Source organism: Pelophylax lessonae (assembly GCF_965119305.1).
Source record: "Pelophylax lessonae genome assembly, chromosome: 3".
Lineage (NCBI taxonomy): Eukaryota > Metazoa > Chordata > Amphibia > Anura > Ranidae > Pelophylax > Pelophylax lessonae.
In genome coordinates, this window is record NC_138770.1 from 67,326,135 (window position 1) to 67,448,412 (window position 122,278).

Here is a 122,278-nt window from a genome sequence, read left to right on the forward strand (position 1 = left end):
CAAACCAATCAAAATACGCTTATTGCGTTTTTTTTTTACCAAAAATATGTAGCAGAAAACAAATTGGCCTAAAATGTTAAAAAATTTTGATTTTTACATTTTTTTGGGGGAATTTCATATAAAAAAATGTGAAAAATATTGTTATTTTTTCAAAATTGTCGCTCTTTTTTTGTTTATAGCACAAAAAGTAAAAACCGCACAGGTGATCAAATACCACCAAAAGAAAGCTCTATTTGTGGGGGGAAAAGGGACATCAATTTAATTTCGGTACAGCATCGCACGACTGCGCAATTGTCCGTTAAACTAACGCAGTGCCGAATCGCAAAATATGGCCTGGTCAGGAATAGGGGTAAAATCTTCCGGTCTTAAAGCGGTTAAAAATACGCTGATTGAGAATTTTTTTGTCAAAGACATGTAGCTAAATACATTTTGGCCTAAATATATGACAAAAATTAAATATATTGGATATTTTTCAACTGTCAAAGTAGAAAAATATTGTTATTTTTTCAAAATTGTCACTTTTTTTTATTAATATCGCAAAAAATGAAAAGCGCAGAGGTGATCAAATACCACCAAAAGAAAGCTCTGTTTGTTGGAAAAAAAGGACGTAAATTTTGTTTGGGTATGGCGTGGCATGACCGCGCAATTGTCAGTTAAAGTCGCACAGTGCCGAATCGCAAAAAGTGGCTGGGACGTAAAGCAGGAAAATCCTCCGGTGGTAAAGTGGTTAAAGCTGAAAGTCTGCAGTTAAAGCACATCTTGTTTGTTTCATTTCAAATCCATTGTGGTGGTGTATAGAGCCAAAAAGATTTGAATTGTGTCGATGTCCCAATGTTTATGGACCTGACTGTATGTCACCTCTCTTTTGTCAATGGACTTTCTTGGCACCTCTACTCATCCATGGACAACTTCAGCACTACTCGCTTGTCTGTGGTAATCCACGATACCATTCACTTGTCGATATCCATACTTGGCAACACTTGCTTGTTAATACACAGACGTGGCACCATTAACTTGTTTGGGGACAATTTCAGCAATGCTTACTTGTCTATGGACATACTTGGTGCCATTTATTTGGGCCAAACGTGTGATTTATTTGCATCACTCCTTTTTTTCCCAGGACATTTGGATTATTTTCTATTATCTCATTAATTTTACAACTTGCAGCTCAGAAATTCATTTTGATCAGTAGGACAAAAAAAGAAATGAGAGAGAAGTCCCTGATTGGAAGAAAGGCCGGTCACATGGCTCTGGTCATACTATTAGGCCCATCTCCGGCCTTTCTTTTCTAGTTCTCTGCTTGATATATATATATATATATATATACATACACACACATATATACATATACATACATATATATATATACACATATATATATATATACATACATATATACATATATATATACACATACATATATATATATATATATATATATATATATATACATACATACATACATATATATATATACATATATATATATATATATATATACATATATATATATATATATATATATATACTTTTTTTTTTGCTTCCTAGAGGTAACCTGTGTTTTCTATTCTCCTTTGAAGACTGCCTCTGTCCCTCCTACAACAGACCTCAATGAATACACCATGTGACCACAGAGTCATCAGGCGAGCTCACGCAAGCGCAGTAGAGCCAGCTAGCCGTACCCTCCCGCGCAGGCGCAGTTCACGGTGTGAGGGCTCTTAGCGCATGAGCAGTACGTCACCTTCTCGCAGTCTGTTCCTGCGCGGTGGGCGGTGGCTAGAGACCGGAAGCGGAGATTGGGCAGAGGAGCGGACAGTAGACCGGGGAAGAACATGGAGGAAATCCGGGACCCGGTAAATGCAGCAACCTAGTCTCCTCTCCTGCAACCAATGAGAGCACGGGAGTTCCGGTCCTCCTTAGTTGTGGCACCACAAAGCTCAGCTAGGCACCGTGGCGACCAATGGGCTCGCCTTTTCTCTTCTCTACCCTGGAGGGGTTCTATAGGACCGTGCATGGGGGTTTCCTGACATCTGCAGGGGTGCAAAGGCAGGGTGGGAGGGGCCAGGGAGGTCACATAGGCCAACCTTGGAGGACAACAAGTCCCAGCATGTCAGAGGTCTCGTGAAGTCTCAGCTTGGGGGGGGTCGGAGGTCTCGTGAAGTCTCAGCTTGGGGGGTCAGAGGTCTCGTGAAGTCTCAGCTTGGGGGGTCGGAGGTCTCGTGAAGTCTCAGCTTGGGGGGTCAGGGGTCTCGTGAAGTCTTAGCTTGGGGGGGGTCGGAGGTCTCGTGAAGTCTCAGCTTGGGGGGGTCAGGGGTCTCGTGAAGTCTCAGCTTGGGGGGTCAGAGGTCTCGTGAAGTCTCAGCTTGGGGGGTCAGAGGTCTCGTGAAGTCTCAGCTTGGGGGGTCAGGGGTCTCGTGAAGTCTTAGCTTGGGGGGGGTCGGAGGTCTCGTGAAGTCTCAGCTTGGGGGGGTCAGAGGTCTCGTGAAGTCTCAGCTTGGGGGGTCAGAGGTCTCGTGAAGTCTCAGCTTGTGGGTCGGAGGTCTCGTGAAGTCTCAGCTTGTGGGTCGGAGGTCTCGTAAAGTCTCAGCTTGGGGGTCGGAGGTCTTGTGAAGTCTCAGCTTCTGGGTCGGAGGTCTCGTGAAGTCTCAGCTTGGGTGGTCAGAGGTCTCGTGAAGTCTCAGCTTGGGTGGTCAGAGGTCTCGTGAAGTCTCAGCTTGGGGGGTCAGAGGTCTCGTGAAGTCTCAGCTTGGGGGTTGGAGGTCTCGTGAAGTCTCAGCTTGGGGGGTCAGAGGTCTCATGAAGTCTCAGCTTGGGGGTTGGAGGTCTCGTGAAGTCTCAGCTTGGGGGTTGGAGGTCTCGTGAAGTCTCAGCTTGGGGGGTCAGAGGTCTTGTGAAGTCTCAGCTTGGGGGTTGGAGGTCTCGTGAAGTCTCAGCTTGGGGGTTGGAGGTCTCGTGAAGTCTCAGCTTGGGGGTTGGAGGTCTCGTAAAGTCTCAGCTTGGGGGTTGGAGGTCTTGTGAAGTCTCAGCTTCTGGGTCGGAGGTCTCGTGAAGTCTCAGCTTGGGTGGTCAGAGGTCTCGTGAAGTCTCAGCTTGGGTGGTCAGAGGTCTCGTGAAGTCTCAGCTTGGGGGGTCAGAGGTCTCGTGAAGTCTCAGCTTGGGGGTTGGAGGTCTCGTGAAGTCTCAGCTTGGGGGGTCAGAGGTCTCATGAAGTCTCAGCTTGGGGGTTGGAGGTCTCGTGAAGTCTCAGCTTGGGGGTTGGAGGTCTCGTGAAGTCTCAGCTTGGGGGGTCAGAGGTCTTGTGAAGTCTCAGCTTGGGGGTTGGAGGTCTCGTGAAGTCTCAGCTTGGGGGTTGGAGGTCTTGTGAAGTCTCAGCTTGGGGGGGTCGGAGGTCTCGTGAAGTCTCAGCTTGGGGGTCGGAGGTCTTTTCATTTGGTTCTAAATCCTTTAGTGTGAGAGCTCATAAGGTCCCTAAAGTCTTAGCTTGAACATAAGGGATCAGAGGTCTACCAAAGTGTCAGCTTGAGGGTCAGAGGTCCATCCCCTTAAAGATTCAGGGGTTAAAGGTATAGTCTTAGTTTTAGGGTCAGAGATTCTCGAAAGTATCTGATAACGTTTCAAGGGTCAGAGGTCCCCTTAAATTCATCAGCCTAAATGTCAGAGGAATCCTACAGTGTCAGATTGAGCATCAAGTCTCAAAGGTTCCCTACAGTCCTAGCTTAAGGGTCAAAGGTCATCCAAAGCCTCAGCATAAAGGTCAGAAGTCCCCATAAAGTTTCAGCCTTGGTGTCATGGATCAGAGCCTTCCTAAAGTCCCACCTTGAGTGTCAGAGGTGCCCTAACATCTCAGCCTGAATGTTGGGAGGAAGAAAACTGCTAAAGTTTCAGTTTTAGGGTCAGAGGTCCCATAAAGTCTGCTTGAGCATCAGGGGTTAAGGGTCTCCTAAAGTCTTCGCTTATGGGTCAGATTTTCTAAAGTTTCAGCTTGTTGAAGGTCAGAGGTCTTCTAAGGTCTTCACCTGAAAATCAGGGCTTAAAGGCCTTCTAAAATTCCAGCTTGAGTGTCCGGGGTCAGAGGCTCCCTAAAGTCTCAGCTTGAAGCTCAGTCTCAGGATGAATGCCAAGGGTCAAAAGTAATCTAAAGTCTCTGGATGAGGGTCAGAGGCCCTATTCATGTTTACCCTTAATGTCAGAGACCCCCCAAAGTCTCCGCTTGAGGGTCAGAGGTCCCCTAAAATCTCAGCCTAAATGGCAGGTGCCACCGGACTCCTAAAGTCTCAGCTTCAGGGTTGGAGGTCACCTAAAATCTCAGATTGAGATCTAAACTACCAAAATATTCAAGCATAATCTCGGATCAACCGCTAGTATAAGGAACGACCGCTTGTGCATTAAAAGCTGTTGCAGCTGTATCAACCACTCAACCAGTGAACTGATAATTCACTCAATTAGGTGCTGCAGTCCACGTGACCAAAGACAAGCAAAACTTAAAGCGGAGTTCCACCCAAAAGTGGAACTTCCGCTTTAAATAGTCCTAACCCCCTGACATGCCACATTTGGCATGTCATTTTTGGGGGGGGGGGGGGGGAGCGGGTACCTAGTTTTGACATGTACCTGCTCCCACTTCCGCTCGGAGCGCCGCAGCGCCCTGAACGGAAGTTCTCCTCTCCCTCTCTGCAATCTTCTGGGACATGTCAGAGGTCCCAGAAGATTGCCGGCCAATCACGACGCATAGCACAACTCGCGCATGCGCAGTGCGTACCCGGCTGTGAAGCCGCAAACTGTCACAGCCAGGTGCCTACATCAGTGATGCCGACGCCGCAGAGCAGAGAGGGAGAAGACGGCGCATCACTGGACCGTGGGACAGGTGAGTGTGCGGTTAGGCTGGAACTCCGCTTTAAGGAAGACCGCTGTCTACCAAGGGAGTCGCATAGATGGGACACTACGGTTGAAATGGGAAAACAGCTTTATTAAAAAAAAAATAAAAATAAAATATATATATATATATATATATATACAGTGCCTTGCGAAAGTATTCGGCCCCCCTGAACTTTGCGACCTTTTGCCACATTTCAGGCTTTAAACATAAAGATATAAAACTGTAATTTTTTGTGAAGAATCAACAAGTGGGACACAATCATGAAGTGGAACGAAATTTATTGGATATTTCAAACTTTTTTAACAAATAAAGAATTGGAAAATTGGGCGTGCAAAATTATTCAGCCCCCTTAAGTTAATACTTTGTGGCGCCACCTTTTGCTGCGATTACAGCTGTAAGTCGCTTGGGGTATGTCTCTATCAGTTTTTCGAGAGACTGACGTTTTTTCCCATTCCTCCTTGCAAAACAGCTCGAGCTCAGTGAGGTTGTATGGAGAGCATTTGTGAACAGCAGTTTTCAGTTCTTACCACAGATTCTCAATTGGATTCAGGTTTGGACTTTGATTTGGCCATTCTAACACCTGGATATGTTTATTTGTGAACCATTCCATTGTAGATTTTGCTTTATGTTTTGGATCATTGTCTTGTTGGAAGACAAATCTCCGTCCCAGTCTCAGGTCTTTTGCAGACTCCATCAGGTTTTCTTCCAGAATGGTCCTGTATTTGGCTCCATCCATCTTCCCATCAATTTTAACCATCTACCCTGTCCCTGCTGAAGAAAAGCAGGCCCAAACCATGATGCTGCCACCACCATGTTTGACAGTGGGGATGGTGTGTTCAGGGTGATGAGCTGTGTTGCTATTACACCAAACATAACGTTTTGCATTGTTGCTAAAAAGTTTGATTTTGGTTTCATCTGACCAGAGCACCTTCTTCCACATGTTTGGTGTGTCTCCCAGGTGGCTTGTGGCAAACTTTAAACAACACTTTTTATGGATATCTTTAAGAAATGGCTTTCTTCTTGCCACTCTTCCATAAAGGGCAGATTTGTGCAGTATACGACTGATTGTTCTCCTATGGACAGAGTCTCCCACCTCGTATCAGTAGATGCCTCCTTTTCTGGACGTAGCCTCTTCGCTCACTGTTTCACTCAGCACCGGCATCCGATCATCTGTTTAGACATACTCCATTTGGCATCCACCACACCTCCTGTGCATGCCTGCAGCTGCTATCATCAAGTGGACGTCGCGTGCGTTTCGTTAACCAATCAACGCTTACTTCGTCGGAGATCTAAAGTCTTAGTTAAAGGGTCACAGGTCCTGTAAAATCTCAGATTAAGGGTCAGACGACCTCTCAAGTGTTTTTACCTGAGTGCCAGGGGTCAGAGGCCTCCTAAGGTCTCAGCTTAAACATCAAAGGTCTATTTTCTCAATGTGAGGGTTGTAGGTCTCCTAGAATCCCATATTGAGCATCCAGGATCAGATGTCCTCTAAAGTCTTGGCCTATTTGTCAAAGGTCCTCTAAAATCTCAGCTTGAGGGTCCGAAGTCTTCTAAAGTCTCACCCTGAGTGTCAGGGATCAGAGGTCCCCTAAAGACTCATTTTTAGGGGGGTTTAGCGCTTATGTAGACACCCCTATAGCTGTAATCATTGCTGTATAGCATGGGTGTCCAACCTTTTGGCTTCTCTGTGCCACATTGAGTGTAGAGAAATTTTCTCAGGCCGCATATAAAATATATACTACAGTTATGGTATATAAGTAATAAAACGCCGCCGCGCCCTTCCCGCATGCCCATCCAATGCAGCTTCACCAGTGCATGCCCAGCCAATGCAGCCTGATCAGTGCCCATCCAATGCAGCCTCACAAGTGCATGCCCATCCAATGCAGCCTGATCAGTGCCCATCCAATGCAGCCTCACAAGTGCATGCCCATCCAATGCAGCCTCACCAGTGCGTGCCCATCCAATGCAGTCTGCAATGAAGAGAGGAGAGCCGCTGGATCTCCCGCTTACCCGGTGACCGCTGTCATACGAAGTCCTGCCTCCTGGACCGGCTCCTATGATAGACGTCACCAATGTGCTGTCTACCTTTGACAGAGGCTCCGAGGCAGCCTCTGCCTACAGTTAGTTGGAAGCCACTGTGGCCGTGCCCCCGACTCGACTTCCTTCCTGCCCAGCAAAAAAAAATAGTCAGGGGGCAGTGGGCCGCATTGCCTGTGGTTCTGGGCCGCATGCGGCCCTCGGGTCGCAGGTTGGACATGCCTGCTGTATAGCCTAGTCTGCTTAGTTTATGAAAAGCAAATAACAAAAAAAGACGCCTATGAAAAACTAAATACCCAAAGTTGTATTCTCTATATCAGGGGTGTCAAACTCCATTTCATCACGGGCCGCATCAGCATTTTGGTTGCCCTCAAATGTCCGGTTGTATCCAGAGCACAGTACCCCCCCCCCCCCCCCTTTACATCAGATGTCAAGAGTCCCCCACCCTCCCTTACATCACAGTGCACCATCAGTCTGCAGGAGGACCTGAGGAGGGCTGGAGTCAGCTGAATACTGGGACCAGTGGAGACAAATGAGGGGGTGATGCAACGGCACAGAGAGCCTCAGGATCTGTAAGAGGAGTTCTATCCTCTCTGCTGCTGAAACAAGGTTGAGGCGGAAAACAGGGGGGCGCTGCAGGAAAGGTGCAAGGGCCACATGAAATGGCCTGGAGGGCCGGATTCGGCCCACGGGCCTTGTGTTTGACCAATGTGATCAATATTGTATCATTATTGTTGCCCTCAATAGACACATTGTGGGCCCTGGAAGATTAGTTCCACTCCATTCAGCTCACTGCTTTATTTGTAGGGATGTAAGTATATCGGCTACCGAGAATTATCGTCCGAAAATAGGGTTATCTGCGTTTTGCAGATAACGCAGAAAAAAGGTGCCAATAATGGCTGAAAATAAATTCCTATTAATTTAAATTCATAATATTAATGAAAAAGTCAAATAGAATACAATTCTATATAAAAAATGTTTTTTAAAAACTGTCCGTTTCGGTGCAGCACTAGGAGTCTTGGCAAACCAGGGTAAAGTGTTTCTTTGCCCGGTCTGTCCAGCACATTGGCCTTACTCTGAAGGTAGAATTTCTGAATCCAATGGGTCCATATTGCTACATCTATTGACTACTCTAGGGGCCCAAAGAACACCTTTCTGGGGGGGGGGGGGGGCATGATTAATAAGTCACATAGTTTAGTAATCTGGATAACGATTTTTTTGGAAAGAAAACATGAAGCTCCCTGTGATGAAATCCTTGCCCCTTCCACCAAGACACACATGGCTGTTGGTGTCTGGCTGCTCCTTCTCTATTAAAACGGTGTTCTAGCCTCCCCCTCCAAAAATTAAATCAGCAGCTACACATACTGTACCTGCTGACTTTTTTAAAATTTGGGCACTTACCTGTCCTGGAGTCCAGCGATGTCGGCACCGCAGCCGATGTTTCCAGTAAGGGAACCCAGCAGCGAAGCCTGGCGGCTTCATGAGCGGGTCCTTACTGCGCTTGCGCGAAGCGTGCTGCGCATTTGGATTGGCTCGGCGGCGGGGGAAGCAGGAGGGGGCAGAACTTCCGAGGAACAGCACCGCGGCACCATCTCCCGGAAGTGGGGAGGGGTACCTGTCAAACAGGTACCCGTTCTCCCCCCCCTGAAAGGTGCCAAATGTGGCACCGGAGGGGGGGGGGGGAGGAAATGAGCGGAAGTTGCACTTTTGGATGGAACTCTGCTTTAACTGGATAGGCCAAAACAAGACCTGTGTAGGCAAGGGGTTGTGTCAAAACCTGTACTGGTACAGTGCCTCCTGCTGCCAGCATTGTGTATAACACCCACGCAATGGAGGTAGCATGGCACCTCATATGGCACTTTTCCACTGCATGGAACCGAACGGTTCGGCTCGCTTTTGTGCTTTTCCACTGCTGGTACCGCATGGTATGGTGTAGGAACGGTTCGGTACGGTAAGGCGGCGCTTTTCCACTGCATGGAATCTCCACGGTATGGCTCTCAAAAACAGTACTACCTCGATTGTGGTTCCAAGAGGTACTATACCCGGTACCATATCCCACAATCCTTTGCATGCAGTCACTACTAGCCACTGATTGGTCAGAGAATCGTTGTTATCCCACCCACTTAACTTTAGTACTACTTTAGTGGAAAAGCAAACCATACCGTACCGTACCGAACCGTTCCAACACCGTACCATGCGGTACCAGCAGTGGAAAAGCAAACCGGGCCAAGCGGGGCCGAGTAGAGCCGAGCCGGTACTTACAGAGGAACCCTTGAAATTGGTCTCGGGGAACCCCTGTTTAGAATGAAAAATCTACAACTCATGACACATTAGTGTGACAGTCAGTGGGAAGAACGCTCCTCACTCTTGTCGTCATTGGGAAGAATTACCCCCTTTACAGATAGCTAAAAGGAACAATGGTGTCATTGGAAACTTATCTGAGAGGCAGAAATTGCCCATTGCTCAAGGAACCTCTAGCAACCTCCAGGAGGAACCCTGGTTAAGGAACCCTGTTAGACTATTGGTGCTCCCAAGGCCGGTTGTCCAGAGAAACTCTTGGGATTAAAGTTCTCCCTACTTTTTTTTTGTTTTCCGTGTTTTTGAAAACACTGTGTATGAAAGTAAACCTGTTCAGAATATAGTTGGGAAGTACTTTAAGGGTTTAACAAGCCGTCAGTAGTTCTGACCCGATTGTGTCTTCCTGATTACACCACAAGCCCCCCCCCCTAACACCTTCCAATCCAGTTAAAGCTCATGTGAATAATAGGTCCATGTACTTTATTCAGCATCACCTCTGTTCTCCTTCCTTCGTTTTTTCTTTGTATTTAAAAAAAATAATTTACTTTGAGCATATTTACAAAGTGCAGTTACACCACAGACCTGGTTTTACTCCCTCAGCATGCTTCACTCCAAAAGAAGCTTTGCTTTGCTTTGAAGTTCCTGATTAAACCTCACTGGGGTGAAATGTGTTCAGGCAGTAGGGATGGGGTCTGGCGGAGAGTGATGTGCTCTAACTGGGCTTTGTTAACCACTTGCCGACCGCCTAATGTAGATGTGCCGCAGCAACGCAGCCTCCCTGTGCTGGATCATGTACCTCCTATGTGATCCGCGAGCCTGCACTCTATTCGGCTAAGTGATTTACGCAACAGAGCTCTGCGACGGGATCTTGCTGGATTATGAGTTCTTTTTATTCCCTGCTAAGCAGGGGGGGGAAAAAACAGGATCCTCAGTAAAATCAGCACACATAACACACACGCTACACGTTTTTAGGCACACATTTAACCCTTTGATCGCTCTAGATGTTAACCCCTTCCCAGCCAGTGTCGTTACTATAGTGACAGTTTATAGTATTACCACTGATCACTGTATTAGTGTCACTGGTGATGTCAGTTCCCCTCAGTATCAGTTAGTGTCAGATTGCTCGCTGCACCATCGCAGTCCCTTTTTATAAGTCGCTGATCACCACCATTAGTAATATTAATTAAAAAAAATTCCAGTATATATACCATAGTTTGTAGTAGGGGTCGGCCGATACTGATTTTTCGGCCGCCTTTCAGGCCTAGCGGCGGTATCAGGTGCCATTGTTCTGTACATTTAAAGTTGTCTGGCACCCTGCTGTGTGTGTGTGTGTGGCTGTCTGGCACCCTGCTATGTGTGTGTGTGTGTGGGTGGCTGGCTGGGACCCTGCTGTGTGTGTGTGGGTGGCTGGCTGGGACCCTGCTGTGTGTGTGTGGGTGGCTGGCTGGGACCCTGCTGTGTGTGTGTGTGGGTGGCTGGCTGGGACCCTGCTGTGTGTGTGTGTGGGTGGCTGGCTGGGACCCTGCTGTGTGTGTGTGTGGGTGGCTGGCTGGGACCCTGCTGTGTGTGTGTGTGTGTGGGTGGCTGGCTGGGACCCTGCTGTGTGTGTGTGTGGGTGGCTGGCTGGCACCCTGCTGTGTGTGTGTGTGTGTGTGTGTGTGGCTGGCACCTTGCTGTGTGTGTGGGTGGCTGGCTGGCATCTTGCTGTGTGGCTGGCTGCCACCCTGCTGTGTGTGTGTGTGTGTGTGTGGCTGGCTGGCACCCTGCTGTGTGTGTGGGTGGCTGGCTGGCACCCTGCTGTGTGTGGGTGGCTGGCTGGCACCCTGCTGTGTGTGTGGCTGGCTGGCACCCTGCTGTGTGTGTGGCTGGCTGGCACCCTGCTGTGTGTGTGGCTGGCTGGCACCCTGCTGTGTGTGGCTGGCTGGCACCCTGCTGTGTGTGGCTGGCTGGCACCCTGCTGTGTGTGTGGCTGGCTGGCTGGCACCCTGCTGTGTGTGTGGCTGGCTGGCTGGCACCCTGCTGTGTGTGTGTGGCTGGCTGGCACCCTGCTGTGGGTGGCTGCTGGCTGGCTAGCATGTCCTCTCTTGTTCAGTTCTGTGGCATGCACTGTCCGAGGCGAGGGAGGCGGCGGCCTTTGGCCTATCCGGATAGAAGAAGCCAGGACTCAATCTGTTTGCAGGCCCAGTGCGCCTCCACGCACAGGGCCTGCAATGCACTGCAAACCTTCTGAGTCCTGGCTTCTTCTATCCAGGCCTATGACATAGTGGGCCTCAAAAAAAAAAGGTCGCTGCGGCAGGGGGAGGCCAATATCAGTACGTTTGTGACCGATACAGATTATTTTAAAAATGTGAATATCGGACCCCAATAATCAGCTGCACCGATAATCGGTCGATTCCCCCCATAGTTTGTAGATGCTATAACTGTCACATAAACCAATCAATATACACTTATTGGAATTTTTTTTTTTTTTTAACCAGACATGTAACTGAATACATTTTGGCCTAAATTTATGAAGAAATGTTTTTTTATTGGATATGTTTTATAGCAGAAAGTAAAAGATATTATTCTTTTTTTTTTTTTTTTTTTTTTTTTTTGTTTTCAAAATTGTTGGTCTTTTTTTTTCGTTTATTTAGCAAAAATTAAAATAAAAAAAACGCACAGGTGATCAAATACTACCAAATGAAAGCTCTATTTGTGTGAAAAAAAACAACAAATTTTATTTGGGTACAGGGTTGCATGACTGCGTAATTGTCAGTTAAAGTAGCGCAGTGCAGCATACCAAAACATGGCCTGGTCATGAAGAGGGTGAAATCTTCTGGAGCTCAAGTGATTAGTATGCTCAAGGAGCAGTCTTATACCATTTTAGCCATTGACTAAAGTAATAGTTTGAATTTAGGGTGATACCATTTATTGGCTAACGTAAAGCCCAACTCTGGGCATTTAAAAAAAAAAAAAAAACAGGCTGCACAGATTAACCACTTAAGCCCCAGGAAGATTTTATCCCCTTCCTGACCAGGGGGTATTTTGCGATTCGGCACTGCGTGATTTTAACGGACAATTGCGCGGCCGTGCGACGCTGTACCTAAACGAATTTGGCGTCCTTTTTTTCCCACAAACAGAGCTTTCTTTTGGTGGTATTTGATCACCTGTGCGATATTTTTTTTTTTTTTTTTTGATCATGCGCTATAATCAAAAATAGAACAACAATTTTGCAAAAATAACAATATTTTTCACATTTTTTTTTTTTTTATATGAAATTCCCCCCCAAAAAAAAAAAATGTAAAGATCAAATTTTTTTTTTAAATTTTTGGCCAATTTGTTTTCTGCTACCTATGTTTGGTAAAAAAAAAATCACTGTAAGCGTACTTTGATTGGTTTGCGCAAAAGCTATTGCGTTTACTAACTAAGGGAAAGATTTTTGTCATTTTTGTTGTTTTTTTGTTTTTTTTTTAATGAGTAATGGCGATCTGCGTTTTTTTTTTTTTTTTGCGGCGGACATATCGGACCCCTGACTGACATTTTTGACACTTTTGGGGGTACCAGTGACATTACTACAGTAATCAGTGCTATACATATGCACTGTTACTGTAAAAATGACACTGGCAGGGAAGGGGTTAACTTTATTAGAGATGCAGTGACTATATGTGTCCCTAGGGGCGTGCTTCTTACTGTGCAGGGATGTGGCTGTGTGTGTAACAGCACATATCAACGGTCCTACATAGCAGGACCGTTAGATCAGTGCTTTTACACAGGGGAGAATGACAGGTGGCTTTGTTTACATTAGCCGCCTGCCTTTCTCCCTTCGCAGCGGACGATCGCGAGTGACCGGCGGACATCGGGTCCGCCGGTGACACGCACAGAGGTGTCCGTGAACGAGCCGAGGCGGGAGCCCCTGGCACGCTATTGGCTCCCAGGCTAGTGATGTGTATATATACGTCACTTTGCCTGGCCGGGGCTGACCGCCGCAGTAAATAGTCGTGCGGTCGGCAACCGGTTAACTGCTTGTTTTTGTCTAGGGGATTGGAGAACCGAGATATACTTGCCTAATCCATTGATCCTCCCCACACAAGACCGGTCCCTGTGGTTCCATCTCCCCTGCAGTCTGGTGGTCAACTGTTCCTGATGTCATCACGCCCATAAACCTGCTCTGGACATGAGGACGTCAGGAACACTCCACCACTGGATAGTGAGGGAGTGTTGTTTGCCGGTGGAGCAGAGGATTGGGCAAATTTACAACCTTTCACCCCCTTCCTGCCCAGGTCAATTTTCAGCTTTCAGCGCTGTCACGCTTTTAATGACAATTGCATGGTCATGCAACACTGTACCCATATGAAATTTTTATCACTTTTTTAGGACCAATAGGGCTTTGTTTTGGTGGTATTTAATCGCCACTGGGTTTATATTTTTTGCTAAACAAACGGCAAACAACCAAGAATTTTGAAAAAAGAAAACGTTTCTCTGTTTATAACATTTTATAAATAAGTAATTTTTCTCCTTCACTGATGTGAGAGCTGATGAGGCTGTGCAGATAGGTGGCATGGACTGGGGAGAACTGACAGTAGGCACTGTTGGGGCTGCACTGATGATCGGTGCCCTGATTGTCAGTGCAGATGTCCCCTGTGTGAATTTGCCGGTTATCAGCTCTTCTCTATTCACACGCTGTCAGTGTGAGGAGAGGATTGCTGATAACGGCAAGTCCGGTTTACATTGTGATCAGCTGTGTTTGGACGATTGGCTCTTTACCTCCGAAGGATGCAGCGATCGCAGATCATTGCTGATGCGCATCGCAGGGGGGGATGCAGGCAGCATGTGCAAGGTGTGGCTGCGCTATACTTGTCATTCGGCTATTGTGTGGTGGCGAAGGTGTTAATAAGGTATTATGAGGTCTAAAGTTCCAGCTTATGATGTCTCTAGTTCCACCAAAAAATAACAGGGCTTTTCAGGACCGGTAGATTTTGGTGTTTGTGGTGAGCCTGGTTGTCTACCCCCTGATCTTCCCATGTCCCAAGTGTTCTCCTGTAGTGTTGGTGTGACACTCATCGGGGTCCCCCCCATCCTTTTCTATCTCAGGGCACCGTGACATTTAATGATGTGGCCATCTACTTCTCTCAACGGGACTGGCAGCTGCTGGCAGACTGGCAGAAGAAGTTGTACCGAAATATCATGAAGGAGATCCATGGTGCTCTTAACGCACTTGGTAAGCTGTCTGTTTGTACTGTAAATGTCACAGAATTTGTGGGGAACAGGATTCATAGAGGGGAGACACAGGCTGAGATGGGTTAAAATATCTGTAGGAGGCCTCCATGATGGTATCCGTATTGGTGCATTCTGCCCCTCACTGGAATGGTAGCCTGTCTCCTACCCAAACCCATCAACCACCCCCTCTTCCCATTGTGGTACCAGTATTGATTAGGGATCGACCGATTATCGGCAAAGCTGATATATAGTGGGACCGATATGTACTTTCCTGGATATATCGGAATCGGCCCCTGAGGTTACCGATATTTCGGGAAAGTGCTTGTACTGGAGTGATGCCTGCAGCTAGAGGCATCACCCCGGTACCGGCGTCCATAGCAAACGATCGGCTTTCTTGTAATGACCACCGATGTGGCTGAGAAGCCGCTCGGCTGTCATTACAACGTTCCCCCCCCCCCCCCTCCCTACGGGGAGACCCTGGCAACCACGGCCGCCAAAGAGACGACCCGATCAAAGCTGCATTCGGCTCTGATCGGGTCTCAATGTAAAAACCCAGAATTGATGTCATGACATCACTTCCGGGTACTCTGCGCCAAATTCAAACAAATTACAGCATTTAAAACAGCCAAACTTGGCGTTTTGAATGCTTTTAAGTGCAGAGAAGGGGACCCCCAGATCCCTCCACAAGAGTACCTGCCAAAAAAAAATAAGCATTTTTAATGTACGAAAATATCGGTCGATACCGATATGCGATGACCAAATCGGTATCGGCAATAAAAAAAAAAAAAAAAAAAAAAGATATCGGTTGATCACTAGTATTGATGCATTCTGCCCCCACTGATATATTGGCCTGTCTCCTACCCATACCCATCAACCACCCCTCCTCCCATTGCTGTACCAGTATTGATGCATTCTGTCCCCACTAGTATATTACCCTGTCACCTACCCAAACCCATCAACCACCCCCTCCTCCCATTGCTGTACCAGTATAGATGCATTCTGTCCCCACGGGTATATTACCCTGTCTCCTACCCAAACCCATCAACCACCCTCTCCTCCCATTGTTGTACCAGTATTGATGCATTCTGTCCCCACTGGTATATTACCCTGTCACCTACCCAAACCCATCAACCACCCCCTCCTCCCATTGCTGTACCAGTATTGATGCATTCTGTCCCCACTGGTATATTGGCCTGTCTCCTACCCAAACCCATCAACCACCCCTCCTCCCATTGCTGTACCAGTATTGATGCATTCTGTCCCCACTAGTATATTACCATGTCACCTACCCAAACCCATCAACCACCCCCTCCTCCCATTGCTGTACCAGTATTGATGCATTCTGTCCCCACTGGTATATTGGCCTGTCTCCTACCCAAACCCATCAACCACCCCCTCCTCCCATTGCTGTACCAGTATTGATGCATTCTGTCCCCACTAGTATATTACCCTGTCACCTACCCAAACCCATCAACCACCCCCTCCTCCCATTGCTGTACCAGTATTGATGCATTCTGTCCCCACTGGTATATTGACCTGTCTCCTACCCAAACCCATCAACCACCCCCTCCTCCCATTGTTGTACCAGTATTGATGCATTCTGTCCCCACTGGTATATTGGCCTGTCTCCTACCCAAACCCATCAACCACCCCCTCCTCCCATTGCTGTACCAGTATTGATGCATTCTGTCCCCACTAGTATATTACCCTGTCACCTACCCAAACCCATCAACCACCCCCTCCTCCCATTGCTGTACCAGTATAGATGCATTCTGTCCCCACGGGTATATTGACCTGTCTCCTACCCAAACCCATCAACCACCCCTTCCTCCCATTGCTGTACCAGTATAGATGCATTCTGTCCCCACTGGTATATTGGCCTGTCTCCTACCCAAACCCAACAACCACCCCCTCCTCCCATTGCTGTACCAGTATTGATGCATTCTGTCCCCACTGGTATATTGGCCTGTCTCCTACCCAAACCCATCAACCACCCTCTCCTCCCATTGCTGTACCAGTATTGATGCATTCTGTCCCCACTGGTATATTGGCCTGTCTCCTACCCAAACCCATCAACCACCCCTCCTCCCATTGCTGTACCAGTATTGATGCATTCTGTCCCCACTAGTATATTACCCTGTCACCTACCCAAACCCATCAACCACCCCCTCCTCCCATTGCTGTACCAGTATAGATGCATTCTGTCCCCACTAGTATATTACCCTGTCACCTACCCAAACCCATCAACCACCCCCTCCTCCCATTGCTGTACCAGTATAGATGCATTCTGTCCCCACTGGTATATTGGCCTGTCTCCTACCCAAACCCATCAACCACCCCCTCCTCCCATTGCTGTACCAGTATTGATGCATTCTGTCCCCACTGGTATATTACCCTGTCACCTACCCAAACCCATCAACCACCCCCTCCTCCCATTGTTGTACCAGTATTGATGCATTCTGTCCCCACTGGTATATTGGCCTGTCTCCTACCCAAACCCATCAACCACCCCCTCCTCCCATTGTTGTCCCAGACGTTTGCCACCTGCATTGATCTTGCTCCACCATTCCAGATAGGTTTTTTTGGATACGTGCTTCCTGAGAGTATTGGAGTTTGAAGTCTCCCTACATTTTATACACAACAAAGGAGAAATCCTCTCTCTGACATTTCATGCTCTCAGTGCCGCCAAGGTCATGTGACACTTTTAAGAGACCCTGTTGCCAGACCAAAATCTTCCTTTAATATTTATATGTGCAAATAACCTATTTTATTCATGTTCTATCCCTATTTTAAAAGCTACTCTTGTGTAGACATCCAAAAACCCTGAGAGTTCTTCTGGGTGCCACTATCTTGTAGGTGACGTCAGCTGCCTCAAGTGACTTAGTATTCCCCTTTACTCCTTCCTGAAGTGCTACATAAAAGGTTATGCAAAGAGGGAAGGGATGGAGGAGCTAGGCCAGCACAGACAGTAATTAGACACTCCCAGTTTGCCATTTTCAGTTTGAAAAAGTACTGTCTATAAGTTGGTGACTTGAAGTGTCTGTTACCTTTTTATTAGTTCAGGTTCTAGCGACTTGATATCCCTACCCTCTGGGATAAGCACCGCCTACTCGCCTTCAGCTTGTCCAATAAGAATGCCCTAATGGCCACTAAAAGGCTTTCTTTGGTTGGCATTTCTCTTTGCTCCTGTTGGCCGAAGGGAACAAAGGAAATGTGACTGAGGGAGTGAGCATTAAAGAGGACCTGTTGCATTGCCCAAAGCATCCTACTGAATTTAGTTGTATATTTGAAAATGGTACACACACTGACATCAACCTTCACCAAACTTTATTGTTCTAAGACAAGATCACAGGAAGTCTCCTCTCAACGATGCATGGTGGGTGAGGACTTTCTGTGATCTCATCTGGTACAATAAAGTTTGGTGAAGGCTGGTGTTGATTTGTTACACATGGGTTGTGTTGACAAGCGTCATCAGCCACCACCTATAGTGGCAGAGGTGGGTGGATTGCAGGTTCATGGGTGACGGCTTCCTTTGATATTTTTGGACGGGGGATCCTCAAACTACGGCCCTCCAGCTGTTGCGGAACTACACATCTCATGAGGCATTGAAAAACTCTGACATTCACAGACCTGACTAGGCCATGATGGGAATTGTAGTTCCTGAACAGCTGGAGGACCATAGTTTGAAGACACTTGTTTTAGGATAACAGCTATGGGGGTTCTTCTCCCCTTTTTCAGAGAAAACCACACAGATCTTTAACACCAGCAATTCCTCTAACTAAACTGGTAAGTGTGTCTGTTTTACGATAACCCCAGGCTGTCTTCATTCCCCTCCTCAGGGTATGAGATCGCCAACCCAGGGACCCTGGTGAGGATTCAACAGCATGATGAGCCGTATTTCAGGGATGAACTCAGTAAGGAAGAAATGGCAGCGAATGGTGAGGATTGATAGCACTGTACATATATTAAACCAGGCAACCCAATGCTACCCTAACCTCATCCCCCAAATCCTTACAGGCTGTGTCCACTTTTTTGCCAAAAAATAAACCAATGCACCCACATTTGCCAAAAGAAAGCCTTTTTTTTTTTTTTTCTTTTTTTTCCAAATGGGCCTGCATTGCAACTCTGATCAGTGGATGGCGGGTGCAATGCACAGGCTCCTGAAGACTCTCCCTCCAGCTCTTTCTTCATACCAAGGTATGGACTTTCAGAGACGGAGCCTGAGGGATGTCACTGGACTACGATTGCGATAATGAGTCCCGCAGTGCTGTCAGGACTTGTAGTTTACTCATTCACAGATCTTTGTGGCTGAACGGCACAGCTGTGGTGGTCCACAGAGCCGTGGAAAATTCAAAGGTGACCGCTGCCATTAGGGATAAGAATCCAGCTCACTGCTGGGGGGGCCTCTTGGCACCTAAGTCTGGCCATACCATGCATCCAGATTTTTTTGATCAGCCATCGGCTATTTAAAAATAACTGCGTGTATCCACCCATCCATACAAGCAAGATGGATGGGTAAGTGCTCCCCGCTGTGTTGTATTCTGACTGTGGGGACTCCTCCCCTTCTCCACTGTGAGAATACATTGATCGGCGTTAATCCTCCTCTGTCGGAATACATTGATCGGCGTTAATCCTCCTCTGTCGGAATACATTGATCTGCGCCGATCCTCCTCTGTTGGAATACACTGAACGGCGCTGCTCCTCCACTGTGGGAATACACTGAACGGCGCTGCTCCTCCACTGTGGGAATACACTGAATGGCGCTGCTCCTCCACTGTGGGAATACACTGAACGGCGCTGCTCCTCCACTGTGGGAATACACTGAACGGCGCTGCTCCTCCACTGTGGGAATACACTGAATGGCGCTGCTCCTCCACTGTGGGAATACACTGAATGGCGCTGCTCCTCCACTGTGGGAATACACTGAACGGCGCTGCTCCTCCACTGTGGGAATACACTGAATGGCGCTGAACAAAAGGATAATTTTCATCAAGTTGGTTTGCCAGAAGTCGATCATTATATTGACTTCACGGGAACGGCCATAGATGGATCTAAGTTCAGTGGGTCCCGGGTAGAGCTGTATTATTCTGGATATAATTAAAATCCCGAATATGTTTGTTTTTTTTTTTTTTTTTTTTTTTTTTTTGGCTTAGACTAAAGATCACAATTCTTGGTGTAACATCATCTTTTACATTATACAAAAAAATTGGCTGACTTGGTTTTTTTAAAATTCATTAAAGTGTATTTTTTCCCAAAAAACTGCGTTTGAAAGACTTTGGCGCAAATACATGTGACCTAAAAGATTGCAACGATCCCCATTTTATTCTCTATGGTCTCTGCTAAAAAAAAAAAAAAAAATATATATCTATCTCAAAAGTATGGTGAGTAACACAACAGCAATGGTTCGTTGAAGTCGTGTGCAAAGCAATCAAGCCATCCCACAGGCTGTATGTATAAGAGAACAAGTCCACAGGGATTGCTGCACAAATATTCTTTCTTTATTAGAAAAACATCCAAAAGTACATACCAGTACAATATCAGAGTATTTCGATAGTAACGTTTCGAAATACGTATTCCTCATACAGAAATAAATCTAGTACTTTTGGATGTTTTTCTAATAAAAGAATATTTGTGCAGCAATCCCTGTGGACTTCTCTTATATATGTGTGTGTGTGTGTGTGTGTGATTTTCTAGCAAAAAAATGCAGATTTTAACTTGTAAGCAATAAATGTCAGAAAAAGACCTAGGCTTTAAAGTGGTTATAAACCCACATTAAAGACTTTTACCTATAGGTTCTATACAAATCTCCTAAACAAGCACTGTTTAGGAGATATTTACAGTGCATGCAGCCGATGACGGCCACCTGGTGCCGTTCCTTCAGAATCCTGTGCCGTGTTATCGCCAATCAGATGGCCGGAGGATGCGAACCAGGAAGCAGGATGGCCGGACATGTCGGCCGTCCTGTAGCTGAGTGGGTGGCACTGCGGGGGCTTCGTTTTAAGGTAAGTATTTCATAATGAGCTAGTATGCAATGCATACTAGCTCATTATGCCTTTTTTCTTTTTCTTTTTTTCTTTTTTTTTTTTTGGAGAAGTTTACTTGAGGTTAAACTGCCATCACTTAGTCCCCGTTCACACTAAGGCGACCTGTGAGGCGACCTGGTCTCCTCACAGGTCGCCTTCCATAGGGAAGCTGCGGACCCGTTCTAATAGGAGCGACACAAGTCGCTCCGACTCAGAAAAAGGGTCCGGAGCTTCTTTGGGGTGACCCGGAGGCGACCGCCATAGACTTCAATGTTATGAAGTCCGTGGCGGCCGCTCCGAGGTCGCGGCGCGCTGCTAGCACCGCAACCTTGGAGGTCGCCCCCCCAAGTCGGATCGCGGCAATGTGAACGGAGCCTTACAGACGGAAGTTCATTCCCTTGATCTAAAAGAAGGAAATTCTACATTGTAAAGCATTATGTTTTATAGTTATCTAGCAGCCTTCACAATGTTGATAGACATTTGCCAGAGACTCTCTTTTTTTTTTTTTTTTTGACAGCTGTGGATGAGCAGAGAACGGCTTTGTAAGAATCAAGGAAATGCAGTTTTAAGATAGTGGGGGAGGGTGAATCGAGATCGCAATTTTGTAACGATTAATCATGCAGCTCTAGTCTCGGGTAACGGTTTTGCCTGAATCGGTGAAGTTGAAATTCCAGGTGAAATAAGAAGTCTGAATTTTCCTGATGCTCCTCTGTTGTTCCCTCCAGCCTGGGTTTCACACGGCGACAAGCTGGAAGAACGCATGGCTAACGTCTCGAACAGCGTGCTGCAGCTGCCGTCCATCAAACCCGACATCTTACTGCGGGTGAAAATGGAGGGCGTGACCAGCGAACAAAGCAGCCAGACCCCCACGCCAAAAATGGAGGAGAGCAAAGACTCCGGTATGTATGCAGCTGTCGGGTCACGTAAAGTGCGGTGAGCCTTAATAACCAATCAGGTTTCAGATTACTGTAATCAGGGGCCACCCGAATAGAAACTTTTTATGATATTAAGAATTTTCTATTCCTATTTGAATGTGGTCAGATTGGTTTGATTAAAGTAAAAGGCAAGCTCCAAACAGATGTTAGAGCTTGACTTATACAGTCAGGTCCATAAATATTTGGGACATCTACGCAATTCTAATCTTTTTGGCTCTATACACCACCACAATGGATTTGAAATGAAACAAACAAGATGTGCTTTAACTGCAGACTTTCAGCTTTAATTTGAGGGTATTTACATCCCAATCAGGTGAACGGTGTAGGAATTACAACAGTTTGTATATGTTCCTCCCACTTTTTAAGGGACCAAAAGTAACGGGACAGATTAACAATCATAAATCAAGCTTTCACTTTTTAATGCTTGGTTGCAAATCCTTTGCAGTCAATTACAGCCTTAAGTCTGGAACGCATAGACATCACCAGACGCTGGGTTTCATCCCTGGTGATGCTCTGCCAGGCCTCTACTGCAACTGTCTTCAGTTCCTGCTTGTTCTTGGGGCATTTTCCCTTCAGTTTTGTCTTCAGCAAGTGAAATGCATGCTCAATCGGATTCAGGTCAGGTGATTGACTTGGCCATTGCATAACATTGCACTTCTTTCCCTTAAAAAACTCTTTGGTTGCTTTCGCAGTATGCTTCGGGTCATTGTCCATCTGCACTTTTAGCTATAATTTGAGGGTATTTACACTCAAATCAGGTGAAAGGTGTAGGAATTACAACAGTTTGTATATGTGCCTCCCACTTTTTAAGGGACCAAAAGTAATGGGACAATTGGCTGCTCAGCTGTTCCATGGCCAGGCCAAGTCTTCTCTTGATTGTTGACTTTGACACACATACACCTACCTCCTGGAGAGTGTTCTTGATCTGGCCAACTGTTGTGAAGGGTTTTCTTCACCAGGGAAAGAATTCTTCGGTCATCCACCACAGTTGTTTTCCATGGTCTTCCGGGTCTTTTGGTGTTGCTGAGCTCACCGGTGCGTTCTTTCTTTTTAAGGATGTTCCAAACAGTTGATTTGACCACACCTAATGTTTTTGCTATCTCTCTGATGGGTTTGTTTTGTTTTTTTCAGCCTAATGATGGCTTGCTTCACTGATAATGACAGCTCTTTGGATCTCATATTGAGAGTTGACAGCAACAGATTCCAAATGCAAATAGCAGACTTGAAATTAACTCTGGACCTTTTATCTGCTCCTTGTAAATGGGATAATGAGGGAATAACACACACCTGGCCATGGAACAGCTGAGCAGCCATTTGTCCCATTACTTTTGGTCCCTTTAAAAAGTGGGAGGCACATATACAAACTGTTGTATTTCCTACACCTTTCACCTGATTTTGGTGTAAATACCCTCAAATTAAAGCTGAAACTCTGCATTTAAAGCCCATCTTATTTGTTTCATTTCAAATCCATTGTGGTGGTGTATAGAGCCAAAAAGATTAGATTTGTGTCTATGTCAGAATATTTATGGACCGGACTGTATTTGCCTTCCCTGGCTGGAGATCGTCCAGCATCATCTAGCCTTCCCCAGCCCAACTATCCCTAGCCTGTCCTTCCCAGTGATTGGATTTCAGTTCTTTGGATCAGAGGCTCAGCTTCACTTGTGAGTTTTTACCTAGGGTGGTCTTCATGCAAATACAGTTCACTTAGGATCACCCCATACACCCATCCATCAAGGCATCTTGATATTTGCATAACTCCTCCCACTGCTTGCACCAGGGCTGAGGGCTCTTCAGAGCAGCACTGAGGAAGGGTGCTGTGATGTTTTCAGGAAGCTAGGTACATTGCCCTACCGGCCCCTCCCACCAGCAGTAATCTGCCTGCATTGCATAATAGAAGAACAGAGACCCAGTGATGACTTCACAGGGTCTAAAATAAGGTATGTAATGCTAACGGAAAGGTTTTATTCACAAAATTACATTAGCACAGTTTACTATACTTCAGTTGTTGATGAACACAGTGAGTGATGGGAACCAGAGGAGCACAGGAAGGCCTAGGCAGCAGAAGGAGAAGGAACCTGGGCAGGAGGGGCAGCATTTACTGGAACCGATAGTTTTTTTTTTTTTTAAAGTATTTATTTAGCAAAAACAAAATAAAAAAAACCCAGCTGTGATTAAATACCACCAAAAGAAAGATCTATTTGTGTGAATTTTTTTTAATAAAAATGTAATTTAAGTACAGTGTTGCATGCCCGAGTAATTGTCATTCAAACTCTGACAGCACTGCAAGTTGGCCTGGGCGGGGGGGGGGGGGGGGGGGGGGGGGAAATGAAAGTACCCAGTACTTAAGTGGTTACATAAGCTATTTTATTCAGTTGTTTCATGATTTATGGTGTAACACATTGAGGCCTTGGATTGAAAAAAAAAAAAAAAAAAAAAATGCATAGAAACCAATCCGCTTCCAGTGTTTTTTTTTTTTTGTCAACGCTTAATTGGACAAGCTGAAGTTAGAAGCTGATTGGCTACCATGCACAGCTGCACCAGATTGAGTACTCCAGTTTTAGTAAATCTACCCCCTTGTTTGTTTCCATGATGCTTTTTCACTCCTGGTTCTCCCCCAATGCAGACAATGCGGTGTTTAATCCAGAGCTGGCGCTGTGGATCAAGCAGGAGGAAGCGCATTCCTTCCCGGAGAAGGCGGACAGGACACTACCTGCTGTGGAAGGTGAGCGGAGAGAACATAGTACAGGAATTACACCTGCCTTGACCCAAGCTGCCCAAGGCTGGCACCCAGAGTGTCCAGTGAGCCCACGAACATAGGAGCTCCTCCTGCAAAGGTCAGCCTCCACCTCTAAATGAGGAGCTTAGTTATGCCCCCTGCAGTACCAGTTTGTAGCTGCAGCATTTCATTGGGGTATGTAAGTTGGAGGGACGGTATGGGTATTGCACAGCTTGGACATTGGAGATATAGGCCCAGACAGGGCAGACACCATATGGGCCGGTTTTGGGCAGCAGGTTTTAGGTGAAGACTGGTAAATGGCAGGCAAGTGTTGTGTGTGTCGTTTTTTTCTTAGATCATTTACCTGAGAATTTAGCTTAAGGCTCCTTTCACACAGGCTTTCCGCCTGGCGGACACGGTTTTGCTCAGCGGGGATCAATCCGCCGATCCCTGCTGAGATGGCGGATGACGGGTCCGTCTTGGCTTACTTTGCAGAGACGGAGCTGTCAGATCTCCGCTCTCCTCTATGGGAGATCGGATGATAACGAACCGCCTGTCAGTTTCCATCCGATCCTCCAGATGCATGGAGAATGGGGCTTCCATCCATCTGGATTTCATGGATCGGATCGGATAGCAGCGGGTGTCAGCGGAGATGTCATCGCAGACATCCGCCACTCCATAGGGCTGCATGAAGCATCTGATCGGGTCCGCCTGAAAAAAACGACAGGCGGACCTGATCGGAAAGCCCGTGTGAAAGGGGCCTTCCTCTAATTTATATCTCTTTGCTGTCCATCATATTTTCATTACTGCATTTTGCATATGGATCTGTAGATTGTCCTGCTATACAGGACATATAAGCAGAAGATATTAAAAGCCTCACATTCTTGATTTGCGGTCCCATTATTTGTAGAATCTCTTGACCTGACCATGCATACAGTGCATATTTCAAGTCAGCAGAAAAACAAATCTGTTTAACTACTCAGGTTTTAGTTGCATACATTTGCAAATATTTATGGAAGCCACACTGCTATGCCAAAACACCTCTGATAAGTGTGGCCCCAACTCTAAACTCTCTGAGTTTCTAACTATAGGTCACATACAGCGATCAGCCATAACAGTATAACCATCCTCCATAACTTGTCCAGGCATGGATTCCACTTGACCTCTGAAGCCAGGGCTGCTGATAGTGGGGACTACCAGTCCTTTTGTAGGGGGCTCGATCGCACAGAGGGGGCCTACACGGGGAGGGGGGGATTAGTGATGAACGACATTTACAGAAATCTTACTCCCAACAGCTGAAAGCTGATCGTTCCCCCTTTCCCTGCTGCCAGCTTATATCTGCTTAGAAAGAGACGGTTGTCCCTCACTAATCCACCCTCCCAGTGTGGGCCCCCTCCTCCCAGCCTGGCTCTAATGCTAGCTCTGCTCCTGAGTTTATCTCTGTAACTTTGTTTCTCTCCCTGCAGTTCTTCCTATACTCCTTTTCCCAGCCTGTATATTTTTTTTCATCTCTCTTCCCCTTTGCTCTGTCTTCCTGACAGTCACAGCTGATCAGCTGCATTCCCATGGGGTGAAGAATTTACTGTTACACCGGTTCCATAGCTGCCTGTTATCTTGTTCCAGTGCAGTTTAGTGTGCTTTATGTAGCTGGGCTTCCCACTCCTCTCCCCCAGACTGCTTCCTGATCTATGCAACTTTGCTTCTTCTCCTCTACACTGTCTGTTCCCTCTGCAAATCCATGTATCAACTCCTTCTATTTACTACTGCCAGATCAGTTTGTAAACTCCATTTTCTCTTACGTCCTCCGACAGTCGCCGCCTCTTCATATTCGTCACTAATGGGGTTATTGACCTTTGCTCCGTAGGAGTAGCTAGGCAACAGAATATATTATCAAAGCTTTTAGCATATCCCACCCCCAGGGGGTGGTCCCCTCAGTCAATACCTCCCTGATTCCTGCATTTCCAACTCAGTTTCTAATGCCTAGCTCAGGAGTAGGTTGGGCTGTTCCTGTGCTGGGGCTCTTAGTCTCAGCTTCTTTTCTCTTTTTGATTTTATTTGAAGTTTTTTCTCTTTCTTTTACTTAGCTGTTTATTTTCAGCGTTAGTTAGTTTCTTCTGATGAAGATGATCATGCGGAGCTGGGTCTCAGTCTGGCCACCCTGGTTCCCAGGGCTCAGGGCCAGGGGCTTCCCAGCCTGCCATCGAGCGTTCAGCTTAGGTTTTGCCCTGGCACATTGAACGACCCATCCCTGTTCGCTGCAGGGATGCTATCGGTGAGGTGGCTACCTCCCTGGACGCCATTGCGGTTTCGCACCGCAGTTCAGCTGCCTCATGCTTGCGACACTCCCTGTCCTCAGTGCAGCAGTTTGGTCGCTGGAGCAGGCTCCCCACGCCATCCGGACTGGTAAGTGTAACTCTATGTGGGGACCTGTCTATTTGGGTGTCAGTCTGGGACTGTGTGAACCTGCATGTCTGTGTGGCTGCTGTGCTCCCTGTCAGTTCCTGTGTGGACTTGCTGCCTGTGTGTGGGCTGTGAGGGGGGGGCTCTGCTGGGTGTCATAGTGAAGCAGTCAGATTTTGGGCATGCTGTGCGGCGATCCGCCATTTTTTTGAGGCAAAATCATGGTGGCAGGTCCTGTGAGGTACTGCACAGCGTTTTTGGCGCCAAACGCCGCCATCTTGAGCGGCGATCGATCAGGCCACATGTCGGCGCCATGTTCTATTTGCCCAAGGATTCCTCAGCCGAGCGGCCATGTTTGTGTAGCCTTGCATAGGCTTCATAGGGGCGGTCAGTCTTGCATTACTTCCTTTTGCTCTGGGACAGCGATCGGTGCAGCAGCCTGTGTGCTTTCTCCAGGTTTTATATTTCCTTTTTTCCTGTATTCCTTGCCCAGTTTCTTGTCCCTGTGGGGGTCAATGTATTCAGTGGGTGCGGTGGGCTGCGCTCGCCGCGATCGCCGCGATCTTAAAGGGGCAGTACCCTTTATTACTTATTTTGCTGGGGCATGGATTCTCAGGATTGCAAGTTTCCTCCCACCTTGGTGGGGGGCCAAGGGGCTGCTGCTTCCCCCGAGGGGGCTGATCTGGCCACTATTGTGGCAAACTTAGCTGCTCAAGTGCAGATTCTGGTGGCTGATCGATCCACAAAACGGCCCAGGGTGTCTATTTCCTCTGATTCAGAGGGCGATGGGGCTGCTATGGCTGGAGTGCCCTTCTCAGGGTCTCACTCATCCCTAGACCTTGTGGGGTCTGACGGGGAGGCTGAGGTGGAAGGGGTTGATAATTCTCCCCCTGGCTCGTCTGAAGAGCTTGCACTCATGGATGAGTTGGTTGCTTCTATCAAACAAACGCTGCATTTGCAGGATGAACCATGTCCTCCTGCTTTGATGTCCTCTTATGGGACCAAAGGAAACGCAGAACATCGCAGGTTTTTCCTTGCTCTACGGAATTTCAGCGTGCGGTGGATGAGCAATGGCGCAATTTAAAGAAGCCTTTTGCTGTGCCGAGTAGGTTCAAGCTGCGTTATCCCTTTACACCAGCTACTGATGAGAGTTGGTGTGTACCACCTCAGGTGGATCATGCGGTGGCGATTTTGAATAAATCAACTGCGATCCCTGCTGAGGATACCCCGGTGTTCCGGGACCCGACGGACAGGAGGTTGGAATCTCTGGCCCGTCATGCTTATACGGTTGCTGGCTCTATGCTGAAGCCTATTTTTGCTTCCATTATGGCAGCCCAGGCTATTGCGGATTGGACGCAGGTGCTCCGGCGCACTCTGGTGGCTGACTCTGCCCCGCCGACAACTTTGGCTATGGTGGATCAGATTCATCAGGGTGTCATGTATTTGTGTGATGCGGACTTGGATTTAGTCCCTTTGGCTGCGCGTCTTTCTAGTGTGGCGGTCTTGAACCGTCGCCTGATATGGCTGACATGTTGGTCTGTTGACCAGTCTTCCCGCAAGACTTTGGCTAATTTACCCTACGCGGGATCTCGCCTTTTTGGCGAATCTTTGGATACTCTGATAAAGGGTATTTCTGGGGGTAAGAGCACTCTCTTGCCCCAATCTCACAAGAATAAGTTTGTTTGTGGTAAGAATGCCTCGTTTAGGCCCTCAGGGGTCCTTTCGTGCCTTTCGGTCGCACTATAAGGGCAAGCCCTTCAAATGCCAAGGCTCCCAGAAGAAGCCGTGGACGGGTAAACAGAAGTCCGGCCAGTCCGCATCCGCTGCCCATAACAATGCAGCCTGAAGGGGCGCCCTCACCCGTTTCTGGGGTGGGGGGACGTTTGCTCTGTTTTCTTCAACCCTGGCTGGACCGCGTTCGGGACAGGTGGGTTCAGGAAATCGTTCGATCTGGATACAAGATGGAGTTTCTCTCTCGGCCGGCGAGCAGATTTTTCCCCTCAAATCTTCAGCTGACTCCGGAGCGCTTGCGGGATCTGCACCTGGTGGTGCGGGACCTGCGGGCCCAGGGAGTGGTGGTTCCGGTGCCTCATCAGGACAGATTTCGGGGGTTCTATTCCAATCTGTTCACTGTGCCCAGAAAGGAGGGCAAGGTACGTCCGATTCTGGACTTGAAAGCTCTGAACCGCTTTGTGCGGGTTCGCAAGTTCCGCATGGAATCCCTGCGATCGGTGGTGGCTGCCCTGGTTCCGGGGGAATTCATGGCCTCCATCGACTTGAAGGATGCGTACCTTCACATCCCCATTTTCGAGGGTCACCAGAGGTACCTTCGTTTTGCCATTGCGGAGGATCACTATCAATTCGTGGCGTTGCCCTTTGGTCTCGCCTCGGCTCCGCGGGTTTTCACCAAGGTGCTTGCGCCGGTTCTGGCCTTATTGAGGGCCCAGGGCATTTTTGTCCTGGGGTATCTGGACGATATCCTGATTCGGTCCGCGACCAGTCAGGGCCTGGTGAACGACCTGTCCATCACGATGCAGACTCTGCAGGAATTCGGCTGGACGATCAATTTTCCAAAGTCAACGTTGTGTCCGTCGGTTCGTCTTCCCTACCTGGGGATGATTCTGGACTCTGTTCAAGCGAAGGTCTTCCTGCCGGAAGACAAGCTTCGGACACTTCAGTGTGAAGTCAGGTCCCTCAGAGTCAATCAGTGCTCGTCCCTCCGGACGTGTATGAGGTGTCTGGGATTGATGGTTTCGGCCTTCGAGGCGATTCCCTTCGCCCAGTTTCACACACGGGAGCTTCAGGCGGAGGTCCTGGCCAAGTGGGACGGGCGTCCGCAATCTCTGGATCTGCGACTGTCGTTGAGCCATCTCACCCGAAGGGGTCTTTTGTGGTGGCTCCAGTCCCCGGCGGTGTCGGGGGGCAAGTCCTTTCGTCCTTTGTCGTGGACGGTGGTCACCACGGATGCCAGCCTGTCTGGCTGGGGTGGTGTTCTGGGCGTTCTGTCCGCCCAAGGAACTTGGTCGGAGGAGGAATCCTCCCTTCCGATCAATATTCTGGAATTGCGAGCGATAAATCTCTGTCTTCTGCGTTGGACGGACAGGCTTCAGGGCCGTCCAGTTCAGGTTCAGACGGACAATGCCACAGCGGTGGCCTACATCAACCACCAAGGGGGCACCAGGAGTGCCCGGGCGGCTCGGGAAGTAGCCGACATTCTGTCTTGGGCCGAGACGCACGTCCCGGCGATATCGGCAGTTCACATTCCGGGGGTGGAGAACTGGCAGGCGGATTATTTGAGCCGCCAGACCCTGGACCAGGGAGAATGGTCCCTTCACCCGGATGTCTTCCAGATGTTGTGCGCGAAGTGGGGGTCCCCAGATGTGGACCTGTTCGCGTCTCGTCTGAACAACAAGGTGGAAAGGTTCGTGGCAAGGACGCGCGATCCTCGGGCAGACGCCTCAGACGCGTTAGTGGCGCCCTGGCATCAGTATCGTCTGATGTATGCCTTTCCACCGATTCAGCTGCTGTCCAGGCTCCTTCGCAGGTTGGCCTCGGAACCGCGCACGGTGATTCTGGTGGCACCGGACTGGCCTCGCCGGTCTTGGTACGCAGATCTCGTGAATACGCAGATCTCGTGAATCTGGCGGTCGACGCTCCGTGGCGTCTGCCACTTCGAGAAGATCTCCTGTCTCAAGGACCGATATTCCATCCTGCTTTACAGTCGCTGGCTTTAACGGCCTGGCTGTTGAAAGCCAGGTCCTGAAGGATAGGGGTCTTTCCCCTGAGGTCATTCCCACCTTGATCAAGGCTAGGAAGGCTTCTTCGGGGAAGATTTACTACCGTACTTGGAAGTCTTACTTTGCCTGGTGTGAGTCCAGGGGGTATTCCCCTCGCTCGTACTCGGTTTCGAGAGTGTTGGCTTTCCTTCAAACGGGCGTGGACCAGCGTTTGGCGTTGGCCACGATTAAGGGTCAGATTTCTGCGCTGGCCATTCTCTTTCAACGCCCTGTGGCGTCTAACTCTTTGGTTAGCACCTTTTGTTCAAGGGGTGCGACATTTGGTCCCTCCTAGGAGGGGAGCCTTTGCCTCCATGGGATTTGAACCTTGTTCTGTCCGTGTTGCAACATGCTCCTTTTGAAAATATCAGGGAGATCTCGTTGTCTCTGTTGTCCAAGAAGGTTGCCTTTTTGGTGGCGATCACTTCGGCTCGCAGGGTGTCAGAGCTGGCAGCCTTGTCCTGCAAATCTCCGTATTTGGTGATTCACTTGGATAAGGTGGTCTTGCGACCTAACCCGTCTTTTCTTCCGAAGAGGATCTCGGAATTTCACCTCAATGAGGACATTGTCTTGCCTTCGCTTTGCGCGAAGCCTAAGCATCCGAAGGAGGTGGCTTTGCATTCCTTGGATGTTGTTAGGGCAATCAGGGTTTACCTGTCATCGACTAAATCCTTTCGCAAGTCGGATTCTCTTTGTCCTTCCTGAGGGACCTCGGAAAGGGCATGGCGGCGTCGGCTGCGACCATCGCCAAATGGATCAGACAGACCATTGTGCAAGCCTATGCTTTGAAAGGGAAGGTTCCTCCTTTCCCTGTGAAGGCGCACTCTACCAGGTCTCTGAGTACGTCTTGGGCCTATCGTCATCAGGCTTCTGTGGCCCAGGTGTGCAAGGCGGCGACTTGGTCGTCCGTTCACACCTTCTCGAAATTTTACAAAGTGGATGTTCAGGCATCGACAGATGCTTCCTTTGGCCGTAAAGTTCTTAGTGCGGCGGTGCCTTAGGGTCCCTTGTTTGGGCCCTTGGCTGTTGGGGTGTTTTTTACCCCTAGGTTACTTGTTCTTTCCTGGGTTGTTGCTCCTGTTGAGCACGTTTTCTTGTTGCCCGGTTGGTTCTCTTACTTTGGTAAGGTTCCTTTCTCTGATGTGGGTACTGCGTTGCTTTAGGCGCGGCTGCTTTTTTCCCACCCCTCATGTCTACACTGCTATGGGACGTCCCCATTAGTGACGAATATGAAGAGGCGGCGACTGTCGGAGGACGTAAGAGAAAACGGAATTTTTGTAAAATCTTACCTGTAAAATTCCTTTCTCGGAGTCCTCCAACAGTCGCCGCCCCCGCCCCTCTTTTGGGGTTTGTTTATGTACTCTACTGCTATGCTACTGAAACTAAGTTGGAAATGCAGGAAGCAGGGAGGTATTGACTGAGGGGACCACCCCCTGGGGGTGGGATCTGCTAAAAGCTTTGATATTAATATATTCTGTTGCCTAGCTACTCCTACGGAGCAAAGGTCAATAACCCCATTAGTGACGAATATGAAGAGGCGGCGACTGTCGGAGGACTCAGAGAAAGGAATTTTACAGGTAAGATTTTACAAAAATTCAGTTTTTTTATCTTGTATCTACAGGTAAGCCTATAATGGGGCTTACCTGTACGTACAGTGAATATCTCCTAAACGTAGCACCCGGTGATGGCACCAGCGCATGTGCACTGCGCTTTCAATGGATGACATGCCATCCATTGAGAGAGCTGTGCTGTGACCATGACAACCGCACGCATGTGAGATCATCGCAGTTTGGCTAAACGACTGGCGCCCAAGAAACCAGAAAGAAGATGGAATCCCTCTTAGTAGTGACAGCACACCACTGGAGAGATCTGTTTTTTTAGGTTAGAAAAATCTAATTGGGGGCTCATTCCCACAGGTACTCTGGCTGTGTGAAGGAGGGGTTTGGACTGGAGCCACCTGTCATACTTTGGGGATGCAGCGCCTATATGAACACAGCCGCAGGCCCTAATTTGACAGGTGTGCAGACGAGCGCACTGCCTGTGTGTGGGCCATACACCTGCAATTCCACACCTGTCAAATTAGGACCTGTAGCTGTGTTCATACAGAGCCAGGTGGCTCAAGCCACATAAATAAACCACTGATTCCCACTGTACAGACCACAATTTCTATCAGCAGCCCTGTCTGAAGGTATGCTGTGGTATCTGGCACCAAGCCCTCAGTAGCACATCCTGTAAGTTTTTTTTTTTTTTTTTTTTTTTTTTTTTTTTTTTTTTTTTTTTTTTTTTTTTGAGGTGGATTCAGCTTATTTTTCCAGCACATCCCACAGATGCACAATTGAATTGAGATCTGGATAATTTGGAGGACAAGTCAACAACTCAAACTGGTTGCTGTGTTCCTCAGACCATTCTTGAATTCATCAGACCAGGCCAGCTTCTTCCATTGCTTTGTGGTCCAGTTCTGATGCCCACGTTCCCATTGTAGGCACTTTTGCCTGTGGACATGGGTCAGCATGGGCACCCTGACCAGTCTTCGGCTACACAGCCCCATACACAACAAACTATGATGTACTATGTGTTCTCACATCTTCTATCAGAGCTAACATTAACTTTTTCTGCAATTTGAGCTACAATAGCTCTTCTATTGGATTGGATTACATGGGCTAGCCTGTGCAGAAATGAGTCTTGGCCACCCACGATCCTGTCACTGGTTTTCCTTCCTGGCACCATTTTTTGTTGGTCCTGACCACTGCAGATTGGGAACATCCCACAAGAGCTGCAGTTTTGCAGTTGCACTAACTCAGTCATCTACCCATGATAATTTTGCCCTTGTCAAAGTTATTCAAATCCTTATGCTTGCCCAACAAATCAACTTCAGGGACAACATGTTCATTGCAAACAAAAAACACAAAAAGGGCGCACCGACCTAGCGCATTATCCTCAATAATGGTTTTATTGTTGTAACATAAAAATGGCTACTCGCAAACGCAGATGAAATCAATCATATCGGACTCAGAAACTTGAGTGTCAGAAGTAGTCCATACGAAAGTCTATTGTCCGATTAGGATGACGGCTGACGCGTTTCGAGGCGTAGCCATTTTTATGTTCCAACAATAAAACCATTATTGAGGATGATGTGCTAGGTCGGTGCGCCCTTTTTGTGTTATTTTTTGTTTGCAGTACTGTTGAACTGCCCCAGTCCTTTAGGGCAGCAAGACCTTCCATCTGAGACGCCTTTTGCAAAGTCTTGTAGGAAGAGCAGTTGGGGAGCCTCGTTTTCTGAGCGCAGGAGAAAGGTGTGTCTTTCACCTTATTTTGTTTGGAGCAACAACATGTTCACTTGCTGCCTAATGTATCCCACCCACTTTCAGATGTCATTGTAACGAGATAATTAATGTTATTCACTTTACCGGTCAGTGGTCATAATGCTATGGACGATTGGTGTATATGGCTATGCACAAAGAGCAGGAGCAGTGTTGTAGATCCTACCACTTATCTTGTTTGTATGTTCGTTCTTCTTTTAATGCCATGGCTTCTTTCAATTCCTCCCTCTCTGGTTCCTGTCTTTGGGTGACTCTGTCCTCATGTTTGAACGTGCAATCCTATCTGGCTACGAAGGCAAGTCTCCTTGAAGCTGATGGCGCCAATGGCAAGCTACTCTCCTGCTGATTGGTTGAGGCTGGGGCCTGCCTGTGCTGTCTCTAATGTACTGTGCACGTGAAGGGCACAGGGAGTGCATTGCAGCACCTGAAATTTCAGGGTAAGCTTTGCTGAACACCTGGATCTTGATGACTGTGAGCAGCGAGGTCCAGGAATACATTGCTAAAAATGTTCCATTTAACCCTATACTGAACCCCCATGCTGCTAAGCCTAAGCCATCATCCTCTGGATACACAACAGATGTAATGGCAGCACTCATGAAAACCTCTCCAAATGTCACTTTATTTCAAATGCAAAGTCCATAGGACCGCAACCGCTGACGTGTTTCTGACGTACAGCATTAGGTATAGCATCTTATGACTGCATAGTGCTAACTGAATTCTAGTATATATTCTGATAATATTAAGTCGTAACCAGTTCCAGCCCACGTTATAGCCAAAAGATGGCTACAGCACGAGTCTCCAGTTCTGGGAGGATGGCTATGGATGTCCTCCCACATGCACACATTGGGCGCGCTCTGTGACCGCTGTGTGATTTGGACACACCTGATCACAGATCAGGATAAAAGACCAGTCACAGCAGCCCTTTACCATGTGATCAGCTGTGTACAATCACAGCTGGTCACATGTAAACAGACTTGCTAGTTATTGGCTCTCCTTTCCTCACACAGAGACAGCATGTGAGGAAAGAAGAGATAATCTGACAGGGCACAGTAAGTACATTTGTTTATATTGATAATCAGGGCAGCCTCATCACTACAACACCATCAGCGCCCCATCAGCTCACATCAGTACCCATCAGCTCACATCAATGCAGCCTCATCAGTGAAGAAGAAAAATGTACTTATTTGCAACATTTTATAACTGAAACTAAAAATATATATTTTTTTTTTCAAACTTTTCAGGCTTTTATTTATTTGGCAAAAGATAAAAAAGCCAAGTGGTGATTAAATACCACTCAGCGTAAGCTCCAGTTTCTTTGAATGACATTTGCGCAGTCATGCAACACTGTGCCCATAAAAAAAAATTTCAAAGTGTGACTATGCTGAAAGCTGAAATCTAGCTTGGGCAGGAAAGTGGGGAAAGTGCCCGGTATTGAAGTGGTTAAGCATTGAACCAGCAGCATGTGTTCTGCTGTTGGAATACAACATCTGCATGGCACAGCAAGTGTCCAGGGACATTTTGGCCAGGGGATTGACTGACACTTTAGTGGCACAGTTCCTCCTGTACTGGCTCCCCCAAGGTTCAGATTCGCTCTGAACCTGCCCTTATCGTGAATTTCCACTGTCTCGGACATAGACCTCGATTACTTTGTGTCAAGGGAGGAATTTTTTGCAGCCTATCCTCTTCCTGTTGTAGTAGGATAAGGGGTCAGAGGAACATTCTCAAGGTGAGAAAGATAAGGAAGCTTTTGAGGATTGGGGGATACTCTGTAGATGAGTCCTCACAGGACAGATCTCAGGGTTTGGGGCTTTACACTGATGGGCACTGGTGAGGCAGCACTGATGGTCAGCAGACCACAGTCTGTTTCCTAGCGAATGTTTTGCGTACTAACTCGAAAGTACCACAGGAAAGGAATCCTGTTCTTCAAAGGTTTTAGGTCCTAGTGCCTGTCAAAAAATTTCAAATCTTTTCTGGTTCTCCCTCACTTGCAGGAAGAGGTGTATGCAGATTGAGTTCACCCAGGGAGGGAGAGTGCCCTGTAGAGGAGTTCTACAAGAAATGGGCTCCCTTGGCTTTTTACCTTCCTACTAACAGACGCCCTAACAGACGTTTCGGTTGAGATCCTGGTCTTTAAAGCAAAACTTTACCCCGGATGACTTGGAAAAAAAAATAACGTTCTTTAACAAGGAACATACGTTAATTATGCTACCAAAACTTGTGTTTGCTGTAAATTGCCTCCAGCATTGCTCCGGTTTCGTCTTCCTGGAGGCTGCACTTTTGTGAATCCAGAGCCCCTGAGCTGTAGTAAATCTTTAGACTGTCAGCAGATCGGCCTCTAGATTGCCCAGTGCCAACAACTAGAAAGCAACTGTGCAGAGCAGGGTGAGATGCTGTATTACTGAATTTTAAACAGTATAGGCACTTATTTTTATAGTTTTACATAGCTATATCTACAAAAAGGGCACGATTTCTCAACATTTTTGAGTTTCCTCCTCCAAAGGAAGGGACAGATCTGCCAATGCATCTGACCCCTAAGACCAGGTTAGCTCTGGAATGGTGGATATCCATGCAGCTGCTGGATGCTGGGAAATTCTTCTTCTGAAGAACAGGAAGGTCTTGATGACTGTTGAAAGCCTACTTGGCAAAGAAGTAGAATCTTGTTGTTTGTAGACATTGATAATCTCTAGGCGGGCGAACCTTGGGCTCCTCACAATCAGACAGATTTGCGGTCTCGTGATCTGATCTCCAACCTGCTTTGTGGTTGCATGACTATTGAAGCCCAAGTCCTGAGGAATAGGGGTGTTTTTGACTCTGTAATCCCTGCCCTCCTCAAGGCTTGAAAGTTGGCCTCCAAGAAGGTGTACAACTGTACATGCAAAGCCTTTTTTGCTTGGTGTGAGGTTCATAGGTTTTATCTCTAACAGTATGTCATTAGGGGTCATTTTGGCTTTTCTTTAGTTGGTGGGGAGAGCTGGGTTTTCTGCTTTGAGTACTATCAAGGGATCTTGGCCTTGGCAGTTCCTTTTTTAGAGACCTGTTGTGTCATTCATGCCTTAGTAAAAGTCTTTGTGCAGGGTGCCACACGGATTGTTCCTCTTGTGTGGCCCTCCTTGTCTCTGTGGGACCTTAACTTGGTCTTGTCTGTTTTCGTGGCTTTCCCCTTTTGAATCTCTCCTGAGAGATTCTCTTGTCCCTCCTCTAGAGCAAGGTTGCCATTACATTGGCTCACAGGGCCTAAAGAGTTGGCTGCGTTTTCCTGCAAGGAACCTTTCCTGGTTCCTTACCAGGATAAGATTGTGTTGAGGCCTTAGTCATTTTTCTTACCGCAGGTGGTTTCTTTGTTCCACCTGAATCAGGACATTGTGTTGTCATCTTTTTGTGCTAATCCTAAGTAGAAGGTGATTCAATCTTTGGATGGTTTTCGAGCTGTTCAAATTTATTTAAGTTGTACAGCTTGGTAATTTGACAGTCTGATTCCCTATTCTTCCTGGGGGTTCTCCCAAGGGACGGGGTGTTTCTCGATACATTATTTCTAGGTGGATTTGTCAGCTCATTTCTCAGGTCTGTGGTTTCAAGGGCAAAGTTCCTCCATTTTCTGATCCAGGGCTATTTCACCAGAAGTGTCAGCACATCCCGGGCAATTCAGTATCAAGCTTTTGTTTGTGTTTAAGGCTGCTGCCTATTCTTTTTCTCATAACACATTTCTTAAATTCTACCAGGTAGATATTCACGTTTCTGTTGATGCCAGTCTTGGGCAAAAAATCTTGCAGACATTGTGTAGTGGGCTCCCCTCCATTCTGTTTTTAGGCTTGGGGCATGCTTGGCCTCTTTGCTGTGTTTCCCACCCCTTCATGTTCAGTGCTTTAGAAAATCCCAAGCAGTCATGAATATGAAGTCCTGTCTCAAACAATTAGGAAAAGATTTTTGGCTAACTTGTAAAATTCTTTCCGCGGCGTACATCGCTGCACACCCAAGATTTCCCCCCCCCCCCCCCCTGTCTGTTCTCCATTGCTTGATACAAAACTGAGGCTTGGCTTAGCAAAAAGGGGTTGTTCTGCAAAGGTTTCTTCCCTTGTTTGGCCAGTGTCCATTCACATGAAGGTGGCAGCATAACCTAAGTAGTGATAAATGTGAAGTGCTCGGTGTCCTACTGTTTTGTCCTTTAGATGGGGTTGTAGTTTTTCTAATATCTTTTCTAGTGTTTTGATATGTTGACATTTCTAGATATATAGGGCAGTCGTTTGCTTTCAGCCCTTGGTAATTGGCTACTTTTCAATGATGGAACTCTAAATAAGCCATAACTGGTAGTAGGTAATCACATTCAACTTGACTTGTTTTGTAATGGTGAAGATGTTTTGTGGATTATCCAAGCCACTTTTTCAGTTCTAATCCGTGCCTGGAAGATTACTCTACAATCCTCCTATCCACACAGGTGGCACAGACAACTCCATGGAAAGGCAGATGTTATTGTCCACAAACAGAATGGAAGGTGTAAAGTTTCTGAACTCCCTGTTTACATCCTTGGTGTCAGTCTATATATGTTAATCCTCCAGTTCGTATGGTTTGTTGTCAAATTTCCAGGGTAAAAATGTTAAAATCGGCATTATTATTGGAAGACAGATGGTGACAAGGTCCCTAACCCATCTTTAGTGATGATTGATCCTTTTTGATGTTGATTGACTTTCATGTCTCTTAAGAACCAGTTGTCCTCTCTGTCCAAAATGTGCACTTTACCATGCTCCAAAGAATGTCCCTTTTCCATTAGGTGAATGAAGACTGCTGGGTCTTGACCTTTAGAATTTGCCCATCTGTTAAGCAACTTCCCAAGAAATGGATGGCCTAATTTCCCCAATGCACAGGTCTTTTTTATTTCTCATCTCACTGCATATACCAACCTATTGCACTTGTGTATGGGTGTTGAGTCTTTTGGATGTACAGGTTTCTGTTTTGGTGTAAAAGAAAGAATTTGCTCCTGCGCTTGAGGGGTTGTCATGTGACTTCGTTTCCTGGAAATACGACTCAACTGTCATGGTCGTCGTCCCAGCTGTGCTGCCACTGTCCACAGGTTGGGGAAACCCAAATGAGACTCTAAAAAGAAAATGTACAGAGAGGGCCCACCAGCCCAGTGCATTACCTTTTTTAAAACAATTTATTTCAATAAAACTGTATATACACACACACACACTCACAAAGTGGATGTAAATCACAACAAGGTATACAATAGTGGGTCCACCGGAAATGTCCACTGAGCCTCGTCCACAGGTGGGGTCCATGGTGAGGTGCAAACCTCCAAACAATAGCTTACTCGTTTCGGGGTTGTCCCCCCTTCCTCAGAGCTTGTTTGAGGTATAGGTGGCTAGACTTTTTATATTGAAAGAGTCGCATGGTTTCGGGCGTGTTCTCCACCCCTTTTCATCACATGCTTTCAGTAAACAATGACCTTAGTAAACCGTGATCCCGTAAATCAAAACGTCCGCCCTAATGTTTTGTCACCAATTTTGGAACCGTGTATATAACCTAAAATCCTAGATATCATCTACGTGCGATCTGTATATTATTTGAAAACCAGATTGCCCCAGAGTTTTTAATCCTATGTCCTGAACAATAGGGTACAGTGAAATAGAATAGAACATAATATTCTCTGCAGCTAAATGTCATTATAATATTATATGGTACCTACAAAATAAAAGTTATACGTGTTTGACAGACATTACTGGTCAAAAGGCATTACCGGGGAATGGCTTCATGTAATAGGGTCTTTACTTCTTCATTCTTTGGGACGCACGCCGGCTCCGCCATCCTGGTCGCTTTCTGCATTTCAGCGGCCGGCTCAGTGTAATCACTTCCGGTGATTTTAAAATTCTCCTTAACTGGGCCTGGGATAATGGAGTATTAAAGATGAATATTTATTTTCTATACAAAAAACAACCTGCTACTCCATATTTCTGTCATATTCCGAAAATCCATAAGGATGAAAAAGACCCCCCGAGGAAGACCGATTTATAGCAGGCAATCTCGGCTGCTACATGACGTGATGTCACATGCTACATGATGCCACGTGCTACGTGATGCCTTTTTTGTGACCTGCCCAAAAGGGGTGGAGAACACGCCTGAAACCATGTGACTCTTTCAATATAAAAAGTCTAGCCCCCTATACTTCAAACTAGCTCTGAGGAAGAGGGGACACCCCTGAAACGCGTAAGCAATTGTTTGGAGGTTTGCATCTCACCACGGTCCACACCTGTGGACGAGGCTCAGTGGACATTACCGGTGGACCCACTATTGTATACCTTGCTGTTCTGTTTTGGTGTATTGCTGGGCTTGAAAGACCCAGGGATGGAATTTTCTTTCTTTATCTAACACTCCAGCTATATATGAGATGATTATATAATACCATGAGGTTGATTTTAATAAAACTGGAGCATGCAAAATATGGTGCAGTTGTGCATGGTAGCAAACAATCTTCTAACTTTTAGCTTGTTCAATTAAAAAAAATCAGGAAAATGATTGGTTTCTATGCAGAGCAGCACCAGATTTTGCACTCTCCAGTTTTAGTAAATCAATTCCTATGTGTTCGGCTTCTTCCCTCTGTTCATTGCCCTTTCATTAAGCCTAGTACACACGCAACGATTATCGACCGACCGATCGTCCGTCTTTTGTCCAGAGCGGTGTTTTGTTGGTTGGAATGTGCCTAGACTGCACATGAATTTTCCCGCACGACAGAATTCTACTTCAGAAGTGATGTCATGTGTTGGATTGCTTTCTTTGTGTTCTTTCTTCTCTGAGCATGCCCAGACTTGCTCATTAGATTTTTCCCTGTCGAAATCTGTACTGACTGCACGAAAATCGGACGTGTTTTGACAGCAGACAAAAATTTTATAGCCTGCACACCAGAATTTTTTCGGCCGAAAAGTCTGAGTCGGTTGTCGGAAGCATCATACTAACAAGCCGAAAATCGGCAGATCGGTCGTCGGACTTAAAAATTCCCTGCCGATTTTCGACGCGTGTACGAGGCTTTAGACGTGGCATTAGACAAGCTACAAAACATTTTTGTTACAGAACAAGTCCAGTTGAAAGTGGCTACTGCTAACTATACCATGCCCTGGCCTGGATAAAAGAGGACCTTCACAGACTTTTGAATAATTTTGGACACTCTGTGATTAGGAATTCGCTTTGGATGGGAAGTCTTCCCTTGTTCTTATAGTATAATTGCAGTTTAGAGTATGTCATGCTGACGGTGTCCTCTTCATGCTAGCTTGTTCTATTGATGCTGCTGTCCTTTGATGTATTCTGTTGTAAAGGTATACAGAAACCTGTTATATTTTGTCCAGTGTATGTTTGTATGTTATTCTTGTTGCAAGCATACCAAGCCATAATGAAGGGGACCCCTTGAAACCCCTGAATCTGTTGGCTTTTTATTTAAAGGATTATTTCACCTTTACCTTGTGCAAGAAAGGGCTGCCTGTAGATAACCAACTGTGCAGAGAATAATACCATATGTGGTAGACCATTTAGAAACCTCTGAAGCCTTGCTGAAAATCTGCCAGAGATGGTGTCTCACCCCCATCCTACCTTGTTACCAGGATCCTGCTCGGACACTCCCAGTTGTTGCTGCTTGCAACCACCATCACATGAGCAAGTTGTCTTTCCAATTCAATCCTGCAAATGCACATTTTCTTATCTGTTCTGTCACAGCAGCTCTGAGCTCCGAGCTACTGCGAAGGCAAAGAGAGAGCATGCATGTTCTGGGGTTTGAATTGTACCCTAACTTTACGTACACTCGTGAGTACGGATGCATTGGTGTCTATGAGAAATTTTGGTCAGCTTGACATGGCACTGACAGGGACACCAAACCTGGGGAGCACCGAGAGGGGATCCAGGACTACAACATATATTTGGGGTCAGCCAGCTTGCCTAGGTAATGTACCATTGTCGTAGTCCTGGGTCCCCTTAACGTGCTCACCGAGCAATTTTCTCTTATTGTCAATTTGTTTTTTTAACAATAGACACTTTACCTGCATAGGCAATTTTTTGGTAAAGGTGAACTAACCATTCAATAAAAATATCTTCTGCACAATAACACAACTGGTCTAGTGTTTTATCCATATTGAGATAAGAGCGGAGTTATGGCCTCTTTTCTCCAGAGAGCTGCTTAAGGAATACTTCACACTCCAAGTGAGACACTCAATTGGAAAATCAATAATCACATTCAAGGTACATTATTCTTAGAATTAGAATTAGAATTGTCAGTTCTGAGGTTTTTGAGTGTGAGTAGAATGCTACCAGACAAATTAAAAAACAAAAACCTCTCTAACTCCTGTTGACATAGAAGAAAGGATGAGTTCTGTGACAGGAATTGATGGGCCTCGGTCATGGTGACATTTGCTGGTGATGTTTTGTTGATGTAGAGTTGTTAGTTTCTAGCTGGTCTCCAAATTTGCAATGGATACAGCTTTGGCTCCCCTTCGGCACGCAGACCTGTAACCTGGTTCCTTCCTGTCCCTTTCAGCACTGAGCCAGCACGCCCGAACTGAAGGGACGCATTGGACCCAGGCTGGAAGCCTACCCAAGCCTTCCAGCGACAAGCCGGCAGTGCACAAGCGCAATGGGTTAAAGCTGAGGGACAAGATCCTGGTGCTATGTGCCTATGAAAACAAGGAGTCTGTGGGATCCCTGGCCACCCAGTTCGGAGTCAGCCGTTCTCAGATAGTTCAGATCATAAGGCGTCGGGAGGAACTTCTAGACGCTCTGCAGAACAATGTGAGCGGGGACCGCATCAGAAGGCAGAGGAGGACTGCTAATGATCGGGTTAATTCAGCGGTGTGGGACTGGTTTCTTTCCATCCGTGGCACCGACATCACGTTGTCCGGCCGGATCATCCGGGAGAAAGCACTGCAGATCGCTCGTGACATGGGCATCCTGGACTTCAAAGCTTCTAATGGCTGGTTGGAGAGCTTCAAGAAAACACACAACCTCCATCGGAACTACTCTCTGTCGTCCTCCATGGATGATCGGATGGATGAATGGCTGGCCAGCTTCACCACGACAGACAGATGGCAACAAGGCCCCGTTCTGGAGACCTCAGTGCTTCGATAAGAAGAGCTTGGAAACTGAGGACTCGTATTTATATTTGGATTTATTTATTTTCCTAGTTTGGGGTCTTCTCTTTATGCTGTCACTGCCAGAAAGTGATACAGTGCAATCGTACATGACCATTGGATTTCAATGCATGTCTGTAGATTTGGTATGAACAGCATTAGCGTGGTATCAAGCTACATGACACAGTATCACCTTATTGGTCAGAATTTCATACCCTGATGAATAATGACGGTTGTTAAAGATTTGTTATGGTTGCTCAAAGCACCGATCTGAGTTATGTTATTTTTACTGGGTTTTATGGTTTCTTGCCTTGATTTACTGGTATAAATGAAAAGAAAGCCATTGTAAGAGACTAGCACAGGAGAAACAATAACTTCACATTTCCATAAACATCTACTTCTAATTTATTCTAAAGCAGATATTTCACTTTATAAATAATAAAAAGTAGCCCAGTACTTGAAAATCTTTTGCTGCAATTCTTGCCTCCCCAGCACGTTCACTCCTTTACTACTAGATGTCCTCAGTCTTCCAGTGATAATGTCAGACAGCATCATTCAGTCGCACACCAAAAGAACATATCCTATGGGACTTTTAACCACTTAAGCTCTGGAAGATTTTACCCCCTTCCTGACCAGGGCCTATTTTGCGATATTTTTCCCTTTTTTTTTTTTTTTTTTTTTTTTTTTTTTTTTTATATGAAATTCCCCAAAAAATATGTAAAAATCAAAATTTTTTTAACTTTTTAGGCCAATTTGTTTTGCTACCTATGTTTGGTTAGAAAAAATCGCAAAAAGCGTATTTTGATTGGCTTACGCAAAAGTTATTGCGTTTACTAACAAAGGGAAAGATTTTTGTTGTTTTTTTTTTTATTTTTTTTTAACTCGTAATGGCGGCAATCTGCGTGTTTTTTTTTTTTTTTTTTTTTTTTTTTGTGGGACTGCAACATTGGGGCGGACAGATCGGACCCTTGACTGACATTTTTGACACTTTTGGGGGTACCAGTGACATTACTACAGGAATCAGTGATATACAAATGCACTGTTACTGTAAAAATGACACTGGCAGTGAAGGGGTTAACTTTATTGGAGAGGGAGGGGTTAAGTGTGACCCTAGGGGTGTGTTTCTAACTGTGATTGGCTGTGGCTTGAGGTGTAGGAACAGTGATCAACAGTCCTACATAGTAGAACCGTATGATCACTATTCCTACACAGGGAAGAATGACAGGCGGCTTTGTTTACATTAGCCGCCTGCCTTTCTCCCAGTGTAACGGACGATCGTGAGTGCCCGGCGGACATCGGGTCCGCCGGGCACGGGAGAGTCCGTGACCGCACCTCCGGCGGCGTGCGCTCGCTCCCTCCCTAGAGCCTCACAGGCTAGCGACGTAGCCTTACGTCGCTTTGCCTGTGAGGGGCTGACGGCCACCGTAAATAGTCGTGCGGCGGTCGGCAAGTGGTTAAAGAGACATCACCATTTGTCAGGGGTGCTCAACTTTTTAAGGAGAGAGGGCCAATTAAGTGATTTGGTAACCTGTCCCAGGCCACAATGAAATAAAATGGTCCAGAATTTAGATTTTTTTTTTTTTACTTTTTTTTTTTTTAATGGAATAATGAAGATTTTTCCTCCTGCAGCTGCTGAATGCTGACAGGAGGGAGAGGAGAAGAATTTGGATTTCAGCGGTTGCAGGAAGAAAATAGAGTATCGGTTCCTGTATATGCTACCCCTCCTGTCCAAGTGTAAAACCGCAAGTGACATGGAGGCCACATGCTCCCCATAGGGTGGGGTCCCCATTGTGACCCCTGACACCACACAAGTGGTTAGGGGTGTGTGATAAAGAGGTTTACACTATGGGGTTTTACCACCTGCGCAGGTAAATGAGCCCTTACTGTCCTGAGCCTCCAGAAGGCTGCTTTTACACTGATGTCCTTCGATTTACCACCACCATGGGTGCAGTGTACGTGCTGGTTTTCTGCGCCATAGACCTCTATTATATCTTGTGGGTGTGGTGCACTTAAAGAGCACCAAACCGGCACGATTTAATAGAAGTCTATGGCTCAGTGCAGCAAAGCTGCAGGTGCACTGTGCTGCACCCCTGAATCAGTGTGAAAGTAGCCTAATAGTAGTTAACCCTTTTTATAGGTGCTAATATGCCCATTGCAAAACTGCAGTGTATGTGCTGTTTGACTGCTTGCCGACCTCCCTATAGCACATTTACTCCTACAGGGCAGCCGCACTGCGCAGGATCAAGTATATATGTATATATATATATATATATATATATATATATATCTGCACTTCCAAGTATCGGGCACGAGTGCGCACCCAAGGCGGCTTGCTTCCGCTTTGATTATACACAGTGGGAGCTGATCAGCGGGTCCCGCGGACCCGATGTCCGCCTGCACCTGCTTATTATTCTGTACACAGGCAGAACGGCGATTTGCCTATGTAAACCAGGCCGATTGCAAGCCTTTCAGTACAGAAGGTATGGATCCTCTCCAAAGCAGGAACACCAATTTGTGCCTTCCACTAGTAAAAGCACCTCCCCCACTACAATGAAACACAGGCTAGCCACACAGTTAACCCTTTGATTGTCCCTGATGTTAACCCCTTCCCAGCCAAGGTCATTAGTACAGTGACAGTGCATATTTTTAGCACTGATCACTGTATTGGGGCAGAAATGTCCCTCTCTAGATGTGCAAAGCTGGAAGAGACATCCCCAAAAAGACCTGCAGCTGTTCTACAAAGTATTGACACGGGGGGCTGAATACAAATGCACACCACACTTTTCACATATTTATTTGTAAAAAATTTGGAAAACCATTCATCATTTTCCTTCCACTTCACAATGATGTGACACTTTGTGTTGGTCTATCACATAAAATCCCATTAAAAAAAACATATAAATTTTTGGTTGTAACATGACAAAATGTGGAAAATTTCAAGGGGTATGCATACTTTTTTCAAGCCACTGTAGAGTAGGAGGATAGCTTTCAGATGTGCAGGTTAAGGGAGGTGAAGGGTTATTAAACAGGTCATATAGAGTAGGAGGATGGCTTTCATATGTGCAGGATAAAGAAGGTGAAGGGTTAATATACAGGTAAGAAAGAGACAAGGTAAAGATCGATAGTATAAGAGAGGAGGGGGGAGGTAAAAGGGTTAAAAACTATGCCGCATCTCCACTTTCCCTACCCTTTTTGAATCGGCTGCTGATTTGGAACCAGTGAAAGATCTTGTAAGAAGGGGGAGGGGGCTACCCAAATCTTCTGCTGATTTGGAACTAATTCCTTCTACCTCCATTATAAGAGAAAGGGGGAGGGGGGCTACCAGATGTAAACCCTACACCACATGTGTCAAACACAAAGCCCGAGGGCCAAATCTGGCCCTCCAGGCCATTTCCTGTGGCCCTCGCACCTGTCCTGCAGCTGCGGCACCCCTTCATCTCCACCCCACCTTGTCTCGGCAGTCAGCAGCAGAGAGGAGGAGAGAACTCCTCTGCCGGATCCTGAGCTTCTCTGTGCAGAGTAGGGGAAGTTAGTCTCTGCCACCCCCCGTCTAAGCAGAGAGTAGGGCAGAACTCCTCCTACAGATCCTGCACCCTCTTGTTTCCACCTTCCCTGATCTCAGCATTCAGTAGACTGCAGCCCTTCTCTGGTCCTCCTCCAGACCCTGCCCTTTACTTCCTAGCGCTGCCTCCAGCACATAGAAAGGGGGGTGTACTGTATGTAATAGAGGGTGGGGGATTCTTGACTTGTGATTTAAGGTAGTGTGCTCTGGACATTTAGTCTTACAGATACAGCTGGCCCTTTGAGCGCGACCATAATGCTGATGCGGCCCGAGATGAAATGAAGTTCGACACCCCCCTGCCATACAATGTTTAGATCATTCTGATTGGTGCGAAATGAGCCATTGGATAACTGCTCATTTGACAGGCATTAACAGGCACATTATCCACCTGCAAAATCCCAACACTATAGTAACATTCGTCTATATATTGATTATGGAGTCCACATACGCTCTCATTTTCCCAGGCCCTGATGAAGGGAGTTACACCATCCGAAACGTGTTTGCAAACAATCTGCCATTATAAAAAAAACTTGTATTTGGATGTGAATCTCAGTGTGGCACTTCAATTCCAACTTTATTAATCCCTATCATAACCCTAGGACAGTGATGGGGAACCTTGGCACCCCAGATGTTTTGTAACTACATTTCCCATGATGCTCATGCACTCTGCAGTGTTGTTGAGCATCATGCGAAATGTAGTGCTAAAGCTGCCCACCTCAAATGGGCTGAAATCGCACTATATTTAGATCTCCTGTGAGTCGCACAGGGATGCGACTCATGGTGTGAAGTGGCCCTGAGACCATATTTTTGTCAAGAACGATTGGGAGAAAATGCCATCTGGTAGAAGCTCAAGTCAAGACCTGCAGCTTTGATCCACCTGCAGAACAAAAATGTTATCTATGTACTTATGTACTTCTTTTCCTTTTATTTTATTTTTTTTTTTTAATATCCTTTCTTTTTCACCTGGTGATCCTGCCAGTAACACACTTCCTGTCCTAGGGTGACAACGCTCACTCACTGTATAGTATCTAAAGAGAAGCAACGTTGTCATCCTAGGGCATGACTTAGTCATGTCATATCCTAAGGCATGACCTAGGGCCTTCCCTCTTCTTTTATTCATAGAATGGAGGTGGTGTTCTGTAGTCCACAGGGTTACACTTCGCAGGGGTGATATTACTTCTTGCAGACAGCACTTGATTTCTGGAAGGATCAACTTACTAAACAGATGTAATGAAACCTTTTTAATGGTATATTTAACAGACCAAAGGGGCCAATTAACTGAAGTTCACTGTTAGGATTACATATTAAGAGGTCCACACCGAACTACTTGAAGACTTAAGTAGGGTACACACATAGTTACATAGTTAGTGAGGTTGAAAAAAGACATAAGTCCATCCAGTTCAACCTATGATGTGTGTGTGTTTGCTTTTAACCGTACATTGTATACCCCTGTATGTTGTGGTCTTTAACCCCTTCCGTACCGCGTCATGTCAAATGACGTCGGCACAAATCCTTTCTCGATCCGGGCGGACGTCATATGACGGCGCCCGGATCTCCCCGCTACTGCGCGCCCCCGGGGGCGCGCAGCGCGGCGATCGGGGGTGAGGCTCGTCCCTCGGACTGAGCCCAACCCCGATCAAGGTAAACAGCCAATGAAATTGGCTGTTTACCACGTGATCGGCTGTGTCAATCACAGCCGATCACATGAGCGGCTCCAGCGCGAGCCGCTCGTTCCTTCCTTAATGCGCGCCCCCGGGGGCGCGCAGCGCGGCGATCGGGGACGAGGCTCGTCCCTCGGACAGAGTCGATCCCCGATCTAGGTAAAGAGCCAATGAAATTGGCTCTTTACCACGTGACCGGCTGTGTCCAATCACAGCCGGTCACAAATGTCATCAGAGAACACGGTAACTAGCTGTCACCGTGTTCTCCTCCTCACACACTGATCCTGTGTGAGGAGGAGATTGTGGTAACAGCTAGTTACCAAGTACAGTCCACCCCAAACACACTGATTGCCCCCCCCCCCCCCAATAAAGAGCACCTGTCACTAGCCCATCAAAGTACCCGAGTACCTGTCATCAGCCCATCAGGTACTCTGATGACAGGTACTCGGGTACTCTGATGGGCTGATGACAGGTACTCGGGTACTCTGATGACAGGTACTCGGGTACTCTGATGACAGGTACTCGGGTACTCTGATGACAGGTACTCGGGTACTCTGATGACAGGTACTCGGGTACTCTGATGACAGGTACTCGGGTACTCTGATGACAGGTACTCTGATGGGCTGGTGACAGGTACTCGGGTACTCTGATGACAGGTACTCTGATGGGCTGGGGACAGGTACTCGGGTACTCTGATGACAGGTACTCTGATGGGCTGGGGACAGGTACTCGGGTACTCTGATGATGGGTACTCGGGTACTCTGATGACAGGTACTCGGGTACGCTGATGACAGGTACTCGGGTACTCTGATGACAGGTACTCGGGTACTCTGATGACAGGTACTCGGGTACTCTGATGACAGGTACTCGGGTACTCTGACGACAGGTACTCGGGTACTCTGACGACAGGTACTCTGGTACTTTGAGTACCCGTCATCGGAGTACCCGAGTACCTGTCACCTACCCATCAGAGTACCCAAGTACCTGTCACCTACCCAACAGAGTACCCGAGTACCTTCCACCTGCTCATCAGAGTACCTGACACCTGAAGTACCCGAGTACTTGCCACCTGCTCATCATTACCCATCACTACTCATCAGTACTCATCAGTACCCATCAGTACCTATCACCTATTAGTATCAGTACTGATCATCCGTACCCATCATCAGTACAGTATCAGTATCGCCTATCAGTATCAGTACTACTCATCAGTACCTATCACCTGCCCATAAGAGTACCCAAGTACCTGTCACCTGCCTATCGGAGTACTCGAGTACCTGCCACTTGCTCATCAGTACCAGAGTACCTGTCACCTGCCCAGCAAAGTACCCGAGTACCTGTCACCCTTCATACAGCCACCATGTCCAAGTCCAAAAAGGTTTATATACGTCGTCCGTTTAAACCTAAATACCGGTGTTATGGCAGCAGATAGCTGCCATAACCCTGGTATTTTTTTTAAACGGTGGACGGTTGGCTTTCTGATAAGGGTGGTCCCAGCGGCGGATTCGCCGCGGGATCACCCTTCCGGGGTGGCGGAAGAGGTGCCCCCCCCCCCTCCCGCTGCATTCTGGTCCTTTTCCCCGTTTACCGGACCCGCCGGCAGCGGGGAAAACGATCCGGTCCCAGATCCTCACAGACAGGATGTCGAGTGAGGGCAAGCTTGCCCTCACTTGACTCTATGGTCTTGGAGGACCGGAGCTACGGCAAACGTCATTGCCTAGCAACCAGTTTAAAGGTCCCTTTTTTTTTTTTTTCATTTTTTTTTATTTTTTTTTTTTATTTTTTCTATCTTTTAGTGTACTTGTGAGATCTGAGGACTTTTTGACCCCAGATCTCACAAAAAAGAGGTCCTGTCGTGCCTTTTTCTATTACAAGTAATGTTTACATTTCTTGTAATAGAAATAAAAATGATCAATTTTTTTTTTTTTAAAAAAACAGTGTAAAAATAAAAAATAATAAATAAAATAAATAGTAAAAAAAAAAAAAAAAAAATTAAAGCGCCCTGTCCCCGCGAGCTCGCGCGCAGAAGCGAACGCATACGGAAACCCCGCCCACATATGTAAACAGTGTTCAAACTACACATGTGAGGTATCGTCGCGATCGTTAGAGCAAGAGCAATAATTTGAGCCCTAGACCTCCTCTGTAACTCTAAGATAGCAACCTGTAGAAATTTTTAAAATGTCGCCTATGGGGATTTTTAAGTACCAAAGTTTGTCACCATTCTGTGAGCGTGCGCAATTTTGAAGCATGACATGTTGGGTATCTATTTACTCGGCGTAACATTATCTTTCACATTATGGAAAACAATTGGGCTAACTTTACTGTTTTCTTATTTTTTAATTAAAAAAGTGATTTTTTTTCCCAAAAAATTGCGTTTGGAAGACCGCTGCGCAAATACGGTGTGATAAAAAATATTGCAATAATCTCCATTTTATTCTCTAGGGTCTCTGCTAAAAAAAAATATATAATGTTTTGGGGTTCTAAGTAGTTTTCTAGCAAAAACAACTGATTTTAGCTTGTAAACACCAAATGTCAAAAATAGGCCTAGGCAAGTGGCTAGGATGCATGATGATGCTCCTTGGATGTTTAGGCCCCTCTATATGGCTAGGCTGTGAAAAAGTCTCACACATGTGGTATTGCCATACTCAGGAGGAGTGGCAGAATGTATTTTGGGGTGTCATTTTTGCTATGTACATGCTATGTGTTTACAACTTTGTGTAAAAAAAAAAGTTTTTATTTTTTTCCCACATTTTCCAAAAACTTGTGGAAAAAAATGACATGTTCAAAGGACCCATAATGCCTCATAGAATATACGTTGGAGTGTTTGCTTTCCAAAATGGGGTCATTTTGTGGACTTTTCCATTGTATTGGTGCTCTAGGGCCTTGAAAAGTGTGATAGGTAGTAAGAAAGTTTTATGTGTATTTATGCTCCTAAAACGCCTTATGGTGCTACTTGGACGCGGAGTCTCTTTTTGTGGCCAGGCTGTGTAAAAGTCTCACACATGTGGTATCACCATACTCAGAAGGAGTAGCAGAATGAATTTTGGGGTGTCATTTTTGCTGTGTACATGCTATGTGTTAGAAATAGCTTATAAATTGACAACGTTTTGGGAAAAAAAAAGAAAAAAAAATGTTTTCTTCATTTTCCCAAGAATTGTGGTAAAAAAATTATAACTTCAAAAAACTCACCATGCCTCTTACTAAATACCTTGGACTGTCTACTTTACAAAAAAGGGTCATTTGGGGGATATTTGTACTGTCCTGACATTTCAGGGCCTCAAGAAAGGAGATAGGCCATCAGTACATCTGGTGTGATCAATTTTCAGTAATTGGTACCATAGCTTCTAGACTCAATAACTTTCACACAGACTAAATAATATACACTAATTTGGGTTAATTTTACCAGAGATATGTAGCAGTATAAATTTTGGCCCAAATGTATGAAGAAAAATTAATTTTTTGCAAAATTTTATAATAGAAACTAAAGTGTTTTTTTTTGCAAAATTTTTGCTCTTTTTTTGCTTATATCACGGGAAAAAAAAAAACCCCAGTTGTGATCAAATACCACCAAAAGAAAGCTCTATTTGTGTGAAAAAAATGATAAAAATTTTGTTTGGTTACAGTGTAGCATGACTGAGCAATTGTCATTCAAAGTGTGAGAGTGCTGAAAGCTGAAAATTGGTCTGGGCAGGAAGGGGGTCTAACTGCTCTGTATGGAAGCGGTTAAGGTGTCCATCCAATAGTGTTTTGAAACTATCAATGCTCCCTGCTGATACGACTGCTTGTGGAAGAGAATTCCACATCCTTACCGCTCTTACAGTGAAGAACCTCTTACGCACTTTAAGGTTAAACCGCCTTTTTAGTGAGTGGCCACGTGTCTATTGTATCTCCTTTCTCTGAATAGTTTGTTCCTTATGCTAGGGTCGCCAGTACAGTATTTGTACATTGATGCACACTATAAGATCGTTCAATTTTCCTTGTTGTTTCCCAGCAAATAAGAACCGATGACCGAACATTCTCGTACGACAAAGCCTTTTTTTTTTTTTTTTTTGTTTCTGATCATGCACAGTCTTTCTTTTCTGATTTTCTTGTACAAAAATCATATGAAGCGGTACATTAAACGAAAATCGTTCGTTTTATCCCGTACAAGAACAATTTTGGAGTTTGTCCCTTCAGAATTTTCGTAGGAAAATTCTCGATTTGGCTGTAGAAAGTTGTGTACACGCTTTACGAAAATCGTACGAATATTCTGAATTGGCTGTAGAAAGTTGTGTACACGCTTTACGAAAATTCTTTGGACGAAACAGTTCGCCTGATTTTCTTCTAGTGTGCACTAGCCTTAAGCATTTTTCTGACATTTGCTGATTACAAGTTAAAATCAGTATTTTTTGGTAGAAAATTACTTTGAAACATTACATATATATATTTTTTAGCAGAGACCCTAGAGAATAAAATTACGGTTGTTGCAATATTTTATGTCACACTGTACTTGTACAGCGGTTTTTCAAATGCAATTTTTTTATGAATTAAACAAAACCGTAAAGTTAGCCCAATTTTTTCTATAATGTAAAAGATGATGTTATGCCGAGTAAATAGATACCTAACATGTCACGCTTTAAAATTGCACATGTTCGTGGAATGGTGACAAACTACGGTACTTGACAATCTCCATAGGCGACACTTTAAAAACTTTTAACGGTTACCAGTTTAGAGTTACAGAGGAGGTCTAGTGCTAGAATTATTTATCTTGTTCTAAACATTGTGGCAATACCTCACATGTGGTTTGAACACTGTTTACATTTGTTGGCGCGACTTGCGTATGCGTTGGCTTCTGCGCGCGAGCATGTAGGGATTTTATTTTTTTACTGTCCCTTTAATTTTTTTCATCCCTTTTTTTTTCTTTTTTTCCCTGCCATAAGCATTGTAAACCTCCCTTGTGACAGCAAGATCACGTGTCGGGTATTTTTTTTTTTTTTTTAGAGGTATCTGGGGGTCAAATCCCTCCTTTGCACTTAGTATTCAAAACAGCCAAACATGACGTTAAGAATGCTTCTGACATTTTTTTAAAATCTGGCACCTTTTAAGGTTTGTGTAACCTGGACATGATGTCATGCCGTTGCTTCCGGGTTACTAGATCCGAGACCCGATCAAAGCCCATTCCGGCCTTTTTTGGGTCTCTGGCCAGCCGGCGGATGTGCCGACTGGTAGGGATGCACCGACTGGTAGGGATGCACCGAAATGAAAATTTTGGGCAGAAACCGAAAATGCAGGATGCCCTTGGCCGAAAACCGAAACCGAAAATTACTTTTTTTTTTCCCCCAAATGATTTTAAAATGGATAGAACAGGGGCATACACACACCAGAAACAGGCAGCGACGTACACCTGTAGCTGCCACCCTGTCACGGTATATGTACTGTGACAGGTTGGCAAGTGGTTAATTTAATTACCAATGGTATTTGTATTATGCAGCATGAGGGGGTTAATGTATTGCCACTGCTGGTCACTGATGCATTAGTGACCGCCAGTGGCAGTTAATTAACCCCTTTGTGCTGCATTAGTGCAACCAGTATCAGTGTTAATTAACACTGGTTGCACTAATGCAGCACAAAAGGGTTAATTAACTGCCACTGGTCGGTCACTAATGCATCAGTGACCAGCAGTGGCAATACATTAACCCCCTTATGCTGCATAATACTAATACCATTGATAACCTCGCCTCAGCGCCCCCCCCCCGCCTCAGCGTCCCTCCCCATCCCAATGATGCAATCTCCTTACTCTCAGCTCCTTCTGTGTCCTTCCTTTCAAAAGACCCGCCTCTGGCCGGAGACCCGCCTCCCGGTGATGTCACTACTACTACGATGTGCATGAATGAACTAACACACCGGGCGGGCGGGCAAGCGGCCGCTAATAGCAATAACTATGTGAGCCCTTCACTTCCCTGTCAGAGGAGATACCCGCCTAATAGGGAAGTGAAGCGCTCACTTAGTTACAGCTATTAGCGGCCGCTCACCTGCCCGCCCACCCGGTGTGTTTGTTCATTCATGCACATCGTAGTAGTAGTGACATCACCGGGAGGTGGGCCGCCGGCCATAGTTGACCTGTAGCCACTCCTTATCTTAGCTGTGTGCTTAGGGACATTGTCCTGTTGGCAGATGAACCTTCACGCCAGTCTGAGGTCCAGATCGCTCTGGAGCAGGTTTTCATTAAGGATGTCTCTGTACATTGCTGCATTCATCTTTCACTCAATCCTGACTAGTCTCTCAGGTCCTGCCGCTGAAAAACATTCCCACAGCATGAAGCTGCCACCACCATGCTTCTCTGTATTGATGGTATTGGCCAGGTGATGAGCGGTGCCTGGTTTCCTCCAGAAATGACGCTTGCTATTCAGGTCAAAGAGTTAAATTTTTGTTGACAGTCCTTCAGGTGCCTTTTGGCAAACCCCAGGTGGGCTGTCATGTGCCTTTTACTGAGGAGTGGCTTCTGTCTGGCCACTCTACCATACAGAACTGATTGGTGGGGTGCTGCAGAGATGGTTCTTCTGGAAGGTTCTCCTCTCTCCACAGAGAAACGCTGGAGCTCTGTCAGAGTGACCATCGGGTTCTTGGTCACCTCCCTGACTAAGGCCTTTCTCCCCTGATCTCTGTTTGGCCAGGCAGCCCCTCTAGGAAGAGTCCTGGTGGTTCCAAACTTCTTCTATTCACAGATAATGAAGACCACTGTGCTCATTGGGATGTTCAATGCTCCAGAAATGTTTCTGTACCCTTCCCTAGATCTGTGCCTAGACACATTCCTGTCTCGAAGGTCTACAGACGATTCCTTGGACTTCATGGCTTGGTCTGTGCTCTGACATGCACTGTCGACCGTGGGACCTTTTATAGACCGGTGTGTTCCTTTCCAAATCATGTCCAATCAACTGAAGGTGGACTCCAAGTTGTAGAAACATCGCAAGGATGATCTGTGGAAACAGGATGTAGCTGAGCTCAGTTTTGAGTGTCATGGCAAAGTCTGTGAATACTTATCTACATGTGATATTTTTTTTTTTTTTTTTTTAGTTTGCAAAGATTTCAAACAAATGTCTTGCACATTGTCATTATGGGGGATTGTTTGTAGAATTTTGAGGCAAATAATTTAATCCATTTTGGAATAAGGCTGTAACATAAAGTGAAGCGCTGTGAATACTTTCCGGGTACACTGTATGTGTATGTACTGTATAGGTTAATGGTGGGAACCCATCGTAATGGACACAGCAGGTATGCAAAGCTGGGAACTCAGTGCGGTGATTTTGGGAACTCCTCATAATGGGCACAGAGGGTGTGTAGAGCTGGAAACTCAATGCAGGGATGATAGGAGCCCCTTCATAATGGGTCATGCAGGTGTACAGACCTGTGAGCCATTGCTGGGATGGTGAGAACTCCTGATAGTGTGCACAGCAGGTGTGCAGACCTGGGAACTCAGCACAGGGATGGTAGGAGCCCCTTCATAATGGGTAATGCAGTTGTACAGACCTGGGAACTCTGCACAGGATTGGTGGGAACCCCTCATAATGGATATTTCAGGGATGGTGGGAGCCCCTCACGATGAGCACAGCAGGTGTGCAGACCTGGGAACTCAGCACAGGGCTGGTAGGAGCCCCTTCATAATGGGTAATGCAGTTGTACAGACCTGGGAACTCGGCACAGGATTGGTGGGAACCCCTCATAATGGATATTTTAGGGATGGTGGGAGCCCCTCACGATGAGCACAGCAGGTGTGCAGTCCCAGGAACTCTGACTAGAAGAAGACATTTGAGTTGATTTACTAAAACTGGAGCGTGCAAAATCTGGTGCAGCTGTGCATGGTAGCCAATTAGCTTCCAGATTTTTTCAAAGTTTAAGGCCCCTTTCACACAGGGAGTCCGTTCAGATCCGCCTGTCTGTTTTTCAGGCGGATCTGAATGGATGCCCCATGCATCTTTATGGGGCATCGGATGTCAGCGGAGACATGTCCGCTGACATCCAATCCGTCACATCCGGACAGATGGAAACCCTAGGCTACATCACTAACCTGATCTCAAAATATCAACCAAGCCGCTCTCTTCGGTCCTCCCAAGTCCTCCTGCTCTCTAGCTCCCTTGTCACCTCCTCCCATGCTCGCCTCCAGGATTTCTCCAGAGCTTCTCCCTTTCTTTGGAACTCTCTACCCCAATCTGTCCGACTCTCCCCTAATCTATCCATCTTTAGACGATCCCTGAAAGCCCTTCTCTTTAAAGAAGCCTACCCGGCTACTAACGAATAACACTGTTTCACTTGCTCCATCAGCTCATCCCCCACAGCTATTGTCTTTTGTATCAATTGACCCTCCCTTTTAGATTGTAAGCTCTAACGAGCAGGGTCCTCTGATTCCATTTGTTCCAAATCGTGTTGTAACTGTAATGTCTGCCTTCATTTTGTTAAGCGCTGCGCAAACTGTTGGCGCTATATAAATCCTGTATAATAATGTGTGGTATGTGTATGAATGTGTGTGTGTGTGTGTGTGTGTGTGTGTGTGTGTATATATATATATATATATATATATATATATATATATATATATTCACACACGCATGTGTATTTGAGCTTTGGGGTGAACACCCTAATGCAGTAGGGAGAGCATAAATTGTCCAAAATGTCTTTGTATGCTGTAGTATTAGTAGTACCCTTGGCTGGAAACTCCTGCACTCAGTCATTTGGAGGGTTGGCCACATTATTTTGCCCTTATAGTGTAGGTATGATGGATGTTCACAAGCTTTGAGTTGTATAGACTAACAATACATTTGTCCTGATATTGCATCCCTTCCTCTGATCCATCAATATTAACCTCTTATGTTCCCCTCACACAGATGTCACCCTACACAACCATCCTGCGGAGCCAGTGAAGGTCATACATAGTGGAGAGCCTCTTCCGGAAGTACTGGTGGGAAGCCTGCTGCGGTATTTTGATGAGGAAAAAGAGAGACAGGCTCAGCTAAGGAGATCGTTACCAACAATCGTAGCTGATCCACAGCCATTGGTGGTGGCAGACAACAGCGCTCATCACTTCTCCATAGACTGGGGTCTGCCTGGCGCAGCCAGCACTTTCCAAGACAGTCTGACCCCTGGCGGGGTAAAACAGTACAAGTGTCCGCAATGTGAGAAGACCTTCCTGCGTAGCACACAGCTGAAAGAGCATCTGCGCACTCACTCCGGGGAACGCCCCTACCAGTGCCTAAAATGCCCCAAGACTTTCAATAGAAGCACCCAGCTGAAGGATCACCAGCGTACCCACACCGGGGAACGACCTTTCCAGTGCACCGAGTGCGGCAAAACCTTCACTCACAGCTCCAACCTCATCCATCACCGGCGGACCCACAGCGGGGAGAAGCCTCACAAATGTCACCTGTGTCCAAAGAGCTTTAGCCAGAACTCTGACCTCAACAGACACCAACGCACTCACATGGCTGGAGACCGCCCCCACCAGTGCACGCGCTGCCACCGGACCTTCATATACAAGTCTCAACTGCGGATGCACAGTCGAGTGCACGTGGTGGAGGATATCCTGCGGGGTGTGGAAAGAGGAGGTGGAGGAGAGGATGTGGTCTTCAGTACACCACCACTCTGATAGTTATCCTTCGCATCACAAACTGTGGCACTTATGTCTCTTAGTATCATATTTGAATGTAATCATTTATGAATAGTACACTAGGTAAAGCACTGCAGTGTTGGGTATTGATAAGAATAGTGGTCACTGCTGTGTATATGTTCTGTCCAAACAGTCCAGCACACTATAGCGGATTGGCGACAAGTGTGAGTGTCCTGAATTGACAGATGTACAGTTAAATTGTGTCCTGTTCCACAGATGGATGCCTGGAATGCACTTTGCATCAAAAAGATGTCCAACACTACCACATGTCCTGTCAAAGGCATCTCCTATCACTGTGTCCAGTCCCAAAGATTCTTTGCACTTTGTCAGCACTACTGGCCATCAGAAGCCACCCTCTTCTTACTGTAGAGCTCTAACAAGTACACCACATAAAGAGAAAGGCAATTCATTCAGCACTATGGGTGCATAATAAAAAAATTCTCAGCACTTAGCCCTGCTAGCAAACCCAGAAGACCCAACTAAACTTGTCTCTATTTAAAAAAAAAAATATAATAGAAGTCTAAGTTTTATACTTTTGTAAAATGTATGGCATCATGTAATGCACGGTCTGTGAGACCAAACTTGTCTGGACGTTACATCACAGCTGCCTGTGCTACACCTAGTGTGAGATGCCGACTGCACAGAGCCACTGAGGACCTCTCTGTGCGAGATGCAGGCTTTCACCAGGTGGTTGAGGACCTCTCCTCTGTGTGAGATGCAGGCTACACAGGGCAACTGAGGACTTCTCTTCTGTGTGAGGTGCAGGCCTCACTGAGTGGTTGAGGACCTCTCCTCTGTGTTAGATACAGACTGCACAAGGCAGCTGAGTAACTCTTCTCTGTGTGAGATGCAGGCTGCACTGAGTGGTTTAGGACCGCTCCTCTGTGTGAGATGCAGACTTCATCAAGTGGTTGAGGACCTCTCTTCTGTATGAGATTAGATTAAACAGGATAGCTGAGGACCTTTCCTCTGTGTGAAATCAGACTAAATTGAGTAGCTGAGGGCCTCCCCTCTGTTTGAGATACAGACTAAATGTGATAGCTGAGGACCCCTCCTGTGTGAGATCAGAGTAGCTGAGGACCTTACTCTGTGTGAGATTTAGATGACACAAGATAGCTTAGGACCTCCCCCTGTGCTTTGAGATGCAGACTAGACTGGGTGGCTGAGGATCCTTCTTCTGTGTGAGATTCAGCCTGTACAGAGTGGTTAAGGACCTCTCCTCTGTGAAAGATGCAGGCTGCATGCTGTGGTTAAGCGCCTTTCCTCTGTGAGAGCAAGACGGCACAAGCCAGCTGAGGACCCTTCCTCTGTTTGAAATCAGACTAAACAGGGTAGCCGAGGACCTTTCCTCTGCATGAAATCAGACTAAATGGAGTGGCTGAGGACCTATCCTCTGTTTGATATGCAAACAGGGTGGCTGAGGATTCCTTTTCTGTGTGAGATGTAGGCTGCTCAGGGTGGTTAAGGACCTCTTCTCTCTGCGATCAAGACAGCATAGACCAGCTGAAGACCTTTTCCCTGTGTGAGATGCAGACTAAACAAGTTTGCTGGGGACCTTTCCAATCTATGAGATGCACAGGGCATGGGACCTCTCCTCTGTGTGAGAGGCAGATAACACCGAGAGGCTGGGTTTCTCTCCTTTCCATGAGATGCACAGAACTTCTCTGTTTGAGATACAGATGACAGAGGGTGGCTGAGGGCCTCTCTTCTCTGTGAGTTTCAAGTGGCACAAGGTCCCTGTGGACCTCTCCTTCATGTGAAACGCAGGCTGCACGGGGTGGCTGAGATCATCTCCTCTGTTTGAAATGCACAGGGTGGCTGAGGGCCTCCACCATGTGTGAGACCCAGGCAAAATGGTGCTGCTGAGGACTTCTATGTTAGATGCAGACTTCATGGGGTGGCTGATGACCTCTCCATTCTTCGTTGTTAGATTCAGACTGCACAATGAGGCTGAGAACTTCTCCTTCTTGTGAAATGCAGATTGCACACTGTGTGAGATGCAGACTGCACAAGGCTGCTGAGGACCTCTGCTATTTGTAAGATGCAGACTGCACAGGGTGGTTGAGGAACTTTCCTTTGAGATTTAAGCCGACCATACATGGTCCGAAATTCATGCAGTTCTGCAGGAAACCGGTCCGCTGGTGTCCTCTGATAGCTCTCCAGTATGATTTTCATTACCATATCCTCAGCACAGAACATCAGACTGATACAGAGTGAGGGCTGGAATAGGACGTGTGTAGGTAGCAGAATGGCTTCTAGGCATATACAACTTCCAATGTTGGACATAGCCCAGTCTGAACTCTGCCCTGCATCCCATTGTCCAATTTGGGCATCCTTAGCTGCTGGAACAGAGTCCTGGGTCACAGGCTTGCCATGTGGCATGCTCTTAAAGTGTATTTCCACCTCAAGGTGAGACAAGGGTGGTTTGGGGTTTGTATAAGTCGGCATTCCAGGCAAAAGAGACGCGGAACCTGTCAGGCAATGTAGCTTTGTTTTCTCTTTCCTTGTGTCATAATGGAGTGTTTAAAGCGGATCTTCACTCAGTGGTGTATTTGGGTTTTGTGCTGCCCTAGGCCTGACTACTTTTGTGCACCCCATAATTTAAATATGACCCACCCCTTCCTGTAAAGGCCACACCCCTTCCTGTAAAGGCCACACCCCTTCCTGTTTATGACTTGCCCTGTCATCTGTACACCACAGACCACAACCACAGTCTATCTGTGCCCATCAGCATAGCCTTATCAGTTCCCATAAGTTCAGCCTCATCAGTGCCGCCTCCTTACTGCCCATCAGTGCAGCCTATCAGTGTTGCCTCATCAGTACATCCCCATCAGTGGCCACCAGCGTAGCCTATCAGTGCCCATTAGTGCAGCCTATTATATCCGCAGGTAGCAGTGTGACTGCTTTATGGGGGTGCCACACTGATTTGCCTCCTGGACCCTGCCCTCAGGCCCAATTATACCAATAATACTAGCACTAAACTAAAAGTTTAGTGCAAGCTGGCGGGGACCCTTTTCGTGTGGGAGCCAGGAGGAGGCTGTTGTTTTTTATTGCGGTGTGCAGCTTTTTTGCTGCCCTCCTGCAAAGTGCCGCCCTAGGCCTGGGCCTTGTCGGCCTAGGCCAAGATACAGCACTGTCTTCACTGCATCTGAGCACCACAAACATAAAAATGCTATTTAATAAATTTTTATTGTTCAACGCAAACTTCCCCATTAACCCATGTCTTCATGCTTTATTTTGTTGAGAAATCGCTTTGAAAATCTCCCCTAGCCTTTCCGGATGTGGCCATCTTGAGTAAGGGAAAATGATTCATGTGGCATTTACTTCCTGCCCTTAGCTCAAGTATGCATACAGAAGAGTGTGCTTAGCTGCGAAAACCCCTCCTGAAGACTCCTGGGATATATGACATAATTTGCCTGGGCAGGAAACCAGGAAGTACCTGAAGAAATGTTAAAAAACAAGTAAATATGATCTACTTTCCTATCTATTTACTAATGCTAGCACAATGAGGATTAAAAATAATGTTGACTAGGAGAGTGAAGTTCCACTTTAAGGTCCCATAAATATTACCTGTCCGTATAAGGAGCCTTGGTCACGTCTTTAGTAAAGGCTGCAGTGATATTGACATCATTACACCGCTGCAATCATCGCGCTCAAAATCCCATGATACTTGGGCCGAGACCTCTGGATTTTAGCCCAACATTTATTGAAAAAGGTACATCAGACACATTGGAAAGCCCAGTAAGTGATGCCATTTTTATGTGAATGAACAAACAGGTACTAAATTATTAGAACAGTGATTACCAGTCAATGTGCAATACATACATGTACAAAAGAAGTTCTGCTCACACCACTGCTTAATCCTGCACCGGGCCCTACGATACATATCCCCATTACTGGACAAACCTTTCTATATTATGTGACATACAGAGAGACTCAAAGGAAGACGAGAACCAGAGGCGTCCTGTGGCTTGGGGCTGGGCCAGTGAATGGAGCCACCAGTCGTTATGTGAGCAGAATTTCCTTAACATATTGTACATGGCATGTGGGTGCCAGTCTCCATGGGCCTCATTGCAGCACATGCATATCATAGGCTGCATGCACTGACCCCTGCACAAACTGGCGGTATAGATAACAGTGAACAGATCTTCCTTGTAACATTGTGTATAGTGTTGGGAGGTGTGCATAGGGGTGGTGGGTTCATTTGGCAGTGGTGGGAGGTTGGTTGGCAGGTGAGTGGGGGGTGGGAGGGTGGTGGTAAAGCTTGAGCCTGGCACAAAGAATTCTGAGAAATTTAGTTTAAGGCTTCTCATATCTGTAGTGCAGGCACGAAACGGCTCCCAGATCTCACAGCAAGAAGAAGGGGACATTTTAAAGCAACAACACTCAGGACCAACAAAGTAGTACCTTTAGCGGAAATCCAGTGCTCAGGTGCACTGTAAAGGTTTTACTGGCACTAAATATATATATATATATTATTTATATACAGTATTATAGTATATAGGATCCTGTTTTAAGGTACTTTTATGACTGCACATCGGGTTAATATTCGGCTGACACAACTGCATCCCACTGGAAGACAATACAGATCTGCAGAGGAGAGGATGGACATTGAAGCATCCAGTGTTAATGGGAATATTACCCATCCTGCTCTTGCTTAGCATACAGGACTTCTTTTCTCTTGTAGTTCTCATTTTTTTTTTCTTATAAGCCAATTCTCAATGTGGTTTCAGCATTTGAAAATTGACCACTGTGACCATCAATGGTCATTTATTTACTTAATTTGATTGACTTTGTTTTTGTCTATGCTGGACTGTATACATGTGTATAATACAAGGAGGACTGTATATAGCACCGTGGGATTCAATGTCAGAGTATTAAAAAAGTGTATAAGACTGAAATGTGTCTATGAAATTCCCACTTACACGCAGCACCTGAGCGCTAGGATCATGGCATATTGTTATCAGAGAAGAACCTGTGCAGCTAAACTATCATTTAAAGCAGGGGTGGGGAACCTATGGCCAGGGGGCCGTATGCGGCCCTTGAAGTCATTTGGTCCGGCCCCCCATGCAGCTGAGTCTGTGTCTCTCAGCTGATCTGTCAAAATGGAGCCGATGCTTCCTGTATAGTTTCGGCTCCGTTCTGACAGTCTAAGTCACAGGCGGAGTGATATCAAATGCACTCGCCTGTGACCAATACAGGAAACATTGCCTCTTCCTCCAGCGTGGCGCCGCTGCTAGCCAGCATTTCCCACCAGCAGCACGCACAGCAGTACCAGCCAGAGCCAGCAGTACTCACAGCAGTACCAGCCAGCTGAACCCACGAGCAGTACCAGCCAGCAGTTCTTTTCAAAACTTACCACCACATAGAGTCGACTGCGCTCCAGACTAACCGACTCAAACCTGGAAAACCGGATGCGAGTAGCAACATCATCAATACCAGCTAACATCACACAACTCACCAAAGAGAAGCAGTTGCAGCCATCACATTAGGGGTGAGTTGATTAAACGTTTGACCAAATATAACAGGCACATTTTTAAGTTGATAATTTTGTACGGCCCCCGAATGATTTTATAAATACCCAAATGGCCCTTGGCAGAAAAAAGGTTCCCCACCCCTGATTTAAAGCAATACTTAACTCCTCCAACCCCCATGTTTTTTTTCCCTTTCCTTGGCATTTTTCGTGTTTTGTTGCCTCACAACCTGGAATTAACATTGATTGTTTGAGGATTTGCATCATTTAATTTGCAGAACATGCCCACAACTTTTGAGGATGTTTTTTTTTTTTATTGTGAAGCAAACAACAAATAGGACAAAATAACAGAAAAAGTCAATGTGCATAACTATTCACCCCCCTAAAGTCAATACTTTGTAGAGCCACCTTTGGCAGCAATCACAGCTCCAAGTCGCTTTGGATAAAGCCTCGTACACACGCAACGATTATCGGGCGACCGATTGGCCGACTTTTGTCCAGTGTTGTTGTGTTGGTTGAAATGTGCTCTAGACTGCACACGAATTTTCTCGGCCAACAAAAATCTACTTTCAGAAGTGATGTCATGTGCTGGTTTACTTTCCGTGTGTTTTTTCTTCTCTGAGCATGCCTAGTCTTGCTCATCAGATTTTTGTCTGCCGAAATCTGTACTGACTGACAGAAAATCGGCCGTTGTGGTGACGGCCAACAAAAATTTTATAGCCTGCACACCAGATTTTTTTCGGCCGAAAAGTCGGAGTCGGTTGTCGGCAGCATCATACTAACAAGCCGAAAAACGGCCGATCGGACGTTGGCCGAAAATTCACGGCCGATAATCGTTGCGTGTGTACGAGGCATTAAGCCCCGTACACACGTACCGATTGTCGGCCGACGACCGGTCGGCCGATTTTCGGCTTGTTAGTATGATGCTGCCGACAGCGCACTTTCGGCCGAACAGAATCTGTCTTGCAAGCATTAAAATTTTTGTATGCCAACACCAGAACGGCCGATTGTTCGCCAGTCAGTACAGAATTCGGCCGACAGACAGCAGATTTGCAAGACTGGGCATGCTCAGAAAAGAAAAAACACAGGGAAAGTTAACCATTACATGACATCACTTCTGCAGTCAGCGGACAAAATTCTTGTGCAGTCTTTTGCACTTTTCAACAGACACCGACAGCCCTGGACAAAAGACGGCCGATCGTTTGGCCGACGATCGGTACGTGTGTACGGGGCTTTAGTCTCTATGAGCTTGCCACAGCTTACCACTGGTATTTTTTTTCCCATTCCTCCTTGCAAAACTGCTCTAGTTCCTTCAAGTTGGATGGTTTGCGCTTGTGAACAGCAATCTTTAAGTCTGACCACAGGTTTTCTATTGGATTAAGGTCTGGGCTTTGACTAGGCCATTCCAACACATTTACATGTTTCCCTTTAAACCACTCAAGTGTTGATTTAGCAGTGTGTTTGGAGTCATTGTCCTGCTGGATGGTGAACTTCAGGCCTAGCCTCAAATCACACACAGAGTGGTACAGGTTTTGCTGAAGAATATCCCTGTATTTAGCCCCATCCATCTTTCCCTCAACTCTCTGACCAGTTTCCCAGTCCCAGCTGATGAAAAACATCCCCACAGCATGATGCTGCCACAGCCATGTTTCACTGTGTGGATGGTGTTCTTTGGCTGATGTGATGTGTTGGGTTTGCGACAGACATAGCGTTTTCTTTGATGGCTGAAAAGTTCAATTTTAGTCTCATCAGACCAGTGCACCTTCCTTCATACATTTTGGGAGTCTCCCACATGCCTTTTCGCAAACTCAAAACGTGCCATTTTGTTTTTTTGCTGAAAGTAATTTTTTTCTTCTGGCCACTCTGCAATAAAGCCCAACTCTATGGATCGTACGGCTTTTTGTCCTCTTATTTACAGATGCTCCAGTCTCTGCTGTGGAACTCTGCAGCTCCTCCAGGGTTACCTTGGGTCTCTGTGTTGCCTCTCTGCTTAATGCCCTAATTGCCCAGTCAGTGAGTTTTGGTGGGCGGCCGTCTCTTGCCAGGTTTGCTGTTGTGCCATGTTCTTTCCATTTGGTTATGATATATTTGATGGTGCTCCTGGGCATCATCAAAGATTTGTATATTTTTTTATAACCTAACCCTGGCTTGTACTTCTCGACAACATTGTCCCTTACTTGTTTGTAGAGTTCCTTGGTCTTCATGGCAGTGTTAGGTTAGTGGTGCCTCTTGCTTAAGTGTTGCAGCCTCTGGGGCCTTTCAAAAAAGGTGTGTATATGTAATGACAGATCATGTGACACTTAGATTGCACACAGGTGGACATCATTTCACTAATTATGTGACTTCTGAAGGTAATTGGTTGCACCAGAGCTTTTTATGGGCTTCATAACAAAGGGGGTGAATACATACGCACATGCCAATTTTCTGTTTTCTATTTCTAAAAAATAGTTTTATGTATATATTTTTCTCATTTCACTTCACCAACTTAGACTATTGTGTCCTGATCCATCACAAAAAATTCAGATTAAAGCCCCGTACACACGTCCCGAATGTCGGCCGAACGATCGGCCGTCTTTTGTCCGGTGCTGTCCTGTCGGCTGAAAACTGCACAAGACTGCACATGAATTGTGTCGGCCAACAACAGCCGACTGCAGAAGTGATGTCATGTGATGGTTAACTTTCCGTGTGTTTTTTCTTTTCTGAGCATGCCCAGTCTTGCTAATCGGCTGTTTGTCGGCCGAATTCTGTACTGACTGGCGAACAATCGGCCGTTCTGGTGTAGGCCAACAAAAATTTTAATGCCTGCACACCAGATTCTGTTCGGCCGAAAAGTCGCTGTCGGTTGTCGGAAGCATCATACTAACAAGCCGACAATCGGCCAATCGTTCGGCGGCCGAATATTTACGGCCGACAATCGCTACATGTGTACGGGGCTTTACAAAACAATGAACTTAAGGCTGTAATGTAACAAAATAGGTAAAAAGTCAAGGGGGGTGAATACTTTTGCAAGGCACTGTACTTGCAGTGCTGTATTACTCTTTAAGGAATATACTTCCCTTCACAGCGAATCCAGTAGCAATCTATTATTTGGGTGCCACACAATGGGACCAGGCCACTATCTCGGTCCTCTGCAGCTGACTGCCTCTTCCGGGTGCAGCCAGCTCTGATGACGTGCAAGACCACCCCTGGCCGCTCTATGCCTATCCTGTAGCCCTCTGGGAGATGTGATGTACTGTATGTATTCCAGGAGGCTGCAGGACCAGGCACAATTCAATCTGCCCTAGGTTGGAATGGTGGGCGGAGGTTACAGCTGAACTAACTTCCTTTTGGGAGTTCTGCTTCAATAAGGTTGCATTTACACACATTCCAACTAAAGAGAAACCCAGTTGCTATGGGATATGGCACTGTACACATAGGTATTACCAGGGATGTTGCTTGGGTTTGTGAATTACATGGGGCACATTAAGATTTTTTTCACACTTGAGAGATTTGAAGCATGTTTTCCGAAGTGCTTAAACCCTAAACATCAAAGTTCCTATTATTATATTTAATGGTTTTCATTCAAGCATGAAGGTCACGTTGCTTAAAGCTTGTCAGGCATGAAGAACACTGCTACAAACGGTGGACGTGGCCACATATTTGCCGCCAGAAGTATTGCTCGGGTTTGTTAAATGCGTGCAGCACATTAAGACTCTATTCACACTTGAGAGATTTAAGTTGCATTTTCCCAAAGTTTTATATCCCTCAATATTAAAGTTCAAATGTGAAAGTTGCATTGCTTAAAGCTTGTTGCTTGAAAAAGTACACAGACTTCTTTGGGGGTAGAGTTTTTGGCCCCTATAGAACGCCTGAAAATGTGTGTCTTTCACACAATTTCTAACCACTTCCCTTAGTAACTAGCTTTCCATTGCCTGGAACAGAAGCCTGAAAAAACTCCAAAATGCTTGTGTGAATGGGGCTTGGAAAAGAAAGTCAGGCACGCAAAACACTGCTTCAAACTGTAGACACGGCCAAATTGCCCCTAACAATGGGAATGGCTCAGATTAGATGGTTAGATAGAGTCTGACCTATTCGCTGTATACACAGCACACATATGTTGCAGTACTTGTACCCCAAAACTCAGCTTTATTTACTGTACCAGAGATGCACATCTGGACACACCCATGCTTACCTAAATAACGAATGACAGCCAGCATCCCAAACAATTTTGTTCCTCAAAAGTCACAATAAACTTAGAACAACAGCTACGTCCACACTCATTTACAGCCAGCAACGCATGGCAGCAGTTTGACATCTCTCCAAAACTCAGCCAACAACAGCCTAAGGACTGCAGTACCTGCAATGGATAGCTCTTCAGAGAGCATTTGATAGGCAGTGAGGAGGTGTTATGTATGATTTAACTCTGTAAATGCCACACTACCAAGTCGCAATTACTTACATTGCACTTGGTTGCAGCGCAGCCCTGTAGAATCGTATGGGTTGTGTTTGGTGTTATTGCCTGCCAAATGCAACATGCTGATTGTCTGTGTATGGCTTAGCATCTGCATATCAATGTTCAGGTGGGCGGTTGGTAGACGGTAAAGCCACAATTCAACTGACTTATTTTACCTCACCGACCGCTCGTGTAGTAAAGGAGTCCCAAGACACTCTTTACCCCACTTTCTCTCACCCCTTTTTTTAATGTAATGAGCTAGAATGCAATAAACAAATATGGAGGCTGAAATATTTGGTCGGAAAAAGATGCTTAATTCAGCAGTCATGAGGTTGGAATCTGAGTAGGAACTGTTATCGTCGGCGAGTAAAAAGTTGAAGTTGTAATCACACGGCAACATAAGGGAGGAACCCATTAGTAAGATGTGTTCCATCACTTCAAAATTATCAAGAAAATCCGTTCTATGACTAGTCTAGCAAATAAGCTATCTGGTAAATGGTGGTTGGTAGTCAGTTATTTAGTTAGTTTCCCAGGGGGGGAAGTAGTCTCCGTAAAACAAATATTAGGTCTGGTCGGCTCAGAAGGCGAAAAAATAATTAGGGGATCGTTGACAAGTTTTCAAGAAACGAGATTACACTAGGGCAGTTTGCGTGTCTTTTCTTTGTGCTATTTCAGGTTGTTGGCAAGTAGTCTAGTTAGATACCATTGGGTATGGTGGAAAGATACCATACCAGTAGGAATATTCAAAAAAGCAGCACAAACAAGGCAAGTGTGTTTTCTTGTTTAGTGGTTTTATTAAAGCCTTTACGATGGCTAAACAGAAATATACTGTACATGGAAACGTACACGTACCTCTTCATTTGATTCAAATACAAATCAGAGTACAAAACTCTTAGGAAATACAGACACCAGTTGACCATGGAATTTAATCAGATCAATTGACCTTTACCATGAGGTCACCGAGCTTCAATTCATCATGGCTATATGGGGCCTGCAATGAAAATCCCACAATAAAGTGATACATACATTTGCTCAATGATTGAAAAAAAGATGGTGTTGACATTTTCTTTGGGGGCATTAGTACTGTATGTATGTTATCATGGATTAGAGTGCATGAAAATAAAAAAAGGAACATACAAGGAGGAAGTTCAGAAAAAAATTAGATTTATCATGTTAGGGGTAAACAGAAACTAATGCCTCGTACACACGCAACGATTATCGGCCGTGAATTTTCGGCCAACGTCCGATCGGCCGTTTTTCGGCTTGTTAGTATGATGCTGCCGACAACCGACTCCGACTTTTCGGCCCAAAAAAAATCTGGTGTGCAGGCTATAAAATTTGTGTTGGCCGTCACCACAACGGCCGATTTTCCGTCAGTCAGTACAGATTTCGGCAGACAAAAATCTGATGAGCAAGACTGGGCATGCTCAGAGAAGAAAAAACACACGGAAAGTAAACCAACACATGACATCACTTCTGAAGTAGATTTTTGTTGGCCGAGAAAATTTGTGTGCAGTCTCGAGCACATTTCAACCAACACAACAACACTGGACAAACGTCGGCCGATCGGTCGGCCTATAATCGTTGCGTGTGTACGAGGCTTTAGTTGTTGAGAGGTAAGTGGTAAGTGAGAGAAAGTAGGGAAGGGGGAATAATGGAGTAAGTGTTAAGAAAGGCAGAGAAAAGGGGGGGGTGGCAGAAGGGAGTAAATTAACAGGCCGTATCATGGCCAGGAAGCCCATGTGCCCCAGAGACATGTAGTGAAACATTTTCTGACCTTAATTGCACTCAAGAATTATCTTATTTCTCAGTTTCAGTGTTCATAGTTGGAAACAAAAGTGACTCATTACCCCACACTGAACAAATAGCAATCTGCAAAACTGAGCAAAGCCCCACAACATTACGAGGTATGATGGGACCAAGTCATTTTCTCCTGGGCTGTTGGGTATTGGGTTAGGAATAAGCTATGTAGCAGATCTAAATCTGAGAACCTTTTGTAAGTATACAGTGCAATAGTCATCAGTTTCCTTTATTGATAAAGGTTCAATTCGAGTGAGTTTTTACCTTCCGAAATATTACATGAAGGAGATTTTAAAGAGTGGTTTTTGTTTAGTAGCAATATATATATTAAGCTAATTTGCTTAGCAATAGATAATGAAACATTTTTGATTTGTTCTGTAAAGCCTCCTCTATATCTTTGTGCAGATTACAAACCAGCACTGTCTATATTCATGAACAAACTCTCCATAATCTTTGTGTCCAAGTATGGGACATTGTTCCTTCTTGTCCACGATTACAAAAGCAATAGGAATATTAAGGCGCAAACATGGCGATCCATAAGAGACTGAGGTACCAGCATTTTATACAATTTCTTCAAAAAATAAAGTCAACTTTAGGCTGTGGAACAACAGATTTCTCCCTAGTCTTTGTCAGACAGGGTTTTACCCAGTTCTTCCCAGTATAGCATATAATATATTTTGGGTGCTTTAGAGACAAGGCTGTGGGAATAGGGTCAAATGTTAAGACTGAAGGCACATAGATCTCTTCGAAAATTTAGCTCTACAGTATTTGGATTTGGGGAGGGTCAGTTGATTTTATGGCAAAGGGAATCAGGGGAAGGAGAAGAGGTGCATACACGTTGACAGTAGCACCAGCAAAAGTGAGAATAATAGGGAAAAGTGTACTTTTTAGTTAAAAATGTGTAAAATAAATTACTGATTTTATCAGTAACATCTACAGTGGGTGTTTGGTAGTCCTCCCTGATCCAGGTTAAATTTCTTTAATTAAAAATCAGCTGCTGAGCCACAAATCCTCCCTCTGCACATGACAAGTGCAGCAGAGCAGGCTAGTACCTCAAACGCATATTGCACTACTCCCAGCCAGTGGTACATCCTTGATACCCAGTAGTCCTTGGTATGGTTGCTTGTTCCACTAACTTATTGCTTTATTTATTTCTGGTTTGAAAGTTTGTAGGTAAATAGTCTACTGGTGGATCAAAACTTGCCAGCTTATTTATAAGGTTTAAATTGGATGCACTTCCAGCAGTTAGATGGAGCACCTGCTAAATTTTTGTCACCTATAATCCTTGATGTCTAAAATCTTTGACTTTAATCAACTGTCGGCTGTTCCTTTCTGGTCTCAGTAGGATAATGCAACATTTGGGAAGAAAAATACAGCTTAGCAGTCCAGCACTGGAAGCTAAGATAGCAAATATCTGAACAGCCACGGTGTACTTGCCACTGGTGCTAAGATAGGCCGGGATGAAGGAGATCCAGACACAACAGAAGACCAGCATACTGAAAGTAATCAACTTGGCCTCATTGAAGCTTCCAGGTAGGTTCCTTACCAGGAAAGCCACTAGGAAGCTTATCATGGCCAGGAAGCCCATGAACCCCAGAGACATGTAGTGAAACACTTTCTGACCTTCATTGCACTCAAGAATTATTTTATTATTCTCAGTTTTAGTGTTCATAGTTGGAAACGGAGGTGACCTATAAAGCCACACTGAACATATAGTAATCTGTATAACCGAACAAAGTCCTACAACATTGCGGGGAATGGTGGGACCCAGCCATTTCCTTAATGGGCTGTTCAGCTGAGTAGCTTTGAAGGCCAGGATCACCATTATAGTCTTAGCCAGGACTGAGGAGATACTAATGGAAAAAATCACACTGAAGATCGTTTGTTTTAGAAGGCAGGTGATAGCGGAAGGTTTACCAATGAACACCAGACAGCAGAGGAAGCAGATAATGAGTGACACCAGCAGGATGTAGCTCAATTCCCTGTTGGTGGCTTTGATCACTGGCGTGTCTTTGAACCTAATAAATATCAATAGGATGCAAAGTGCCAAGATGGAGGACCCAGTGGCTATCAAAACTAGTATAATTCCCAATGGTTCTTGATAAGAAAGGAACTCTATAATCTTTGGGATACATCTATTCCGTTCTTCATTTGACCACTGATCTCCTGGGCATCTGAGACATTCAGCAGCATCTGGAATTAAACACTTGTGTTATTTTAGTATTCCATTACATTTATTTGGCTTATTCAAATTAATAAATAGCCATCTCTTTTTTGTGATTAGTTTTGTACACCAAACCCTTGACCTAATTCATCTTGCAGTATGCAGGTTCCTCAAAGCCTTGGGCGCTCTATTATGTAAATGCTGACTTCAGGAGTTGTACTGTGGCATAGACACTCCTATCACCTACCATTTCACTATTGCTCACTTAGGATGCCCATCATAGTTAATGACCAATGTTCTTGTGCTGCAGGTCGGATAGGAGTTGAGACTATTTTGTGTGATAGAATGCCTTGGATTTTGAGGCACTAGACAGCGCATCTAGTGGTCTGTGATATCCTCTTTAGGTTTCTCAGGTCTTCAGACATCTTAGTAGGCTTACACACTTCAGCTCTTGCACCTTATAAACCAGAGCCATTTTTACATTTCAGTTATGGGCCTGTTTAATGGGTGATACCTTTGTCATTACTTAAAGAGGAACTGAACTCTGGAATCTGTACCCAAAAAAGGCAGGCAGAAGGTAAAGGACTAATCAAAAGTACTGCATGTGGTTTCCCTGCAGATAAAGCCCAACTAAACCTTTAGTTAAAATCGGCTAAATACATTACTGGTGCATCAAAAGAAAAGATGTGCAAATCTTACAGTTGGTTTTCTTTCCCTCTCCCTGGGATAGTCGGACCCTCACAATCCCGGGTTCCCCTCTGTCCTGTCATGCACCCCCTCTTCTATCCTTTCCCCCCCCACCCCCACCACGGGGGGGGGGGCAGTTTTGGGCCTATTGCCAGGAGCTGGGACCACGTTCTCAGGCTGGATGGGGGTCGGGGGTGCGCCGCCGGCGGAACGATTGTGCGGGTGAGGTCGCGGTCTTTACTTACACAGGGCCCACTTGCTGCTCGATTATGTTGTGGAGTCTGGGGGGTCCCCCTGAGTGTCCTCAGATGCTCCGCTCGCCACGCAGGGCCGCCATTTTCTTGTAACCACATCTGCGTCAGAGATCGGCAGCCATCTTGGTACACCCAGGTTGGCCATTTTGCAAAGAATTTCGCGGACGGAATCTGTATTTGAGTTCCTGGAGGCATTGTTCTGTGGGTGGAGCCCCTCCCTTTACCCTGGGAGTTTCTGAGCTTATTTCCTTTTGGAGAGCTACTGCTGACACGTGCAGATGTTCTGGGCCTGCTGCTGCATTTTTGGACAGTGAGTTCTGGGGGTCTCTCTCTCCCTGCTGGGGGTCTTCAGCTTATTGCCTGACCTTCGGGGGGGGGGGGGCAACATGCTCACGAAAGAATGGGACCGTCCAAGACGTTCCCCTGGGGTGTCTAAGCGGATTGCTAGACGCTACCATTTTGAGGAGTCTCTGGTAAAGAAGTGGACTGTGCCACTTAAGGTGGATCCACCAGTCTCCAGACTGAATAAGGCTACCGTTATTCCAGTGGAGGAATCCCCGTCCTTTAAGCACTATGTACTCCCTGGCGGGGACTGCACTGAGACCAGTGTTTACGATTGCCCCTGTCTCGCAGACGTTGACTGAATGGGCGAAGTTACTACGCCGTGACTTGGAGGGAAAGCAAGTCCCTCCTGCCTTTGAGGAGCTGTTGGACCAGCTGGTGCAGGGGCTGCAATTTGTTTGCGATGCCGCGCTAGACACTGCTCCCTTATTGGGCCAACTGTCGGTTTCGGCGGTGGTTATCCAGCGTATACTTTGGCTAAGTGTTGGTCTGTGGATCAAACTTCTAAGAAGGCTTTGACGGATCTCCCATTCCAAGGAGATCGCCTGTTTGGCGCTACCCTCGATGACATCATTAAGGGTCTCACAGGGGGGAAGAGTACTTTTTCTTCCATAGGCTAACAAGGGTAAGGACCCTTGTCGCAGACGGGGTCCCTCCTTTTCGGCTCACAAAACATTTTTTCATCCTTCGGGGTCAGTCAATAAGGCAAAGTCCTTCAAGACTCCCACGGGTGGTTCCAAGCAACCCTGGTCTGGCAAACAAAAGTCTGGTTTCTCCAGACCAGCGGACAAGGCCTCCTCGGCCTGAAGGTGCGCCCTCACCCAAATCTGTGGTGGAGGGATGTCTTTGCCGGTTCTCAGACCTGTGGCTTGCCCAGGTCCCAGACAGGTGGGTTCAGGAGGTCATATGGTCTGGTTACAAGATGGAGTTTTGATCCGTCCCTCCATTAAGGTTTTCCCCTCCAATGTACGGCTATCCTTGGTTCGCTTGCTGGCGCTCTATTAGGCGGTACAGGTCCTGGTACAACAAGTGGTGATAATTCTGTGTGCGGAACGATTTCATGGTTTTTATTCCAACCTGTTCACGGTTCCCAGGAAGGAAGGCAAGGTGCGTCCAATCCTGGACCTACACCCAGAGGATAGGAAGGCGGAGGCTGTGGCCCACACTATGTACTCCCTGGCGGGGACTGCACTGAGACCAGTGTTTACGATTGCCCTTGTCACACAGACGTTGACTGAATGGGCGAAGTTACTACGCTGTGACTTGGAGGGAAAGCAAGTCCCTCCTGCCTTTGGGGAGCTGTTGGACCAGCTGGTGCAGGGGCTGCAATTTGTTTGCGATGCCGCTCTAGACACTGCTCCCTTATTGGGCCAACTGTTGGTTTCGGCGGTGGTTATCCAGCTTATACTTTGGCTAAGTGTTGGTCTGTGAATCAAACTTCTAAGAAGGCTTTGACGGATCTCCCATTCCAAGGAGATCGCCTGTTTGGCGCTACCCTCAATGACATCATTAAGGGTCTCACAGGGGGGAAGAGTACTTTTCTTCCACAGGCTAACAAGGGTAAGGACCCTCGTCGCAGACCGGGTCCCTCCTTTTCGGTTCACAAAACATTTTTTCATCCTTCGGGGTCAGTCAATAAGGCAAAGTCCTTCAAGACTCCCACGGGTGGTTCCAAGCAACCCTGGTCTGGCAAACAAAAGTCTGGTTTCTCCAGACCAGCGGACAAGGCCTCCTCGGCCTAAAGGTCTGCCCTCACCCGTATCTGTGGTGGGGGGATGTCTTTGCCGGTTCTCAGACCTGTGGCTTGCCTAGGTCCCAGACAGGTGGGTTCAGGAGGTCATATGGTCTGGTTACAAGATGGAGTTTTGATCTGTCCCTCCAATGTACGGCTGTCCTTGGTTCGATTGCTGGCGCTCTATTAGGCGGTACAGGTCCTGGTACAACAAGTGGTGATAGTTTTGTGTGAGGAATGATTTCAGGGTTTTTATTCCAACCTGTTCACGGTTCCCAGGAAGGAAGGCAAGGTGCGTCCAATCCTGAACCTAAAGGCACTGAATGGTTCCGTGCAAATTCAGGAATTCAAGATGGAATCGGTTCGCACGGTGGTGGCTTCCCTACATTAGGGGAATTTCCTAGCCTCCATAGACATCAAAGATGCCTATCTTCACAACCCAATCTGTGCAGGTCACCAACGGTTTCTCAGTTTTGCCGTGGGAGAGGATCACTCTCAGTTTGTGGCGTTACCCTTTGGTCTCGCCTCTGCTCCTAGAATTTTCGCAAAGGTGTTGGCTCAGATTCTGACTCTGCTACGGCAGCGGGAGATATCGGTCCTGGGTTACCTGGACAATCTGCTTCTCCGTTCCGAGTCCCCTACGGTGCTGACAACGAATTTGGAAATCACCATGAGAACTCTGGAGGAATTCAGGTGGATTCTGAACCTTCGGAAGTCGTCCCTGGTTCCTTCCATGAAACTGGACTATCTGGGCCTGACTTTGGACTCGTCCTCAGCCAGAGTGTTTCTTCCTCCGGAAAAACTCTTAAAACTTCAGACTACGGTTCAGCTGTTGCTGTCTAGCAAATGGTCATCCCTTCGAACCTGCATGCGGGTTCTGGGACTGATAGTGTTGTCCTTCGAGGCGGTTCCCTTCGCTCAATTCCACATGAGGATCCTCCAGAGGGAAATCCTTCTCAAATGGAACAAGAATCCAAACTCTCTGGACATTCGGATCCAACTGAGCCAAGTGACCAGGGAGTCCCTGATCTGGTGGCTTCGGTCCCCAATGCTTAAGCAAGGAAAATCCATCCTCCCTATATACTGGATAATTGTCACCATGGATGCAAGTCTATCTGGGTGGGGAGGAGTCCTCGGCAGGTTCTATGCTCAGGGAGTCTGGTCCCTGGAGGAATTCAGGTTACCGATCAATGTCTTGGAGCTGAGAGCGATTCGGCTTTGCCTAGTCCACTGGACCGAGCACCTGAGGGGTTGTCTAGTGTGCATTCAATCGGACAATGCCATGGCCATTGCCTATATCAATAACCAAGGGGGCACCAAGAGTCTCCTTGCAGTCTTGGAAGTGGCAGGCATTCTTCGTTGGGCAGAGCGCCTTGTTCCAGCTCTCTCCTCTTTTCACATTCCAGGAGTGGAAAATTGGCAGGCGGATTACCTCAGTCGACAGGCCTTGGATGCAGGGGAATGGTCCCTACATCCGGAGGTGTTCCAGCAGTTGTGCCTTTGTTGGGGCACTTCCGACGTATTGGCATTTGGAATCAACAGGAGAGTGCATGGGTTTGTGGCCTGCTCCCGGGACCCTCTGGCAGATGCCGCGGACGAGCTAGTGGCCCCTTGGGGTCAGTATCAGCTGATGTATATTAAAAAAGAATAGCGCACACATGCAAAAGAAATTTTTACCAAATTTGAAGACAATCCATAAATAAAAATGGGGATTTGGTCCCACCATATGGCCATATAGTGCTCAAGCCCACCACTGCGTCAAAGTACCCCATTATCAGTGGGTCCTACACTATCCATGAAAAAGAGATGAATCCAGCCTTTCTAACCCTTGGAGATAATACTCCTTGCTAGGAAAGATGTGCAAATGCACTACAGGGGACTCCTCCTATATCCACTTGATAGTGGACACTGATAGAGTACAGGTGTGTGTGGGGGGTGGGTGAGGGTTGCTCAACCTCGGTAGTCTGGTCAGACCGAATACATAATAAACAAGCAAAACATTCCCAGAAGGTGGCCTTCTTGGTGGCTAACACTTCTGCGCGCAGGGTGTCGGAACTGGCGGCTTTGTCCTGTTGTTCTCCCTATATGGTGGTTCATAGAGACAAAGTGGTATTTCGTCCAGATCCGTCCTTCCTTCCGAAGGTGATTTCTAGTTTTCACTTAAACAAGGACATTGTATTGCCATCTTTGTGTCCTAAGCCCAAACATCCTAAGGAATATGCTCTGCATACTCTGGATGTAGTTCGGGCAACCAAGGTGTACTTGGCGACTACTAAGTCTTTTCGTAAGTCTAAATCGCTCGTTATGCTCACTAATGGCCCAAAGAAAGGGCTGCCTGCGTCTGCTGTGACTATTTCCAGATGGATCAGACAGACGGTGGTGCAGGCTTATTCGTTAAGGGTCAGGTTTCACCTTTCCCTGTTAAGGTGCATTCTACTAGGGTGCTTAGTGCTTCCTGGGCTTTTCGCCATCAGGCATCTGTGCTTCAGGTTTGCAAGGTGGCTACCTGGTCGTCTGTTCACACCTTTACCAAATTTTATAAGGTGGATGTGTTGGCATCGGCTAATGCCTCTTTTGGCCGCAAAGTTTTGCAGGCTGCTGTTTAGGGGGCTTTTTGGCCTTCCTTGAGGGTGTTTCTGTTTGTTTCAGGTGGGCCTCATCTTACTGTTCTGATCAGTCCCGTGTTGCCTGGTTGGCTGTGTCTAGCTGTGGGGACTTGTTTTTTCTGCTGTTCCCACCCCTCATTTTTTGTGGTACTGCTTTGTGACATCCCTACTGATATGCATCAGAGGACTGCGTCCGTCAATGAATGATAGAAAAAAAAATGGATTTTTGACTTACCGTAAAATCCTTTTCTCTGGTTCATTGACGGATGCAGTACCCACCCCTCTATTTTGCGTTCAATTGGTATTGTTTTCTCTGACACTGCTTTGATACAAAACTGACATCCTATGCAGGAAGAGAGAGGGTATACCCCCTGGGACTGCCCATAGGCGTAGCCAGGACTTTTTTCTGCTTAGTGTCCTACTCCTTTAGGGGGCAGTATAACCCTACTGATATGCATCAGAGGACTGTGTCCATCAATGAACCTAAGAGAAAAGGGTTTTTACGATAAGTCAAGAAAACAGTTTTTAAATGAGTATTCGATAAAATGTCATGAAGTCTTAAAAAACTGACAGTGGACATCCACCGCCTATCCAAGACGAAGGAGCCTTTTCCTTCTTCGACCTTTACTTTAGCAAGATGGATTTAAACCAGACGTTGGCTATAATAGCATTTCTAAGAGATGGATCCTATTATAGCTGTTACATCATTCTAAAGCTGGCCATTCATGGGTAGAATTTATTTTGAAAAATTTGATTTCAGAATGTTCTTTTACATTTCCTAATAGTTAATGGGATCAGATCAATAATTGTTTTTGACTGTTGTGTTGAAAAGAAACAAAGGAGCAGGATGGAATTTTTTTTTTCTCAAACAAAAGAAATTCCAACAGTGTATGCGATTTTCTCTAAAAAAAATCCCATTCATCCAAAATCGAATGTTAAAAGTAAAATGAATTATAAAGTATGACATTTACCAAGTCTATGTAGACATTGTACTGGTGAGCTTTTTGTAGGAATGTCCGTATGAAAATCTACCATTGTATGGGCATTCTCTTTTCTCTTCTTTTTTTTTTTTTCTAATTTTTTGCTTTGTTATCTGAAAATAAACCCATAAATGCCCTCATAGAATTGTTCTTTATCAAATGATAAAAGCTAATTTGTTTTTGAACTTACCAGTCCTGTTGGAAATGTCTCCTGCGGAACACAAGACACAGTCGAAGCAGCAGGATGGCTGTCCCTGTCTGGTGACCCTCCTGTGACCGAGAGGACAACTGTCACTGCAATATGAGGGGGGGACCTACAGACATGGAAAACACTAAATTACTGATATATGTGTTAGAAACCCTGGGTGATCCATACATATATCCCGAGAGGGCATTGACCAAGTGATTTAATGGGTACATCTCTAGCTTAAACCATATGTATGTCAACTGCAGTTCCTATATCCTAAAGCAGTGATGGCGACACTTGGCACCCCAGATGTTTTGGAACTACATTTCCCATGATGCTCAACTACACTGCAGAGTGCATGAGCATCATGGGAAATGTAGTTCCAAAACATCTGGGGTGCCAAGGTTCACCATCACTGCCCTAAAGAGACATTGTCACCATATTAAAAGATGCAAGTAAAGCATCAAGTATTTTAAATGTGTACTTGCAGTTTTTTTTTTTTTTTCGATAAATGATTTTGTATTTACCGTGCCTTTAAAGTGGCTAAAAAATGTTACCCCAGGGGAGTCAATTCTCTAACACAGCGCCCTTCCTCCTTGCACATCATAGCCCACTTCTCTTCTAGGAGTGTCTAATTACTGTTTGTTTCAGCCCAGCTCCTCTGCCCCTCCCTTCATTTTCATGGAACACCTCCGGAGGTTTGTTACACTGTGGCTAATTGACCTTCCATGTGATGGAAGCCTTGTGGCAGCACCAGTAGCATGACACCAATGATCTTTTTATCTGATTGTAAGGGTAGCATTCTAACCACCACTGTAAGGAGGGCATTCTTCCCACTGACCACCAATGTAAGGGACATTCCTCCCACTGACAGCCAATGTAAGGAGCATTCTTCCTCCTGACCACCAATGTAAAGAGCATTTTTCATCCTGACCACAATTGTAAGGAGCATTCTTCCCACTGACCATCAATGTAAGAAGCATCCTTCCCACATGCCAACAATGTAAGGAGCATTCATCCCACTAACCACCAATTTAGGGGCATTCTTCTCACAGACCACCATTTATCTCACTGGCCACCAATGCAAGGAGCATTCTTCCCACTGACCATTAATGGAAGGGACAGTTTTCCCTTTGACCACCAATGTAAGGGGCATTCTTCCCACTGACCATTAATATAAAAGACAGTCTTCCCACAGATCACCAATGTAAGGGCACTTTTCCCACTGACGTCCGCCCCTTCCCACCGCCTTCCGTGGCTCGCCCGGGTCTCCTGTCCCACCGGGAGACCCGGGCATCCTACCTGCACCCCCGCCGAAGACCCGATCAAAGCCGCATTCGGCTCTGATCGGGTCTCCATGTAAAAACCCGGAAGTGATGTCATGACATCACTTCTGAGCACTCGGCACTGAATTAAAAAAATTACAGCATTCAAAACAGCCAAACTTGCCATTTTGAATGCTTTTAAGTGCAGAGGATGGGTTTGGGGTCTTTTAGACCCCCAAATCCCTTCTCAAGAGTACCTGTGTAAAAAAATATATCGGCCGATACCGATATAAGATGACCAAAATAGCGGTATCGGCAATAAAAAAACTATATCGGTCGATCACTAATTTATAGGTATAGAGTTCAGTGGCATATAAAAAGACAAGAAAGATATCCTCTAGTGCTCTCTGTAAACTTTTATTGACAGGACACAAAAACAAGGAACACTCACATTGAATAGCACTTAAGCAGTGCGAGCTACTGCAGGCTCGTCTGTATCAACCAGGATGTGGTGTCCGTGTAATTAGATAAGAGGATTTTTGTTGAAATGAATGGTCTGGTGACTAGACTATACTATTCATTTCTGAATATAATGTATTATTAATTCTGAGGGGCAGCCACACCTGCCGTGTTTGAAAATGTCTGGAATTATTAAGCATTATTAAAGTGAACATGTCACTGTGCTAATTTGGTAACAAGTTTTCTTTAATAAAAGCTGATAAATGTCTTTAAATGATAAATGCATCTTTGTACATAGGTAAATGTGTGCTACGGAAAACTTACTAACAATTTAAAGTGGCTCTGTCAACTTGCCCATTCAGTCACAGGATCTTTGTAAAGCCCACCTCTCAACCTCTAAAACAGTTCTCTGGCCTAAAGGACAATCACTAGGCCCGAGCACTGTCACATGACAGTGAGAGTAAAGCCACTGCTTCCTTTGAGCTCCAACACCAGTCCATGACGGGTATTTTAATGGTGGCCATGATGGAGGTAGGAGTGGCAGAGGATCGCTGAAAAGGTGAGTGTAAAATGGTGAAGGGGAGCATTGCATCATGGATGGAAGTCCCATGCCTTCCTATACCTGAAGGCACTAAGAGGACCCTGCACATTATATCCCAGCTTTAAAACATTTGAAAGAGGTAAACATTGAAACAAAAAGTATTAAATGCATGTTTGGGGGGGGGGGGGGCGAAGGGGGTTTGATGTTAAAGCCTGGAATTGGCCCTAATTAGGGTTTTCGTGTGAGTTGGGCAACTATTGTGCACATATAACGGATGCTATAGTTTATGGAAAGGCCTATTTTCACCATTATGGATGTGCTGGGCTGTGAATGGGGTTTTTAGGCTTTAGGGACATTAGGCTGGCCATGCACCATTAGAATTCCATTTGAATGTTCATATGGAAATTTTAAAAAACTTAAAAAAAAGAAAAGCGGAAATTCAAAAGAAAAACAGAAATTTGAAAAAAAAAAACATTGATCACACCATTAAATCTTGCCAATCAACCATTATCCACCCCTCTGCTCCCTCCCTGAGTCTCCTCACGTATCACTAATTTACTTTCAGATATATCGGTCTGGATGTCTCACCACTTCCTCAAACTCAATCCATCCAAAACCGAGCTAATAATTTTTCCTTCACCACGAGCCCCTTCCCCTGATTTCTCTGTCAATATCGATGGCATTACTATCAGCCCATCCCCGCATGCCAAGGTCTTAGGTGTTGTCCTGGACTCTGAACTCTCCTTCAAACCCCACATCCAATCGCTGTCCAAATCTTGCCGCCTCAACCTCCGTAACATCTCCAAAATACGCCCCTTTCTAACCAAAGACACAACAAAGCTTTTAATTCACTCCCTGGTCATTTCGCGCCTTGACTACTGCAATTCCCTTCTCATTGGCATACCTCTACACAGGCTATCCCCCCTTCAATCCATCATGAATGCTGCCGCCAGACTCATCCACCTCACCAATCGATCAGTGTCCGCTGCTCCTCTCTGTCAAGCCCTCCACTGGCTTCCGTTCACTCAACGAATTAAATTCAAAATACTTACATCTTACAAAGCAATCCACAGCTTAGCCCCTAGCTACATCACTAGCCTAGTCTCAAAATACCAACCTAATCGCTCTCTTCGTTCCTCTCAAAACCTCCTGCTCTCTAGCTCCCTCGTCACCTCCTCCCATACTCGCCTCCAGGACTTTTCCAGAGCCTCTCCAATCCTATGGAACTCCTTACCCTTATCTGTCCGATTATCTCCTACTCTATTAGCTTTTAGACGATCCCTGAAAACCCTCTTCTTCAGAGAAGCCTATCCTACCCACACCTAACAAATATACCTCCATTTTCTCCATCAGCCCACCCCCCACAGTTATTGCCTTTTGTTTCACTTGACCCTCCCTTCTAGATTGTAAGCTCTAACGAGCAGGGCCCTCTAGTTCCTCCTGTTTTGAATTGTATTGTAACTGTATTGTCTTCCCTCACACTGTAAAGCGCTGCGCAAACTGTTGGCGCTATATAAATCCTGTATAATAATAATAATCAACCGTGAACTAATTCTAGAAAGCCCTTGAATTTCTTTTTTTACAGACCTGCTACTTAAATGGATTGTTTTTTTGTGCCAAGCATTAGACATGTGCATGCCAGAAATGTTAGTTTCTGATGCATTCGGTAATTGAAGACATTTGTTTCATCATATTTGTTATGTTGAACCGATTTGTTTCGTATCCTCAGCATTAATTTCATATATTCTTTGGTCCAGGTGTATTCAGAAAATGATGCAGTTTTTCTGGAAGATTGCTACGTATTCAAAATATTATCGAATTGGACAGATTCAAAATCGGAAGGATTTAATATTTTTGGATGCTAGTCCCACAAAGAGAAATGGCTTGAGCTGATTGGACAATATCAACTGGCGCTATGTGCACCCAAATGAACGAATAGAACGAAATTAGAATCCATTCATTATCTGAAATCCAAATTTTCAACCAAATAAAAAAAAACTGAATTATTTTCCCCAATGGGCCCGAACTACTATCGCATTATGTGACATCATCCGAATGAAACAAATGCCTTTGTTAATTTTGTTGTAACTTTTTTTCAAGTTCGTTTACATTCTTTATTATGTCCATTCGGAGATTCGTATACATCTAAGTTTCAGAAAATGAAAATTTTGTACAAAAAATTAATCGTAACAAATCGAAATGCACATGTCTACCATGCACATGCACATTTCAATATGTACAATATGTACAATTTATCCCGAATGAAAACCACTTTCACAATTACAATTTTGTTCATTCAAGAAACATTTTCCTTCCCGCTCCTTTGAATCATCTCATCTCTACGGTCGAAAAAGATCACAATTTGACCCCACTATCCATAAGAAAACCGAACGAAAGTTCAAATAAAATTCTTGCTGGTGTGTGGCCAGCTTTAGGATTACTGGCTCTTGCTTTGTAGCATATTATTTGGTATTTCATTGTATTTAGGGACAAAAAAATTACATTATCATTTGCTGTACTCTTACTGTACTCTCCGGCACTTGGTACTGTTCTTGGATTAAGAAGTTTTAAATATTTTATGAGCGTTGGAAAAGGAGCAGTAAATGCTATAAGATGCTGCCTGGCATTCACATTTTGTTCATAGCGTTGGTGGTAATGAATATGAGCTGATACAATCCCATCTCTCATTTTACTAGTGGTGGAAAACACAACTTGTAGGCAGTGATCTTGGCTGGCAAACTCAGAGATATTTGAGACCCTTGTATTTGGTGGGCTTGCCCTGGAAATTCTGAGGAACCTTTCCACCTAGCAAGATGCTAAGAAGGTACTCTTAATGTAATGGCTCACCTAGGAAAGACTGATATAACTGGGAAAATGAAACAAGCACTGGAACCCTCATAGTAGTTAGTCACATTCAACTGTGGATAAGCCACAGGTAAGCCTGTGGATGTGGTGTACCTGGACTTCGCAAAGGCCTTTGACACTGTTCCCCACAAACACTTACTGTTCAAACTAAGGAAGGTAGGTATGGACCCTAAGGTGAGTACCTGGATAGAGAACTGGCTCCAGGGGAGGTTGCAAAGGGTGGTGATTAATGGGGAGTACTCAGATTGGGCGGGTGTGGAAAGTGGGGTCCCCCAGGGTTCTGTCCTGGGGCCAATCCTGTTTAATTTATTCATAAATGATCTAGAGGAGGGGATATCGAGCAAAATCTCAGTATTTGCGGATGATGCTAAACTAAGCAGGCCAATATCTTCTGGGCAGGATGTGGAAACCTTACAAGCGGACCTGAACAAAATTATGGGGTGGGCAACTACATGGCAGATGAGGTTCAATGTTGAAAAATGTAAAGTAATGCACCTGGGTGCCAGAAACCAGAAAGCAAGCTACTCACTGGGGGGGAGGGGGCCTCTGGGTGAGTCTAGGATGGAAAAGGACCTGGGGGTACTGGTAGACAACAGGCTTGGCAGTGGCATGCAATGCCAAGCCGCTGCAAGCAAAGCCAACAGAATACTGGGATGTATAAAAAAGGGGATTCACTCCAGAAATAAAGAGATTATTCTTCCACTCTACAAGACTCTGGTCCGGCCACATCTGGAGTATGCTGTCCAGTTCTGGGCACCGGTCCTCAGGAAGGATGTGCTGGAATTGGAAAGAGTCCAGAGAAGGGCAACAAAAATAATTAGGGGAATGAAGGACATCAGCTATGAGGAAAGACTACAAGCACTGAATTTATTCTCTCTGGAGAAGAGACGATTGAGGGGGGATATGATATCAATGTACAAATATTGTACTGGAAACCCTAGCATATGGAAAAACCTATTCAGAGAAAGGGAATACAATAAGACACGTGGCCACTCACTAAAACTAGAGGAAAGGCGGTTTAACCTTAAAATACGCAGGGGGTTCTTCACTGTCAGAGCAGTAAGGATGTGGAATTCTCTTCCACAAGCGGTCGTATCAGCAGGGAGCATTGATAGTTTCAAAAAACTATTAGATGGGCACCTTAAAGACCACAACATACAGGGGTATGCAATGTGTGGTTAACAGTAGACACACACACACACATCATAGGTTGAACTGGATGGACTGATGTCTTTTTTCAACCTCACTAACTATGTAACTATGTAACTGGACGTCTTCTATAATGTTGAAGGTGTTCATAGCTTCTCCAAGCCACTGCTTCAAGAAATGGATTGGAGGAGCTACAAAACAACTTCAACAAGTCCAGTTGAAAGTGATTAGCTTTTACTAGATAAACCATGACCTGGAAAAATTAGAACCTTCACAGACAGTGGAACCCTCACTGGCAGCCTGCTTTGGAATGAAGACCAGCAAACCAAGAACAAGAATCTTTCTTAAGTGTATCTAAATCCAAAACGTTCTTCTCTTTTTTTGATAGAATAGAGAAGGGTTAGAACCTTTTTATTGCTGTCTGTCTCCCCAGGATAGATTTACCCTCTCTATTTGTCCTGGTGACAATTGTCACCTGGACTGAAAGTGAGGGGAAATCCAAAAAGTTACAGTTGTCACCACAACAGGAGGTGACATCTTCCAATGAAGATACTTGTTTCGCCATCTGGCTAAGAGGGGATTACCCCTCACTCTAGAGATTTTTCCCCTCCCCTCCTGCAATGGATCTAGAAAGAGACGTAAAGAAAAATTTTCCTAACAGGAAAAAAAAGAAGGTAGAGAAAAAAACCTGACTTGGGTAATACATACTCCATACTGTCCAAAATTAAAAGAAAAAGTTCTGGCTTTGGATAAGCTTTAAAAGCACACTTCTGACCTGCTCTAGCATTGTGTTCCAGAGGTTAGTGAGCAATAATTATTCTTACCTGGGAAAATCGCTCATTCCACAAAATGTTGCTGGTGTTAATATCGATCACATGACCTGACTTTGCCTCGGGGTCAAATGATCCTACAGTCACTAGCTGGAATTCTCCTTTAAGAATCCGGATGGTCACAATGTCATATGATGCAGAAACATCTCCATTGGCATCAAAGGTGATGGTGTCCCCGAATGGCGGACGGAAAGGGGTTTTCCGTAGAGAATGCAGGACCTAGGGGTCCATCAGAGAGAAAAATATAAATGTTCTGTTCTATGAGGTTCTCAAAGTCATTGATACTCTTGGAGATTTCACTATGTTTGGATTGTGTTGAGGATGACTAGAGTTAGGATTTTTATGGTGTGACTCATCTATTGGCATGTGGATCCATCTGTCTAGCAATTAATGGAGCATTCATTAAAAATCCATGCTATGTAAAGTAACCTAGTGCCTGTCTAAATCTTCTAAAATGTTTCTCTGAATAAAGTGCATTTCCATATCATAACCCCACCCTCAGGTTACATTAAACACAAACTCCAGACAGATACAAAAGACGCAAAACTAAGGCAGCTCTGAATTCATTAATACATCCATAAATGTGTTTTTAATACAATCAGTGTACCAGAATTTGACCTGGTATTAGCCTCTTATTGTACAGCAGAGCTAAGTCTGGGAGAGAAATAGGAAGCACAAGTTGTCAATCAGGTGTTGGTTGATAAGAACATGGTGATAGGAGGAGACAGCAGAATGACAGAAAACTGAGCTAACCAGTGGGCCACTTCTCCTTTTAATTTTCACAATGTTGGGAGGAGAGCTGTAATTGAAAATGAAATAGCAGCAGAGGAAATGTAAGTACCTCAACTGACAGATGGAGCTGTGCTGTATACTAGAACTATGAACATCTCAGAACTGGATGGACAGAAATATAACTCATTTGGTAGGTAAAACAGCCCTTAAATACTGTATTTAAAAGGGGAACTTTACCCTAAAGTGGAAGCTCCGCTTGTTTGTATCTTCCCTTCTTCCACTGCCACATTTGGCACTTTTTAGGGGAGATGGGGGAGCGGGTACCTGGTTTTGACAGGTACCACCTCCCACTTCCAGTCAGATTGCCCCGATGATCTGAGCGGAAATTCAGCCCCCCCCCCTCCTTCCCCGCAGCCTTCTTGAGACACATCACAAGCCTCAGAAGACTGCAGGGCCATTCACAAAGCACAGCGTGACTCGCACATCCACAGTAGGAAACTGTCTGGGAAGCTGCAAGGCTTCACTGCCAGTTTCCCCTACCTAAGATGCTGGCTACCTCAACCTCATTACTGTTTTCTTCTTCTGCCTCTAACCATGGATCATATGTCTGTATTACATACACATTGTATTTGTACTGTAAGCCACCTAAAGAATCAGCTCGGGTGAGGAAATCCTTGGATCCTTGAACAGGTAAGTGTCCTTTTATTAAAAGTCAGCAGCAACAGTATTTGTAGCTGCTGACTTTTTATGTTTTTGGGGGGATACTGGAGATTCTCTTTAACTGGCTGCCTGGAGTTCAGATTTAAAGCCCAACTGAATTTTCATTAAAATCCACTAAATACATTCCAGATACATCAAAACAAAAGGTTTGCAAATCTTACAGTTGCTTTTATATAGAGTAGAAAAGTCTGTCCCCATTCAGTGTGCTGTAGAGAAGGACCCTTTCTCTCTGTGTGAAAACAGTGGTCTCTCTGCAGAGCTCTGACATCCCCTGCTGCATTAGAGTTTGAGATTTCCAATAAGCAGGGAGCATGATCTTTGCTGAATGGAGAACTCTAGCCCTGTCTCAAAAAATGGCTGCAGAGAGATCACTACTCCTACACAGGGAACAAAGGTCTAAACGCATTCTCCATAATGTAAACAAGTCCAGGAATGGGACTGCTTCATAAAGCACGTGTGCAGAGATCCCACCACTGACATTCTGAAACACCTAAGAAATCATTGGATAGTTTTACATTCCAACACCTACCACAACCTTGTATTTAAACTGATCCTTTTTTTGGATCACTACTCCAAAAGATTAAGAAAAGGCCACAGCCTAATTTTTGTATGCAAAACTTGATATGCCTAGTAGTCGAGTATGCCTTTGTCTTTACTGTCTTCCTGGTCTGTTGTCTGTGTTGATCAGTGTTGGGGGTAACTAGTTACAAAGTAACGGATTACAGTAACTACGTTACTTTTTTTGGTAACGAAGTAACGTAACTAGTTACAATACTAATATTGGTAACTACACTACTTTACTAGGCTATAGGAGGTAACTAAACTACTTTACTAGGCTATAGGAACGCGCTTTCCTCCGTTACCCAAGCCGTGCGATACAATCGTTATTTCGAAGAATAGAGAGGGATGAAGTTTATGACTTTTTGTTGCACTTTATGTTTTATTCTGTTTTTTTCAGGTTTTGTTCTCATGTTTCCCAAAGCCTGTGTTTATACAATAAACTCTATGCAGAAAGAGTGTCATGTATCTTCTTCTACACGGTCAATTAAGAAAGAGGAAAGTAAAGTAATAAGTAGTGAAGTTACTTTTCAAATGCAGTAACTAGTAAAATAATCTCGTTACAATTTACAGAAGTAACTAGTTACATTTTTTGAGTAACTACCCTAACACTGGTGTTGATGTTAGGACATTCTCTAACTAATTTTACCTGCCAGGGCCGGGTACCACTGACATCGGCACAAATACGGTTTGCCGGTTGGCACTTGAGCAGTGCGTGAAGAGCATGGGCATAGGCATATATAGCCAGGTAGGCGTGATATGTGTAGCTCAGGTCATAGATCTCAAATAATTCTGGGATTTTCATCCTCAGAGTTCCATCTTCAGTGCATGGTGACCCACCACTCATAGAATTTCCTTTACCTTCCAGTGTTCTTTCCCCAGACAAGCTGCAGTGAAATGCTGTTTCCCAGAAGGGTTTAATGAAGGGAAATGTAGAGTTTGATGCTGGATGTAGACTTTGAAGAAAGGACTCAAAGCCTGGCATCGGTCTTGTTTTGGGCATTAGGCCTACGGTCCCGTTAAGAACTTTCCATGCCTTCCTAGAGAACAGGCCAGGAGTGATCGTAAAGGAAACAGAAGAAATGAAAATCTTCCCAGTCACACCTTCGTCAAACAGGACATCGAGCAAAGCCATCACATGAGGCTCAGTGCTGTGAAGGATAATTACGTTGGCTGAACTTCGTCTTACGATTCCCACCACCCTCAGGACTTGTTTCCTGGAGTAGCTCAGGTGGATTTTTTCGACAAAGGCCACACAACTTCCACTTTTTTCTATCTCAGCCCTCATCATCCTCCCACCCTGCTCACCAACATCGTTGTCCACTATTAGCATTCCAACCCAAGTCCAGCCAAACAGACTAATGATTCGCGAGAGGGCAATGTTTTGAAACATGTTACTGGACACTGTGCGCATGAAAGTTGGGAAGTTGACCTTGTCACTTAGGGATGATGAAGAGGCCCCATAGCTGATCTGAAAGAGAAGAATGTAATGTCATTAAAGTAAATTTCACAGTTTACTAAAGCTTTGAATTTTTTTTCAGCAATCTTTGGGCCAGTCCAAGGACATCATGTGTCCTCCTTGCCCTCTTCTTCCTCTGTTAGTGAGTGTATTTCTAATGCTGTAGAGCAGAATTCTCAAAAATGTGGTGAGGGGGCTGGATGTGGTCCTTTGCTTCCCTTTATCTGGCAATTTGGGCAGGATTTCAATGGGGCACTATTCCTCCCACTGACACCAACAATGGGGCACTACTCCTCCCACTGACACCATCAAAAAGGTACAATTCCCCCCATTAACACTAATGATGGGGCAGAATTATTTCCATTTATACCAACAATGGGGCACTAGTCCCCCCATTGACACCAAAGATAGGGCATTGTTTATTTCCACTGGATGCCAAGACATTTTCTACTTCCACTCGCCCTAGTCTGCTCCCCTAAAGTCTGAAGGATAGTAGTCTGGCTCTTAGATTGATAGGGTCCAAGGAAGATGATTTAAGTATGGGGGTTGACTAGTGCATGTTTTAGAGAGTTGGGGAAGATGCCAGAAAAGAGGGAGAGATTGAAGATGTGGGTTAGAGAGTGTAGGATAGAGTCAGAGGGTGACCGTAGTATTTGCGAGGGGACAGGTAGTTAGGTGGGCGTTAGAAAAAAGTTTAGCAACCTCACTATATTCACAGGGTTGAATAAGGGGAGTGTTGATTAGTAGGGAAGAGAACATTAAACAGTACTTAAATTACCAAATTACTTTGAATGTGTTTTTAGCTTACATACTGTATATGATTACACTTTAAGAAAAAATTAAAAAAGAACATATTTGTAACCATCTTGAAGCCAGATACCTGTGGATAGGGGTGGAGGCCTAGGGTTCTGGCAATGGAAAGAGACAGACAATTCGTATACCTTTCTCTGACTGTTCCTCGCCTCTGGAACATTATCCCTCTATGTCTCATTTTAAACATTTTTTTTACTGACCATTCCTCCTATCCCTCTATATCAGGGGTCTCCAAACTTTCCAAACAAATTGCCGGGTTACTGCCATTCAGACTTTAGGGGGGCCTTACTGTGGCCAGTGGGAGTAGAAAAAATACATCACTCCTAGCGACAGTGGGAGTAAAAAATTTAGCACCTGTGGTCAGTAGAAGGAGGAATAATGCCCCATTGTTGGTGTCAGTGGGAGGACTAGTACCCCATTGTTGGTGTCAGTGGAAAGAAATAATGTTCCATCATTGGTGTCAGTGGGAGGAATATTTCCCCATAGTTGGTATTAGTTGGAGGTATTACACCCCACTGTTGGTGTCAGTAGAAAGAATGGTGCTCCATTGGTGTAAGTGGAGGAAGTAGTGCCCTGTATCAGTGGAAGGAACAGTGCTGATGGGGCCGGAAAAAGGCAAGCAAAGGGCATCATACGGCCCGCAGGCCGCAGTTTGAAGACCACTGCTCTAGATCAAATCCTTTACCTTTCTTCTATGACCATTCCTCACCTCTGTAGAATTATCCCTCTATATTAAACCTCATATCTATCTTCTATGATAATTTCTCACCTCTTGAACAATATTCCTCTATACCAAACTGTATACCTTTCTTATATGACTATTCCTCATCTGTCAGACACTATCCCTCTATATCACACCTTATACCTTCCTTCTATGACCTCACCTCTGGAACACCATTCCTCTGTATCACACCTGATATTTTTCTCTGACTGTTCCTCCACCTCTAAAACACTATCCATATGCTATACATCATACCTTATATCCGTCTTAACTTTGGAACCTTATTCCTCTATCTCAAACCTTCCACCATTCCCTGATGTTCCTCACCTCTGGAACATTATTCCTTTTAATTACACCATATTCCTTTCTTTAATCATTCCTCACCTCTGTAATGTTCTCCCTCTATTTCACTGCTCATACGTTTCTCTGAACATTCCTCACCTTTGGATCACTATTCCTCTATATCACACCATATACCTCACTTTGTCTGTTGTTCACCTTTAGAACGCTATCCCTCTATATCACCCCTTCTACCTTTCTCTGATTGTTCTCACCTCTGGAACACTATCCCTCTACATCACACCTTCCACTCTGCTCTTACTTAGCCATTCCACTGGAACACTATAAATATATATATAAATATGTATATATATATATATATATATATATATCACACCCTACTCCTTTCTTTGGCCATTCCTAAAATGGGGGATGCAGGTCTCAGGGGAAGGACCTGATATAACTGTTATTAAAAATGTAGCAGTGAAGAGGGTATAAAAAAGCACTTTATCTACAAATTGTTTTTAAAACTATTTTAGCTTAACTTGAGAGGAATACCTGTGGATAATGAAGGACTCCTAGGATCCTGGCAATGGGAATAGACAGAGCCGATGCCATATCTCCAACAATCCCAACCATGGCAGAGGACTTGTGGCAGTTGTATTGAGGAACAGGGTTTCCTACCCCTGACAAAAGGGACATAACCCCTCCTATGGCCCGGAGCTCCGACATACAAGATTCCAGAAGGCTGAAGCCAAGAGTGATGTTAGGCAGCAGGTCTGGAGTATTGTTAATTTCATCAACTGCAAATTTGAGGCCCAGAACATCCCGGTAATAACGGATGTGGAATCTGTACAAGACACGGAGAGGAAACATAAGGTAATGTCTTTGCTCTATTAGCCCTCTTATATTTACATGATTTAGCTATATTGCTCTTGTTGCTTCCCATTCCTCTGGAAATCTCTTCTCTTCTGTAACACACTTTACACCCTTGTAATGTTCATCTCCAGAATTCCCCTCTCTGACACCTTATGAGAGCTTATCAGATATGGACCTTCTATATCAATCTGTATACCTTTCTTCTATGACCATTACTCACCTCTGGAACACTATCCTTCTATATCAAACCTTATACCTTTCTTCTATGACCATTCCTCATCTCTGGAACACTATCATATATCAAACCTTATACCTTTCTTCTATGACCATTCCTCATCTCTGGAACACTATCCTTCTATATCAAACCTTATACCTTTCTTCTATGACCATTCCTCATCTCTGGAACACTATCCTTCTATATCAAACCTTATACCTTTCTTCTATGACCATTCCTCATCTCTGGAACACTATCCTTCTATATCAAACCTTATACCTTTCTTCTATGACCATTCCTCATCTCTGGAACACTATCCTTCTGTATCAAACCTTATACCTTTCTTCTATGACCATTCCTTATCTCTGGAACACTATCCTTCTATATCAAACCTTATACCTTTCTTCTATGACCATTCCTTATCTTTGGAACACTATCCTTCTATATCAAACCTTATACCTTTCTTCTATGACCATTCTTCATCTCTGGAACACTATCCTTCTATATCAAACCTTATACCTTTCTTCTATGACCATTCCTTATCTTTGGAACACTATCCTTCTATATCAAACCTTATACCTTTCTTCTATGACCATTCTTCATCTCTGGAACACTATCCTTCTATATCAAACCTTATACCTTTCTTCTATGACCATTCCTCATCTCTGGAACACTATCCTTCTGTATCAAACCTTATACCTTTCTTCTATGACCATTCCTCACCTCTGGAACACTGTCCTTCTATATCAAACCTTTTACCTTTCTTCTATGACCATTCCTTATCTCTGGAACACTATCCTTCTATATCAAACCTTATACCTTTCTTCTATGACCATTCCTTATCTCTGGAACACTATCCTTCTATATCAAACCTTTTACCTTTCTTCTATGGCCATTCCTTATCTCTGGAACACTATCCTTCTATATCAAACCTTATACCTTTCTTTTATGACCTTTCCTCACCTCTGGGACACAATCCCTCTATATCAAACTCTAAATCTTTATTTTATGACTATTCCTCACCTGTCCAACACTATCCCTCTATATCACATCCTTTACCTTCCTTCTATGAGGATTGCTCACCTCTGGAACATTATCCTTCAATATTTAACCTTATACCTTTCTTCATTGACCATTAACCACTTTACCACCAGAGGATTTTGCTGTCTTACGTCCAGGCCACTTTTTGCGATTCGGCACTGTGCCAGTTTTACTGACAATTGCACGGTCATGCAACGCCGTACCCAAACAAAATTTACGTCCTTTTTTTCCCACGAACAGAGATTTCTTTTGGTGGTATTTGATCACCTCTGCGCTTTTTATTTTTTGCGATATTAATAAAAAAATGCGAAAATTTTGAAAAAATAATATTTTTCTACTTTGACAGTTAAAAAATATCCAATATATTCAATTTCTTTCATATATTTAGGCCAAAATGTATTTAGCTACATGTCTTTGACAAAAAAATTCTCAATGAGCGTATTTTTAACCGCTTTATGACCGAAAGATTTTACCCCATTCCTGACCAGGCCATATTTTGCGATTCAGCACTGCGTTACTTTAACAGACAATTGCGCGGTCGTGCGATGCTGTACCCAAATTAAATTGATGTCCCTTTTTTCCCCACAAATAGAGCTTTCTTTTGGTGGTATTTGATCACCTGTGCGACTTTTACTTTTTGTGCTATAAACAAAAAAAGAGCGACAATTTTGAAAAAATAACAATATTTTTCTCATTTTTTTATATGAAATTCCCCTCCAAAAAAATCTATTTTTTTTAACATTTTAGGCCAATTTGTTTTCTGCTACATATTTTTGGTAAAAAAAATAGCAATAAGCGTATTTTGATTGGTTTGTGCAAAAGTTATCGCAGCTACTAACTAGGGGAAATTTATGTCATTTTTATTGTTTTTTTTTAACTAGTAATGGCGGCGATCTGCAATTTTTTTGCGGGACTGCGACATTGCAGCCGACAGATCGGACCCTTGACTGACATTTTTGACACTTTTGGGGGTACCAGTGACATTACTACAGTAATCAGTGCTATAAATATGCACTGTTACTGTAAAAATGACACTGGCAGGGAAGGGGTTAATTTTTATTGGTGCTCAAGGGGTTAATTTATGCCTGGTGCTTACTGACGTGTGGGGGGAGGTGACTGAGTGACACAGACACAGATCGCAGGTTCAGCTATGCTGAATCCTGTAATCTGTCCCTGCCTGTCACTTAGGAGATCCGCCCACTTTGTTTACACAAGCGGATTTCCACACAAGATCCCAGACGATCGGGGAAGAGCGGCGGTGATCACTGCCTCTCTTCCCCTGGCCAGACTCCCGCTGTGACTGAAAACAGCGGGAGCGAGCCTCCGGCGGCGCGCGCCCGCCGCCCACAAGGGTAGGAGTCCAGCGGCGTAGGTCTACGTCGCTGGACGATATCGAGCCACTTTGCCGCAGTACGGTCAACGTGACCGGTCGGCAAGTGGTTAATCACTTCTGGAACACTGTCCTTCTATATCAAACCTTATACCTTTATTCTATGACCATTCCTCACCTCTGGAATACTATCCTTCTATATCAAACCTTATGTCTTTCTCTTCTGACCATTCCTCACCTTTGGAACACTATCCCGAGTCTATATCAAACTGTATACCTTTTCTCTATGACCATTTTCACCTCTTGATGGCTATCCCTTTATATCAAACCTTATACCTTTCTTATATGACCTTTCCTCACATCAGGAACACTATCCCTCTATATCAAACACCTGTCAAACACTATCCCTCTTTGTCACATCTTATACCTTCCTTCTATGAGCATTCCTCACCACTGGAGCACTATTCCTCTATATTAAACTTATACTTTTATTCTATGACTATTCCTTACTTCTGGAACACTATCCCTCTATATCAAACCTTATACCTTGCTTCTATTACCATGCTCATCTCTGGGACAATATTCATGCATACCAAACTTTACACATTTCTTCTTTGACCATTCCTCACCTCTGGAACACTATCCCTCTTTCAACTTTGGAAAGTTATCACTCTATTTTACATCTCATACCTTTCTTTGACTACTCCTCATCACTGGAACATTATCACTCTTTCCTATACCGTTCTCTGATTTTTTTTTCTCATCTCTGGATCATTATCTTTCTATATCACATCAATGCCATTCCTCTGGAACACTATCCCTTAGAGTTTTCTCAGGATGAGAGAGGTCTGTGTTGCAGGGTTGATTCCGCATGCTTAGGAATTCAGAGCTGAGTTGTCATGTCATGATAACAAAACAGTATAGTAAGATACAAATTATTATCAATAGGGTCAAGGAATATATGTCTAACCCACTAGGGACTGACTACGCGATATCCCATCGAGCCATTTCGATTTGTGATACTGGTAATAGCTATGTTACGGGGAAAAGAGATAGGGGGCAGGGAACGGGGGAGAGAGAGAAAGAGAGAAAAAAAAAAAAGAGGAGGGGGGGGTTTGGGAAATAGGGAGGGAAAAAAAAAGACCAGTAAGAGGAACCCCAAGTGTAAAATTCTATGAGTATCATAAGCATAGAACTATATGTTCTATCAGAAGATCTTGCAATTATTGAATAAATCTGACAAAAAATTATAAGAATGAAAAGGAGGAGAGAAAAAAGGAGTAGATCAAGGAAAAGCAAAGAAAAGGAATGAAAGAAAGACAGAGTGGAAAAAGAGGGCCAGACAGAAATTCATTAAAAGAGAAGTATGGGTGTCGTTTTTTTTTTTGTTTTTAGAATTATACTTACCTAGGTAGATGCAGCATCGGTCCGATGCTGCATCTGTCCTCCGGCCGTTCTATACTGAGAACCGAGCGATCAAACACCGCTGATCGCTCGGTTCTCACAGCTCCCTGAGCAGAGAGCTGCTGCCTGTCAGTCACAGCTCTCCACTCTGCCCCCTTCTTGCTCACTGGAGCACTGGGCTGTGGCGGGGCGTGGAGGGGCCGGCTCAGGCTCTCAGTCGCTCACTGAGAGCTGAGCCGGGTGTTGGTCCAGGCACCTGGTGGATCCAGACTCCGTGGTCGTGATGACGTGGTGTCCAGATGGACTTCTGTGACATTAGACGAGAGCGGACTTCAGTCTGCTCTCTGCTGAAAACGGGTCACAGAAGTGCAGAACGATCTGCACTCCTTTGATCCATAGGAGATGTACAGCCAAAACGAGCTTTGGCTGTGCATCTTCTTTAAGTTACAGATAAGTATCGTATCCATGGATCCCATGTAGCTTCAAACTTGTTAGTAGAGTTGTGGAGAATACAGGTAAGTCTATCATTAGCCATGATCCAGTTAAATTTATTCTTCATATATTCAAGGGGAAGCATCAACTCCTTCCAATATTTAGCAATAGTTATTCTAGCTGCTAAAAGTACTGTATATACAGTATGTAATGAGTTTTATCGATTTTTTTGGGGACCTCATCAGAAAATGTTTGAAAATGCGCTGGTTCCGGGAATCTAAGGATATTAAGCCCTGTCACTTATGTATCAAATTAAATATTCAAATCCAAAATCTGGTGACTTCTGGGCACTGCCACCAAACATGCATGATACATTGTACCCATCTTGCCACAATGCCTAAAGAAGGTGTTTTTTTTTTTTTTAACTATTACATGACATACACTTTAAGATAAAAGTAATTTTGCAAGAGCCTCATCAGTCACAATGCTGTTTTTGGGGAGCATACTGTTGTCACTTACCCCTTGCATGAAAATGGCTTAGGCATTTCTTGGAAGCTCACCAGTGGAAAATCATACCCAGAGTAGACCAAAAAGATTCCTCCGATTAGGACATCTCCTGGCTGGGTAAAGGTGTCCATCTTCCATCCCTTCAGCTTGCACCCGGGGGGTGTTTGTACTGCTGAGAGAGGGAGGAGCAGCAGAAGGCAGAAGAGGGTCTTCATTGAGACCGGTGCTTGGTCCTCATTATAATGACCAGGAGTGATTTGCTTCAAGGGAGCCTTGGACAAGAAGAAAGTTAAGACTCAGATTTATGCAAAGTAGATTATCTCTCAAGAAATTTTTTTTTTTTAATTTTTTGAAAAAGTGGAGAGGAGTGCGAATGTCTGTTTGAGTATGCCCAGGCTTTGTGTAAAACACATCAGAGAAGAAGGTCCCAGAAAGAGCTCTAAGTTTATTTATCTGGATCAATAAAGCCACTGATTGTTTAATTTTAATGGAGTGCTACCAGTGAATCCTTTTTGGATTTGACTTCCGAGCATGAGCATGATGGGGAATTGGTGTCACTGGGATAAGGTGACACAAAGAGTAATAAAACCTAAAATCTAAAGGTTGTGAAAAAGCAGCGACTCTTGCAGGGGATCACCGGCTTTTTCACAACCGCTTGCCGCTTGACTGGTTCTTACACAGGAGACGCCAATCAACAAACAACTGAGGGCAGGTTTACCTTACTGGACTCTATCCAGTATTAATGTGCCTGTGTACTTACTGCTAAATATGAGTATGATGATTTTACGGTATCTTTATTTATTCAGCAACATTAAAAAGATTAACTGTGGTAGGGTCTGTGCTTCCTTTTTTCTTTTCTTTTGTTCCTCCAGTTTTTCTAACCCTGTTCCAGTCTGTCCAAAACAAAGAAAATGTATGGCATTGGACTTTAATTCATAAATTAGGCATACTATGCCACTATCTGTTTCTGAAATATTTTGGATGATCAGTTGGTAGAAAAGATTGTGATCACACAGGATCTTGATCATCAATAGCCCAAAGGTACCAATCTTTGGTACCACTCTGGTCTGCTGCATGGGGACTCCTTAATTTACTCAATAATCCCCAAACAGATTAATTGATGATGATTACTTTAGTAGTTTAGAAGTGTCAGAACATTTATGGACCCCTGACCATCGTACGTATATGAGCGTTTTAGATATCCTATTATAAAACCATGTGTATTGTTATGGAGTTGCCTTCCCCTTTGCAGCTATAACAGCTGTTGCTTTTCTGTGAAGGCTTTCCACAAGTTTTTGGAGTGTGTCTGTGGGATTTTGAAGACCTGGCTTACAATCCGTGTTCCAATGCATTCTAAAGGTGTTCAGTAGGGCTGAGGTCAGGGCTTTGGGCAGAACATGGGAATACCTCCATAACAAACTCATTAACCGCTTGCCGACTGCTCACAGTATATTTACTGCGGCAGTCAGCCCCTCACAGGCAGAGCGACGTAGGTCTACATCGCTAGCCTGTGAGGCTCTGGGGAGCGAGCGCGCGCCGCCGGAGGCGCGCTCCCGCGGGTCACGGACCCCCCCCCCTCGCGTGTGACCGGCGGACCTGATGTCCGCCGGTCACTCTGCGATCGTCGGGGGAGAGGGAGAAAGTCATGCGGCTAATGTAAACAAGCCGCCTGTCATTCTCCCCGGTGTAGAAACACTGATCACACGGTTCTACAATGTAGGACCGTTGATCAGTGTTCCTACAGCTCAAGCCACAGCCAATCACAGTAAGAATCACGCCCCTAGGGACACACACAGCCCCTCCCTCTCAAATAAAATTAACCCCTTCACTACCAGTGTATTTTTACAGTAACAGTGCATATATATAGCACTGATTACTGTAGAAATATCACTGGTAACCCCAAAAGTGTAAAAAATGTCAGTTCAGTCAAGTTGCGATTTTTTTACCAAACATATGTAGCATAAAACAAATTGGCTGAAAATGTTAAAAAATTTTGATTTTAAAATTTTTTTTTGGGGAACTTCATATAAAAAAATGTGAAAAATATTGTTATTTTTGCACAATTGACACTCTTTTTTTGTTTATAGCGCATGATCAAAAAATCGCACAGGTGATCAAATACCACCAAAAGAAAGCTCTGTTTGTGGGAAAAAAAGGACGTCAAATTAGTTTAGGTACAGCGTCGCACGACCGCGCAATTGTCCGTTAAAGTCACGCAGTGCCGAATCGCAAAATACCCCCTGGTCTTTTAGCAGGAAAATCCTCCGGGGCTTAAGTGGTTAAACCATTTCTTTATGGAGCTGCCTTTGTGCACAGGGGTACAGCTATGCTGGAACAAAAAAGGACCTCACCAAAAAAAAAATTAAAACATTTCTGAAATGTTTTTTAAACTCTTGGGGTACCCCTTCAAAAACCAATTCATTGGTGGTCAGTGAGAAAAATGCCTCTTACATTTGTTAGCTAGTAGGAAGAATGTCGCACCAATCCTTTAGTTTTGGGCTATCCACCTCTCTCCACATTTTTGGTGCGACAGGATAAATAATATTTTTCATATGGAATACATAAGTAATTCGCAAGAGGAGACATCAATTAATATGAAAGAAAAATGGGGAAAATTGAAAAAATTAAAAAAAATCAGCTAAGTATATTGAAATGAATGTCTAAATTCTGCTGTAGGCGGGGATAATAGGAGGAAGAAGGCGAAATGGGTAGAGAAGGGAAGGGAGCTCCGGGGAGGGGGGTCAGGGTAGTTTAAAGGGACAAAGTATTATCTTACAATTAATGAGTGCTGTATATCTCTTAATAAGTTTATGTATTTTTTTTTTATTTTGGAATCTTCCTTTTCGGAATTTTCTTTGTGTCTATTTATGTGAGATATATGTAAATTTTATATGCAAACAAAATAAAAAAATTTTAAATATTAAAAAGAAGTAGGAAGAATGTGCTTTTACATTGTCGGCTAGTGGGAGGAGTGCCCCCTTTATGGTAGTGGCCAGAATGCCACCCTTACAGACAGTTAAAAAAGATCATTGATGTTTCGCTACTGGCTCTGACAAATGGTGTTAGACCCAGAACTATGAAGGCACCATCAGATGGATAGTCAATCAGCCACAACTCAAGGGACCCCTAACAACCTCTGGAAGTACCCTAGGGTTCCAGGGAACACTTTTTGAGAATGGCTGCCTTAGATTGATGATATTGGTTATAACAAAATACCCTTAGCCCTTCCCCTGATGTTTTTTCATCCTCCTACTGATAATATGTTGTACCTATATTGAAGATAGACACAGATGACAGACACTTTGTGGTAAGTTAAGCCTTTATCTTACTGTTATTCCAGCTTTACTGAGATGCACAATTTTAATAAACACTAAGAATTATCTTTGTATTTTTTGCATAAGGTCAGAACACTTCATTTAGTGATATGGTCCCAGAGTTGTATAAAGTACTCAAAACCCATACTTGAGTAAAAGTACAAGTGCTCGATCAAAAAGTGACTTGAGTAGAAGTGGAAGTACTGTGTACTTATGTAGTTATTAAAGAAAGAAGTCAAAAGTTTATTAAAGTTAAAGTTATTAAAGAAAGAAGTCAAAAGAAGTCAAAAGTACACATGACATAATACACATTTTTTGAGCTTCATGAAACCTGCCATCTACTGTTCTGGCAGTGGTAATTTTTATAATTGTAACGAGTAACTATGCAGCACAAAAAAAAAATATCGGAGTAGAAGTATTGAAATCATCAAAAAAATGTAGTGAAGTAAAAGTGGAAGTAGGAGAAAAAAATTCTACTCTAGGAAAGTACAGATACCGCCTTTCGGTACTTAAGTACAGTAGTGAAGTAGTTCTACTTAGTTACTATACATCGCTGTATGGTCCATATATTCAAATGTAAACTCCAAACAAACAGCTAAGTTACAATTAAAATTCATATAATGGAGCTGTATTACGGTTCAAAAGTTTTGTATTTCTATCTATCCAGTTTTGAAATTTACACAGCCAGCCCTGCGATTCGCTAGTTAGCAGGATGTTGTTGTGCGTTGGATGTACCCACCTGTCTTTGTTGAGTTGACCTGAATTTCGTCTCTTTATTATTAATTGTCCACCAATGATTGTGGGTGTTGGGTAGCATCACATTTCCTATGTTAGTAAAATACTAGACTATAATACTGTATTGTGTTGTAGGTGATGCCCCATACTGACCTCTAAATGTATGTTCCTATACATAGATGTACATCTTATATATGTCCTTGGTCCATGTGACCAGTTACAGTTCCTCGGCGCTCAGTATACACTGGGATGGTATTATTAGCGTTTTACTTTACTCCGAGGGCTATACAGAGGCAGCATATTGGAGACACCTTAATGAAGGGCTCAGGAATTAAATGCTGTGCTAATTACAGGCTGTCACCCCTCTGAGCCTCAGCAAATCACACTTGATACCAATCTATGGCGGAATCTGCTTAGTAAGCAACGTCGGGGAAAATACAGCAATCACTACTTTCTGATGACAAGGTTTTCTTTTCTCTCTAATTACATCCTTAGTCACGTCCCTGAAGAGCCATATACCTATGGGGCACTGCCAGCTGTTCCTGAATTGCAGCGCCCATCAAATACCTGGCAGTCAGGAGTTCTGCTTTTGTTTCCTTGCTACAAGCTGGAAGTAAAAACCTAAAAAAAAGCTCTAATGTCATCATCCTCTCCATTATTTTTCAGTAATTCTGCCCAGTCAACTATCTGATGAGGCTAATTGATGGGGAAAATTTTAAATATACCCAATTACACCAAAAGGATAGCTTCACATTTGTAAAATTATCCTTTACATTGACCCCTCTCACAAAAAAGTTGTATACTGATTTGCCCACACAGATGCACACTGTCCATGCTCCCAAGGAGCGCACACCTGCCACTGCATACAGTATGTGGAGGAACTCCTACTTATTCTTTAATGTGTTCCAATAGGAGGTGGCCTCTCTGTAGAGATTAGCGATTATCACGTACCTGATCAGAGGCTGAGGTGCTGAGAGGGCTTCCCTTGTGGCTAAGTGCAAGACACCCCTGGAGTTGGAGACAGGGAGTGCTGTGCCCAAAGGAACAGGGGTCGCCGGCTGCGGCAAGCTCCGGTGAAGAGGTGACTGCTGTGGTAGTAGATACGTAGTGCGTGCTGCAATGCAGGTTGCCTTGAAGGTGACTGGAGGAGGTAGCCAGGCTTGCGACAAGAGCGAGGTCCGGGTCAAGCCAAGGGGTCAAACACAGTTCATCAAGCAGTAGAGGAGTCTGAAGGAGCAAGCCAGGGGTCATACACGAGAACAGCAGGCTGGAGCAGACTAGGTAAACGAGCCAGTGGTCGGAGCCAGGAGGAGAGACAAGACAGGTGAGGCAAGCCGGGTCGGTAACAGGTAATCCAAGTAAACAGGAACAGGAACACAGGAAGCAGGAAACAGGAAGCTGAAGATCATCCAGCAACTAATGGCTGGAGCAGGCTGGTTTAAATAGGCCACTGGGCGTCGCTGCATTAGTGTGGGCGGCAGATCCAGCTCTCTTGTGGGAAGTTCCCTGACAGCGATTTAGGATTTTCTCCAGAAGAAGCGAGGTACTGGTCAAAGAGTTTGCAGTGCCAGCTGTACATAGTTAGTCAGGTTGAAAAAAGACACAAGTCCATCTGGTTCAACCAATAAAAAAAACAAAAAACAAAAAAAAAAAATCATACAATCCCATATACACAATCCTCTACCCACAGTTGATCCAGAAGAAGGCGAAAACCCCCAGCAAAGCATGATCCAATTTGCTACAGTAGGGGAAAACAATTCCTTCCTGATCCCCCGAGAGGCAATCGGATATTCCCTGGATCAACTTTACCTATAAATATTAGTACCCAGTTTTTTTAAAGCAATCTACTGAGCTGGCCAGAACCACCCCTGGAGGGAGTCTATTCCACATTTTCATGGCTCTTACTGTAAAGAAACCTTTCCATATTTGGAGATGAAATTTTTTTCCAGTAGACGTAAAGAGTCTCCCCTTGTCCTCTTTTGTGACCAAGTTCACTATATGTATGTATGTTCCCTTATGTATTTATACATGTTGATCATATCCCCCCTTAATCTCCTCTTCTCAAAATAGAATAAATTCAGTTCCTCTAATCTTTTCTCATAGTTGAGCTCCTCCATGCCTCTTATCAGTTTGGTTGCTCTTCTCTGCACTTTCTCCAGTTCCCCGATATCCTTTTTGTGAACTGGTGCCCAAAACTGAACTGCAAATTCCAGATGAGGTCCTACTAATGATTTGTACATGGCCAAATTTAGATCTCTCTCTCTGGAGACCATGCCTCTTTTAATACAAGAAAGGACTTGGTTTGCTTTGGAAACCGCAGCTTGGCATTGCATGCTATTATTAAGCTTATGATCTACCAGAACACCCAGATCTTTCTCCACCATTGATTCCCCCAGTTGTACTCCCCCTAGTATGTACGATGCATACATATTCTTAGCCCTCAAGTGCATAACTTTTCGTTTATCAACACTAAACCTGCCACATAGTTGCCCAACGAAACATTGGGTTGTATTGAGGTCGGCTTGTAAGTTGGAGCCATCCTGTAAGGACGTTATTCCACTGTATAGCTTGGTATCATCTGCGAAGACTGAAATGGTACTTTTAATCCCAGACCCTATATCATTTATAAAGATATTAAAAAGTAAGGGTCCCAACACTGAACCTTGGGGTACACCACTGATAACCTTAGACCATTCAGAGTAAGAATCATTAACCACTACTCTCTGAATTCTATCTTTTAGCCAGTTTTCTATCCAATTACAAACTGATCTTTCCAAGCCAGTAGATTTTACCTTACACATTAGCCATGTGTGGGGAACTGTGTCAAACGCTTTTACAAAATCCAAGTATACTACGTCCACAGCCACCCCTCTGTCCAAGGTTTTACTTACTTCCTCATAAAAAGAAATCAGGTTTGTTTGATGACTTCTTTCTTTTATGAATCCATGCTGTCTGTTGCTCAAAATATTATTTTCCAGCAAGAACTCATCTATTTGTTCTTTTATTAAACTCTCCAGTATCTTCCCGACTATAGAACTTAAACTAACAGGTCTATAGTTACTTGACAAAGACTTTGATCCCTTTGTAAATTTAGGCACCACATTGTCCAGGGCATGGACAGCATATATCTGACAGAAGTGTGAGAGTGGACATTTGAGTCTAATACTTTGGGGGGTTGTGACAAAAAGGGGTAACTTAAAATAAAACTGAAGGCAAAATTAAAACAGAAAAAAAAAAAAATCCCATCAAAAGAAAAAATGGCTTTTGTTTCAATATTCACTACCAATCCATAGATTTCTCCACCACAAAACTTTGTTTTCTGCTACTAGATATCCTCAGTCTAATGCTTGATATTATTTGAACCATGTCCTCTGATCCCAGGTTGTTCTGGACCCAACATCAGCCTGAGCCTGAACAGTGAAAGGAGAAGCAGCAGTGAAAAAAACATGTCTTTCATAGAGTGGGGAAATAATAACCTATATAAGTGCTGTATCTGCACTAGTCCATTGCTGTCTGATCTGCAGCTGTACCCATGTTCCTGTATTTGATTCTGCTTACTTCTGTGTTTGACCCGGCTTACCTCTGACTTCCACACTACCTGCCCTGACCCTGGTTTGTCCCTGGACTTTGCTTTGCCTTCCATCTGATCTTGTGTTGCCAATCTCTGCCTGTACCCAGACGATTCCTTGCCTACCATCTATGCATGTATCTGACCGCCTGTTGCTGACCTGGCTTATCTGACTATGCATCCAGGTCATCTGCCTTGCATCTACCTGCCTAGCTCCCGCTAAAACTCCCTCTACTCTGGGCCACCAGTCTTGCTGAACCTGCTATCAGCTGCTGTCTACTGCTGCCTGCTGTCTACCAGCCCAGGGTCTGCTGTTACGGCTGTAATCTGCTACGGCCAACTCTGGTGAAGCTCCAGCTACACACCACAACTTCCAGCGGAAGACTACATATGCACTTTTACCTCACCGCGCTTTCGCAGCCACTGTCACAACATCATTGTCCTCCTTATAAACAGGAGGAAAACAAACAGAGCCACTGTTTTTATATGTGGGGTTAGCTTGCACTCCTTTTCCCTTTAATTTCATTTGGTTGCTTCTTTTTATTTTATTTTGTACCCTTGATGAAGCTCTGTTTTTTTTTAGCAAAACATGTTGGGTTTATTTGGGAGCACTTTTTTTTTTTTTCAAATATTTTATTTGTTGAAAAGGAACAACAGTCGAGAAACAATCTGTAATGCATACTTTACAGAAATGTGCAACAAACATAGCATTGAAATGAGAAGCAAACTATAACATCAGATCAGTGGACAATGAGGGTCCTGGCGCAGTCGTTGGGCCCAGCCCCGGTACCGGGGAAAGGGCCATCATATCCAACCGGAACCATAAGTAGCCAGGCACTACCTCGGACATGTGGAAGAACTATAGCTGGGGAGATAAACTTTCCCGGCCGTCGTTCCCCGATTTTAACTAGAAGGTAGGAGAGATAAGTAAGAACAGAGCCAGAGAGGCTGAGCGAAACTCAGAAAAGGTAAGGAAAGATGGCGAGGAGATAGGGATGGGAGGTGGAAGGGCTGAGAGGAAGATAAGAGAAAAGAACAAAAAAGGGGGGGGGGAGCAGAGGGGGAACCTCCCCGCATGGATAATCCCACAGGCACCTCCAGGGTGGAGATTAACCACACATCAGAGACCTGCCCTTGTCAGACAGTATAAAGACATTCCAGTAGCCCCAGATCTTCTCGTAGCGTTCCCTGCGATGCTGCCTCGTAAGGGTGAGGTCCTCCATTCGGTTGATTTCCTCCATCCTGTGCATACAGTCCCTAATGGTTGGCACCCTGGTCGTTTTCCAAAGCATCGGGATGCAAGCTTTTGCCGCACTCAGTACGTGGGGAATAATTGATTTCTTACATTTCGAGATCAGCATTGAAGAAACTTGGAGAAGGAAGAATTCCGGAGTATCCGGGATAACCCGGTCCGATAGCTCTCCTAGGAGAGTCCGGACATCCCGCCAGAAGGAGCGTAGTTGGGGACAGGACCAAAAGATATGAAGTATCGTGCCCACTTCACTCTGACATCTCCAACAAAGGTCCGTCGTGTCCGGGAAGAGCTTGTGTAAGAAAGAGGGAACCCTATACCACCGAGTAAGGATCTTGTAATTGAATTCCTGCAGTTTCGCGCAGATCTGCGTTTTCAAAGCCAGGGTGTATACTTTCAGGCGTTGCGCCGGGGTGAGATGCAACTGAAGATCCCGCTCCCACCTGCCCAGTCCAGGCAGGACATAGTCCTCCTCCGGGGTGAGCAATAAGCTATAGGATTTGGACAGCGTACCCGGCAGACTCCCGCTCCCCACGCAGTACTCCTTAAACGGAGTGAGGTCCCGAGCGAATGACGAAGGATCCGGCAAAGAGCGAAGGTAGTGGTGTACTTGAGCGGCGTGCCAGAACCCCAGTCGAAAGGAGCCATCACCCGACATCAGTTCCTCTATTGTCGGCCACCGAGATCCCCTGAGGAAGTCAATGGCCTGAGAGATACCCCTGGTCACCAGCCCGCGGAACGCTGGATCCTCCATCCCCGGGGAAAACTCCGGGTTACCCAAGACCGGATAAAGTGGGGACGTCTGCGTGGAGATGGAGGGGTGGGACAGGAGGCGATGAGCGGTAGCAATCGTCACGCCAATCGTAGGGTGCGCCCAGAGGCCTCGGGGAAGGTCCCCACCGACCCATGGCAAGCCCTCCAGGGAGGCAGCGGTCTGCCCCCTTTCCAATTGTACCCACAATTTACCAGCACTGTGTCTCCGCCAGTCAATTAGCCAGCCAAGGTGGACCGCTTGGTGGTATCTAGCCACATCAGGGAGGGCCAGGCCCCCAAAGTGCTTCAGCAGAGTCAACTGGGCACGAGAAAGCCGAGGCCTCCCGTGGGCCCAGATAAATTTCAGGAAGGCGCTATGGGTTTAAGCTAAAAAAGATGCCGGGACCCTCACAGGCAAAGCCTGCAGCAGGTACAGGATTTTAGGGAGGATCGACATCTTGATCAAGTTGCACCTTCCGAACCAGGAGTGCAGTCCGGTATTCCAAGAATGTAGCAGGCTACCAATATGGGTCAGGAGGGGGGGGAAGTTTAACTCATAGATTCTAGACAGATCCGAAGGGATCTGGGTGCCGAGGTACGTCAGAGCTCCCTGGGTCCATTTGAAAGGCAAAGTCGAGGACAGGTGTGCCAAGAGGGGGGCCGGAATGCCCACTCCCAGTGCCTCAGATTTATGAAAATTCACTTTCAAGTTGGAACCCAGGCCGTATCGTTCCAGTTCTTTCATCAGGTTGGGTGCCGAAATCGCCGGGTTCGTGATGGAGAAGAGCATGTCGTTGGCATAGGCCGAGACTTTGCATTCCAAGTCTCCAACCCTGACTCCCGAGATGTCGGGGTTGGCCCGCACTCTACCCAGAAACGGCTCCAAAGAAAGAGCGAACAGTAACGGGGAGAGAGGGCACCCCTGTCGGGTACCGTTGGAGATGCTAAAGGGGGCGGAGAGCACCCCATTGCACTTCACCTGAGCCGAAGGACAAGAGTAGATATGCCCTATCCAGGACATCAACGTGTCCCCAAAGCCCATCGCACGTAACGTAGACAGCATGAACCGCCAGCTGATGCGGTCGAACGCTTTCTCAGCATCCGTATTGATCAGCACGCAGGGCGTTTTTGTCGACTGGGCCACGTGGATGAGGTTCAGGACCTTAGAAGTGTTGTCCCTTGCTTCTCTAGAGGGAATGAAGCCCACCTGGTCCAAGTGGACCAAGTGCGGCATATGCTGGCTTAGTCGATTGGCCAGTATCTTCGTGAATATCTTCAGGTCTATGTTCAACAAAGATATAGGCCTGTAGCTGCCGCAGCTGAAAGGGTCCTTGCCGTCCTTGGGAAGGAGTGATATGTGGGCTCGAAGCGTATCCGGTGGAAAAGATGACTCCCCCTTGCCCAACAAGTTGAACCATGTCACTAATTGTGGTCCGAGCACCTCCATGTAGGTGGAATAATAAGGCAGGGTGAAGCCGTCGGGACCAGGGGCCTTCCCCGCCTAAAGAGCCCCTACTGCTGCCTGAAGCTCCAGTAGGGTAATTGGGGCCTCCATCTCCTCCCTGGCCTCAGCCCCCAAGGACGGGAGGTCCGCAGAGGCCAGGTATTCCTCCACAACGGACGAAGCATTCCCGGGGTCCGGGAGGCTGTACAAGGAGTCATAGAAGCCCCAGAATGTGCCAGCGATCTGTTCGGGCAACGTAGCGGAACCCCCCGAGGGAGACGTGATACGGGGTACATAATTGGCAAGCCTCTGCACCTTAACTGAGGCCGCCAACAGCCTCCCGCACTTATTCCCCTCCATATAGAAGGCAAGCCGGGCCCTCTGTAGGTCCGCCTTAGCTTTAGTAAACATAAGATCCTGTACCTGGCGGCGGAGTACGAACAATTCCTGTTCCTCCGACCGGTCCAGGTGCTTCTTATGGGAGGTTTCCAGCTGGTGGATCGCCTCCAAGAGTCGCTGTAGTTGTTGAGATCTCTGTCTTTTGAGCCAAGCACCATGTTTCAGGTACACCTCCCGAATGACCGCCTTATGGGCCTCCCATATAGTCCCCTGATCACAGTCATCCGTGGTGTTAACCTGAAAGAATTCCGTAAGTTCTTTCAGGACGTCCGCCCGGACCTCCTCGTTATTGAGGAGGGAGTCATTCAGGCGCCAGAACCGTGTCCTCCCACGCATTTCATCCGCCAGTTTGTACACAAGCGAAATTGGCGCGTGAAGTCATCGTGTCGATCGTGGACTCCAGCACTGCGTGTAGCTGACAGTGCGGGATCAAGAAATAGTCTATTCTGGAGTACAATCTGTGGGGTGGCAAGAAAAATGAATAGTCCCGTTCCCCATCGTGTTGCATTCTCCATACGTTAATGAGCTGAGCATCGTGAAAAGCACGAAGAATCCGTTTCCGAGAACTGTGGGGCACCGAAGAGCTGCCGGAGGACGCATCTACCGCCGGGGACAGCGGAATATTGAAGTCGCCGCCCAGGATCAGCTGGCCCGCCTGAAAGGACGCCAGCCGCTTAAGGACTCGGGCAATAAACACGTCCTGGCCATCGTTAGGAGCATAGACGCTCGCAAGTGTCACCACAGTCTCCCCAATGGTGCCCCTCAGAAACACGAAGCGACCATTGGGATCCAGTAGGGAGTCCCGGCAGGTCCAAGGCACCCTGGCAGCCAAGAGAATGGACACCCCCCGTGACTTGGCAGAATCATTCGTGGAGTGATAAGAAGTGGGGTAATACCGGTTAGTCAGTCGCTGCAGGCGGTCTGAGCGGAAATGCGTCTCCTGGAGAAACGCCACATCAGCCCGCCCGTCGGTGATGCAAGTCATTAAGAAGGACTTTGCGCTTCTCCGGGACATTAAGCCCCTTGGCGTTCAGGGAGACCACCGTGAGTTCATCCATGCCGGGGGGGGGGGGAGGGACTAAACAGGCTAGGGAAGAGGGGGACCAGACGATGGGAAGGAAAGTGGGAAGGGATCTAGAAAGAAGGGAGAAAAGGAGGAGGAGACGAGAAAAGAAGAAACAGAGACTAAAAGGAAAGGCAAGCAGGGAGAAAAGGAAGTCGGGGCAAATGCTGCCCCGCACCAACTAAAGGGCAGCTAAGCCACCAGGCACCTGAAGACCCTTAAGGGCGTTTAAGCGCAGGCCTATTTGGGGATGTGGGTAGAGCAGGCACAGCTTGAGCTGCAGACTCCGGCTTTCCACCCAGCCCAACCCCAGGTGAGGGCGATGCGGAGAAGGAGACAGAGGTGGTAGGATAACCAAGAGACCGTCTTGGACGGCACCAAACAGACCCCATAAGGCATGGAGCCCAACGGCCCAGGGATAGCAGCAGAGGAGAGTAAGGGGAAGCGCCAGAAGAGAGCCAGAGGAGGAAGGTCACAATTCGCCACATATAACTGTCACACGCTAAGAACATCAACGAATAAACATAACTTTAAGTGCAATAAGTCAACAGTACCCCGCTGGAGGAGGGGCCGAGCAGCCATCACCCAAGGACATGCGGGCGAGCCAGCATAACACTGCATCATAGGGGCCAACCCCGTGGGCAGGATCCAACCCCCACCCCCATCCCGCCCGCCACCCCGTGCAACCCAAACTGTTCGGCCACTCGGATCCCCCCCAGGAAGTCATAAGGCACAAGTCCCCCACTGAGAGGTCCGTGAGAGCCCCCACACACCAGCAACACCCCCCGCCCCCCCCCACACAGTCAGCAGAGAAATACAAGCCCAGGTCCCGGCAGCTCCTGCCATCCCCCACCCACCAATGCACACATCAGGCCCATCCTGGAGGGCTCAGAAGTCCAAGCCCCCTAGATGCGTCCTTAGAAATGGAAAACGTACATGTCTGCAGACCCCGGGCCCTCAAAGTCACTGTATACCTGCAGATCAGTCCCAGAGGATCCCCCCAGCACCCATCTCTCCCACGAACCCCCTCCCCCCAACCACCAACTCCAGAGTGTGGACCGAGTGAGGGGGACCCAAACCCAAGGCCACCCGGGGACCCCCCCCCCAGAAATCCCTAGCCAGGGATCCCGGGATGAATAGGCAGGAGAAGGTGGACAGTGGCCAGGCGGTCCAGAAATGGGGAGCATAGGTCCCTGGGGTCACCGCATTATCGGTCCTCTGGCATGACACAGTTCACTGAGAGTTCCGCGGATCCAGGGCAATGAAGGCATCGTGGGGGCGGGGGGGCACACAAACAAGGCAGTCTGTGGGGGCATTTGGGGCAGTGTCTGTCCAGCAGTGCTAGCAGGGATAGCGGGCAACCGCGGCAAGCGGGACAGAGACATCAAGTGAGGGGAATGGAGAGGGCAGGGGCAGGGGGGCTAAACGCCCGGAAAAATCACGGTACCTCCGACAGTGCTGTTCAGTCCTCTCTGGGAGCCTCCGAGACACCCGAGCGTGGTCGCTGCTGCAGGCGCTGCGGCCGAGGGGTGAGAGGTGCGTCCCCGCTGGCGGGTCACCTGCCCCGACGGTCCGCAGGGCGTGGAAGGAGCATCATCCAGTCCGGAACCTGCAGCGGTTGTACCCCCAAATAGGCAAAGAGGGCCGGCAAGTCCAATGGGGATCGCAAGGTAAAGGAGGAGTTGGTCTTCCTGATGGTCAGCGCCAGCGGGTACCCCCAGCGGTAGGTGGCTCCCTCCCTGCGTGCCAAGTCCAGGACAGGGCGAAGTAATGCTCGGCGGTACAAGGTGGCCCGGGAGAGGTCTGGTAGGGTCCGTATCGGTGCACCGTCGAAGTCCACCGTGCAGGCATCCCAAGCCTTGCGGATCACCAATTCCCGGTGCGAGTAGCTTTGGAAGCGACGGATAACATCTCTCGGGCGGTCCGGCGACCGGGGTCCCAGGGCCCGGTGGATCCGGTCAAACTCCAGATTAGGAGGGAGGGAATCCCTCAGCAGGGTGCCAAGGATCGCCGTCACAGAGGCCGCTAGGTCTTCCAGGCCGGTAGCCTCAGGGAGTCCTTTAAGGCGGACGTTTTTCCTCCTGCTGCGGTCCTCCATGTCCTCCATGTGTAGTTGCATAGCCACCGTCGTTTCCCTGTGTGCAGCCTGTGTCCGCTCCAGGGCCACCAGGAGAGCGTCCATAGCTGTCAACGTTGCTTCCCCGGATGACACCCTGTCCGCCACCTGTTTCACCTCACTCCGCACCTGCTGCACCTCGCGCCGATGTGCGGCTTCCAGGCGGCCGACAATGTTTTCAATGTCCCTGGTGCTAGGCAGGGATCGCAGGATGCTCCGCAACTCCTCATCCATGCCCGCCGATGGGGTAACTCCGATCGGCAGCGTGCGAAAGGCCGCAGGAGTAGTCAGCACAGTGTCCGATGAGGATGCAGGAGAAGCTGCCTGCTCGTTCCCGCCAGAAGGCCCCGGGCTCTCCACCGCCGCCATATTGCCCGCAGGGGATGAGGGCTGGGAAGCCGAAAAGAAACGCTGAATCTCCCCTGATGGACGCGGTCTGCTCGAGGTCCCTGCACCGCTAGAGGATCCCTTGGTCTTCCTCTTCTTGGCCGTCCTCATATCTCGCCGCTGTGACAGAGTAAAGTCAGGCTGGGTGAGAATAGGCACGGAGCTCAGCTAAAAGACAACCTCAGCCGGCCATGTCCAGACCACGCCCCCTTGGGAGCACTTTTTGAACATTTATTTTTGGGGGCACACATGGTTTATATGGGAGGGGGCTGTGACTCCTTGTTGAATCTATGGTGGCATTTTATACAGTCCAGATTTTACCCATTGAAGGGGTACGTTGATTTGGGGGGCTGCTAAACTGTCCCTCAAATCAATGGACTCTACATATTGGCACCTCCACTGGTGGTTAGTCTTAACCACTTGCCGACCGCCTCACGACTATTTACTGCGGCATTCAGCTGCTTACAGGCAAAGCGACGTAGACCTATGTCGCTCGCCCCCGCCGATTTGGGTCGCGCTCTCGCGTGCCCACGTTCCTGCTCTCTCGTGCCCCCGGCCCTGCTGATGGTCTGATTGGGTTCAGAACTAATCAGTCATCAGGTCCAGGCCAATGATTTTTGGTCTGGACCTGTTGATCGGTCCTGCCCAATCAGATACTGTCTGTGCCTGTGAAATGTAAACACAGGCACAGAAAAGACCCGCTCTCTCCTCCCCAAATCCTTTTTGGATTCATCGAGAGGAGAGAGCGGATCTGAACTGTGAGTACTGCACCAAGCACACCTACACACACCTAGGCTAGGCACATTTAACCCCCGATCACGCCCCAGTTAACCCCTACACCCCCTGTCACAACACACACTGTATACAGTATATAGCATTTTCCTATATACCTGTATAAGTGTGACTTGTGACCAGGTTTAGCGCTTGCGGCTGTTTCTTTTAGGCTTAGGATGCCCGCCACCCCCCAATAAAGATTTAACCCCCTGATCCCCCCATGATCACCCCCAGTTAATCCCTTCCCCTTGTCACATTGCACACTAATATACAGGTAATATAGTGGTTTACTGTATTTTGTATTAGTGTGATTGTGACTTGAGTTAGCGCTAGCAAGTTAGTTTCTGTCCCAAGGAGGTTTAGGGTCCCCGCCACCCCCCACAATAAAGATTTAACCCCCTGATCACAAACCAGTTAACCCCTACACCCCCTGTCATAACACACACTGCATACAGTATATAGCAGTTTCCTATATACCTGTATCAGTGTGACTTGTGACCAGGTTTAGCGCTTGCGGCCATTCCTTTTAGGGTTAGGATACCCACCACCCCCCAATAAAGATTTAACCCCCTGATCCCCCCCTGATCACCCCCAGTTAACCCCTTTCCCCCTGTCACATTGCACACTATACACAGGTAATAGAGTGTTTTTCTGTATATCTGTGATAGTGTGATTGTGACTTCAGTTAGCGATAGCGAGTAAATTTCTGTCCCAAGTATGTTTAGGGTCCCCACCACCCCCCCAATAAGGATAAACCCCCTGATCCCCCCCCCAATCACCACCTGTTAACCCCTTCATTGCCCTGTCACAGTGTAACTTTTATAGTGTACAGTTTTTTTTCTGATCACTATTATTAGTGTCACAGGTGACATTAGTTAGTGTTAGCATCAGTCTAGAATAGCACAGATCCCCGGCCCATAGTTAGAAATATTAGTTAACCCCTTCATTACCACATACACACACATATACTTCCATTACTAGTATAGTGTTTGAACAGATCAATATCTGATCAGAACCATACTAGTACCCCAATAGTTTAGGGTTTCCAAAACGCGGTGTTTGCACGATCAGCACTGATTCCTGCCAGCACCTGCGTTTAGCCCCTCTGCCCAGCCCACCTCATCCCACCCATGCAAATGTAGTAATCAATAGATTACTGTCACTTTCAAAAAACACAAAACTGCTGTGTTAGCAGAGTCAGGCCTGATCCCTGCTAGCATTAGCAGTTTTTTTTGGTAGCGGTTGAAATAGTCCTTGACAACCAGGTGCTTTTTTACCTGTGAGTCACACTACTGTACCTGTAAATTTAGTTGCTAAAATGACCAAACGGTGGTACAGTAGTGCAGAGGCCTACAGTATACTGACCATGTCAGATGAGAGCGATAGGGAAGCCTCACTGGCAGAATCAGGGTCAGTATACGAACCTGAAGGGAGCAGCGGCTCCCTGACAGATAGCTCCGACGACGGATGGATCTCTGTTAGAACCAGGCGTATCCAACCCCATTCTGGAGTTGAAGAGGTGCAGAGATCGCAGCGTGCTCGTATGGAGCAGAGTGTATCCGTACTAGTGCTGCTCAGCCTTCTGGTGATCTGGCGAGCACCAGCGGCCTAGTACACCCTGGACCTAGTACAACCAGCACTGCAGTAACACTTGGTGACGTGGCGAGTCCCATAAGTGCAGTTGAAGCTGGTGCGGTGGCTAGCACAAGTAGTGGCCCGCAGCCACCGCGTATTCGAAGATGGGCCCATAGAGCCCATAGTGCCCTCCCTGATGCGCTGGCATATCCTGATTGTCAGCCCACTAATACTACAGCGCCCGTACTTCCCCCATTCACTGCCCAACCTGGAATCCACATAGAAACAGCCAATTTTACTCCCCTGAATTTTTATGAGCTGTTTTTCACGGAAGATCTTTTCAGATCTATTGTAGACCAAACAAATTTATACGCTGGTCAATTCATCGCCGCCAATTCAAATTCGCCCCTTGCCAGACAATTCAGCTGGAAACCTGTAACGGTTTCTGAGTTTAAGACGTTTATGGGCCTTTCCCTCAACATGGGCATAACCAAAAAGAGTGAATTGCGGTTATATTGGTCCACTAGCCCAATTCAACATATGTGCGTGTTATCTGCTTTCATGTCCAGGGCGAGATACAAGCAAATTCTGCGGTTTATGCATTTCAACGACAATGAAATCTGTTGTCCTCGGGGAGACCCTGAATATGACCGGCTCCACAAAATTCGGCCCCTCGTAGACCACTTCAATCAGCGGTTTGTAGCCTTGTTTACCCCCCAACAAGTTGTCTGCGTTGATGAGTCCCTAATTAAGTTTACTGGCCGCATTGCTATGAAACAGTATCTCCCCAGCAAGCGTGCCAGGTACGGGGTCAAGCTGTATAAGCTGTGTGACAGGGCCACAGGCTATACAGTTAGTTTGCGGGTCTTTGAGGGAAAAATAGCACTGTGGAGCCCCCCAACTGCCCAGACTACATAGGGAGCAGCGGCAAGATAGTTTGGGACTTGGTGTCGCCCTTATCCGGAAAGGGGTACCATTTGTACGTGGACAATTTTTACACAAGCGTGACACTTTTTAGTCACCTGCTCGAATTACAAATTGGCGCATGTGGCACCGTGCGACCTAATCGCTGGGGCTTCCCCCAACAGCTTGTAGATTCCCGTCTTAGTTGGGGGGAGACAGCCTGCTTGAAAAATTGCTTGCAGTGAAGTGGAGGAAATACACGGAATATTTTCGTTCTGTCCTCCCTTCACGCAGACACGACAGTTCAAATTACTACGGCAACTGGTGTTATGGAGAAACCCCTCTGTGTCCATGACTATAACCTTAATATGGGAGGGGTGGACCTTAATGACCAGCTTTTGGCGCCGTACTTAGTTGCCCGTAAAGCCAGACGCTGGTACAAAAAAGTGCCTGTTTATTTATTTCAATTGGCTATGCTGAATGCCTTTGTACTATACAGAGCGTCAGGACGAAGTGGATCCTTCTGAGAATTCCAGGAAGAGATCATCAATGCCTACCTGTACCCAGGAGGTGTTCCTGCCCAACTTCCCCTTCCAGATGCAGTGAGCAGGCGGCATGAGAGGCATTTTTCACATGTCCTCCCGAGTACCCCTACCCAAAGATACCCCCAAAGAAGATGTTGTGTATGTAGCAGGCGCGGATTTAGGCGTGACACCCGCTATTATTGTCCCACCTGTCCTGACCAACCTGGTCTCTGCATCGAGGAATGTTTTGAGCGCTACCACACACTAGTGGAGTTTTAGTGTAGGGTACAGAATGACACAGTGTAGGGCACACAAACACAGGGTCTCGAAAGATGTTTGATGGCTATCGACATTTTAAGAGACCCTAACCTGGAAAGTTGCAGTTCAAAAAAAAAAAAATTAAAAAAGTTAAACCCCCCCCCCCAAAAAAAAATGTAAAATAAAAAAGCCAAAAACAGTTGTCGTTTGAGTTATTTTTCTGTTCTACTTTTCCTACTGTACTTTTACTGTACTTTGTTTGTTTTTCATTCTTTTGTTAACCTGTTTGCCTTGCAGGTAGTCATTGGCTGCCACACTGATTTTATATTTTCTGACACAAACAGCGTTTGCGCTCAGCATATATGGATACCTCTGATGGCAGCGCTGTGGTAGGTGATTTCACTACTGCAGTTAAAATACCTTTAGTTATACGTAGAATTTTGTCATGTATACCCACCATTAAGAAGTGGGTTTGGATGTTATGGCGGTTAATGGTGCGTATACTACACAATTTTCCTGCAGAGATTTCTGTTAGGTTCTCTTTTTTTTTTTCAGCCCACAGGCTGCATGAAAAAAAAAAAAAAACCTACACTTTATGCCAAACAAGGACCAGCAATGTACTGGTACGTTGCTGAACTTTGAGTGGTTATACCAGGATGATGCCTGCAGATTTAGGCATCATCTTGGTATCGTTTTTTACAACCAGCGGTCGGCTTACATGTAAAAGCAATCCTAGCTGATAATTGGCCGCTAGACTGCTTTTACAAGCAGTGGGAGGGGACCCCCCCCCTTCCGCCGCCTTCCACGTTTTTTCTCGGGCTCTCCTGTCCCACCAGTTAACCCGAGAGTGCAGCCAGTGGTTCAATTATCTAACTATAGAGCTGATTGGAGACAAGATGGCTCCAATCATCTCTATGGCCTAAGATACCGGAAGCTACGAGCATTTCATGACTTCTGTTTCGCCAGAAATAAACAGCGCCATTGGGAAATTGGGAAAGCATTTTATCACACCAGTTTTGGTGTGGACAGATGTGTTAAGGTCAGAGGAGAGATCTAGAGTCTAAAATACCCCAATTTAAAAAAAAAAAAAGTACCTGTCACTACAGATTGCTATCATAGGGGATATTTAAATTCACTGTGATAACAATAAAAATGATTAAAAAAAAAAATCAAGCCCCCCTGTCTCCCCGTGCTTGCGCGCAAAGGCGCAAGCAAGCGTTGGTCTAATGTCATATGTAAACCGCAATTGCAGCATGCATGTGAGGTATCGCTGTGAACGCCAGGTCGAGGGCAGTAATTCTTACAGTAGACCTGCTCTGTAAGTCTAAAGTGGTAACCTGTAAAGACTTTTAAAGGCTTTTAAAAATGTACGTAGTTTGTTGCCGCTGCACAGGCGTGCGCAATTTTTAAAGCATGTCATGTTTGGTATCTATGTACTCGGCATAAGATCATCTTTTAAATTTTACCAAACAATTTGGAATTATATAGTGTATTTGTGCTTTAAATTTAAAAAACAATTATTTTTTCGCAGAAATTGCGTTTGGAAAATCTGTGCGCAAATACTGTGTGACAAAAAAATTTGCAACGTTTAGACCCTCGGACCCCTCCGGGAGGCCAATAATCCGCAAATTATTCCTCATTATTAATTGTCCACCAAAGGTTGTGGGTGTTGGGTAACATCACATTTCCTATGTTAGTAACAAACTAACAACTAAGTACAATAATACCATATTGTGTTGTAGTTGATGTCCCATACTGACTTCTAAATGTATGTTCCTGTACATAGCTGTACATCTTATATATGTCCTTGGCCCATGAGACCAGTTACGTTTCCTCAGCACTCAGGATACACTGGTTATGATTAGTGGTTTTACTTTACTCCAGGGGCCACACAAAGGCAGCACATTGGATACACCTTGATAAAGGGCTCAGGGATTATATGCTCTGCTAATTACAGGCTAAAGCCCCTCTGAGTCTCCGGAAATCACAATTAATACCAACCTGTGGTGCAATCTGCTTAGTAAGCAGTGCGGGGGGGGGGGGGGGAATGCAGCAATCACTACTTTCTGATAACAAGGTTGTATTTCCTCTCTGATTCCATCCTTAGACACGTTCCCGAAGAGTCATATATCTACGGGGCACTGCAGGCTGTTCCTGAATTGCAGTGTCCATCATATACTTTGCAATCGGGAGTTCTACTTTTGTTTCCTTGCTGCAAGTTGGAAGTAAATATCTAAAAAAAAAACTCTAATTTCACCATACTCTTCCTTTTCAGCCATTCTGTCCATTCTACGATGAGGCTATTGATAGGCAAAATTAAAAATGTATTCAATTACCCTCAAAGGATAGCTTCACATTTGTATAAGTATCCTTTACTTTGACCCATCTCACAGCAATGTTGTATAATAATTGTAACGGAACCGCAACCCACACTGTACTTCCGTCAGTATACGGCTTCCTCCCAGTCGTGAACATAGATATCAGATTTTCCAGCTGCCCCCATACAAAGCTTGCCGACAACTTAGCTTGTACTGGAATCTTCTCTTTATTGAACAGTTTCACACTTAGTTTATACACACATGGGCAAATCCCCCTCCAGATCAGATTACCACACACAGTTTAGGGGTTGCCTGATTACATTATCATATGTAGATGAAATTGTATACAGAAATAGAATTAACATGAACTAATTATCTAGCCATCTTGACAGCAACAATGTGAGTTCATTGTGAGTAACATTTAACGATGGAACAGACAGGCAAGAGATGGCCAGGCAGTGAAATAGGAACTTTGTGGTTTCATCGGTTAGAATTGTATTTTGGAGATGTTACGAAGGTTGAGGCAGCCAGCTTCGGTCAGTGATTGGAGAGTTCAGAGTCCAGGATTACACCTAGCACCCTGGCACGTGGGGACAGGTTGATGGATGTGCGATTGATCTTGACAGAGAACTCAGGGGAAAGGGAACGTGGGGGAGGAAATGTTATGAGCTCGGTTTTGGATAGATTGGGTTTGAGGAAGTGGTGTGATATCCAGGCTGATATGTCTGTTAATAAATTAATGATGCGTGTGGAGAATAATAGAGTTAGCTGAGGGGTAAAGAGATAGATTTGGGTGTCACTAGAGTAGAAATTATATTGGAAACCATGGGAGGCTATTAGCTGATCCAGGGAGGAGGTATAGATCGAGAATAGGAAAGTTCCAAGAACAGAACCTTAAGGGACCCCGACAGAAAGAGGAAGAAGAGAGGAGAAGGTAGAACTACATTTGCCCACACTCTTGTCAAATCCACACTGTCCATGCCCCAAGGAGCTACACACCTGCCGCTGAATATGTGGAGGAACGCCTATTTTTTCCTATATATATGCTGTTCATTATGTGTGCCAAACGTGGGTGGCCTCTCCTTAGGAGTGAACAGGATTTTCTCCAGAAGAAGCAAGGAGACGGTCAGAGAGTTTGCAGTGCCAGATGTACGGTTTGTTATGGGTGTGGACAGCATGGACAGTTGAGTTGAGCACGGAAACTTGGACAGTTGAGTATAATACTTTGGGGGTTGTTGGCGAAAAGGGGTAACTTAAAATGAAACTCCAGCCCAAAATAACAAAATAAAAAAGAATAGCCCATTAAAAGAAAAAAAAAATGGTCTTTGTTGCAAAAGTCACTATCAGTCCAGAGATTTCCCTCACAGTGCTTTGTTTTCTGTTGCTAGATATCCTATAGCAGGGTACACACTAGTAGAAAATCTGCCGAAAATTCCCGCCCGATGTGAAATCGTCCGATTTTCGCCTAGTGTGTACACAACTTTCAGCAGCCGATGCCGACATTTTCAACGAACAAAAACGGAGGGACAAACACCAAAATTTTTTTCGTCCGTCCCCAGACAATTTTCGTTTAATGTGTATGCAGTACGTCCGTGAAAAATCGGATACGAAAGACCGCGCATGATCTGAAGTTGCTGACAACCCGGTAGTCTAGGAACAAATGTGCCAAAAAAAAAGAAAAATCGGACGAGAAATTTCGTGAACATTTATGCACTGTCGACTAAAAACAGCAATGAACGCTGAGAAGACAGAGAACAATCAGAGGATATTTTGTCCGATTTTCATCAAGTGTGTACGGCCCTTTAGTCTGATGGTTGATAATATTCAAGCCACTTACTCTGGGCCAAGGTTGTCCTTTAGCCACCCCAGCCTGTCAGTGGACAGTGAAAGGAGAAACAGCAGTGAAAAAAACATATCTTTCATAGAGTGGGGAAAGTTTAAAACCTCAGGAAATTTTATTTTGCTGTCTGTTCTTTCCTGGGCCAGTGACAACTGCACAGTTTTTTGTGCAGTTTTGTGCACAGCTCAGATATGTTGACTGCATTTCTTTCCACAAATGTTTTCTTGATTTTAACCTGGTGATCCTGCAAGTAACTCATTTACTGTTACTGTTCTTTCCTGTTCCAGGGTGACCACGCTAACTCCTACGCTGTAGCTAGGAAATCATGGTTGTCACCAAGGCTGGGCTTCAAATATCTCTTCCTCTCTTCATTTCCTTTACATGGTGGTTGGGGGTATTGGTAGATTACAGAAAAAAGACAACATTGCTTGTGCCTTCATTCAGCTTACCGGAAGTGACAAGAACACTGCATTTCAGACAGGATCGACTGGTATTTTCTGTATTTAGGAAAATGTTATCAGCCTGATAAAAGAAAACAAATGCATCCATTTACATTATATTTATGGCTTTAGAGTTTAGATTTGCTTTAATTAGTACTTTGTTTTTGGGCTAGTTTCTTGGTACTAGCACTGTAAGACCCTACTGCCTAATGAGGTCACCTCAAATGTTCCAGGCACTTGGTCCTGTGGGGAACATTTTTCAAACATTGTTTTGGAATGAAAGAGCTTAGGAAGGACCTCAACAGCATAATGATATTCATTTTGGGTCCAGAGCTTCCGGTTTTGAACAATGGTGCCACCTTTTCGAACATGCAGTGACAGGAAATGGGGGTGCTGTGGAACGTAAATCACATGATAATAATGACTAATTATACACTAAATGGTAAAACATTTGTGGACCTCTAAGTCCAAGTAAGTAAGTAAGTAAGAAATAAGGCATACTATGCTACGATTTGTATCTGAAATTTTATTGGGGTGATCAGTTGTCAGGAAAGTCTGTGATCCACATAGGGTCTTGTTCATCTATAACCCAAAGGTTTTTATGGTTTTGGTACAGGGGCTCCTCAACACAATAATTCCCAAAGCAGACCCATGCAGATTCAATTTTGATGATTACTATAGCAGGTTACAAGTACAAGAAGAACTAAAAGTACACTATTTTGCCAATAATTGTGGATAACTGAACATCACACCCATATGAGCTTGTTGAACATATCATTCCAAAACCATGGCCATTAATATATACTGTAAGCCATGGAGATTAATACCATTGAGTGTAACAGAAGCTGTGTTGACCTCTTACAAAGAGTAAATTTAAGCATAAACAGGCAAGGTAAATTTTGCAAAGCACATCAATGGTGGAGAGTGCAGAAGTTTGAGAAAGATGCATCTGACCTGCCTACAGGAGCTAACAATGGAGTAGTTTATTGCAAAAATTCAAAATCTGGAATGCATGTAGTAACTGCAGCTTGCAGGGTCAAACAGAGGAGCAGGAGGCAGCTTAGAGGTTGAGAAGAAGGGCAGAGATGAGGGGAATGGGAAAAGGGTGAGGGTCATGGGGGTAGGGCAGTGAGTCGGTAGGGGGGTGCACAAATTGCAATAATTGTGATAATGTGGAATGTAATTTCATAGTTCTAGTAACCTGTGGTCAAAGTCCCTCAGGAGGAATGTCATGACCCAAGGGTCCCAGACTCGCTGGATTTTAAGCATTGTGTTCTGCAATTGGGCTGTCTGGTTTTCATTAACCAATATCCAACGTTCCCCTGGCATTAACCTCCAAAATATAAATAAGTGATGATTTGAACTAAGTATTGATGTTGGATGAGAAGACATGGCTCACAATTGTAGTTCCAATTCATCCCAAAGGTACAGTATTTAGTAGGGTTAAGGTCAGGTATAGAGTTGGGCGAACGGTTCAGCCTGAGCATGAGTTCAGGCCAAACATTGGCTGTTCGCCCGTTCACTCAACAGCTAAATTTTCGGGGGCGTTCAACCGCTTTTTGGGCCTGCTGAACGACCACAATGCACTGCTCCACCATAAAGTGCATTGGAAACCCTAATTGGCTGAAACAATGAAAGCTTTGCCCAATCAGGGCACAGAGCACTGTCAGAGCCATGATTGGAGAAAGTAATGATGACTGTGCACAATCATGGCTCATTGCTCTTAGTCCCACTTCACACCGTAAAAATATTCTTCCCATTGCGGCCATTTGCAGTGTGATATAGTGTGCTATTATAATTCTATTGTCAGTGTAGAATATCAATTTAATGTAGATCTAGTGACAAGTGCAGTGTGAGAGTAGTGTGACCATTCATTTTTACTTTAGTGTCAGTGTATTTTGTCTGGGCAGGTTTCCTGCAGTGTATTTCAGTGTGTTACTGCACGTTTAACGCAGTATATTTCAGTGCACTATATTTCAGTGCATTAGTGCACATCTACCACAGTATACTGCAGCATCAGGGCAGTTTTACTGTAGTATATTGTAGTGTGTCAGTGGAGTGTGTCTGTGTAGTGTGTACTCAAGTTTAAGTGCACAAACACCACTTTCCATTGATTAAAGTTCATCCTCATAACATTTCCACATCTTTATTACATTTTATTAATAAGTGAGCACCCCTCCCCCCCCCCCCCCCCCATCGTGCTGAGAGGCCAACAAGGAGATGCAGAC

At 45.6% G+C, this 122,278-nt stretch overlaps 2 protein-coding genes across 2 annotated transcripts; one reads left to right on the forward strand and one right to left on the reverse strand.

Annotated features, from left to right (window-relative positions):
• Positions 1-14,283: 14,283 nt before the first annotated feature.
• LOC309550886 (uncharacterized protein) lies at positions 14,284-57,832 on the forward strand. The gene is made up of 5 exons (XM_082251268.1): positions 14,284-14,405; positions 18,244-18,342; positions 21,153-21,326; positions 23,986-24,084; positions 56,754-57,832. Exons 1-5 carry the CDS (start codon positions 14,372-14,374, stop codon positions 57,509-57,511), a joined length of 1,164 nt encoding a protein of 387 aa, XP_082107394.1. The 5' UTR covers positions 14,284-14,371; the 3' UTR covers positions 57,512-57,832.
• A 12,681-nt stretch (positions 57,833-70,513) lies between these two features.
• On the reverse strand, positions 70,514-104,133 carry LOC309550329 (extracellular calcium-sensing receptor-like; the record flags this gene model as incomplete). The annotated part of the gene is made up of 7 exons (XM_082250726.1): positions 70,514-71,430; positions 78,193-78,316; positions 85,293-85,517; positions 87,958-88,779; positions 91,139-91,430; positions 96,400-96,659; positions 104,017-104,133. 7 exons carry the CDS (start codon positions 104,131-104,133, stop codon positions 70,514-70,516), a joined length of 2,757 nt encoding a protein of 918 aa, XP_082106852.1.
• Positions 104,134-122,278: the final 18,145 nt, after the last annotated feature.

What these genes read in the sequence shown, in the direction of transcription:
- LOC309550886 (XM_082251268.1), top strand. Translation starts at nt 14,372, where the DNA reads ATGAAGGAGATCCATGGTGCTCTTAACGCACTTG. An exon ending in TGGTGCTCTTAACGCACTTG is followed by an intron (nt 14,406 to 18,243) that starts GTAAGCTGTCTG and finishes TCCCCTCCTCAG; the next exon opens with GGTATGAGATCGCCAACCCA. An exon ending in GGAGGAGAGCAAAGACTCCG is followed by an intron (nt 21,327 to 23,985) that starts GTATGTATGCAG and finishes CCCCCAATGCAG; the next exon opens with ACAATGCGGTGTTTAATCCA.